Here is a 144179-nt window from a genome sequence, read left to right on the forward strand (position 1 = left end):
GATTTGAACTCATTAACATTTTAAGAGTGTTTGATAATTATTTTTGGCTTATAGAAAAACAAGGAATAATGTTTGTTATACTGTGCTGTAAAAACACTTGAATTCCTGTGTTAGATGGAGAAACACAAGCTTCTCAAATTTTTTTCTCTTTTGTAGATATGGGGGTCTCACTGTGTTGCCCAGGCTGGTCTCAAGCTCCTGGCCTCAAGTGGTCCTCCTGCCTCGGCCTCCTAAACTGCTGGGATTACAGCTGTGAGCCACTGTGCTCAGCCCTCAAAATCATTTGTGATTAAAAAAAAAACAAAACAGAAAAAACCCTGGAAATTGGGATCCATCACCTCACTTTATATAGAGATTTTCTATGATAAGAAAAACAATGCCCACTTTGTGACTGTCAGGATAATGCTGCTAAAGCCAACATCGTTCTGAACTGCAATAATGAAAGCATCTGACTGGGTGGCATTTGCTGGTGAAACCGGGGACATGGTGAACGTCCAGTCACGAGCGGGCAGCTGCAGCTCTCCTGGAGTCCTTGGCATTCTGCATACACCAGTGCTCTTAAACACTGCTTCCTCCTGTTCCTGCTTCTGACAACAGCGCTCACCCCACATTCTGGAACCTTTTGAGGAGGGGGAGGAGAATAGCAGAGACCCATAGGGCCGTGGTAATGACAGCAGCCAGAGGAGGTACAGGCTGCAGAATCCGGTCTGATGGTGGAGGGAAGATGGGAGGGGAGAGGAGGAAGACCCCTGTGGGGATCCCCTTGGCTTTTCCCAGGGTCAGGGGCAGGGTTGAGGAAGCTAAGGTGTTAGCACATGCCTGAGCCCCCTGAAGACCCCCCTGCCCTGTCATTCCCTCTTCATCATCCAGAGAGCCCCGGGGTGGGTTTCCCAGGCCTGGCCGACCTCCCTTGCTATTCATTTCCAGCAACAGACCTCATCATGCTGTCATGAGCGTCCTGTCCTGTATCCTCTCTCCCTCATCAGCCACCCACAAAGAAAGACTACCAGAGAGAAGAAAACAGAATGCATTTGACCGCATTTCAAAGGCAGTGACTGTAAACAAACTTGGTTGAAGAAATAAGTACCACATGACAAGATGCCTGAATCTTTTTTTTTTTTTTGCCATATTTCACATTTGAGAACCCAGAATTCAGCTCCTGTTATACACAATTTGTAAAAATTTATTGCCTTGGCGTAAAGTCAAAATCATGTCTTGGCGTAAAAAATCATGCCTTGGCGTAAAGTCAAAATCTTCACAGAAGGGTATGCTTCGTGTCACCAAATGGGGGTGCAGCTGTGTGCTATCTGTGCAGTTTTTGATAAAATTTTTCTGTGAAAGATTCTTAACTGGAACTTGGAAGGGAAAACAAAAAGAAACAATGTAATGTAGTGGTGGAAACAAAATTCTCACGATGACTAGCAGTCTTTCCAGATTCTTTGACACAGATTTCCTCATCGTGAATGGCGGCTCTCCTGAACTAGGAGGGAGTGTGAATCTCCATTTGAGGAAGGGGAAGAAGAGTGTGGAGGGTGAGGGCCTCCCCCTGAGAGAGCCAGTTGTGTTCATGATTTTGGTTCCTTCTTCCTCCTCATTAAGCATCTGCCCAGGAGCCCAGGAGCCAGGGCTTAGCTTCCTGGCTATTTTCATCTCTTCTTAGTGAGGATCAGCATTGCCAGCCCACTGAGCCCAGTAGGGTCACCCCTCCCCACTGGGAATTGCACCCCCTACCCCCTGCCAGAGCTCCCTGCAGGAACCAGCTGCCTCTAGTTGGAGACACTGAGTAAAGGCAGAAGGGTCCCTCCTTTCTGGGGTGCCCTGTGCTAGTGTTGGGCAGCTCTAAGTTTGGAAACTGCTTTCCCCACTGAGCTGAAGGCTGCCTCCTGGGATATGCACCCAGTGGTCCCCATTCGGCCCTGGGAGCCACTCACATCAAGTCTGGCTGTATCCCAAGGGTGACCAGGAGAGCCCTGTGAGTGGCAGTTCCCCTCCTGGAACACTGCCTCACCAGCTCATCACCCCAGTCCTGTGGGCTGCTCCTCCCTCACCTGGTTTCTATGCGGACCCACCATCCTTGCCCTCCTGGACCCCTAAACTGGCCCACGTGCTTTGTTGTAGAATGGCGGCCAGGACTGGACATGTGGTTTGATTGCTAAGGACCCAGCAGAGGCTCATTGTGTGGTAGACTCTGTATTTTATCGTGTGTGTGTGTGTGTGTATGTATTATACACACACACATACAAGATATATACATAGTAAGTGGACACTGTGTATATATATCTATATGCATATATATGTACACATATGTACACACACTGTATGTATATACATACATATATGTATTATATATGCATACATATATATGTATGTATGTATTAAGTGGACACTGTACTTCTGATGTGGATAAGGTGATGAACCTAAAAAGTCACACTATTCTATGGCATTATGTTTAGATGGAGCCTTAACAATCCTGAAACTCCAGATCTTCAATTTACCCTGAACACTGTACGCAATTGTTCTGGGCCCATCTTTATAATCTATTGAAATAACAGGGACTGTGTCCCCTGCTTCCATCCACTGTTCATCCCTTTTGTGTTCTACCCACTGGGAGGGAGTTCTCAAGGGGGAAGCTAGAAGTCGTTTTAAAAAGACAGGAAAGCCTAGAGAAAGAACCAACCAAAAAGCGAAAAATGCTCATCTGCCTAGTTAGGGTGTTTTTTCCTACCACGACTCTTGCCAAAATTTGGCTGTTTCTTAGTGGAGGAAGGTGGACATGAGAATTGAGCTGGGAACAAGGAACCCTCACATGGATCGTCAGGCTGGAGGAGGAGGTGGGCACCATACTTCCTTTGAGAAAACAGAAGCAAGTATAGGACACTGTGGAAGTGAAAGGAATAAACTTACTTGTGTTTAGGAGCTAGAGCCTTCCTTTTGGCTTGGGCATGACCTCTTGGATAGCTGGGAACACTGTCCCTGCTCATGTTTGGGGCGTGCCCCCCGGATAAACACATGCATACCTGGCTCTCAGGGCGAGCTGCAGGTTGGCAAGTCCTGGTCAAACGCAGTGTGACTGCAGCCTCTCGAGGAGGCTCAGACTCTTGTGTTTGCAGGGATGTGCTAAGCCAGATGCATGTGATGGCTGCCAAGCAAGGTGGAGCATCCAGGGGCTGCTAGGTCCAGCAGCAACACCGACTGCCACCTCCCCCACACGGGGTCTCAGCCCCTGGCTGGAGCCTTCCTTCGGTGGAGAATCAGCCTGCTCTGTGCCCCCCATGGGCTTCAGTCATGGCACCCTCAAGGGCACAGATCACGTTGGGGTAACGTGTGCCTAGTTCTTAGCACAACGCCTGGCCTGTAGTAGTGGCTGAGAGCCAGGAAGCCCTGGAGCAGACGGAGTGAGGGTCAACCTGGCTGCATACTCTGTAGTCACCACGGCTCTCGGAGCGTCACGTTCCCATCACAAAAGGGAGACCGATGGTTCTCAACTCCCAGGACAATGCTGAGCACTCAGCAAAGTAACCATACAGGGAGACATGACCTGCTGGAACAGAAACCCTCCTTGCGCACTAACCATCACCCTTTAGTCCAGCGAGGCTTGGGTGAAGATGGCAGAAGAATGAATGAAAGACTAGCGAGATGCACCAAGAACAGAGGTGTGCTGCCCGGGGGGGACCCTTGGGGAGGGGAGGGCCAAGGCCGATTTCTCTGTTGGGCTCAGCCTCACCCTTCACTCCTTCACTTCTCACTGAACTTCCTTGGCCACAGGATGCCCCTCCCACCTGAGGGAGCCAGGAGGTTTGACGTGCGAGTGAAGCCGCACACACTCCTCCATCGCCTTCCTAGGTCTCTCATACAAGCCCAGGTTCTCCCCACCCTTTCTGTTTTCATCTCCAAATACAGGCACAAAAGGTCAAGCTTCCAAGCAACTAAGGAAAAAACCTGAAAAATGGTATCTGCTCATAGAGTAGCTAGTGAGATGGAGTGCACAATCAAAACTGCGGCGGGAGTCTCCTTGTTAAGACCTGAACGTGGGTATACACGGAAGGGTGCAGGTGTCCCACCCCCACGGAACACAGTTCACACACAGCCGCCACCAGCGCCAGCACCACCGTCCTACACTCAGAGAGGCTGCCCGGCCACCACCAGACAGAGGTCAGAGCTAGGAGAATGTGCCTGGGCTGCTGGAGAACTGGGCTGTGGACTGGGCACGCCAGGGAGGGAGGGACACACAGATGGCTAAATGGCAGCGAGCTGCAGGGCCAGAGGGCTTGCTCCCTCTCCGGTGCTATTTTATGGCAACAGCTCTAAGTGCCACTTTGGCACCTGATACTCTTTAGTTCTTATTGGGAGAGAATGACATACCTGCAAAGAAGGCTGAGAAATACTCTCGAAGATGAGACACACAGAAGCCACAAAGAAAAAGGGATTAAGTGATGGAGTCAAAAGTGAGAAGCCTCAGTTATGTTCCTGATAAGGACGGAAGGTGTTTGGGTAGACAGCCAAGCCCGCATTGATTGACACAGGGCTGTAACGGGAGAGATTTCTTCACAGAACTGTTTTCCAAAGGGCTGCAGAGGCCACCGGTGAGGCGAGGGCACTGGGGCACTTTCCCTGGCCACTACCTTGTGAACTTCTGGGGACTTCTTTCATTTGGTACCCCCACTACACAAGGCTAAGGCTTTCCACCGCCAAGGCTTGGCAAGCCCTTGCTTAAGGAAGAGGGATCAGAACCACAAAGCTGGCATGTGGGTGAAGATAGTGCCTCTGGCCTAGATCCCAGGGCACTCTGATGAGACCCATAGCTGACTCCACTCCCCACCCCATCCCACTCTCCCCATGCTGCGAGCTGGGGCCGTCTGGGTGAGGAAAGTGCTGTGGTTCTGGCTCAGGGTCTGGCGCAGCCAAGGACTCTCCGTGTCCAAATGCCCCCCAGGATGGTGGCTCCCTACCAGGTGAACTTTAGCTTCAGTTGTTGTTAAGCTCCAAAACACCTACCTCCATCTAGGATGAGAAAAGGACCCAGGTGGAGGGTGATGTCCCAGAGCTCATAATGAGTGTTTACAGTATTTGGATCAGCAGAGAGGATTGGATATGGAAAGGAGAAAAATTCCCTAGAAAGGTGTCAGGTAAGTCAGGGATAAAATTCCCCATCCTCGTGATGAATCGGGACAGCCAGTGCCCACAGCAGTTAGGACGCAGCCTCCTGCATCAGGCAAACCCAGGACTGCTTACCTAGGTGAGCCACTGCACCTCTCCACCTGGGCGTGGTGAGAGTCCATGCCTAACCCACAGGGATCCCTGTGAGGAGTAAGGCCCTCGGGCAGAGGGGCCACCCCAAGCTGCCTGGAAGTGTGCCTGCTTGTTAGCCACCACTGTCACACCCTTCATTCCAACACAGCACCCTCGAGGGTGCAGGAGACAGATCTGGGAGGCACCACACCCAAGGTCACCTTTCTCCCTGATCAGTGTGTCGTTGACTTGTTCTTGCCCCAATCCCAGGCCAGTGGGGAGGTTTTTTGCCATGAATGCAGACTGGAGGAGAATGTGGAGTGGGCTTGTGGAGTGGCAGGTCCCCATGGTCCTCCCGGGCCTGCCCGGCTTCCTCTCAGCCTGATGCTTGGCGACCCCCCTCACTGTTGGGGGCTAAGCCTGGGTCCCTGGGGAGGATGGTGACACATGGGCCACACAGGAAGGATTCAGAACCTTCCAGGCTCTGTCCTGGGGGCCTGCGATCTTCTTGCCTCTTGCACGCTGCAGAGTTAACTCAATTTTGGTGACCAGGCCTGGACTGATCTAGTCAGTAAACTGGATGCATTTGCTCAGAATGACCCGGCCACCAAGACTTTCCATATGACTTGCCTGACTTTTGAAAGATGACCCTAGTATAATGTCCCATGGACCACAGGAAGACTTTGTTCAAACTCGAGGCTTTTTTTTTTTTTTTTTTTTTTTTTTGAGAGGGAGTCTCACTCTGTCACCCAGGCTGGAGGGCAGTGGCACGATCTTGGCTCACTGCAACCTTCACCTCCCCGGTTCAAGCTATTTTCCTGCTCAGCCTCCCAAGTAGCTGGGACTACAGGTGCTCACTACCATGCCCAGCTAATTTTTGTATTTTTAGTAGAGATGAGGTTTCATCATATTGGCCAGGCTGCTCTCAATCTTCTGAGCTTGTGATCCGCCCGCCTTGGTCTCCCAAAGTGCTGGGATTACAGGCGTGAGCCACCGCACCCTGTCTGTTCCCTGACCTTTTAAACAAATTCATGTATTAACAGAGAATCAACATCTAAATAGACTTTTATTTTTATTTTACTTGTTTGGACAGAAAAGAAAATTCATCGGCTTTCATTAGAGTCTCCTTAAGTGTTGGAAACACATTAAACTCAGAAATAGTGGACCTTGTAGAAAAGCATCACAAATTAAAAATATATTTCTCCATGTGGTAAAAGTGCTTTCAATCCAATCAAAGGGCACGGCAAGGGTATTTGGAAACACAATCTAAAATTTGGCCTGCAATCCGTGGCATCGAATTCCAACCACAGGGTGGGGGAGTCACCGTGATCTAGAGCACAGGAACCACGTGGGGCCCGGAGCATGCGGACAGCAACACTCGCAGTAACTGAGTGAGGACGAGGAACAGAGTCCCAAAGCCTGAGTAGAATAGATTCTGCATTTGTAAAAAATGAGGTGGTTACATAAACTGGGTTGAAAGGGGACCAGGTAATCCCAGAAATTCCTTGTTTCTGGTCTGTGGGGACGGTCAGATCCGCCCACCACTCTGGCACCGAGGCTTCCCCGGAGACACATAAACCTGGGTTGGGAAAGAGCCCAGATCTGCCTGGGGACACGCGAGCCTCGCTGCCAGCGTTGGGCATGCAGCCTCTCCAGTCCTGCGGTCAGCAACCGCCTCCGGCCCTCGTGTCAAATCACACCTGACCAGGGTTGTCACCACAGTCCCGTTTTGGGGATTTTCAAAGGCCAGCCCTGTTGTTCTGAGGGGCCACTCTGAGAAGGCAAACAAGGTCACTCACTACACACGGAGGAAAGACAATGAGCAAATGGCCATCGCAGAGAATTCGGTTGTGTGTTTCAGCAATGCTACATATTTTTCAAGACAAGTAATTCTGCCAATGATGACATCTGCGACAAAGCTTAGGGCCCGCGGGCTCCCCATGGGCCTGGTGGAGAGCAACCACGTCTGTTCGGAAGCCAGCGGCCCTTCCCGGCCCTGCCACAGGCCAGAACACAGAACTGTGGTCATGCAAGGAGCCGTGACTGAGGCCGGGGTTGGCGAGGGGGGTGGAGAGGAGGGGACATCTGCCTTTTACATTAGATCTGAAGCAACAGTAAGAAAATAACCTGAAGATATATTTAAAAATAAAAAATAGCATCACCCTTCACTCCAATTTTTTGGCATTTCCCTTTCTCCCCTGCCCACCAGCTAAGCAGAGGGAATGAGCAGGAATGCCTCATTTTTCAGAATGGGCACCCACTCCCCATTTCACTACTGCACACCCAGGATGCGTGACTTCTTCTAAGAGACCGGCTCAAAGGTGCTCACATGAGGCCAGTGCTGGAAAACTCCCCGGCCTCCCCCGACACCCAAGCCACTGTAACCAAGCAGGGCGTCTTTGCTTCCTTCAAGTCATGAACTTGAACCACGTCCCAGACGACTGTAGATCTTTAGGAAGCAGACGCCTCTCTTAGAGCATGCTCCAGCTCATTCCACCACAGGGCCTTCCTTCGCAGTCACAGTCCACGTTGCCTCCCAAGCTCCACGGATATCAGGAGAGAATCTGCCCTTGAGAACTTGGGTGTAGGTGCTCACTACGCTGGCGGCACTGTTTCCCGAGGGAGGATGTGCTCTTCTTGGAATGCAAATAAGGATAGCAACCGTCCTCTGATCAGGTCCATCCTGTCCCTCCAGAGGCCCTGTGTATCCCTCCCAGGCAGCAAACCACACACCAGGCCATCTCCGGGTCTCTGATGGGCAAGTTGGAACGGCAGGCTCTCCTCCCCCTCTCACCCCTCCCCTGACCGAGTCCTGCATCCCCAGCATCAGTGGGTCGGAGAGGCGTCCTCCAAGCCCAGCAGCTCTCTGACGAGTCTCTCCCCGAACTGCGCCCGGCTGTACCTCTTCACGTGGTAGGCGTCTGACATTTTGTACAGGATGTAGGCATTGTTGATGGCGATGCTGATGGCGAACCAGAACACCTGCTGCCAGGTCTTGTTTGGTTTATGAGAAATGAAATACCTGAAGACAGAGGGGAGAAGAACCGCTGACCTGATGGTTCATGGCCCCCGGAGATGCATCCCAAACGCCCCCCTCAGCACGGCCCGTGCGACGCTGCAGGCTCGCCCCCGACAGAAGCAGGAGGGCTGTGGGGGCAGGAGTCAGGCTTGGGATGTTAGGTGAGCTCTAGCTGGGGGCTTTGTCACAATAAACTTCACTTAAGACCAAGGAAGTGGAAAACAACAAGGTTGCTGGAGGAGAACCCGAAAGCCAGGTGCCAGGTGTGCTGGGGTGGCGCACAGCCCCGGAGTGGACAGGCACCTGGCAGCCCCTCCAGCTTCCCTGCTTGCTGAATGCTCCTTGCAAGGCTGTGTGTCCTGTGCAGCTGCCACTCCCTCGAGGCCAAGCTCTTCCTCAGCTCCAGGCCCCTGCAGGGTGTACCCTGTTCCCGAGTGTACCTTTGCCATCCCTGTAGATGGAAGTACAGAGGTCGCCCCTCTGGGAAGCCCACCTGGACCCTGAGGACACTGGCCTCCTTGGGAGCACCAGCCTCAGGCCTCACTCACTGCACTGTCTTCTCCATTTGTGAGTTTGCCTCAGCACCCTGTATAAAGTATGGGAGGATCAGTGTCCTCAATATCTCACTATGACTGAAATGCCCAGCACACAGCAGGCACCACAGACATCTATTCCACAAATGCCAGCTGTTGTAGAACAACCTCAAAGAACACAGGAAGGTGCCAGTACATAGTAGGTGCTCAGTGAACTAAATGCCAATGTCTTTGTAACAACCTCACGGAATTTAGCAAGGTGCTGAGCACATAGTAGGCGTTCAACAAAGATTTGTTTGATGAATCACTAAGGAGTGCGGCTACCTTTCACACACAGGCTGTTTTCCAGAGAGAACCGGGTCCTTGTTTTTCCCTCTTTATCACGAAAAAGGCCAGGAAGTATAGGTTACCCTCAAAGAGGGTTCAGTCAATATCCGATTTTGAGTTAGTCCAACCCTGTTCTAAGTGGTAAGGCTCAGTCCCAGTGATTTAATACTTTTAATGTTCAACAGCTATCATTTTTTGAGTTCCCATGATGGTGGCTATAATGGCACCAGGTCGGAGGTGGCATCATGGGTGTCTGGACGTCTGCACATTGTGGATCTTGTCTATGCTGTGTGTAAACTATGCATACTATGTGTATACTGAACATGAGACCACATCTGGTGATCTAAACAGGCATCCATATTTGAGAACATTAAGGCACCCATGCTAGAAGATATGTGACTTGGGGTAGAAGTGCCTGAGCTGATGCCCAGTGTGTTAGGGGTGTGGGGGAGGACAGCAATTCAGGACAGAGGACTGGGGCAAGCGATGCCAATGGCTGGGGTCTGAGCTCACTGCTGAGGGACAGCTCAGTTCAGGTAAGCAAAGGGAAGGGTGCCTCTGGGCACAGGGAATGTGAACCTGGCATTGGGAGAGCAGAGGACGCAGAGTACCTGGGCAGAGGACTTCCACGTAAGGCCAGGTGTGCACAGGTGAGGCCAGAAGCCCAGACTGAGGGCAGGATCTTACCTCCCAGGGTCTTCGTCCTGCAGTTCTTACACTGCAGAAACTAGTGATCATCTGTCAAGACATCTATGCCGAGATGGCACAACTATGAGAGTCCTTCTGTGATGGAGGCACCCGGCCACTTACTTGCTGTATTTGTCATCATATCTGCAGATGTAGCTCAGGTGAGCGGCAAACGCCTCCACGGCCAAGGGGCATGGGATCTCCCCACTCTTCCTTTTGATGATGACTCCTGAAGGCGAGAGACAAGATAAGCCCCTTCCTCAGCACCTCCTCCTAATGCCAATTTATAAATGTGCCTATCTTCATTCAGCTTAGCTGCCCCCGACTTAATAATGAGCAGAGGAGGAGGATGGCGAGGAGGAGAAGGGGAGGGAGAGTTGAAGAAGAACAATCAGCACCAACCATCAGGTGCTTCAGAGGGGTTGAGGAAAGCATCAGAGTCAGGTGAGTGCCATGGTATGTGCCAGCCCAGACACAGCAGCCCAAGTCATGGGGGTTCGCAGGCCTGCAGGACCCTGGCAGGCCTGAAGGGGCTCTAAGCAGCACGGGGAAGGGTGCTGCACCAGACTGGGCCTTGAAAGAGTGAAAGCGGCGACAGGACTCACTCTTCCCTCCCTCCCCCTTCTGCCAGGCTGGGTGAAGGGTGCTGGGAAGAAGAGGTGGTGGATGAGGTCAGAGAGCACCACGGAGCCCTTTCCACCTGCCTTCATCAAAGCCAAAGGGTGTCGGCAACTCGTCGCCCCACATAGGGTGACTGCAGAGTCACCCCACACAGAGCACTAGACCTCACTCCTCCTAAGTTGTGGTTCTGCATCCTTCGACAAATCTCCCAATAAGTGTGTGAGATGATGGATATGCTAATTACCCTGATCTGATCACCATACATTATATGTATCAAAACATCACTATGTGCCCCATGAAAATGTACAATTATTGTTTGTCAATTTAAAAAAGAAAAGGAGGCTGGGCACAGTGGCTCACGCCTGTAATCCCAGCACTTTGGGAGGCTGAAGCGGGCGGATCACCTGAGGCCAGAAGATTAGCCTGGCCAACATGGCAAAACCCCATCTCTACTAAAAATACAAAAATTAACTGGGCACGGTGGCGGGTGCCTGTAATTCCAGCTACTTAGGAGGCTGAGGCAGAAGAATCGCTTGAACCTGGGAGGCGGAAGTTGCCGTTTGCTGAGATTGCTGCCACTGTACTCCAGCCTGGGTGACAAGAGCGAAACTCTGTCTCAAAATGAAATAAAAAATAAAAAAGCAAAAGGGTGTAATTATTATCATTATTTTTTGAGATATGAGGTCTTGCTCTATCACTTAGGCTGAAGTGCAGTGTCATGATCACAGCTCACTGCAGCCTCAAATTCCTGGGCTCAAGGGATACTCCCACCTCAGCCACCTGAAGAGCTGGGACCACAGGTATGTGCCACCAAGCCCAGCTAATTAAAACAATTTTTTAAATAGAGACCCACCATGTTGCCTAGGCTGGTGTCAAACTCCTGGCCTTACAGGATCCTCTGCCTGGGCTTCCCAAAATTCTGGGATTACGCGTGCGAGCCTCCATGCTCAGCCAAAAGGAATTAGAGGCTCAGAAGCAGGAGGCAGCTGCCCTTTCCAACCCTCCCATCCCCCAGCTCCATCCTTTCATGCCTCCTCGAACTTTGGGGGCCCTACACCCTCAAACACCTTTTCCTCTACTAAGTACAGCTGGGAATGTATCCCAGGGGCACCGGGAAGGTCACAGCAAGATGAACAAATCCCATTGGCGGGGCCTGAGAAGCACACGGAGACCCATGAGCCCTCCCTGCCCTGCTGCCAAGCCACTACAGGCCATTCTGGCTTCCAAGGCCTGCCGTATGCGCCACCCACCGCAGACAACATGGAAGATGGGAAGGACGCATTCTTCCACACAGCCGCGGCCATTCAAAGGTGGCTGGAGTTGACCTACCGTTTCCTTGAACTGGCCCTCCCTCACAGCAGCAAGGGACTATGGGCACAGTGCCATTTTTCTGTATTTCTTTTTTAAGGGATTAGCTCACAGGATTGTGAAATTTCAGCAATACTTAAATGGACATGGTCAAAGTAAAACGGGCATGTCCTTTGCAGGTCCACCGGAGCTTCGTCTGGGTCCAGCCTCCTCCCGCCCCCACAACTCTCACTGAGGGACCGTGGCTAAGGAGACCAGGGTCGTGCACATCTGCAGATATACACTGAGCCGGGCTCTTTCCTTCTTTCCTCAGAAACAGCAGCATTTCACACGGAAGAAACACTGGCCAGCTTGTGGGAACCTGAGCTGTCAGGCCTGTCCCAGAGATGCAGGACCGGGGAAGCGGCCCCGGCAACGCATTTCCTAAAGCTCTCCAAGGGCCAGAAAACCACGGCGGCCCCCACGCTGGAGCTTTCTCCAGCTGGAGCTTTCTCCGGGCAGGAAGACGATGGCCTCCTTCGCTTGCTTACGGAGCCCCTCCTCCTGAGAGGTGTTCTGCTGTCGGGGGCCCGCAGTGGGGGGTTCTCCAGGGCTCAGCGTGCCAGGCTCGAGGGAGGGCATGTGAGCCTGCAGTGCCTGAGGACTGCCGTCTCTCTCTCCAATGCCCTGGAACCCAGTAAGGGTTCCTGTCCCGGCCCCTTATTTCAGCTGCATCTGCCTCCAAGACCGAGTGGGAGGAACCCCTTTTCACACACGGGGCCCCAGCACGTGGCCCGTGCAGGTCTCCCATCTCCAGCTACGTTTTGATTTGCCTGACCTCCAGTGACAACCTCCTCTGGGTCTCAGGAGCTCTGGCCCCTTTAGGGTTCCACGTGGATGTGAGCAGGTGCCCATCCCTATAAAGAAACGGAAATCCCCTCAGTTCCTTTCCCGGGACTTCCGGATGCCCCGCTCTGAGTCATTAGTGTCTCTGGTGAGTCAGTCAGGGCTGCGCTCTGAAGATTCTCGGGGCTTCCCACAGCCCCGTCCGCATAGCCACCGACCTTGCAGCTTTTCACCTCCTGATTTCAGCCCAATAAGAGCTGAGGCTCCTGGACTACCACTGTCCCAATCTGCCTCACCACGGGACACGGGAGACCATCTTTAACTCTTCATTTCTTTCCCATCCTTTTTCATCACTTTAAATTTAACATGGGGGTTTCAGCTTGAAGCTGAGCTATTTCCACACCATATCTGCATCCTCTCCTTGAGCATTTCCCCAGTTTATAAACCAGATCACCCTCCTCTCTCCCCATGATATTTTGGATTCTCAGATAGTACCCCAGCTGAAAAAGGCAAGGCAGCTGTCCTGTGACACCTTCTGATTGCTAACATTGGCAACATTAGCAAGAGGGAATCTGATAGTGACTGTCTTGACTGAGTGAATCACTGAGAATGGCGTGTACATCATGCACGACTTCGTGGTGGACGCTGTTTTCAATGCTATATGGGTCTGCACACATGTCTGTCTTCTCCGTGTCTGTCTCTGTGATGCTCAAGATCCACATGGCCCTGTCTTCCCATCTAACAGCTGTTCTGTCTTAACACCTTCCTCGGCTGTTAGTGGTTTGACTGACATTCCTGCTACCCTTCTGCAAATTTAAGTGAATGAATCAAGACCTGACTCATTCATATACAGACATTCTGCATTCTCATTAGTCTTAGTGAATCTGAATCCTAAATGGGCAGACTCCAGGAGGAAGATGATAGACCCAAGGTGGATTTCGGAAGAAAAGCAAAAGGGTTTGGCTCACAATGTGAATACACCTTGACATGTGACAGCATTTAACGTTTTTTATTTTATTGAGACAGTCTCACTCCGTTGCTCAGACTGAAGTGCAGTGTCATGATCTCGGCTCACTGCAACCTCTACCTCCTGGGCTCAAGTGATCCTCCTGCCTCAGTGCCCCACCAACACTCTCCCCCGCTCACCGAGTAGCTGAGACTACTACAGCTATGCCATGCCCAGCTAATTTTTTTTTGGGAGGGGTATTTTTTGTAGAGATGGGGTTCTGCCATGTTGCCCAGACTGGTCTCAAACTCCTGGACTCAAGTGATCCTCCCAACTTGGCCTCCAAAAATGCTGGGATTACAGGTGTGAGCCATTGTGCCCAGCCTGCATTTAACTTTTTAAAAAGCCTGTGCAGGCCGGGCACGGTGGCTCACGCGTGTAATCCCAGCAGTTTGAGAGGCTGAGGCCGGCGGCTCATGAGGTCAGGAGATCGAGACCATCCTGGCTAACATGATGAAACCCTGTCTCTACTAAAAATAAAAAAAATTAGCTGCGCATGGTGGCGGGCGCCTGTAGTCCCAGCTACTTCGGAGGCTGAGGCAGGAGAATGGCTCGAACCTGGGGGGTGGAGCTTGCAGTGAGCCGAGATCACACCACTGCACTCCAGCTTGGGCAACAGAGGGAGACTCCATCTCAAAAAATAAAATAAAATAAAATAAAGGGATAAAAAGCCTGTGTATATGCTCACACTCTGTGATAAAAAGGTTCATGTTTCCTTAGAATCTGGAGTAAAAAATAATAAACCAATTCCTAAAATGTTCATACCTAGTTACATATTTCCTAAAATTGGAAATTCTGCTCAACTTCAACCAGAGTATATATGGTCATAATAGAACAGAATATAACATACAGCTGAGAAGCAGTCTTTAGAATATATGATGTTTCAGTTTATCATCTGAGATACATATATACATATTTGAGACAGAGTCTTGCTCTGTGGGCCAGGCTGGAGCGCAGTGGCGCAATCTTGGATCACTGCAACCTCCGTCTCCCGGGTTCAAGCGATTCTCCTGCCTCAGCCTCCCGAGTAGCTGGGATTATAGGCATGAGTCACTGCACCTGGCCCTGAGTGAGATTTAAAATAAATAGGAAAAGGATGAATTACTCAATAAATGATTTAGGCACAGAGGTGCAGCCGCTGGGTCAATCCACCCTGGCCACTTAACAACAACAACGAAATAGTAGAGGCCCACTTGAGGTCATGCGTCAAAATAAATTTGAAGTGGATTATGGTAAAGAGCACAAAATTATACCATAAAACAGCCAGGTGAACTTATACTTATCTGGCCTTGGGACAGAGGAGAGACCTAAAGCATGAGAGCAGAGAAGAAACCAACAGATCCGCCTATGGAGAAATGAAAACTACTTTTATGTTAAATAACACTAATCATAAATAAAAACAACAGGAAATGAAATACAGAAAACAATGTCTAATAGGCAGAAAACTTCCTCTCAAGTGAATGAGAACATGACAAATATCTCAAAAGGAAAACTGTAAGGAACATAAAGAAACCACTCGAAATTAGCCAATCAACACATGGAGAAATGTGTAACCTCTCCAGCAATAAGACTGATTGATATTTAAAATCTGGGGGCATCTTCACCCATCAGAATGACAAATACAGAATAAAATAGTAGTGCTGGTAAAGCTGGAGGTGCACCCTGTGCCCACTGTGATGGTACAGAAGTACAGCCTGTACTTCACCAGCAACCTTGAACACATCACCAGAAACCTTGACATCGGTCCCACCCTTTGACCCAGCACTTCCGCTTTTGGATTTACCCTGAGGAAGTGATGAAAGATGTGCCCAAATGTTTAAGTATGAAGACATCACTGTATCATTATTAATACTGTGAAAAAGTGGATCACTGATAGGGACACTGGCTGAAGAAATTATGGCACACCCGAAGGGAAGGAGTACCAGGTACAGAAGATGATCTCTCTTCATGAGAAAAAGAACTCTAAGATGTGAACCCCAAAACAGATTTCCTGGGGAGGAGCAGCTACGAACTTTACCTTCCCCCGGGCAATTTCCCGCTCATTTCAGCTACACCCAGGTCTGTGCCCACCTGAAGCACCCACCTGAAGTGCTCACTGAGCAAGTGTGAACTTCCCCGGAGTGCTTTCCAGAGGTACCAGGGGAGGGGACAAGGGCCCCCAGAGGTGGGGAGGGAGGCTACAGTGATGCTGTGGTCATACTCTTTGGGATTTTTAAGGGACACTAGGATTCTGAACTTTATGATGTAAAATAGAATACTTTGGATCCAGAAACTGTAAGTACATTAAACACACTAAATTTCAACAGATTTAAAAATCAATTCCCCCATCAATATCCTCCTTACATGTTCCTTTGGTGTCTGCTTTAAGAGCTCCAACCCTTAAAATTAGGCTTTTAACATTTGTCATCTTAAATCCTGGATAGGATTTTGAACGTCTCCAGCTGCATTCTTTTCTCTTCATTATCTCCTTTCACTGAGCCCACATGAATGTGATGTCCTGTCCTGAGACACCTTTTCAGAGGCCATCACTTAAAATAATTTGGTGGGGCTGGACATGGTGGCTCATGCCTGTAAACCCAGCACTTTGGGAGGCTGAGGCTAGAGGATCGCTTGAGACCAGGAGTTTGAAACCAGCCTGGGCAACATAGTGAGACCCTGTCTCTACAAAAAATATAAAAAAAATTAGCCGGGCACAGTGGTATGCACCTGTAGTCCAAGATACTCGGGAGGCTGAGGTGGGAGGTTGGTTTGTGCTCAGGAATTCAAGGCAGAAATGCGCTATGATAGCACCACTGCACTCCAGCCTGGGCGACAGAGCAACACCTTGTCCCCAAAATAAATAAATAAACAAAATAATTTGGTGGGAAGCAGTTCCTGCCCCTGACTCTCACACTTGTTCCCTGGAAATTCCCTTGCCCAGAACCAAGACCCTAATCACGGGAGTCTGGAAGTTCAACCCAAACTCTAGCCTTCAGCTTGCAAGGCCAATTCTAAGCCTTTTTCTTCTTCATCTCTGCTCTTCTTCCTCTACTTCCTCTTCCTCTTTCTTCTTCTTTCTTCCTCCTCCTTTATTTTTTTTTTCTGGGTAGATGGGGGTCTTTCTATGTTGCCCAGGCAGGCTTTGAACCCCTTGGCTCAAGTAATGTCCTGCCACAGCCCCTTGAGTAGCTGGGACTCCAGGTGGGTGCCACCATGCCTGGCTCAAACCTTTCTTCAACTGATCCTATACACAGCACTCAAGAGCACAGCTCCCTGCAGCCCTCTACACCCTAATCGAGTACTGACACCCATCTGCTGGGGTCCCTCGATTGCAATCTCCACCGAGGCGTGATGCAACTTAAGCTGGCGGGAGGTGAAGGATGGGAGTAAACTAGCAACATACATTAAACATAGATGCACAAACTGCACTGCAGAAACATACACACCACACACACCACACACACACATACCATACCCATAACATAAACATGCACGTGTATATACACACCAAACATACAGACTACACATACCATACCATGCAAACATATACACACCACACCACACATATAGACCACACACACACCATACCCATAACATAGACATGCACGTGTATACACACACCACACGTACAGACTACACACACACCATGCAAACATACACACACACCATACAGACCACACACACACCATGCCCATAACATAGACAAACACGTGTATACACACACCAACATACAGACCACACACACCATGCAAACTTACACAGCACACACCACACAAACAATACACACACTACACCCACCATACTACACATACCATACCACATACACACTCCACACCACAGTACACCACACCAATATATACACACACACACCACACCCACCATACTACAAATACATATCACATACATATTCCACACCACACAAACACACACACGTCACAGAAACATACATATCACATACTCCACACTGCATACAACACACCAATATATACACACACCACACCCACCATACCACACATACCATACCACATACACACTCCACACCATAGTACACACCAATATATACACACACACCACACCCACATCACAAATGTGTATCACATACACACTCCACACCACACACAACATGCCAGGCAAGCTTACACTCCACACACACGTACATGGGAGAGCACAAATCCGCACACAACACCGGGCTCCTTGGCAGTGTCCCTTTACTAGTGAAGGGGAAAGAGGCCTTTCTTTTCGACCTCATTTGCTGTCACTTGTCTTGAGGACAGCCTCTGGGAAAGGCAGGGGAGGCTGCCCCCAAGCGCTGTGCGGCCGGGAACATTTCTGCCAGGGCCCCTTCGTCCTTTCAGTCCTTTCAGTGTTCTTTGCAGTGGTTTAGTGACGGTTTCACTGTACATTACTTTAAGCATAGGCTCCTCGCTAAGTAAGTCCCTTTGTTATGAATGGATTTTAAATCCCGAGTAAAATCAATAAAGAAATCAGGGAACAGCAGACGGACCAGACGGCGCACATGCTTAACTTCTAAGGAGGACCTTGAAAGATAAGAATGGATTTTTTTCCTCCCATCAGAACAGATTTGTCACAGAATCCCAGACGATAAAGTGAAATGACATTCAAATGCAGCCCATTATCACACCCCGTGTACAACCTGCGGGCTTCCAGGGGCTGCTTGAGCCACCTGCAAACCCCGTCAGCCTGGCATCGCTCAATAGCTTACAACGAACGGGGAGCTCTTCCCTCGCTGCTTACCCGCTGCTTCCACGCAGCCGCCACACTTAGGAGCGTGGCCCCAGACGCTGGTGAATAACCGAGGGTAGTCTAGTCCCAGAGCAGCACAGCCCACAGCGGACGCCACATCCACCGCAGCGCTGGGCTCGGCCAAGCTCAACCAAACCCAGCGCGCCCTGCGGTGCCAATGCGGGCCGGCACTCACCCTGCTGCACCGGGGAGTAGGCGTTGGTCAGGAAGCGGAAATGTCCTTTGTTGTACCAGCAGATCAAGGACATGTTCCCCTTCATCTTGATTTGGTACTGGCCCCGGGCCGGGGGCGTGGCTGGGTTGGTCAGCATGGACAGTGGGAGGCCGGTGCAGTCACTCTTCCGCACGCTGAGCAAGCCGCAGCAGTAAATCCCTGGGGGGAGAGGGATGAAGGATCATACACTCACCATGGTCGGAGATGCCAGTGGCTCCTCCGCCCCGCGCACCCTCAAGGAAAGGACAGGACTGCCTGGTTCTGAGGCTGATGCTTGGGAGTCAGACCCTCTAGAGACCCCTCTAGAAGAGACTGCTGGAGTTTTGAGGTCTCGTATCCCTCTGTTGTCTCTCCCTGTGGCAATCTCCCCAGGTCCCTCCCTAAGAACATACAGTATGCTAAGACTGCGTGTAGGATCACAGCACAAGCAATACTGGCAGCAGCAGCAGGAGCTGTCACCTGGACCCTCGCTCAGTGTCCAGCACAGCACTACGCACGTGCACTCATCATCCCATCTACTTCAAGAAACTTCTGCACTCCATAGGTTATGGCACACACATTAGAGAAGAACTGAGGCTCGACAAGGGCGAGGCCCCCAGACTCACAGCTGGGAGGGTAAACACAAGCATGAAGCCCAGGACTGTCCAGCATCCTGGCCATGGTTACATCATCCTAATGGCATCACCAAGACATGGCTGGCTGTAAGCCCAGTGCTGAGCCAGTCCACACTGCACCCCAGGAAGCTGTCAGATGGAGCCCTCATCTCCTTGGGGAGGTATATTCAATGTGAAGGAAAGAACCATCAAAGAATGTGAACTAAATCAAGTGACCTTCCATGAGTGGGTGGAGAGCTTCCTGAAGAGCAGGAGCTTGCACTTGGTCTCTAAGGCCTGGAAGATTGGCATGCGGTGGCTGGTGGGCAGTAGACACCGGTATGAACAAACGTCCACCGTGGACTTGCTCACTTCCATCCTGGACTCGAGGCCTTTCAGGTCCTTTCACATCATAGGCCCGCCCCACCCTGCTGGGCCAGAAGGCCACAGGGGCCACAGGCACTCAGCTGCTCCCCAGCAGCCTGGAGGGGATGCAGAGACCCTGGGAGCCGTCTCAGCCTTTACTCTCTGCTCAGCTCCTGGAGGACCGACAGTGCCATCAGTCATCTGAACACATCCCATATCCCATGCATCTGCTTTCCTCATCCCCGCATCCCACACTGCACCAGAAGAAGGACAGTTGAATGAATCTTTCCCTCTTCCGAACTCCTTTCCTGGTAGCAGGTGGGAAGGAAGATGCAACCGGAGGTGCTTTCGAGTCTCACAGCTGAAAAGAGGAGGGGTCTGCTGCTCGCAGCTCCATTCCTAGCAACCGCACATGACCACTCAAGCTACTCTCATCTTGAGATGTAAAAAGGAGAATCTGTTCTTAAAAACAGGGAGGAGGATGACATGAACAAGGGTAAGAGTGTCCGAACTCACCCATCTGGGGCTCAGTCTACACCACCAGCCAAAGAGAAGCTGCATGTTCGTAAGAGGGAAAGAAGAATATCCCAGCAGCACCCAAGTTTCCATGACTCCATCCCTTTATAAACACAGAAATTATTCTAGGAATGTCCTTTCTGGCTTTTATTTTACAACGGTCCGTGTGACCCTAGGAGGGACAACCAGACTCTCAGCTCCGATTCTTCTCCTCAACCTTGGCTGCCTGTGAGAGTCTCCCAGGGTGGGGGGACACTGGCCCCGACCAATGCGATTTGTGTCCTGAGGAGGCAGGGTGCAGCCACTAGTGACCTTCCCTGCGGATACGCTGGAGGACACTGCCCTCAGTCACGGCGGAGGAGATACATGATGATGCCCTGGTGAAGAGCTCAGTCAGTTTAGACGCTTCTAAAAATAGGCAAGGAGATCTTTTTTATCTCTTACCTAATCTTCTCTTGAAAAAAATCCAAATTCCATATCTAAATATTTTCTTTCAGCTAGAAGATTCTTTTCCCATCCTCCTCCTAATTCTCTGAGCCAAGACGCATCCCCTTCTCAGAACCACAGGAGCAGCACACCCAGCTCTTTGGGAATCATATTGATGGCCCGGGATAGTCCTCTGGCATCCGATGGCCCAGGACAGTCCTCCGGCATCCCCACTCCACCTTGTCTGCACGGCATCCACCCCACTCGACACAGGCACACATACACAGGTATACACACAGACACACACGCAGACACAGAGATGCACACACATACAGACACAGACACACACACACAGATACAGACACACACAGACACATACACACAGGTACATATACACACACCCAGACACAAACACAGACACACACACACACAAACACAGACTCACACACAGACATAGACACACACACAGATACAGACACAGGCACACACAGACACACACAGACACAAACACAGATGCACACACAGACACAGACATATACATACACACACAGATACAGACACACAGACACATACACACAGGTACACAGACACACACCGAGACACAAACACAGACACACACACAGACACAGACACACACACAGATACAGACACAGACTCACACACAGACACAGACACAGATACAGACACAGGTACACAGACACACACACAGATACAAATACACGGATGCACACACACATACAGACACACACAGACACAAACACAGATGCACACACAGACACAGACATATACATACACACACAGATACAGACACAGACACATACACACAGGTACACAGACACACACAGACACAAACACGGACACACACAGACACAAACACAGACTCACACACAGACACAGACACCGATACAGACACACAGACACAGGTACACAGACACACACACAGATACAAATACACGGATGCACACACACATACAGACACACACACATAAACACAGATGCACACACGGACTCAGACACACACACAGATACAAATACACGGATGCACACACATACAGACACAGACATAAACATAGATGGCCATTAATGGACACAGACACACACACAGGTACACACACACATACATAGACACACACACAGACACAAATGCACACAGACGCACACACAGACACAGCCACACAGACACAAACACACTGATGCACACATGAACACACACACAGACACGCAGATGCACACAAAGACACACATAGACATACACCCACACACCAACAGACATACACATACAGACACACACACACAGATGCATACACAGACACACAGACCTACACAAAGACACACACACACACACACACAGACATACATACACACAAACACACATATATCCCCTCTACTTTCAGTCCAGGTTGATGGTGTGAGGCAGGGAACAGGCCCTGGAACACACACAAACATCACACTCGCCGTTCCTGCACTCAGCCTTGCACAAGTCGGCAGGAGAGATGGCAGTCCCGGTTCTCACTCTGAGCTCGAACAGAGAACCCACCATTCTTCCAAAGCAGCTGGGTACTGTGCTTCAGGTACTCAATTTTCTCTCGCTTTACTTTCACAGCCCCACTTCACATCGTCTGATCTCTCTACCCTTGATTCTTCCAACAAATAACTATTGAGCCCTGGGCTTTGCAGATGAGTAAGATGCAGCTGAGGCCAGCAAAAAGCGAAGTCCAGGGCTGCGGCCTCACTGCAGCTGCCAAGGATCCAGGATGTCAGCTGTCTACATCTCGTTACTTAAGAGGGTCTAGTTTTAAGGCCAGATGTCTGACTGCTGCTAGGCAAAAGGTCTGTAATTCTAGTCTAGTGGCTGCTGCAGGGGAGCTGGCACTTTTTGTGTTTCTCCTGAGTGGACCAGATCTAAATCCCCAAAGGCAGGACAAAGTGAAGGCCAAGGCAGCTTGCCACGGGGCTCCCTGAACTGGTCCAGATCTTCTTTTTCTATAGCCCCTATTTCCTCCAGAGCCATGGAAGGGTTGCCTAGTCTTTGCCACACATGCACCAAGCACCTGAGCACTCAGAGTACCTAAGACTTTTCTGAGGCTCACTGTACTGTTCCCTGTCTTCACACAATTCTTGTCTGTCTCCTGGGAAGGGGCCACATTATAGAGGATGGGTGAGTTCCAGAGACTTCCTAGAGCCTTACTAGGAGCTGTGCCCAGAGGACACAGACTTTTGATGGCTGCGGATTTCCAACAGGGGACATACAAAGAAATGCCCCAAAGACCGGGCAGAGCTTGGTGCAAGGTCTAGACACGTCCTCTAGACCTTGAGCCCGTGGCTCACACACCTTGCAATCTCTAGTGCCCAGCGGGGTCCAGCACACAGGGTGGCTGAGATGTATCTGTTCCCTCAAGGAAGGGCCTCATCACCTGGCATCCTGTGGTCTGTGCTGGCCACCACGCATCTGTATCCCCACCTGAACCTCTTCCACCACTTTCCTGGGGGAGGCAGGGCCACGTCCCCACTAGCTCCCCACTTGACTTACCTTGCTTCTCAAACTCCTCAAACAGGGTCAGGCTGGTGATGCTGGGCCCGGTGAAGATGATGTAGTTCTTGCCTGCCGCGTTCCGGCACAGGCTCCTGGCCACCATGCTGTGGAGCTGGGGCTTATTCTTCAGCGCGTCCAGGCCATCTGGGCCCCCGCCTTCCTTCAGGTGGACGTAAATCTTTAATAGAAACAGACAGAGGTTAGCGTGCTCACAGCAGGGTCAGGCTGGGAGCCTGAGTATTCAGCAAGCATGGGTCTCCCGGGTCTCAGTTATCAGGCTGGGAGCCCGTGGAAAAGCCCCCATCATCTTTTCAGCTCACAGGGGCTCTAGGTCACCCCCAAGCACACCCCGTGGCCTTGACGACTGGTGACTCAGCGCCAGATGCTTCAGTTTGGAAAAGTCAAGGCGGAGGAGGAAAAGAACAAGCAGCTGCGGGTAATGGGACTGTGCAAACACATTCCCCAGCTTTCAAACACAGGAATGATTTAAATTCACTATAAATAAAGTTAAAGGCAATCTCACCTGTTAGGAATACACGTATCTGTGTACTTTCCATTTGAATACAGCTTTTTAATTGACAAGGTATGTTCATAATGACTGTTTAATTTGTTCTTTACAGTGACCCCCATCAGGCAGGCAGAAGAGGTTGATTCCCCTCACGGTGCAGAGGAGACAGGACTGAGGGCTAAACATTTGCCCATGAGTCCAGGACCAACAAAGAGGATGTGTGCGAGCAATTTGTAAATGTTGTTTCATGCTGCGTCCATGAACATCATCAAAGGGGTAGAGGCAGGAAAGTTAATGGGTTGAAGAACAGCATGTTCAAAAAATCCTCCAGTACAGGTGCAAGAAATGTGACTTAGCGAGAATATCTTAAACAAACAAACACAACACAACACAACATAAAATGTGGTGTTGGATGACAGTAAGTCACTACAAACCAGAACTGCTTGAGAAGTTCGATGGATCTGAGCCTGCCACAGATTATTTATACATTAACACACACAGCTACATGTTGCCTGTGGTTTCTATACAGATATCTACACTCAAATTTTTAAATGCTGTGTATTGTTTTTTTAATTGCTGCATCACAAATGACCACAAACTCAGTGGCTTCAACAGCGTCTATTTATGAGCTCATAGTTCTGTAGGCTGGAGGTCTGAGCAGGGCATGGCTGGCTTTTCTGCTCAGGGCAGCACAAGGCTGCAATCAAAATGTTGACTGGTGGGTTCTCATCTGGTGCTTGGGATCTGCATTCAGGTTGTTTCCTTATGGCTGCAGGACTGAGGTCCTGTGTCCCTGCTGGCCATCAGCCAAGGACTGCTCTCAGCTCCCGGGGGCAACAGGTAGTCCTTGCCACATGACCTTTTCCATTGTCAAAGCCAGCATTGATTGGCCAGGCATGGTGGCTCACACCTGTAATCCCAGCACTTCGGGAGGCTGAGGCAGGTGATCACCTGAGGTCAGGAGTTCGAAACCAGCCTGACCAACATGTTGAAACCCTGTCTCTATTAAAAATGCAAAAAAGTAGCCAGGTGTGGTGGCAGGCGCCTGTAATCCCAGTTACGTGGAAGGCTGAGGCAGGAGAATCACTTGAACCCAGGAGGCGGAGGTTGCAGTGAGCCAAAATCGTGCCATTGCACTTCAGCCTAGGCGACAAGAGTGAAACTCCGTCTCAAAAAAAAAAAAGCAAGCCAGCAATGGGGACTCTTCCTGAAGCTGCATCCCTCTTGTGCTTTCTGTTAGGAAGAGCCTGGTTCCTTTTCAGGGCTTACTTGGTTAGGTTGGGCCCATGCAGGATAATTTCTTGTTAACAGATTTAGGACCATAACACATTTGCAAAATCCAAATTCCTTCTCATCAACACCCACATTAGTGTTTGAGCGAATAATGGGGAAGTGTGTGCACACCAAGGGCAGGAAGCCTGTGAGTATCTTAGAGTTCTAACACACTGGGGCACACTGCTTCCACACCAGGCACTTCTATGCATCTGAAGAACTACAACGTGATAGCTGAGAAATGGACTGCTTCCCCACCTTATTGAAACCAGCAGAGCGGAGATGACGTCAGTTTTACTCCCTGGGAAACAGACTGATTCAATGTACTTTCATGAAGACCAACAGTGAACGACACCTTCCCCGTCCAAACACTTAGCGTCAGTGAGGATGTGGGGGAAATGAGCACTGTGGTGACTTGGTATAAATACATGTAAACTTTCTGGAGGGAAATTTTGCCCATGAATCAAAGACCTTGAAGCATGGCTGTTATGGAAAACGGTATGGAAGTTCCTCAAAAAATTAAAAACAGAAAAACCATAGGATCCAGTAATCTTACTTCTGGGTACACACCCAAAGGAACTGAAATCAGGATCCTCTAAGAGATACCTGCATTCTCACGTTCACTGCTGCGTTATTCACAATTGCCAAGATATGGAAACACAAGTGTCCATCAGTGGATAAGTGGATAAACGAAACGTGGCATATACACAAGATGAAATACTATTCGGCCTTTAAAAAGGAGGAAATCTTGCCATTTGCAATGACATGGACCTGGAGGACATTAAGCTAAGTGAAATAAGCCAAGCACAGGAAGAGAAATACTGTATGATCCCACTTACATGTGAACTTCAAGTTGAACTAATAGGAGAGAGTGGAATGGTGATTACCAGGGGCTGGGGGATGGAAGTGGGAGTGGGGAGGTATTGGTCAAAGAATTCAAAATCTGTTAGATAGAAGGAATAAGTTCAAGAGATCTATGGTATCACATAGTGACTACAGTTAATAACAACATATTCTTGGAAATTGCCAAGACGGTTGATTTTAAGTGTTCTCACCACAAAAAATGGTAACTATCTGATGTGATGTATATGTTAATTGGCTCGATTTGGCCATTTCAGTGCCTACATATTTCAAAGTATATTGTACACAATAAAGATATACCATTTTTATTTGTTAATTTAAAAATAAATCTTGTAAAAACCTTAAAAATATTCATGCTATTTTACTCATGAGTTTCACTTTCAGGAATTCAATCCAAGGTAACAATCAGAAATGTGTTAAAAGGATTTATATATAAAATACCGTGTCCATTTCAGGGTTTTTTATAATGGTAAAAAAAATTAACAATGACCTAATTATCTTACATGAAAAGGAGACTGGTTAAAATTATATATGTAGGTATAATGGAATGTGGTACACTTTAAAAAATTGTAATGTAGAAAAAATATTTAATAACATAGAAAATGTTCACAGTATCATTGCAAGTAAAGTAGCCAGATTATAAAACAGTGCAAGTGTGTGTTTATGTGTGTGTTTATACAGAAATGTTGACTATACACTCAAACAGCTATTTCTGTATAAAAAGTATTTATTAGCATGACAGCTATGCTGGACTTTTAACATTTTTGATGTTAAATATATAATACAAACCTAATCAGAAAAAGACCCACTAAAAATAATTATAAAATAACTTCCTTATCAGGATTACTCAAGCATAGGAGTATTTGGAATTTGCAGTGTCTGTAGGGTCTGAGTGAATGGTTATTCATCATTTCCACACCTGGAGATGATGATGACTCTGAGAATCAGGGCAGCCTCTTGTTGTCTTGGAATTAACATATTTTCCTAAATGCCAGTGAGGTGCAGCTGAGATTTTACAACTCCTGGGTAGGATACGGAAGGCAGCACTGTTGCAGGACTGTCTTGAAATTACTCAGCCTCGTGTCTACACATGCACCTCTGAAAACTGCCATTTTTCCAGACTCCAGCCAGTCTCTTCTGAAGAAGCAGACACTCAAATGGGATATCAAAGGAGAAGGGGACAGGCACTGAGCCAAAGGCACTGAGGCAAAGGAGACAGGCGCTGAGCCAAAGGTCAAAGATTTCTTATTAGGAAATCTGGAAGAAGGATACAGCCAAAAAGTGGCACCAATGAGAGTCCAAAGAGAGTCCCAAATGTGTGGCACTCATTGCTATAAAATAATGAGTTTCTAAAAGTGAACATAAAGTAGGACCTTCATTTAAATAAATACAAAAGATGGTAACCTTGAAAGCCTCAGTTGAGGGCATGATTTAGAAAAAAACTGTTGGCAAGGTAGTCAAAATCTGGCCAGGAAAAGGCTCAGTCCAAGAGGTCCTGCTGGGTCTGACAGTCAGGCAGGTCTGGTACCCGACTGGTCCTGGTTTGCTTTGACACAATAACGTCAGTGTTGTCAAAGGCAGTAACTTGTTTCCCTTAGTTGGATGAGCAACCTCCAACGAAGTCTTATCCCATCCATGCCGTATTGCTACAAATGCTTAAGCTATACAAGCTATGCTAATGATTGCGTCCAGGTTTAAGAGACTATCCTAAGGAATCCTGCCAGTAATCTGAGACACAGCAAAATCACTGGGAACCCACACATGTATTCAGACGCTGGGTTGGGTACTTTCTTTTTTTTTTTTTTTTTTTTTTTTGAGACGGAGTCTCGCTCTGTCGCCCAGGCTGGAGTGCAGTGGCCGGATCTCAGCTCACTGCAAGCTCCGCCTCCCGGGTTCCCGCCATTCTCCGGCCTCAGCCTCCCGAGTAGCTGGGACCACAGGCGCCCGCCACCTCGCCCGGCTAGTTTTTTGTATTTCTTAATAGAGACGGGGTTTCACCGTGTTAGCCAGGATGGTCTCGATCTCCTGACCTCGTGATCCGCCCGTCTCGGCCTCCCAAAGTGCTGGGATTACAGGCTTCAGCCACCGCGCCCGGCCTGGGTTGGGTACTTTCTACAAGAGCTCCCCAGACACAACACAGAAGGAAATACCATTCACTTAGATGTGTGACTACTTCCTGGTCTGCTTTTCAAAAAGTCAGATATCTCCCTAGACATTTCTAGAGAAGGCATTACCATACTAATATGCTTCCACCAAATGTGTAGACATAGATGACTTCCTATCACTGGGCAAAATGCAGCCAGCCACAGACACTGAGCTACAAGACTGTTTGACAAGTATCTCTAGGGCAGGAAAATGTACCATTTGGTGGTTGCCGAGCTTTTCACTTTTCCTAAAAAGTTTTGTTTTGCTCCTATGATTTATTAATTTTTAAATCCATATATTTAGGAAAGTAGGCATGAAAGTTTATTACTATATGGCATTATACTTTGCCCCAGACTAGCATTCCCAATGTTGCATACTTTATACTGACATTACAACAAAAAGGATCTTAGGAAATATGGATTATAGCAGTTAATACCCTGGGGGACACATACAGCACATGGCATTTATCTTAGCTCTCCTGAAACGCCCCCGCGACCTCCAGAGGCAGGATCCAGTTCATCTTTTCCCTCAACTTCTCAAAAGAACAGTAAGGCTAGTGGCAGTAGCTGCTGACTCCCCAGCTGATAGTTCCACTAAGCTGTTGCTGGGATCGGGGGGCACCCTCCTGCCTCTCCAACACAAAGAACTGGAGAAAGCCTAGTTCAGCTATACTAGTCTTGACCAATGAATGACCCTACTTCTCTTTCAGCACAGAAGCGAATCAGTTTCCTCAGTGAAGAGCAGATCTGGGGGAAGGGTATCACATTGTAGGGACTGGTGATCCCTTCCTTGAGTCTTTTATTGCTAGTGTGCAAGGAGCCATGAAGGTGTAAGTAATTCAGCTGTGGGGAAACAGCACAGCAGTGCATGATCTGCACTCACTGAAGATGCAGAATGAGATTGGGGGTGTGTGCAGCTGTCACCTGGGACATCTGTACGGGACAGCCACTTGAGAGAGCTGTGAATTGTAAATGACAGTCACTTGTCATGAGAGGAACTGAGGCAGGGAGGGTGAGTTCTGGGATACATGGGCACAGGCTGTCATTCACTGGCTTGTGGGTTTTGGGGCAAGTTACTTAATTGCTCTGAGCCTTGCTTTCCTTATCTGTAAGGACAACACCGCCATATGCACCTTGCAAGGTCGTTGTCTTTAAGTGAAAACTGTGCACATAGAAGTGATTTTTTAATATAGCAAAGCTCTGTAACTGTGCTCCCAGTGTGGCTGCCTTCAGCCACATATGGCTGTTTTCATTTACATTTAAATTAACTAAAATGAAAAATTCAGTCCTGTGGCCACACTGGTCACAATGCAAATAGTCAACAGTCACACGAGGCTAGGAACTGCTGTCACAGAGAGCACAGATATGAAACATTTCCATCACTGCAGAGTCCTGCTGGACAATGCTGCTTGTGCCATCTTCGTGTATTAGCTGGGGCTTCCAGCAAAGTCTCTAAGTCATCACCATACTGATGACTTTCATCTCTCATTGCCCAGTTTCTCTCTCATGCCTCTCATCGTGACCATGCCCAGGAAGAGCTCATGTGCTGAGTCTGTTCATGGCCCTTCTCCTCTCTGGTTGTACCTTCAGCACTGCTGACCCCTGTGGGAGCCTTGCCTTCATCTCATCCCAAAGCTCAAAGCCTGAGGTGGTTCTTTCAAAATGACAGGTTGGAGGAGGGACATGTATCAGCATGTGGGCTCTCTGTACATACTCATGTCCATGCAGTTGAAGATTCTAAGTTCTTTAAGGAGAGGGCTGAATCTGATCCACTCAGTACCTGGTGCACTTACCTGGGCACTTAATAAATACTTCATTGTCATCTTTGAAGTCCTATTCAGTAAAGAGGTATGGGTGGATTAACTTCATTCAAAAGATGGAGAAAGAAGGTAGTTCTCAGCTACTTGCTCAAGGACACAAAGAGGTCCACAGTGATGTCTTCTACCTCAGCCAATCCCATCCTCAACTTACTGCATCCAACCTGGACAGGATCTCATGCCAGCATCCTCCTCACTGCACAATTAAACAAATGGACACATGTCCTGCCCTGCCCAGCTTCTGAATCCACAAGCAAAATTCACTCTAACCAATTAATTCCACGGTGGCCCTCACTTTTAGAGCCAATTCAATTAGTTATCGGTCAAGAGCAAAATATTTCACTTAGTATGTACAAAGATTGAGTCAAATAAGCAAAAAAACACTTTAGCGCAACTTCCTTAAATTCTTTCAACATAAATAGTATGTCTCAAAACAAGGGAAATCAGTGACATGGATGCTAGACCACTGTCCTACCAACAATCAAGCTGGATAAAAGATACTTTGCTTTTTGTCTAAATCAGGAAAAGTTCTCTCCTTGGGGGAGTCAACATAGCCTGTTGGTTAAGAAGGTGGGATCTAAGGTCAGAATGGCTGGGTTTAATCCCAGGTCTACTGCTTTACAGATGTAATTTTAGGCAAGGTAGCAAATTTCTCTGTGCCTCAGTTTCCTTACCGAGAAACAGTGGCAGTGACATTACTTGCCTCATGAGGCCCCTGTGGAGGAAAAATGAATACTGCATGTGAAGTGTTTAAGCACAGAGCCTGGCCCACAACACACACTCTGTAGATGTTCGTCATTCTTTCCTGAATGCCAGAAGCAGCTGCCAGAATCCACAGATGAGACTGAGGAAGGAAAGGGGCTTCCAGGTCAGCTAGCTTAGCAGCACGGGGCGCACGGACCTCATTCAGAGTGTCCCTCACAGATGTCCTGAGGGCTCTGCCTGGACAGATTCCATGATGTGTGCAGGGGGTAGGAAGCAGGGGTCCTTTTGCTTGGGGGTTCCATCTTGAATTCTGGCTTCTAAAGCCCATCTACTTCCGGAGTATGTCAATGCCCAGTGTGAACCTGAAGCCCTGCCTCCACTGAGCAGGGCTGTCATCCAGAATTGCCTCCTTGACAAGACAGCCACTCAGTCCTCTGAAGACAGTCTGTCCTGTCTTCTTCAGATGACACCTCCTTATGTCCCTCCAAGCCCCACTCAGGACACCACTCAGGACACCTCCCAGGCATCTGCTCTTCAGCCCCTCCTCGGTGTTTGTCCATCTGTCAACATCCCAATAGGAACATTGGTCTCATGCTGCAGAGGCAGGTGCCTGGCCCAACACGTGCAAACGGGAGAAATCTGCTCTTTTAGATTATACCATTAAAAGAAAATAGTGGACCATTTTTTTTCCCTGCTCCAAAGAATCTTGGGGCTGCATTAATCACTAAAGGTCGACAGAACATTAACCTGTTGGCCAATTTTTCCTGCTGGATCCTCGATCTTTTTGACATTGTGAAGCCTGAACAGCAGTCTCTGCAGAGAACTGCTGGAGGGTTTTCTTTCCACCCACAGACAGGGCACAGCCTTCCAGGATGAGCAGCCACAACATCTTGGATCGAGGAACTCCAATCGCCCAATTAGTAGGCTTTTCCCTACACTGGAAGATTCATCATCGTATAAACCTCTCCTTTTTCATCTCCTTGGCTCACAGGGGAGCCTGCAGATGAGGGGAGAGGAAGGGAACCTTGGCTAGCTCCCATGCTTGCACCCCCTCTGCAAACAGGGTAGGGCTGGAGGGTGTTTTGACGTCTAGGTCAGTCCTTAGGAGGCCTGTGACACAGAATAAATACAGATAGTCTCTAATTTACACTGGTTTGACTTAAGACTTTTTGACTTCATGATCATGTGAAAGCAATAGGCATTCAGTAGAAATTCCTTCAAATGTTGACCTTTTCCTCGGCTAGTGATATGCTGTGCAATGCTGCGTGGCGATGCTGGGTGGTGGCAGTAGCTGCAGCTCCCCGTCAGCCAGGTGATCATGAGGGTAAACAACCATGAAATATTCAACACTTTATTATAAAAGGGGCTTTTGTGTTAATTTTGCCCAGCTGCAGGATAATGTAAGTGTTCTGGGCATGTTTAAGGTAGACGAGGCTAAACTATGCTGTTTGGTAGGTTAGTTATATTAAATGCATTTTTTTTTTTTTTCCTAGAAGTGGCGTCTCATTATGTTGTCCAGGCTGGTCTCAAACTCCTGGCCTCAAGCAGTCTCCTCCCTCAGCCTCCCACATTACTGGTACTACAGGAACTTGCCACTGCACCCAGCTTTAAATGCATTTTTGACTTAAGACATTTTCTTTTTTTTTTGAGATAGGGTTTTGTTGTGACACCCAGGCTGGAGTGCAGTGATGCAATCATGGCTTATTGCAGCCTTGATCTCCCAGGCTCAAGGGATCCTTCCTCCTCAGCCACCCAAGTAGCTGGGTCTACAGGTGTGTGCCACCACACTCAGCTAATTTTTATATTTTTTGTGGAGACAAAGTTTTGCCATGTTGCCCAGGCTGGTCTTGAACTCCTGGACTCAAGTGATCTGCCTACCTTGGCCTCCCAAAGTGCTGAGACTACAAGTGTGAGTCACTGTGCTTAACCTGACAAGACATTTTCAACTTACTAGGGGTTTATCACAGGGAAATAACCCCATTATAAGTCGAGGAGCTTCCGTATGCTGTCTTAAGTGCACCATGGTATCTAGCAGTGGGTAACCAGCAGTGGGAAAGCCAGCCTGGGTAAACAGCAGCGGGAAAGGCAAAAAAGAAGGCATTGGCTGTGGCCTCATATATACCCAGCATTCTGCACCCAAGGAGCAAGCATATCTCAAGATTTCCTGAGCCCTACCTTATAAATAATTCCCTGCCTGCTTATTCTTGTCTTAAGTGCTGCTATTAAAACGTTGGGTGTCTTGGTGCTTGACCTGTGGCAAGAGCTCATAGCTGCTCTCTCCTTTGCACACCACACACCCTGCCGCATACGCCTCTGGGGGTGTTTCTTACCCCTACAGGGGCCTTCCTGTAGCCCTGCGATGTACAGACACACCTCCAGTACTGCATTTGTCACTCTATTTTGATGAGTATTTTTAACGTGTCCATCTCTCCTACTGGAGAGGCAGTGAGGGCTCCCTCTATCTCTAGTTCTGAGAGGCCAAGCACGAAGCTCAGTCTATGGTGGTGTGGTTAACCAAACTGTCCAGGCCTAGATTTGCATTGGTACAAGTCTTATCTTCCCATCTCTTTATTGTAAAACTTCTTGAAAACAGGGACTTGTCCAACTCTTACCAATAAATAAATAATAAAAATAAATAGAGATTATTAGCTAAAAAAAGCAAGACTGAAGAACGTATTGCCCTGGCCCTCTAGTTCAGACTCCCAGGTGGTCAACAGCAGTGAGAATCAGAGAAGCAAACAGGCCTGAATAAACCAGGTGCACCAGAGGAAGCCCCCTGTAGTAGCCAGGATTCTCCCGAGACACAGAAGCAGTAGTGTGTATATAAATACAATTATGTATGGAAGGTGGGAGGGTGGGAGAGTGGGAGGAAGAGGCAGAGGTATTTATTTTAAGGAACTGGCTCATGCAAATCAGAGGCTGACAAGTCCAAAAATCAGGGAAGCCCAGCAGGCTGGCTACTCAGGGACAAGGTGCTGCTGAAGCCCGAAGGCCCTCTGCTGGCAGAATTCCCTTTTTCTCGGGGTACAGCAATCATTTTCATTTTCTTTTCTTTTTTCTTTCTTTCTCTCTCTCTTTTTTTTTTTTTTGAGATGGATTTTCACTCTTGTTGCCCAGGCTGGAGTGCAGTGGTGCAATCTCGGCTCACTGCAACTGCCGCCTCCCAGGTTCAAGCGATTCTGCTGTCTCAGCCTCCCAAGTAGCTAGGATTACAGGCATGCGGCACCACACACAGCTAATTTTTTTGTATTTTTAGTAGAGACTGAGTTTCACCATGTTGGTCAGGCTGGTCTTGAACTCTGACCTCAGGTGATCCACCCACCTTGGCCTCCCAAAGTACTGGGATTACAGGCGTGAGCCACCGCACCCGGCCAGCAATCACTTTCTTAAGGGCTTCAGCTGATTGGCGGAGGCCCACCCACATTATGGAGGCTAATGTGTTTTCCTCAAAAGCCACCCATTTAAATTTTAATCTCATCTAAACAGCACACCTTCCCAGCAACATCTAGACTACTATTTGACCAAATAGCTGGGTACCATGGTCCAGCCAAGTTGAGACATCAAAGTGACCATCACATCCCCAAGCCTGGCTGATATCAAGGGGTAAAGCTAGAAAGCCGGCTCAGGCAGGAAGTAAAGAACAGGCACTCCCAGGCATCCCTGCACCCCACAGAGACGCTGGAGGACGGACTGGCTCAACAACGCTACAAGTCAGTGACCGCAAGTACTGCCCCTGCATGGAATGCAGACAGACGGTGACAGGGCTGAGGGCCAGGAAGCACATGCGCTGTCCCAGCCATTCATCTGTCCCTCCCTGGGAGCCCCACGCGCAGTCCTGGGAGAGCGGGAGATCGTGGCCAGTCTGACCCAGGGAAGTGAGACGAGCTTCACGGGAGACAGAGTAGAGCTTGCAACTAGACCACGGCCCCTCCTCCGAGCTCCCAAAGCACTGACAGGGAATCTGGAAGGCACCTGGGCTCACGGGAGATCCACCACTTCCAGGTATCAGTGCGCTATGCAGCTAAGAGATGTGCCCTCATCTGCTGCAATGATGGAAAAGTTCTAGAGAGGATGATGGTGACAGCTGCACAACACTGAATGTAGTTAGTGCCACTGAGTCACACACTTAACAATGGTGAAAATGGAAAATTTTATGTTATCTGCATTTTACCACCACAAAAAGCTATGCTTGTTGATAACAGAACCATGCCTCTCTTTTTATCCCTCACAACATATATTTCATTTCTCACCATTCCTCATATTAAAGTTGACCAAATTACCAAAGACCCGAAGATCCACGTGCGGTAATCTACTTCTCAGAGCAACGTGAATGGCCTCATTTGACAGTTTCCATTGGCCTGGAGCACTTCAGGTTAGCATCTTCGCCCACTGACTCCTTTCCAAGTGCTGGGTGCTCGGTGAAACACCAAAACGCACATTTTGGATCCAAAGACTTTTGAGATAAGCAGTTCTGCAGGACAGCCCTACAAATGTCAAGTGGGAGATGAAGCCCGCCCATCCGAACCAGTGCCTCTTTTCAGAGACTGCTGGAAGAAGACTAGGAAGAGGAATGTGAGGACAGATAAGCAAGACCAGGTTTCAGAGTGGGATGGCATTCACGGGTGGTGTCACTCACACTCTGCAGTAAAGCTGTGTCTGTTTCTCATCTGATTACTTATTTCTCCTCAAAACCTCCTCAAAAATTGCTTCCTGCGTTCTCAGCAATGCAGGCCATTAGCACCTTAATTTTCAGAACTATAGTTAACTTAATCTCTTCCTCTCACTTCTATCCTACCACATGCCTCCCTATATTCTTTAGTTAAATTATTTAAGATCTTTAACCACTTTCATCAAAGACTTCCCTTCAAATGAATTCAAGAGCATTACACCTATAAAAATATACTAATCTATTAGAGCTCTTCTAAACACCATCACCATTATTATTATTTTTGCCCAACTGTTAGTTTCTTCCTTCTCATCCAAATGCCCTTGTGGGGATCAACTGACCATGTTTGAGGCCCTGATGATCTGAGCTGGCTGTACTGAGTTCCCATTCAGCTTTCCCACGGACCTTTTCTGGGACCACTGGCCAATCTGGAACTCCTTTTCCTCACTCACCCCTTCACCTAGAATCTTTGAAGTGGAGCTCATCCCGCAGTCGCCCCGCCTGTCAGAAGAATGCAGTCGAGCCAGTCAAAGGCTCAGGGTCTTGGCAGGATGAAACTACAAAGCTGGGGCAACAACGTCTATGCATCATTTGGGCTCTCCTGGAACACACCTGGACACCCACCACCCCTTCAACACTTCATCTTGGTCCACATTAGATGGTGGCTGGAAGAAAGTTATCTGGTCAGCTGTGCAGACCTAACTGATAAGGCTCGTGGGTCAATTACAGTGGGTCTCAAACAACCACAAAATTGATATGCCATGTAATAAACATTTACTAAGCTCCCAGGTTTTCAGGACCCAGGTGATCCATCCTGGTCATTTTCTCATGGCCAGGGCAGAGAAGCCAAAAAAGGAGAGGTATGCACTTGCCCCTTCCGATCTTTTCACGTACCACAGCTGCCTGCATCCTACGGGCCAAAGCCAACCTCAGAAACAGGAGGGCGTGGGGCAGGTGCTGCACTAGCAGCACAGCACAGCACAGCACAGCACAGCACAGCACAGCACAGCGGGAGATGACCCTTAACACGGCCAGCTGCAACTGAGCTTCTCCACTAAGTCATTCAGGAGAGCTCAATTCATCTGAGGAACTACAATGAAGAAAATGGCCTGTGTATAGAACCTCACATATGACGTTTACAAAGAAGAGAATCATAGAATGGCAATAGAAGGGACCTCACTGGTTACCTAATTCCATCCCTTGAGTTTCTAGATGACAACTCCATGTTCCAGAGCAATGACTGAGCAGCTAGTTCACGTGGGAGGTAAATGCAAGAGCAGGGGCTGTGGATGCCTTGGGGATGGATGAGGGAAGAGGCAGGTCGAGGCCCATGGGAGAAGCCAGTTCTGCGCTGACCAGCTGCCTGGCAGGTAAGCCCTGTGAGCCAAAGTCACCTCATGTAAGAAATGGGATCGATACTGCCTGCTCTCTCTGTCTTACAAGGCTGTGGGGAGGATCAGGGAACTGCGGGTATGAAAGCTCTGACGTGTAAGGTATTGTTCTGCCCCAGGGCTGTGCTTGCCCAGGCTGCTGACCTTCAAAAGCTGTCAAACCAAGATTAGCACCTGGAGAACCACGAAAAGGGGCAGGACACTATGAAAACAACTGTCCCCAGGCCATGTGGCTCCTCCTCTGCATCTCCTGGCTCCTCATGGGCAGAGATGTCCTTTCCCTGCTCTGTGCCCGCCACAGGCACCTTCAGCTGGACCTAGGAACAAAGAGAGGGACTACGGGGGCTGAGAAAGTTCTCATGCCAGTCCTGTCACAGCACAGCCTGAAACTGCCGGGTAATTAATTGCCTCCTTGGCTCTGCACTTCTAAGCACGTTTTGAGGGCTGCCCCTGGCAATGGTGGAAGCGACACTGCTTCTTACTGGGAGTTGTCAGCTTCAATTCTGGCTTCTAGAAACAAACCTTCACACTGCTGCAAAACCTCCTAGAATCAAGAGTTTTAGAAATGAAAGGAAACTTCAAGGTACCAACCCAAACTTCTTACATTTTAGATGTGGGTTTGATAGATTTTATAAAATTGGGAACGAATCTGAACTGAGAGAGATCGATCTGTGGCCTTTTCTGGTGACAGATGTGATTTCTAGCTCCTCACTAACTGTAGAAGGAGAAAGAAGTGGTGCCAGATGCACACAGGGTCCGCATGTAAACATTTGTTCCAAAGCCACACAGGACCGATATGGGAGCTCTTGCCTGTAATCCCAGCATTGTGGGAGGCTGAGGCAGGATGACCACTTGAGCTCAGGAGTTTAAGATCAGCCTGGGCAACACAGTGAGACTCCATCTCTACCAAAATGAAAATAAAAATAAATCAGTCAGGAATGGTGTCACACGTCCATGGTCCCAGCTACATGAGAGGCTGAGGTGACCGGATCACTTGAACCTGGGAGGTTGAGGGCGAAGTAAACTATGATCATGCTGCTTTACTTCAGTCTGGGTGACAGAGTGAGACCTGGTCTCAAACAAACAAACAAACAAAAACACCAAACCAAACCAAACCAAACAATAAAGCTACCTAGGCAGACCTCAAGGATGGCAGGACCATGTCTGCATATCCCAATGCCTGGCAGGTAGCAGGTGCCCAGTAAATATTTACTGAAAGAATGAATGAATGTCCCTTTGGAAAGTTTATACAAAATGAATCCGATGCACCTGTACCCTATGGGCGTATCATCACAAAAGGCGCTACAGAGATGGCAGAGGACTCTGGAGAATGTAAGCTGAGGTTGCACCTCCAGGAGTGAGGGAATTCTGCTCTGGGATAGGTCCAGTCTGGCGAGACCCCAAACAATGCCTATGCACAAGCAGAGCCCCAGAGTCTGGCTTGAGATCCTGGCCCCAACTCAGACTGAAGGTCCCTCAGACCTGCAGACGGAGCCGAGATGGTGTTTTGGAGCATTTTCCTGGAGCAAGTACACTTTCCCCACTGTGGTTCTGGAGTGGATGTGGCGGGGAGATGTTCGCTGGAATCTTCCTACGAATCCTGCTCTAGTTCAGGGAAAGATGGAAGTGCAAAAACCCTGTGCCTTGGGGCCTGGAGATGCGGTCAAGCGAGGGCAGCGAGTGAGCGTGCGGTCAGCTGTCACCACAGGGCTGGTCTGCCTGTCTGATGAGAGAAGGTGTCACTGCGGCAGCACGGATGAAAAACTAGGCAGGGAGACGTCACCTAGGCACCACATTCTGGTGTTTATCTGTCCCCACCATCTCCCTTTGTGTACTCTACTGCTCCTGGCAGCTCAACCTCAGATGCTTTTCCTGGGAGTATCATCACAAAAAGCAGAGCTCAGGCACCTCTTGTAAAACATGCCCCCATGTTGGCCACGCTGGTTCCCAGGGCCGATGACTCGGGCACCTGCTCCTGGGGAAGGCTATTCACAGTTTCACCAGCAGGCTGTTGGTGGTGGTCTGTGAAGAAGGCATCCTGGAAACAGGAAGGTTGGGCAGATAGCTGGTGGGAGTGGGGAGGCCTCCTGGGACAGCCTGAAGTTTCAAAGCCACGAGTCCGTAAGTCTTGAGGGACAGCCTCCAGGGAGATGTTAGTCACCTCATATGACCCACTGTTTGGGTGACACTTCTAGCCAACATTGCTAGGGACTGAGCCTTGATGAGTCATTTACCCAGATGGGCTTGAGTCTGCAGGAAGAATGTGCAGGGAACGGGGCCAGGTGTGGCAGCAGCCTCTCCAGGGATGGCTACCCGCTGCCTCGGGGAGGAGGGAGCAGCCCAGCCCTGGCCTCTGCAGGAGCATCTGGGTGGACTTGGACACACAGTGAAAAGGGTATGTGAGTACGTTCTTGGGTACCAGATGAGCCCATGTTCCCCCGATTTACTTCCCCAACCCTCTTCACCGACCCTCCTCGGACTGAGCCCAGGGCTCACCTGGATGATGAAGCCAGTGGAAGAACACTGTCTGACCCAGAGGCTGAATTTCCGCTTTTTCCTCTTCCGCAGCTCCCGCTCTGTGCACGTGGCAATGAATACAGGATCCTCATCGATCAGGGGTTCATGTAGCACCTGCCAGGAGGGAAAAAGCGGAGGCTCTCACGGAAGGCAGCATGAGCTTGAGGGCTCATCAGATTGGAGCTCAAAATCAGCCTCTGCCTTTGAGCAGCTCTGTGACCTTAACTAAGTTACATTACCTCTCTGATCCTGACCCTTCTTATCTATAGGAGGGTAGTATCATTATTTACACTACTGTTTCTAGAAAGGATGCAGTAAGAAAGGATTCAGTAAGATTCATGCAAAATAGCACCAGGCCTGATACACAGAAGATATTTCATCAGTGGAATTTATTATTATTGTTATTATTATTGGCCTAAGGTCCCTTGTCCCAACTCTCATTTGGTTGCGGGATCTCTGGCACAGGTCCCGTGTCCTCTGGCTGGACATGCCTGGTGATGGGCACCCACTTCTTTTCATGGAAGCCCCTTTCACTCATGGAAAGTTCCAACTGCTAAAAAAGTCTTTCACTGATCCACAATTTATCTATATTTAACTTAAACCTAAGGATGTGACTTCTGTCCAGTGAGAAACAAAGAAAAAAAATGTTATTTATTTTTTTTTTTTGGATTTTCAAGACAGCCCTCGTGTCAGCCCACAACCTCCTTCTTCCAGGCAGAACCTCCTCTTTTAATAAATCATTCATCAAATGACCCAGTTCCCTGTTGGCCTGTTGCAACGCACAGCCTCTGGCTCTCCTCTGGGTTGTCGTGTCCTTTCTGACAAGATTCCCAAGGCAATTTTAAAACTTATTTCCTCTATTTCAACTTTTTGATAACATGATTATATGACTTTTCCCAATGATAAGACAATAAAGAAAAAAGAAATGGCATAATAAAAATAGGCTCCAAGGAGTGGCCATAGATCTGCTTCTTCAAGGTAAAGTTATTTTGGGAGGCTTTAGGGTAAATTTCAGGGATGTGCTACACTTCCCTCCCTGATCCCAACTCAAGCTTAATTAAGAATTAGAGTGTGCATCTGTAGGGAACAGAAATGAAGAGTACAGGCAATGATTCCCAGAACTCTACACGATGCCGTAGATCAGGGGTCAGCAAATTACTGCCTAGTCTGGCCCATGTCTGTTTTTGTAAATAAAGTTTTATTGGAACACTGCCATGCTCATTTGTTTACATATTGTCTGTGGTTGCTTTGGGGCTACAATAGCACAACTGACAACATGCAACATCAGTCACACAACCCACATAAAGTCTAAAATACTTACCGTCTGGCTATTTACAGAAAAAGTTGCAACAAACTAGTCACCTGAGCATCCTGCTAAGATGTGGATTGTGATTCAGTGAGGCCAGGCCTGAGACTGTGTTCCCAACAAGCTCCCAGGTGATGGCAGAAAAAGGTCTTCCAAGGACGAAACGGAGGATATTTACCATGTGTGATGTGGACAATATCCTTCCATTCTTCTAGGAATGGAAGATGGGTGGAGGTTGAATGCAAATTGAAAGCACAGTTACCTTGCATTCAATTTTTGAAAAGTGACAGCCCTACATTGTTCAGTCTTAGCAGTGCATACCTGCCTCCTCAGTTTTTCTACTAATGGACACATGGGGACATCACATGTGGTCTCCCCTGTCTTGTGAAGGGGAAGGCTGGGAGGCTGGCCTGGCTGCAACATCTCCCCTGGCCCTCACGCCTGGCTTCTTGCACTCGCTGGCTCTTTGTAGCTCATTAAACATTCAAAGCCCCATTTGGAACTATTCAAGTGCAATGGACAAGTCCTCCACACAGTGGGAGAATGGGAGCAGATGGAGAAGGGAAAAGATGGCATAAAAAAGCCCTCTGCCTGTCCTTTCCCTGCCCAATGATCCTTGCCGAAGACATGCATCCTACTCTGTCCTCTGAGGCCACAGAAAATGAAAATTGCCCTCTCTCATTCTCTTCAGAAAGAAAGTGCACCTCTGTTCCACTTGCATTGAACATATGATCAGTTGCAAATTTATATTTAATCACATGCCTCATCAAAGCAAAAGGGCCAGCAAGAATTGCTGACCCTCAATGATCTTTTTCCTTTTCTACCATCATTAAATGAATTCTGAACGTGTCATGACTAAATGCAGCACAGAACGGCATGCTCCCCAAAGCTCCAAAAACTTTGCCTGCCAGAAAAACCACTTGCTTCTCCTCCAGGCTACAGATTGGTCAGCATTTCTGTTACACAACTGTATCTCCTGAGCCTCCTCCTGTGCTGGACAAGCGTGGTTTGAGGTGTGGAGGGTGGTTATGTATGGTAGGGGAAAGACAAAACATCCATTTATTGATTTGCATAATCCCTCCCCGAAAATATTTCTCTAATTAATCTGGCTCCAGTTTTGAGGAGATGCAGTGTCTCCCCATTTTTGTTTGTGTAGAAACACACACACACACACACATACACACACACACACCCCCCAGCTGCTTTGGTTACTGCTAGATTCTGGGAATCCTCTGAAGACTCTAAGACCAAACTCATACCAAAGGGTCACAGCTGCTGGAATAAAAAGGCTCCCTTGGCCGGGCGCGGTGGCTCAAGCCTGTAATCCCAGCACTTTGGGAGGCCGAGACGGGCGGATCACGAGGTCAGGAGATCGAGACCATCCTGGCTAACACACGGTGAAACCCCGCTCTATTAGCTAAGAAATACAAAAACTAGCCCAGCCAGGTGGCGGCGCCTGTAGTCCCAGAAGCTACTCGGGAGGCTGAGGCTCGGAGAATGGCGTGAACCTGGGAGGCGGAGCTTGCAGTGAGCTGATCCGGCCACCACCCAGCCTGGGCGACAGAGCGACCCGTCTCAAAAAAAAAAAAAAAAAAAAAGGCTCCCAAGACTGCAGGCTGGAGGGTGTGAGTGAGCTCAGTGTGTGAGGTGAGTGTGCTGTGTGTTTGGAGTGCAGCCCCGAGGGATGGTGTAAGGGACGGGTGCAGAATGATTCCTGGGATTCTGATCCATACACACACCTGATGAGGGCAATGGGAAGAGAACTGCTCCGACTTGTGTCTGCGGGCAGAGAGGAAGACCCTCCCAGAAAGCCCTGAGGCTTACAAGCAAATCATTGCCTCTCTGTGAGCTGAATGTTTCAGGGTCCAACAGGGATTTTCACAGAGCAGGAAAGCTAGGAATCCAAGGCTCCTTTAGAGCCTCCAGCTTCTCCAATCAAGGATCAGGACAAGAACCCTCTTCCTTCTTTAAGTGGCAGATGTGTCTCTGAGAAGAGCATAAATGCAGGAGCCGAGCAGGGCGGGCCAATGCTGGCAGCCTGGGGAATGACAAGGCCTGCAAGTCCCTGGGAGAGCCAGGCCCACCCAAACTAGAAAGCCCGGGGCATCCTCAGCAGATGGGGCAGGCTGCTGCTCCAGGGAACGGAGGGCACAGGTGATGTACAAGAAGCCCCAGGAAGCATGAGGTTCTGGTCATAGTAAACACCCAACCGTACTCTCGTTATGACTTCATCTCCTTTGACTTACCCTGCTCCACACCTACTGACACGGAGCTGGTGCAACAGGCTGCGTGGCACCAGTCAACCCTTTGACTCTCCCAGAGCCTCATGCCCCAGGCTGTACGATGGGGTGAGCTGGGTGTTCTGTGTTTGCCCCCCAGGGTCACTTTCCATCCTGCAGACCCTGCGCTGAGGCCTGGAGGTCAGCCTCTTACAAACTATCCCACCCAGCTTCTTTGCCCCCAGTTTCTGGCTTGCTCAGCCAAGTGGGAGTCATCAGAAAGAGGCCGGAGAGCAAGGGAGTAAGGGGAGGGGCCTATGATCAGCCCCTTCAACTTATTTCAAACTTATTTCCTCTATTTCAACTTTTTGATAACATGATTATATAACTTTTCCCAATGATAAGACAATAAAGAAAAAAGAAATGGCATAATAAAAATAGGCTCCAAGGAGTGGCCATAGATCTGCTTCTTCAAGGTAAAGCTCTGCCCACCTGCCCTGAGGCCTCTCCCTGGGCTACAGCCTTCTCTGCTCCCTTAGGGTCTCCCCTAATGCTGATTGCGCCCCTAGCAACAGTCCCTGCATCAGCATCTCTTCGGCTGGACTTCTAGATAGAGCTCAGCATCTGTGTCCTGCTGGGATCCTCACTGCCACGGAGGAGTACCGAGTAGAAAACGTAGCAGGAAGAAAATGTAATTTCCCATATATAGTAAAATAAAAACAAAATACAAAGTAATAGAAGGAGAGCAGAATGAGCCTGAGGAGAGGGAGGAGGAAGAGGTGGAAACGTGAAAGCAAAAGTAAAGGGGAAAAAGCCCTAAACATGACCTGAGAGCCCTTCCCCAGATTAAGCCTCATCTCAGGCCCTGCTTCTGCAAGCCTCATCACCTGGAAGCAAATACAAGCAGTGAGCGGCAGAATAACAGGATCATCCTTCTAGGCTCTCCCTGTTCCTGGTAACCCAGCACTGCCCATCTGAGCCATGTGCTAAGGAGGGCAGAGCTGCTCCCTCGGACACCTGCCTACCTGCCCACCTGCAGTCCAGCCACTGCCCACCCAGCTGGGCTCAGCAACGCTGCTGGGCCTCCCCTCAGGGTACCTGTACCTGGGAGCTGCAGAGAGGCGAGCCCACAAATCTCAGAATTCCTAGTGGGTGTTGAAGTGTGTCAGAGAGGCCAGACACTCACCCTGGACTTATATTACAGATACCTCTTGACAGATACTTAGGCACAGCGTGCACAGAGCCTTCTGCAGCACCGCTCCAAATGTTTGACCCCAGCATGGTCTGAATGTGTTATTTTTCTCTTGCATCCAGGCAACTGTCTCTCATTTGCTTCATTTTCAACCAAGCAAGTATTTAGTGAAAGAAAAGATAATGTGCTCAGGCCCGTCCTTGGGCCTATCACAGGGCCTGTTATAGGGCAGGGCTCATGTCCTCGCAAGTCTCCACTTCTTGTTAGGAAGGTAAATGACACACTGGAGGATGAGGCACAGTGGCATCTGGCTGCCCCATCAATTACTGGGGGTAATTCAGATAGCAGGGAATCCACATGGGACTGTGGGCCTTACACTGGCCCTGGAGAGTGGATGCATTTGCAAAGCAGAGAGAAGAAGGCAAGGCGTTCCAGGGGCCAGAAGGCATGCTGCAAACACTCGGAAATCGTAACGAGCCTAACATGTTCACCAGACAGTGGGGAGAATGATCCAGAGAGAATGGAAGGCTCCAGCAGACATGAAATAGGGCACTACCTTCCCCACAAAACCTTGTGATTTTCAGCTGTGTGCGGGAAAGGCACACTATAGAGAGAGAGAGGACCTACAGGAGAATGTCAACAAGAATTGGAGGTTTATTTAGAAGAGCCTTAGAAGCAGCACAGGAGAGAGAGATGTGCGATGGGTCTTTAAACACATACATAAAATTGAACTGAACTTCTGCTGCTACACAGACCAAGTCAAAGGGAATGGGGCCCACATGGGCCAAGAACTTCCTGGTTCGGGTTACAGACATCTCTGGAAATTAGCCATCTCATTGGTTTGCTAGACCAGCAGGGCAATTTTTGAGGAAGATTCTGGAGTTCTGTCTCCCCAGGGCCAGGTGCTATTGTCCCAGGTGCAAGTGGATACCAGCGGAAGGCAGGGAGGGGCTCGGGAGCCGAGAGTAGGCAGAACATTTTCTTCTGGAATTGGTTGGGGAAAGTATTAGGGAATCAGACCAGTGATGCCCGGAACTCTGCCAAACCCTCATCCAAAGACTCTGGCTCTGCTGTGTGTGGCCACAAGTAACCCCTGATAGTCTGAAGAATGGTTCTAATTCCAGGCTCACTCCCTCTGCCACCCAGGACGCTTCTAGCCTCCTTTCATCGCCAACAGGTGAGGTCATTCTCAGAGAATATGACAATAAAATTAATATTCACCTGAGCAAAACATCATTTGGAAAGTATAATTAAATGAAGGATAGGGAGAAAAGAGGAGGAAGATTGCCTCTCAGAGCAAAACACTGAATTCTGACTTCTCTGAGGGCTGGAGCTATTATTACTATTCCCCTTCGATCTCGTTTGGATTATGTGGATTAATGGAATGGAAGAATAGCAGAGGTGACCTTGAAGTGAACTCAGGGCAGGCAGGACACCCCAAAGCCCTGCCGCAGACAAGGCTAGGCCGAGAGAGCGAGGACACCTGGCCGAGCTCTTACCTCCTGCGCGGGCCTCACCTGGGTTTGGGAAGGCCTGAAGGCAGCGTCGAAGCTGTTCTGCAGTGAGTCGAGGAAGGGCTGGACCTTGTAGAGCCCGTGCGTGGTCTGGCTGGAGCGGAAGGCCACAACGTGGAAGTACTTGAGGATCTTCTCGAAGCGGGCCTGGCTCATGACGAGGGCGAGGCTGCGGTTGCTGTAGAAGCCGCCGCTCCAGATGCTGAGGACGGACTCGCAGTGGGAGATGCTGGTGGAGATCATGTAGCCCAGGAACGCCTTCATCTCCGTCAGCGTCACCTCCACCCAGGCTCCGTCGCTCCCAAACCGCTCCTGGAACTTCTTGGCGTACATGTTTGTCTGCACCACCATGTTCTTGAGGACGTTGTCTGGGACAAAGAGCTGGAAGAAGTCCACGGCACTGGCGCTGGGGGGCATCTTTCGGGTGGGACCTGAAACCCAAAGCCAGGCGGAGCGTTCCTTAGCACGGCCGCCACACCCTGACTCAACACCAGAACGGCTGCATTTCCAATCCCTGCGTCCCTGCCCGAGTGCCCCCGCTGCCTCCAATGCTACCGTCTTCCCCTCCAACCTTCCAGAAGCTGCTGCAACCACCCGACAGTGCTGGCTCCCGTAGCTTTTGTAACCCCCTTTGCTCCAAAACAGCCAGCTCTCCTGCTGTGTGTGTGGGAGCGCGGCTCCTCCCGGACACCACGGGAACAAACGGCCCCGACATCCGGAGTGCAAGGTGCAGCCTGCATCTCCACACCAGACCAGAGAACAGCCCTCGGGGGGCGCAGTCGCGTCCCTGCTCGCCAGAACCCGCGTAGCACAGAACCCGTGTCGGTCTGGGGAGTTTCACACACTCGGGGCACAAGCCGAGTCTTAACTAGAGATGTACACACACACATAAATGTGTATGTTTAGAGATATATATCGTATAAATGTATACATCAACGTTTTAAAATTAAAATATGCATATTTAGACATACAAATTAAAAGCACCGTCTGCCAGTCTGGAGTACTTCTCTGTACAAGGAAGGAAGCATGCATATATACACATATATGTACACATACATATATACACATACATACATGTACACACACATACACAGGCACACACACATACACATATATGCATTTAAAAATACAGATATTACAAATACATCGATGTATAAATACGTTTATATATAAAACAATTAAAAACAAAAGGCACTCCCCCAGACAGCAGAGAACAGCCCCTCCTGTTCCTGCCACGCCATCACACGGGGCTCCTCCCTCCCCTGCAGACGCCATGCTTTCCCTGGGAGTGTGGGGCAGAATGCAAGTTCTTACAAATCTGGCACATTCGGTAAATACTGATCTGAAGAGAAAGGGCACATAAGGGCAGGGAGGAGATGCAAAGACACGTGGAGTTTCTAACACAGGGGCGTGGCTACGGCTTTCTGGCTTTCATTTTCTGGTAAGTTGAAGCGGTTTTGTAAGTAAAACGTTTTCACCACTTGGGGCCTGAAAAATTCCACCTAGGAAAAAGCAATTTTCATTAAGCATTCCCTATGCAGTAACTCTGTGGTGACTATGGACTAAATCTGAAGGGGCTTATTTAGATAATTTCACATATAGGATAAAACCTCACAATTTTTGATGAATGCAGCCCTCTGAATACACACCCCCCCCCCCAGAATGTTTCAGTCAACAATAACTGCATATAGGATGGTGGTCCCATATAATTATAATACTGTATTTTTCCCATACCTTTTCTATGTTTAGATATGTTTGGATGCACAAATACTTACCATTATGTTACACTTGTCTATTGTACTGTATTCACTAGTCACATGCTGCACAGGTTTGTAGTCTAGGAGCCATAGGCTATGCCATATAGTATAGGTTTGTAGGAGGCTGTACCATGTAGGTTTGTAAAATAAATTCCATGATGTCTGCACAACAAAATTACCTAACATGCATTTCTCAGAATGTATCCCTGTCATTAAGTGAAGCATGACTCTGCATGTGTGTACACACACATATTTTTAAAGAGCTATGGCTTACAATTCTATGTAGTAACCTAAGGTAGGCTAACTATATGTAGAGATTTGTAGGAGACAAAATTTGCTTCTATTGCATCTGTATATCGACTTTTCTTCTCTTTTTTTTTTTTTTTTTGAGATGGAGTCTCTGTTGCCCAGGCTGGAGGGCAGTGGCACAATCTCAGCTCACTGAAACCTCCAACTCCCGGGTTCAAGCGATTCTCCTGCCTCAGCCTCCTGAGTAGTAGGATTACCAGATGCCCACCACCACGCCCAGCTAATTGTTGTATTTTTAGTAGAGACAGGGTTTTGCCTATCTCTGGCCAGGCTGGTCTTGAGCTTCTGACCTCAAGAGACTGGCCTGCCTCGGCCTCCCAAAGTGCTGGGATTACAGGTGAGAGCCACTGCACCCCACCTGTATATAGATTTCTAACAAAAGTTGTTCTTATTCTTCAGATTTTAATCATCACTCTCTCCAACCTTCCTTTATTACTGATTTAGTTTCTGAAAAACAAGTTTCTGCAGAAAAATAAAGGGAGATAATGTGCATGAGACAGCCCAAGTTTTAGAATCAGATTGATGGATTTGGGGCTCTGACACCCTAAATTTACTTCTAGCTAACTGCACAGTCTTAGACGAATTGCTTAATTTCTCCTAGCTCTAGTTTTCTTGTAGAAATGGACACAGAAATACCTACTTTGAAAGGCTGTCATGCAGCGTGAAATAAATGAGATCATGTGAATAATGCACCTCGCCTGGTGCCTGGCCCTAAGGGAGGTTCCCGAGGCTTGGTAACTTTTATCGAGATATCATCAACAGAAATTCATTGACAGCCAGGCCGAGAGCTTTCCAAGGAAGACTCTGTCTGCATTTTACAGAAGCAACAGAGGCCTGGAGGATAAAGTGGCACCACATACATCACTTCCACCAACTGTTCTTTGGGCACCAAACAGGTCTTGGAGGAAGAGGTCTTGGCTGGCATGATGATGAGGCCAGTAAGAATGAGGGCCGATTCTGCAGGTGTAGCCTGAAGCTCCACACCTACTCCTAATGAAAATCATTTTATTTCAGCACAGCCTTGCAGCCTCTGGTGGGTGTAGCCATCAATTATTCAAGGATAGTGCTCAAAGAGGAGGAAAACCAGCATTTTAATTGCTACATCATGCTGACGAAGCAGAATGGAATTTTCTCTGCTTAAAGTTACGTTGAAAGTAATTTTGCCTCCTAGGTCATTTCAAAATGAATTCACATGCAACCCCTGGCCTGGGCCAGCTGCTTCATGAAGATACTGGGAAGCAGCCGGCTCCCTCTTAACTGTTTGGTTTTGATTTACAAGCATTCTCTCTGGCCTCTTTGAGTTGCTGTGATTACTGGGATTTGAAAAGTCCTGGCACAGGTGAATCATTGTGACCTGTGGAGGGAAGGAGGAAGGGAAGGCAGGAAAGAAATGCTATTCAGGAGTCAGTGATATGGTCTGGCTCTGTGTCCCCACCCAAATCTCATCTTGAATTGTAATCCCCACGTGTTGGGGAGGGACCTCATGGGAGGTGACGGGATCATGGGGGCGGGTCCTGCATGCTGTTCTTGTGACAGTGAGTCTCACCAGATCCGATGGTTTTATAAACGTCTGGCATTTCTCCTGCTTGCACTTCTACTTCCTGCTGCTCTGTGAAGAAGGTGCCTTTCTTCCCCTTCCACCATGATTGTGAGTTTCCTGAGGTCTTCCCAGCCATGTGGAACTGTGCGTTAATTAAACCTCTTTTCTTTACAAATTATTCGGTCTCAGGTATTTCTTCATAGCAGCGTGAGAATGGACTAATACAGCCACTCCTTATCAACAAGTTAATAACAAGGACCATTTAACAATATGGCCCTGGTATGGGCAGCACCCCCAGCCAAGATAAGACTGGGATCTGTTTATGGAGAGCTTTCCCAGATATCACCCATGTAATCCTCATAACATCTACATGAGGCATCATCCCATTTGGCAACTGAGGGAACGGGACCTCAGAATTGGAAAGATGCAGCCCAAGGGCATCCACTCTAAGTGACTCACGGTTGGGGAGGCCTTCCTCCCAGGCCAGCCTGAGCGCACCTGCTGCGGTTATTAGCAGCAGCCCTTCTGTCCCATCTACATGGCTCTCCTACACATGGTACCCACATACAACTGAAGTCATGGGATGGTCTTCCCATCCTCCTCCCTCTTCCAAACCCAACACTTCCCTCCACCTCCACAGTGTTCACGTGTTGCTGGGAATAACTCAGGATGAAAATGCACAGCTACAGTAACTCTGAAGCAGAATGGAGAACCCATGTGGGTTAAAAAAAATCAAAGGCAGAGTGGAATTGGGAAGGAGGAGGTGGGGAGACCCGGAGGAGGAAGAGGAGGTGCTGCTTCGGTGTACCTCGGTGTCTGGGCTAGGGTGAAGGGTTCTGCATGCTGATGGTGCGTTGCCAGACAAAACTCATTCTGCCATGTCCCTTCCTTCCCCCGCCCCACTAGGCAATTAATGTCAAGGCACCCATCACACCACCTACCTCGGTTCCCCACTCCCTCAGACCCAGGGCAGCATGTATAGTGGCTTGGTAATGCCCAGTCCCCCAAAGGGATCCCCTCTCTCCCCATCCCCAAGAGAGGAAACAGATTCCCTCTCCTCAGCAGTGACTAGAAAAGGAGATGTTCCATTTATAAAGGGGATTATAACGCAAGGGCAATTAGGGAAACCACTCATTCAATGGGCATTTGAGCACCATATGGATCCTGAAAGTAGAAAGGAGTTAAGACTCGCTATTCCCTCGCCAGGAGCTGACCAGGTAGTAAGAGGAGCAGGCAGCAGACAAGGAGCCAGGCTTGGAGGAGAGCTGTGCCCACGAGAGGGGCCCCCAAACCCAGGCCTCAGGGGAGGCAGGATCCTAAAGACTTCCTGGAGGCACTCCCTGAGATGGGCTTAAAAGGGTGACTGGTGAAAAGCCATCAGCCCCAGTGGGGAGTTTCAGGGTATTTCCAGCAGTGAGAACATCTCATGCAGAGGTCCTGTGGCCAGTGAGAATGCCTTGAAATTAGTGCAACTGAGCAGGAAGGGGAGTGGGTGGGGCTGGAGGCATCAGTGGGGCGTGAGGGCCTGGTCGCTGTCACAGGGCTCAGACTTGCCCAAGGGTGCGGGAAGCCAGTGAAGGGCTGTGAGCACCACGTGACCATGTTCTTGCAACTTCAGCAGGCTCGATCTGCTGCACAAGGGGTTGGGGGGAGGATCTGGTGGCTGTTCCCGCAGTCAGGTGAGACCTGGCTGGGATTTAACTTGCTCTACCGGCTCCTTCACCTCCATGCTCTGAACTGAGTTTCCCTACAGGTGTGCAGGGCACGGGGAATGGATTACAGGGCGGCCAAGGCAGGCCCATTGCCTCCATCCACAGCAGTCGCTGCCTCTGGCCTGGATGACAGACCTTTGTGGAGGCTTACCAGGGAAGTCTGTGTCAGACCTGGACCGTGGCAAGCTCTTTCCCACCTCAGGGCCTGATCCTCCTGGAAGGAAGCCCTCTTGGGGCTCCAGCTTCAAGAAACATCACCCTCTGGGGGACCCTCCTGACCCCCAGGCCGGCTTCTCCATCTCAGCCCTGACTCGGTGCCTCTCCTTGGGTTTAGCACAGTTCACAGCTGTTCCATCGGCCACTCATGCTCGTTTTTGGTCTGCTTGTGTGGCCCGTCCCCCGACCCCAGCTAAAGTGTGAAGGCAGAGGTCAAGGCTGGTGTGTTCTGTGTCCTTGGAGCCTCGTATACAGCATGTCTACCTCTTACACCTGTTGACCACTGGATGACAAAGGGGAGGGGAGAGGCCTTGGCCCAACCCAAGGGGAGGAGCATCTTTTCTAAGTTCAGTGGGAAGCATTGGGTCTCTATGGCAACAGTCCCCGTGCTAATGCCTGGTGACAAGGTTACATCAGCCAGGGACACCTGTGCGTCTGGGGAGGCCTGAGTGGGTGGGTGGGACGAGGAGTGAAAGACAGCACGGTGGGCACACCTCTCGGTCACGTCCCTGAGGATGCCCACGCCATCTAGGAAATCAAGTGGGGGTGGGCCTGCAGAGTCCCAGGTAAGAGATGGCCTGAGAATTCGGGACACACAACCTCTCTGCATTTCAGTTTCTTTATGATCAAGTGGGAACCGCCCCACAGTGGGTAAGAGGGTCACGTGATCTCGCACACACAGGCAAGATGGCAGCTTTAGGCCTTGGCAGTGCAGGTCCTGGGAGCCGCTCCTGCTCTCTCCCTTCACTCAGATCTGGAGGCCAGCTGAGCACCCCACAGGTGGGACTAATCCCCACCCTCACATCCAGAGGAAGAAAATTGGCTCTGGCTGAGCATGAGTGGAGTTATGCCTGTAATGCACCCCAGCACTTTAGGAGGGGCGAGGCAGAGCCCAGATCACCTGAGTCAGGAGTTACATAGCCAGCCTAGCCAACATGGGTAAGAGCCAAATCTTTACTAAAAAGATACAAAAATTAGCCTGGTGTGGTGGTGCACGCCTGTAGTCCCAGCTACTCGGGAGGCCCAGGGAGAACTGCTTGAACCTGGGAGGTGGAGGTTGCAGTGAGCCAAGATGGCACCACTGCACTCCAGCCTGGGCAACAGAGCAAGACTCCATCTCAAAAAAAAAAAAAAAAAAAGGTGGCTTTATGTGCCTTCTAAACTGCAGCCCTTTAGGGCCTCAAGCACTGGTTTTGCAGGGGTTGGTGAAAAGGGCATTTTGCATTTTGCCTACGCTGGTATTTTTTGGTTCAAACTGTCAGCCGTTTTGCGATACAGATAGAATCAATATTTTAAATGAAGGGCTTAAGAGGATGGAATCATTTATCTCCAGGCTAAATCAAACAGGTACAAAAATATAACAGGAATGTTCTACAACACCACAAAAATATTCCTATCATTTCAGACACAAAGTTACACCCTATAAAAGGACAATGTAGGAAACAGCCAATCTCATTGTTTGCTCAATGCCAGCTGCATCTGGTCCTTATCTTCAGCTAAAGTAATCACCATTTCTCTCGCATCCCTTTTTCCTTCCCCCATGGGGCTGAGATGAAGGACAAGCCTATTGTCCACTTAGTAAACACCTGGGGTTCAAGTCACAACTGTAGAATTCAGCCACTCAGTCACTGAGTGCTTCAAAGACTTTTTCCCTTGTTCAACCTCTTTGTTCACGACTAAGTGACCAAAATAAACAAACTTGATTCTCAGCTCTATCGGGGTATTCCCACAGTGGTAGGTGCCCTCGGGATTGAGTCCTGGCTCACTTCCGGACACCACTGGGTTTGGCACCTTTCAATCTGGGTAGAAAGGTGAAATAACTTACACCTAATTCACTGGATGGCTGTGAGGAGTGTGAAGGCTTCCCCTTTCTGCACAGGTCTGACCTACATGCCTACGAATATTCCAAAATTATGTTCAGATTAGTGTTAACCTCCTAAATGGTATCTTCTAACCAAGGACATTTGAAGTGGCTAACCATTCCGTAGAGCCCTTAGAAAACATGCAGAAACTGCCAGAAAACGTCAAGTACAGCTTCAGTTGCATAAATGTATCAAGCAGCAGGGCTTTCTTGTTAGGAACAGAGAAGATAAACTCTGCATGCATGTGCACGCGTGTGTCTGTGCACTTGGAAGGTATTCCTCATGCTAACACAACACAGTGGTTGGCAAAGAAGTTAGCAATAAAAAGAAAATAGCTTTAGAATCAGCATCTGAGCTGAAGTTGTTCACAGGAAATATGAACCACAGAATAGTTGTATGGAGTCCCTAAAGGTTTAAATAAAAGCTGGTCAGGCATGGTGGCTCACACCTGTAATCTCAGCACTTTGGGAGGCCAAGGTGGGTGGATCACCTGAGGTCAGGAGTTCAAGACCAGCCTAGCCAACATGGTGAAACCCTGTAATACAAATACAAAAATTAGCTGGACGTGGTGGTACGTGCCAGTAGTCCCAGCTACTCAGGAGGCTGAGGCTGGAGAATTGCTTGCACCCGGGAGGCAGAAGTTGCAGTGAGCTGAGATCATGCCACTGTACTTCAGCCCGGGCGACAGAAAGAGACTCCATCTCAAAAAAAAAAAAAAAAAAAAAAAAAAAAAAGCGAATCAATTGAGTAATATAGATATTAAATCCATAACCTTGACTAGAGGTCATGTGACAAAGGGCTGGTGAACAGAAAATGAGTGACAATGCCCCCAAAACCCAATGTACCAACCATTTAAAGGCAGCTAACCTTCAAAATCAGTTATCATACAAGGCACCCGTACACATAAAAAAGCCATTCTCACACGACATGTAAGATTTCATTTCTGTGTGATTGGCCAACTCAAGTGCCTTCCACCTGCAGACGACCTTCTTAAAAACATGTCTCGGGAGTGCTCTGCTAGGCAGAGGTAGGCTCGACCATCTCTGAGGGCACGAAGTTAACGATGGAGGAGCGGAAAATAAAGGCTGGCAGAGTCTTCTCCAAGGTGAGCACTATACTGCCACATGCTTGGCCTGAGGACCCTCCAATCAAAATCCCCGTCACATGTACCTCCTCCCATGGGGGTCCCACCTCTATGTGGAGTAGCAGCATTTGACATTCTATGTCATGTGGATGAATGACTGTTTGGATGTTGTCAGTGGGCAGAGATCAGGTCATGCATGTTTATACAGATGGAACGAAGGATTTTTACCCCTTCAGCCAGATCTGGGGCTCAATGTAAACAGCAAGATAACACAGGAAGGGCTGCAAACATTGTGCCTAGCACAGGGATGACGGCAGGGCAAATCCTCTAATGTCAAACATCAGTCAAATGAATGAACACCTGCAAACAGAAAGCCCCTTTGTGATTTGACTCCCTTAGCAGCAATAAACTAAAAGGCCAGGAGGGGACAGGGCTAATCCGTGGCAATTTGTGAGTCCTGCCATGCCTATGTGTGCTATGGTTCTCTTCAGTCCAGGCTGCTCATTAGAAAGCTCATCCAGTAAGATATTAATACTCTGCTAACCAAACCATAGATTTCACTCATCCTTAGTACAAAGCTAAAACGCAGTGCTGTCTGTAGGGATGAGATACGGATTACCTGCAGATGGGGCTGGTGGGTGGTGGGGCTGGATCCTGTTCCTGGTTTTTTTCACTATCTATCTGAACTTCTGAGAAGCTGCAGTGTCTCTAGGTTTCACTTTTTTCACTGGTAACTTGCCTAGCTACCTAGCCTTATTTACCTTCTGAGACTAATTATAAGACAATCGTAAGTACTTTGAGGAATGTAAATTATTACGCAAAAGCCTCCCATTATTATTCTGAACTAGTTGCTGTCCAGCAAAGCTGAGCTCCTGGACTAGGCTCCAGCTCCTGGATTCATGAGATGTGTGACCTCGGCCAAGTTACCGCACCTCTTTCAGCCTTGGTCTCCTTGTTGGTAAAGTGAAGACAGCCACGGTGTGGAATTCACAGAGCTGGTGTGACGATTAAGTGGGATGAGATGGCTTGCATGGTGCCTGATTTCTAGTAATGCCCCATAAATGGTATCTGATCACACCCACGACAGCATTGCTAATCCCTCATCTCAGGCTTCTGTCCCCTTCCCGGGAGCCGACGTACAGATGGCTGTTACGAAACAGCAGCCGTAGCCACCACAGTTTATATTTCATTTAGGCACTGTGTCTATTTCTCACAAGTTTGTATTTTTAAAGCCTCTGCTTGGGTACCAAAAGGACGGCAGAAGTGTTTTTCCCACTTCCGTGGAACCTGACGAGGAGGAAGGTGGGGGTGAGGAGAGGCCCCATTTCACGCATAGTGACCCGCTGCGATGGGAGGGACCACCCAGGTAACTTGCTAACTTCTTCCACGACTTCACAGCTTTCTCCCTCCCCGCTTACTGCTCCAGTGACACCCTCTGTAGCTCTTCAATCGCAATCAAATCGGGTCCATTTCAGTTTTCCTTCGCTTGGGCTGCTGTTTTTTCAGGCTCCTTCCCCAGGTCTGCCTCCTCTTGTTCACTGGGCCCCGGCTGAGGCCACCGATGCCCTCAACTTGCCAAACCATGTACCATGGCACACGTTCTCCCGCCCTCCAGGGACCACCCTAGTCCTTCCTCCATGAAAGGCAACGGAGAAAGGGACCATGTCACCAGCCACGTAGGGAGCAATCTGAGTGATAAAAAGGATGCTGGCCGGGTATAGTGGTTCACACCTGTAATCCCAGCACTTTGAGAGTCCAAGGCAGGAGGGCTGCCTAAGCCCAGGAGTTTGAGACTAGCCTGGGCAAGATAGTGAGACCCCATCTCTACAAAACATTAAAAAAAAAAATAGTATCGTGTGGTGGCACGTGCCTACAGTCCCAGCTACTCGAGAGGCTGAGGTGGGAGGACTGCTCAAGCCCAGGAGGTTGAGGCTACAGTGAACCATGACTGTGTCACTGCACTCCAGCCTGGGCGACAGAGACCCTGTCTCTTAAAAAATAATAATAAAATTTAAAAAGGGTGCTCCGTCATCTAGGTTTCAAGAATTATACTCCAAGAATGTCCTTGACAGAAAAGCAGCACTCCGGCATACCCCATGGAGGCTCTTCATCATATCAACCACTACAGAGAGCATTCTCGGGTCCAGTTTCATTCTCACAACAGCCAAGCACAGGGCTACTGGACTCCTGCTCTGCAGGTGAACACAGAGGCTTGGGGAAGAGAACTTTCTCAAGGTCACGCAAGCTGGCACACCAAGGAGCTCAAGGTCCTGCAAACTGGACACCAAGGAGCTGGGGGTTCTCTTCCCCGTGCCACACCGCACCCCACATAGGCAGGAATGAATACTCCCCAGAAGGCTGGGTCTTTCTAGCTCTGTGGTTGCTTCTGATTTTCCACGGATGTGCTCAAGTTCTGACCACGCAGATGGTGGTGGTGAGGAGGCGGCTGTGGAGGAGGAATAAGGTGGAGGACAGAGAAGGCTTGGGGAGATGGAAAAAGGCTGAAGCTGACCACTGAAATATACATGGACTTGGCATTTCTTCCATGCCTAAAATAAATTCTTAGAAATGTGTGTTGCTGAGGCCAAGTGGCCCCTCCCCCAAAAGCAATCGAGAAGAGTGTGGGGCCTGGCAGGGCAGGACCAAGGAGTCTGACTGCTAAAGTGCAAACATGAAATTCTGAATATTTTTAGAGGAAGTCAGCAGGGATTCTGTCATTTATGGTGAATCCCTAGGGAGGGGTTAAAAGAAAAAGTGTGTCTAAGGTCCACACTGTCTGTCCTGTTCCTTGCTGTATCTTCAGGGCTTAGAACGGTGTCTGGCCCCAGGGGCACGTCTTGCAGAGTGAGTGAGCAAGTGAATGAGTGGGGAAATGAAATGACACAGGGGGATGATGACTCTTCAGGGCTTGAAGGTAGTCAACAGCATCCCGGCAGCACACAGAGAAAGTTGAAGTCTTGAAGGTGCTTGCTTGAAAATGATGAGGGAGAAAAGGAAAAGACAGAGGGACAGCGTCCGTAATGCCTGGGCCAGGTCTAGGGTGAGGAGCCCCTTCCGGCAGCCTGAGGTACAGGCAGGTCCTACACTGGTGAGGCCGGAGGAACGTGTGCGCATGTGAGTGAGTGTGTACGTGCAGAGGTAGGGTGTGCGCTTGGCCCAGACCTCTCGATCCCCAAGATGTTGGAATGTAGGCCTTTGTTCTTATAAGATGCCCCCAACTTGTATATAAACTCACTTATATACAAGTGAGCTTCAACACATGGTCTCAGGGATACACAGAATTGGTTGGACATAAAAATGTGCTACCATTTTTGTAACCCTATCTCAGTACTGAAAAAATTATTGGGAGCCCAAAGAAGCAAATGAACAAAAAGGAAGTGGCACAGGCCCCGTCTTGATCTCTAGAAGGCCTTGACCACAGGCCAGAGAGAATGAGAATCTCAGGTGAAGCCAGAAGACTGCAAGGCCCCAAAGAGTCTGGCTGTTTCCAACCCCAATGAAAAGGTAAGTGTCACATCACAAGGTGAACCCAGACCGTGGATGTGGAGGAGAGACCTGAAGACTTCCACCCCAGGACAGGAATCCCGCTTAAGCAGCAGCTCCTTGGCAGCAATGTCAAGGTTGTATGTTAGGAGGATGAAGACATCGACGAAATCCACGTGGAGCTACGCCTATAAGACAGGCTTAGGGGTCGGGCAACTGCTTGTCTTCTGCTCACCCCTCCACAACCAGGGGCATGGGTCGGGTCACAGGCTCCCCTCCCCATCCCAAGCAGCTTGCTCTGCCTGGCGGGTGCATCATCCTGAGAAACACACTGCACAGGGCTGGAATCACTGGTGCAATCCATTACCTGCTTTAACAGGCATGCCAGTCACTTGCCGAAGTTGCGCAGCCCTGCTCTGCTTGACCCCACACCTGGCTCCTTCTCTTCCCCCATCAGGCCCTCTGTGCTTACTCCGAGTTTGTGTGTGTGTGCTGGGGACAGGGAGAGAGTGTGTCACAGTATATCTGGGGTCAGAGGCAGTAGGGAGGGTCCACCGGCGGGGTCCTGATCCCTTCCCACAACCCTGGGGTGCTCATTGCATCCCATGGACAGACAGTGCTGGTCCTATCTCGCCACAACTGGTCCAAGAAAAAACCAAGGCAGGCTGGAGTTGCTTTCTCCCTGGCTACTAATTATATCCCTAGAATTCCCTGCATCCCCGCCCACACCAGGATGGGAGAGAGAAAGAATGAGAGAAAAGGAAGAGATAAGGAAAAGGGTAGCTAGGATGGAGACACAGATACCAGGATGCTGGGAAGGAGAGAAATAATGCAGCCCAGCCACTGTCCGCCCAGGGGCAAGTAAGTGACAAGGGCACAGGGCTCAGCTTCCTCATCTCACAAGGAGAGTTGGGCTAATGACAGAGACAGGAACCTTTGCAGATGCAGAACGTAACATGGAAAAGGAGACCAGAGGGAAAGGACGGGGGTGGAGCTGCAGGGGAGCAGGAAAGATGCTCTGCATTCCCCTTCAGCTGCTGCAGTCAAGACAGGGCAGGGCGCTACCTGCCTTGCCCTGACACGGCTGGTCCCATCGTGGCCTCCAGGCAGTTGGTACCATCCTCTTCATTTTCCCCGTGGAAACAAGGGAAAGGTCAGCGCTGTGGTTCCTGAGCTGTGGGGACTCTGCCCTCCAGGTCCTACTGCCCCCTCCCCTTTCTCAAGGTCACACTTCCAGAGCCCAGCTCCAGAAGTGTTACCAAGGTAAACATCCTATTTATTTATCAATAAATAGAAGCAAATCATGTATATTTATTTTGTAGAACCAACATGCATATGGCTCTACGTGTTTATGTCCAGGCTTGTGTTCTGTCTGCTTTACATAACTTGATTCACTTATTCTTTGATGACAAACCTATGAGATCTGCACTATTCTTAACCCCCATTTATCCGAAGAGGAAACTGAGTCACAGAGCGCTTAAGGGATGTGCCTTAACTCTTAGCCTCTAACGAGGTCACAGAACTTGTAACTGGTAGCAATAGAAATAGCCCAGATGGTCCACCTCTGGAGTCTCTGCCGCTGACCACCGCACTGTGGTCTTACTGGGAGACTGTGCTGTTCAGTGCACTCATGGCCCCAACGCACGTGGCTAAGAACTGAAGGAGAACTCTATGGAAATGACACAGAAAGCCAAGAGCCCCTTTGGTGTTCACATATGCCTCTCGAAGCTGCCTATCCGTGATCCGGTCCCATGTATTAGATAGAACGAAAGCCCTCAGGCACAGAGTAGGCACGCAAAACATGGTTGGCCGAATCACATTTCCTGGCATGACCTCGGGGCCTCCTTTTTCTCTTCTGAGTCTGGACAGGACTGGGGTACTCATAGACCCTGTTCAAAGGCACAGTCCAGTCCCTGCTCACTTCAAAAGGGAGACTGATTGTTATTTGTCTAAACTCACCTCAGCTTGCCAAGACTTCTGTTTGCAAGAGAACAAGCTCCGACAATTGTCTGTGCATACTTCAAGAGTTTTAGCTTTCAAATACAAAAGCTATTCTAATTTTGCCCCATCTTATGGAAATTCTATTTTTTTTTTCTAAGCTTGAAATTATGCAGTTTCAGGATGGGGTTCTCACAAAAAGGAACACAGCAATGGGACAAGGTGCCCTCAGATGAGATGCAAGTACTGGGCAGGAGGACAAGCAGCTTTCTTGAGATAGTCCGGCCAGGCCATCGAGCCAGTTCCAGGAGCCAGCTTCTGGCCAGTGGAAGGCAACCAGCTGGGACTTGAGTTCTAATCCAATCAGGGATATTAAGAAACACCTATTCTTGGAAGAACTGAAGACACAAAGGTTACTGCCACTTGGCTGCTCGACACAAGCATTTCACTGCTTAAAAGAACAGATGAGCAGAAACCCAGAGGCAGTTGTTTTGTTCCCAATAAAGTTGTTCAGCTTGGACGAGAGTCAGATTATTGCTTCGTGAAGGGAGCCTCCAAGGTGTATTCTTTAATTCTACAAGGTGCTAATTTTGAGATGTCCAGTATGTGAAGGGAACACTGACCTTAATTTGGAGCTGCCACACCACTGGGGAGTTATGTAGGATAACATCATATTTCCAAGAGAAATTCTACATGCAAGGAAACAGGCACAGAGCTTGCACAAATCATTCAACATCATCCACCGAGTGACAGAGCCTGGGTTTGAATCATGATTCCTTCCCGCATGATGCTGCCCTACCGTGGAAGCTCGCCACCTCAGTGCAGTACCTTAAGTGCTAATAAAACCTGTGGGGAAGCTACCTGAGCCCAGAGGATGAGGAGGCTAGTTGGGAATGGAAGAGGAGGGGATGGGAATATAAAAGGTTCCCATGGACAGGAAGCCCTACCCAACCAACACTCAGTGGCCTGTATCATCTAAGCATTCCAATACAGCACAAGTGATAGCAAGCAGGTCTTCTAGGCAATGCCCAAGAGAACTGTCCATGACACACAAAGCAAATGCATTTCTAATGTCATCAGCCTAGAAAAGAACAAGCTGAAGGCGTTTATGACTGAAAAAGCAGGGTACTCTGCAGCTCAGCTTTCACCTTCCAACAAATCAAATTACCCAAGTTAGATTGCACTGTGAGCCTGTTTACAGAGCAGTTTCGCTGCTGCTGAATTTTTCTGTATTCTCTTCCTGTTAAAGGGGATCCCACCTTAGGTCAGTTGCAAAGCATAACACAAGCGTTCTTGATCTTCATGCAAAAAAACAATCTAGAGTGAAAAATCAAAAGTGAAAGCTGTTAGATGCAGAACACTATAAACCTTACCTAGCAACATGCAAGAAGAACGTCCCCCCACCATCATCCCACGAGTGCTCTCCGATCTGATAAAGAGCTGCTCCTGGAGAGCACCCCCATGTAAATGCCAAGAACACAGAATACTCCTCTCCAGCAGAAACCCTCCAACTGATGTGGATACAGTGGGAAAGGCTGCCCCACTTCTATATAAATCCTAATTATTTCACAGCTTCTTTAGAGATGCTCTCTGCTAACAGACTCCATGACGGAAACAGTGATGGAAATGGAAGTTATTTACCCTACTCACCCTCGTCGTGCCATGGACTCATTTCCTGGACAGATGATCAGAATAAGTGATGTGTGAGACCCTTCAGAGATCCTTGCCGTGGTCACCCGAGGCACTGGGCAATGACGTTTCAGGGCCCTGCAGGAGCCTTCTTCCTCCCACCTCCTCCCCGGCCCAGCCTTCCTCTGTAGTGGGTCCCCCTCTCTACACATCGCCTCCTCCCAGTCTAACTATGCGGCTCTGCCGAGACCTTGAGGGAGAATGAAACACCAGTGGATAAAGCCTTCAGGTCCCTTCCCAAAGGAGTTTTCGCTTTAATAAAGGCTTCATGAATATCAAAGGCTTTGACTTCCTAAATCACTCCGGTGGTGGGGTGAGAACAGAGTGGCCGCTAGGTATGGGCAATGCCAGTGAGTAGGGTTACAATTCTGCATTTCAGCGTTTGCTCAGGTGCTCACAGGAGTATCACTCGTGGTGTTTCCAAAGCCACTCTGTGCAGGTGCAACCCGTGTCACCTGCACCTCACACACTCACCTCTTCAGGAACGAGCACAGCAGGACTTCGCACATCACTACAGAATAGGTGTCAATCCCCGATCCAGAGATAGCAAATAGGTTTTGGGTCCTGTGTTGGCCCCAGTAGTCAGTAGCTGCCCGGGGCCTGTGACTGCTGAGCAATGACTGCCATGGTGAGGGGGACCAGGGTGCGAAGGGCCATGGAGCGGCCATGCTTAGTGCGGGAGGACAAACCAGGAAGACAGTTTCCCTCCAAACATTTGAGCGTGCTTAAAAGACCAGCTCCCAGTGTTATTTAGAGCTTAAGAAACGTATTTTGTGTTTGTGGAAATATAAACAGGTACTAAATTTTTAAGGTGAAATATGACTTTGTAAAATGTTCCTATTTTTTGAAGTTATTCTGAAGGAAATAATCAGTAATACATGTGAGGTTTTTTCTTTTTTGATTCAGTGTCTTGCTCTGTCACTCAGGCTGGAATACGGTGGCTCAATCACAGCTCGCTACAGCCTTAAACTCCTGGGCTCAAGCGATCCTCCCACTTCAGTCTCCTCAGTAGCCTGGGCTACAGATGCACATCACCACACCCGGCTAATTTTTAGTTTAATTTTTCGTAGAGTTGGTGTCTCACTATGTTGCCCAGGCTGGTCTCTAATCCCAGACTTAAGCAATCTTTCTGCCTCAGCCTCACAGGTGTGAGCCACCACGCCTGGCCAGATGTGAGTTTTATAATACCAAAACCGTGCAGATAAATGAAATGCCCACAAATTGAGAAAGAATCAAAAAAAGCCTGGAACATCCATGATATGGAACTCTCTCTACATTAAAAGGAATGTTCTTGAGGAATATTTAAGAACATAAAAAAAACTTTCGGCCGGGCAGGGTGGCTCAGGCCTGTAATCCCAGCACTTTGGGAGGCCAAGATGGGCGGATCACGAGGTCAGGAGTTCGAGACCAGCCTGACCAACACGGTGAAACCCCGTCTCTACTAAAAATACAAAAATTAGCCACGCGTGGTGGTGCGCACCTGTAATCCCAGCTACTCAGGAGGCTGAGGCAGGAGAACTGCTTGAACCCGGGCGGTGGAGGCTGCAGTGAGCAGAGTTGGCACCACAGCACTACAACCTGGGCAACACAGTAAGACTCTGTATCAACAAAGAAAAAAAAAATTCATGAGAACACCTTTTATAGAGATTACAGAGCAATATGAATAGTATGATCCAAACTTACTTAAAACTTTTAAGAAGTGGGTATGCAATCAGAATGAAAGAATCTAAAGCTAAGCATCAGCCATGATCCCCTTGCTGTGGTAGGATTATAGGTGATCTCCAGTTTGTTCTTTATGCTTTTCTCAATACAATTTCTGGAAATAATTGATATCATGAAATATATGGCTTTTATGAGTAGAAAAAGAACAACTGCTGCTATTTTAAAGAAATGGCATTAGGGGTCCCGACAGTCTTCTCACCTTTTTCCAGGTAAAGGGCCAGTTTCATTTGCGAAACCAGAGAGCAGGATCAGGAAGTTTCTCTCCCCGCCACGGCTGATATTCTGTGTATTCCACCTTGTCTGCCTCAGCGTCAACTTATACTCCTTAGACAACATTTAGTCCTTAAATAAGCTTTTTATTCCTTAAATAGGAGGCCACAGGAGCCCATGAGGAGACAGCAGGCCTGGGGTCCAGGCCCTGGCCCTCCTTGAGCCCACTGCCTGCTCAGGGAGTGAAATCTCCTCATACATTTCCAGAGGATGCCCGGCCCTTTCTTCTTTGGAACTTCCCGCTTCCCTGACCTAAGTTTCCAAGGAGGAATAAGACAGCAGACAAGCAAAAGCATCCGCACTTGTGGAGATTGAAAGCAGTAGAGATCTCTAATTTCTAAAGATGAATTTCTAATCAGGCTGAAAAAACTAAAAGAATCCCTCAAATGTTAATATGACAGTCAAATACTTGTTTGTCCTTTCCATTGGTTGTAAATGCGTCTCTTCGTAACACAGGGTATTGCCTGTCAAGTCTCCGGGAAGTTTTGAAAAGCAGTTGTTGGCAAAACACAAGCAAGGTCCCTGATTAGAGGGGAGTGTATACAGATGAGTTGCTGGTGGAGGGCGGTGGGGGGACAGCAGCTAAATGCCAGCAAGTCACCCCCTCCTGCACTACACTCTCGTCTTCCAATTAGTCGTGAGTTGGTCCTAAACCCAGAATGCAAGCTGAAATTTCTGCACTGTATGCTTCAGACGTAGAAAGGAAAATAACTCAGCATCTTCCTAATCCCTTGTATGCAAAATAAATAGATGGTCAGGTTAGATTTTGACTTTTTAAAGACACCAGCTCATCTGAGCTTTCTATTTGACTTTTTTTTTTTTTTTTAAATATATGGAAGCAGCTCACAAGGAAAGCGGAAAATATCCAGGAGATCGTTGGCAGACAGAAGAGAGCTTTTTTCTTCCCTCCCCCAGACACGTACCAGTGTCGGCAGCTGTTGGGAGCACTTCTACTGTTTTTTGTTTTGTTTTTTATTTTTAAATCCTTCCACCCTCCCACACCAGCTAGAGCGGCTAAGAGTGGATGCTGGCACCAACAGCCAGGGTGTCAATCTGCCCTTTGTTGGTTGTGTGCCCTGTGTGAGATGCCTCAGTCCGCCTACCTTGCAGAGCTGTAAGGATTAAGTGAGTGAGCGCACATGAGCACGTGCTCGGGAAATAGCAGCTATTCCTACTGTCGCGGCTGTTGTTATTTTCATGGTCATCCCACAGCCTCTTTGTTTGACAGGGAGCAAAAGAGAGAGCTGAGCGTGGGCAGAGTGTCACAGGGTGTCCAAGCTGGGATGCATGGAGTCCTTCCTTTCTATGCAGGCACAGCTCCAAGAATACTTGAGAGAGCTGATGTGCTGTGTAATTTATTAGCACACTTCACTAAGAAGAGGACTCCAAGCTGGCAGGAGGCTGCTCCCTGCCTCCCATCAAACCTGGAGCTTGTCTCACCTGTCTCAGAGGAGTCCTGTCTTCCCGGACTGAGCTCGCCTGACCTGCTCTATCCAAGCTCCAGAGTTCCACCCTTGGAAGCCCAGAATTCTGCAGAAAGTAGAATTATCATCCAACACCACCTCAGAATGATCCTCCCACACCAGCTAGAGTGGCTGAGTGGATTCTGGCACCAATAGCCCGGGTGTCAATCTGCCCTTTGCTGGCTGTGTATCCTGCATGAGATGCCTGAGGTCCTGGCCTCTGGCTTCTTGTTGGATGGTTCCTGCCCTCTGCAGAGCTGCCCCCAGGGCAGTCACTGTCACTGAATGGTCAGCTCCTATCACCATTGTTCAGAATGTTCATTCTACCCCAAGGATCACTGCAAACACACAACTCCAGGGTCAGAGGCTGAATGCTGTGCCCGAGGCCTGGGGCTGAGTTGGGCAGCGGCGTTGTGTGCTCAGAGAGCAGGTGGGCAGAGCAGAGCGGAGGCAAGCACCAGATGGAGACAGGAGGGCTCAGGTCCAGCTTCACCTCCCATGAGCAGTGAGACACCGGGCAGCTGACTCAGTTTTCTCCTCTACAGAATAAAGGGGTTGGACTAAGGATGTCTAAGGTTCTTTCTGGCTCTTCAAAAAAACGAATTGCTTTCTCCAGGCAATAAGCAGGCCCTAACTTCATTGCTACTCTTCCTATTCTAAGAAGGGGATAATCCTCCTTTGCTCATAAGACTGTCAGGAGGAGGCACGGGATGGCATTTGTAAAGTGCTTAACACAGTGCCAGGCACTGACTAAGTGCTTAATAAACAGCAGCTACAATTATGGTCAGCTAGCAAGTTAAGGGCCCACTCAGGAAAGAGCACTTCTCCGGGCATAGAGCTGCCTGCCTTTGGTGCAGAGCAGAGGCCAGTCTGGCTGGGTGCAGAAAAAGGCCCTCCCTAACTGCAAGTGCATACGGTCCCTAGATCCATCAATGAGCTCCTACGTGCACAGGTGTAAGGTGCTGAGTTTGACTCCCCTGAAGCAAATGCCTTGAGATAAGAGGGAATGGTGGTTTACCTCCAACAGCAGAGAGGGACAGATGTCCTGCAGACAACTTAATCCTGATTCCAACATTGTGTGCCACTGTGGTTTGCAGAATCAGAGAGGTGAGCAGTGACTGTCATAGGCACAAAGAAGCAATGGCCATCCAGGTGAAATGCTGACATCAACACATGATAAATCCTTCATCAAGGCAGAAGCTGTAATGATGATGATGATGATGATGCCAATAACACATGGATGAAAAACATCTGTTGCCCAGAGCTGGAAGGGCCTTACTAAGACAGCTGTACCTGTGAATGAATTGCTCAGCTGCATATCCCGGCCGAGCGCTATGCTGAGCAACGGCACTCAGGTCCTGCAGAGTCCCCAAGAGCACTTTGCACAGAGAGCTCGAGTTCTATAGTCAGGCATATCTGACCTACCGAACACGTGCCCTGGTCAAGGTACATAACCCCACACAGCCTTCATTTCCCCATCTGTAAAATGGCGAAGATTAGAGTATCCGTCTCAAAGAATCATTGTGAGAATAAAATGAAATACTGTGCATAAAGCACAGTGCAGCATCCGGCTCATAAGCGCTGGCCATCATTACAAATGCCGTCTGATGCAATGCGAACATTTTGGGCGTGTGTCTCCCAATGCAGACATGGTAATCAGGCTCTTTCTTAAAGACCAGTAAGGCCAAATAAGAATGCACCTCTGGCTTGAGTTTGAGTCTGAGGAGGAGGAATGTGATATTTATACAGACTAAAAATAGAAAACATGCACTCCTCATTGAGAGCTCTTTCTGGCTACCCCTTTGAGTCCAAGTACAGAAAGCTCAGCAGGTGAGCATGTCACAGGTTAGCAGACAAATACCAAACACACTTTTACTTCTGGAATCAAGAGCAGCAGAAGTTATCTGGGGATGTTCATGTACCTCCTGGACTCTGATGAGGATTTTAAACTACCACATGGGAGCTAGTATTGGACTGCTTCTATGCCCACCTTCCCTGGCCTCTCCGGTAGACAAAGGATCTAACATAGCACAAAGAAATCACATCACTGCCATTGCAGGGATTATAATGAAATGGTCATCAGGTGGTTCCTTCATAAACAGGATTTGCTGCCAAGTTGATGCTGAGTACAAAGATAAAATAACCTCCTCCCATCATCCATCCCCTAAGGTCATAATTCAATCCCTTTTCTCTCTGTATTCAGAAATCTCCCAGTTACCTGGAGCCACACAGCTAGTTCATATATGCTCACCTACAAGCACCTGAGCATGCCTTAGGGTCTGGGAAGAAATGACATCAGTGGGACAGCTTGGAGATGCGAGCTGGGATTTCTCCTGATTGTGTGTAGTTCTCTGAAGGAAGGTGCCACCTCTCTCTCCACCTCTGTTTGAACCACTGCCTCCTTCTTGTCTGTTCTCTGCAAACCCTGCAAGGACAAATGCCCCCATAAAAGCTCTTCTCTGAGCTGCCGTACAGCCCTGAGCATGGAGGCTTCCCTTGCAGCCTGCAGATCTCAGCATGGCCAACATTTCCTAAAATGGGCAAAGACCATAATGTCTGGATGAGATAAGAAACCCTTTCACAGGCCTTCAGTCCTTCTGTCTTCTCAATAACCCTGTGAATAGGTTCGATATTACTCTTTCATAGACACTGATGAGTCAACCCAAAGAAAGCAGCCATTGCCTGAGGTCCCAAGGTGATGTATGTACAAGGTGAAAGGAGCTGATGGCCAAGTCACGAGCCTGTAGGGCTGCAGCCACCTTGAGGGAACCTTTTTCTGCTCAATGAAGCCACCCCAAGGACTTGGGGGGAGCTAAGGGAACCCACCTGAGGCCTCACAACCAACCATGGCCTCACTCACATGACTTCCAATTCTTACTCCCAGGCTAGCCACTGTCCTGAGCCAACCCTTAGATGTCAAACTTTGGGGGAGGAAAGACTGCACCCAGCATGCCCCTCACCCACCTGCTGCCTGCCCAACCTGCTCTCCCACTGTGTGACCAGCACCCCATTCACTTAGTAATTCACGCCACAGCCCTGGAGACCTCCTTTCAACCCCTGCTCCTCACTTCCACTTTCACATCCCATCCATAAGCTCCACGTTCAAATTACTCTCTCCAAGTCCCATCTGCCCATTTCAGGATGCCAGCTCCCCACCAGGTCCCATCAGCATCTCCTCAGGCTGACTGTAGTAGCCTGCTAATCAGACTCTGTTTCCATCATCATCATTAGAATTAACTTTCAAAAACACAATTCTCATCATACCACACCCCTCACTGAAATGCCCCATTGGCTCTTCAATGCCTACCTCTACTTTCTGTACCTTTTCAGTTTCAGCTGTACTAAAATACTCATGTTCACCAGCATGCAGTGCCCTTCAGGCCTCCTTGCTCTTGCATTGTTAACTGGTCATCTTCTACACACTCATTCCTACTTCAATACCCAGCCCAACTAGCCTGTCAACACCCCAGAGGTAGTTTCTACCTCCTCTCCACCCTCATAGTGACCGATCCGCCTCTCTGATTTGATAAACAGAGCCAACAGTTACCAAGCATGTCCTCTACAGTGCCAGGTGCTTTTCTAGGCACTGACACATGTTGGCTCATTTAATCTGCATCCTCCCCTCTGAAATCTTATCATCATCCCCATTTTACAGATGAAGAAAACTGAAGCCAGAGATTCAGGAACTTGTCCAAGTGGTGAGATTTGAACCCAGGAAGTCTGGCTCCCGCACCTTCATTACTACCCTCAGCATACTAGATTGTAATTACTGATTTCATGTTTACCTATTGTGCAGAGCTGGACAGGGCTAGGCACTTCCACAGAGCAGGGGCCATGTGCTATTTACATTTGCAGACCCAGAGCTCAGCAAATGTCACACACGTGGTAGGAGTTTGTGAAGCATCTGTCCAAAGGCAGATAGGAGGCCAGCCCCAGATGAATGGGTCTGCTAGATACTTCCTAAGTTAATGAAGTCAAATGGACTTCCCTTATAATCACGGGATAGAAAACAAAACCCTGTGTGGAAGAAACAGGCAGTACTTTCCTGCTGTTTTCCTTTACTTAATTACACACAGAAATTAATCCTATTGTGAGTTACTAATTCAGATGCCAGACCAGTGTCATTGGCAGCCACAGGGTGCTCTGCCTCCCTGTGCTGGGCCCTCTGGGCAGGGCATACCTAGGTGGGGCCCTGCAGGGTCCCTTCCAGGAGCCCACCCTAAAGGCTGGTCACTTGTGGAAGAAACTTGACACCCACCACTACCGTCTTGGGCAGAAACAGCACCTCCTTCTCCTCCCGGCTCTCCAAGTCAACATAAGCAACAGCCCCTCACTCTTGCTGCCAAGAATCTGTGCATCTGCAGGAAGGAGAAAGGAGATGCAAGGTACTATCCATGCCAAGCCCAGGTTACGGCTTTACGGTTTCCAAGAAAACCCTGTAAGCAAATGCACACCCGGTTTTGAAGAGGGAAGCTGTGCAGGTCAGCACCCACACCTCTACTCAAGAACCAGGTGCATCAATCTCTGCTTTCAAGACCCTGTGTCTTGGGTTCAATCACAGCTTGTGCCCGGCTCTGTCTGCCAAAGGGCTCGACAGTCAAGAGGAAGAGAAAGCTTAAGTGGAATAAAGACAGGAGCAGCTGAAGTGGCCCAGGAGACGGCAATGGGTGGAATCAACCCAGAAACGGGAGAGCGAAGAGTCAGAGTGCTAGATCCTGTGGACACAGATGGCTCTGGGAGGCCAGCTCAGGAGTGGGTGGCCGTCTGTGGCCGTGTTCTCCCTACAGAGGAGTGACAATGAGGCAAACACCATCCATGTGCACAGTGCTTACAGTTTATAAACCCACTGTCACACACACTCCTGCCTTTCTCCCAGTGAACCTTGAAATACCTACCATTTTGCCCATGTTATAGATAAGGAAACTGAAAGCCAAACAAGGTTGCGAAATTTACCTGGACTATAAAGTTAGAGCCAGCACTGAACCTCAGTTCTCTGTCTCCAAGCCCAGAGCACTTCCTTTCTCAGTATGTCCCGCTGCCAGGTTGTGAGCACACTCAGGTACAGTCTGGCACCAACAGACTGGCATCCCAGCCAGATGCCACCAGCCTACTCTCTGGGTGTCCCTGGGGAACATGCACACGCTGCTGCTGCCTGCACTCTGGAGCAGCTCCAACCTCTGCAGCCTCCTTCCTGGGATGGCCTGCCGTGATGGAGTTGTTCTCAGTCTCAGCATCCTGGCCAGGAGCCAGCACTGGACGTCTCACGCTGCAGTGGACCAGCTGTACACCCCAACCCTGATCAGAGGCTGGACCCTCTGCCAGCCTAGGCTTCCCCCATCCCTGCCTGAGCAGACTCCCTGGCTGGCCCAGGCACTTAGCAGTGGGATGAGAAAACCACCCACTACTTTCTTCTGTCCTATCAGTGTCCTTACTGCTAACTTGGCTGAATTCCTTGTTCTGAGAGCAGGGGAGCCCTTCTGTGCCTAGTCCAAGTCCCAGCCACCCTCCACGCCCAGGGTTCTCGGAGCCACCATCTACGTTCTCCTCCCTTGCAACTCTGCAGCTGGGCATCCGGGACAGAGTGTGAGCCGCCCCTCCCCTCTCATTTCCTTTCTTCCCTTCACCCCAGCATGCTGAGGTCACGGCGTGCTGTGCCCTCGGGCTAGAGTACCCACTCCTGTCCCTCTCCCATCCCACATCCACTCTCACAGAGCTTGCAAAATCTAGCTCAGCTGCTGCCCTTTTCATGAAACTTTTGTCATCCACAGCTTAAAAAAAAAAAAAAATGCTTCCTTCCTCTGGATTCTCAAATATTTCACATCTTTCTCATGCAAAGTTTAACTTTCTACTGTGGACTACTGTTGGGCGTTAGTACTGTAAGCTTTAGTCCTGCCTGATTCTTCCCTGTCAGCCCGCGTGGTTACTTCCTACCGCAGTTCCCAGGCCAGCAGGAGCCCAGCATGTAACCACGGAGCCCGGACAAGCTCAGAGACAGCCGTGAGTGTCTTGCTGCAGAATCGCCTGTGGTTCTTGATGAAAGTACTCACTAATGATTTGTTCCTCTACCTGGGCATTTTGAAGCATTTTAATTTTTAACAGGAAACAAGGGTCCTGTAAAGGAATGATATCCTAATGATGGAATTTCAGGAAAGTCCACTCATGTGGACTTTTCCATGGTCACGTAAGGAGAAGAGTCATTGAGTGCCAGGCCTTTAGCTGGCCAACTGTGAGCATATGAACTGCACTGAACAGGCTACACTGATGATGGGCAAGGAAACTCTGGCTTTTGTATTCTGGCCACCCCTGATCTCAGAGAACTGGCTCACTGATCCACTGGATACAGGGTGACCAGCTATTCAGGTTTACACAGAACAAAGGGGTTTCCTTAGGCCCTGGATTTTCCGCTCTGAAACCAGGGCAATCCTAGGTAAACTTGGGTGGTTGGTCACCTGAGAGGAGGTGAGTCTGTTACGAAAACATGTGCAAGGTGTTCAGGTATCTTTAGATTTTATAGGAGAAAAAGCATACACATTTATTGAATGTATATACGTGGGAGTCTTCAGAATGAAGACCCAACATTTCAATGAGTAACAGAAGCTTATATACTCTCTTGAGGTTACAGAAAGAATGGGGGCATGGGTCCTAGGAAAGAGGTTATGGGAGTGGGGAGAAGAGGAATGTTCAGGGAGGGATCTTTAAATGTCAGATGTTACTGCTTCACTGTAAGGATGCAGGCTCTGTATTTAAAACTTTCCCTGACTAGAGTTTGGTGGGGCAGCTGTCCAGGCAATGGTTCTCTGCCATCTTGCTATTTATTTTCCCTGCCATCTCACTGTCTCTATTTTATGTATGTATGTATATATGTATGTATGTATGTATGTAAATATTTGAGACAAGGTCTTGCTCTGTCACCCAGGCCGGAGTGCAGTGGAGCAACCATGGCTCACTGCAACCTCACAGGCTCAAGCAATCCTCCCACCTCAGCTTCCAGAGTAGCTGGGACCACAAGCATGCACCACCATGCCCAGCTAATTAAAAAAATTTTTTTTTTGTAGAGACAGGGTCTCACTATGGTGCCAAGGCTGGTCTCGAACTATTGAGCTCAAGCAATCCACCCACTTCAGCTTCCCAAAGTGCTGGGATTACAGGCCACCAAGCCCAGCAACTTAAAAAAAAAAATTTGAGACAATCTTACTCCGTCCCCCAGGCCGGAGTGCAGTGGTGCAAACATGCATCACTGCAACCTCACACTCCTGGGCTCAGGCAATCCTCTTACCTCAGCCTCCTAAATAGCTGGGATTATAAGTGCACCACCAAGCCTGGCTTACTTAAATTTTTTTTGTATTTTTCATAGAGACAGGGTCTCACTATGTTGCCCAGGCTGGTCTTGAACTCCTGGCTCAAGCGATCCTCCCACCCCACCCCACCCCATCCCCTCGGCTTTCCAATGTGCTGGGATTACAGGGGTGAGCCACCATGCCGACCCGACAGTCCCCTGAGAGACTCCCAATGCCTCAAAGTTGAAGAGCAGCAGAGACAGCACCGGGAGCCAGTGGCTTGTGAAGGGGCCTGAGCCCCATGAGCTTTGCCTGGCTTCTGCCTCTATTTCTGGCTTCCCAAACAAAACCTTTCCAGCGAAAGACACACTGTGCTGATGCCTTTGGACAAAGCTGTGTGGGTGGCAGAGTGAGCAGAGGAGGAGATGAAGCCAGTGGTGAGAGAAGCCCAGGTGAAGACAGCAGATCCGGCTCGGTCCTCCCCTGTGACTTCGGGGATAAGCAACAGTGGTGATGGAACCCGGAGAAACAGCATGCTTGTCCTGTCCGTCTAAGCACAGTTGAAAAGCCTTCCAACGTAAAACAAGCTGGTTTTCTGCACAGACAGAAAGATTCCCGATTTCTTTGGCGGAATTTTTTTTGCAAAGAGGGTCGGAGCAACTGGGGAAGTATTGGATGCTATATATTTCAACCATTTAGGTTAAATTTAAAAGTACTACTGACTGTCATGTTAACAAAAACAACAAACCACAGTAGTAAAAAGAGGGAACATTTGCCAATACTTTCAACGTTCTGACTCTGGATCACTGGGTGAACTGCACCAGGTGGGAGATAGGGGAGGGAGAAGAGATCTGAGGGATATATGTGTGGAAACTTGGCCAGCAGGCACAGCAAAGTGCAGTGAGACTGTGTACAGGGACTCTGGGGAGAGACCAACCCAGGTTCAAATTCTGCCCCTGGCATGTGAGGCTGAACGAGGTGTCCTTGGGCAAGATACGATCCCTCCTAACAGAGTTTCCTACCTGCTGAGCACCCACCGAGCACTGGGCACACGCTGGACAGCAGCGATAGGTGCCCTCAGTTCCCTACGGGAGCAGGGGGTAGTTTTATTATCCACATTTTACAAATAAACAAAACTTAAAGGATAGAAGGAACTCATTCAAGGCCACACACGCAATCAGGAGCAGAACAAGAGTGCTTGGTGTGTTTGACGCTCATGACACCTCAGTCTTCTCGTCTATAAAATGGGTATTGTGTGTGTTAAATTCTCTGCACTCAGGTGCTTAATTAAATATTAGTTCCCTTCTCTACCTCCCTTCCTCCTTTTAGTAGTGCTTAACCCATTGCTCTAAAAAGCTGTTTCCAGAAATACTGGTGTTGGTGAAGGGCCTGCTGACTTCTTAGTTGCTGTGGTTTGTTCACTTTTCTTGAAGCTGTAGCAAGGACCCTGGTTATAGGAGTATTTCAGTAAATATGTTTTTAATCATCGAACTCAACTTTGCTTCCAGCGAAGGTGACAGTTAAAATTGCTGCCTTTCATTTTGCCAGTCAGCCCAGCATGCCACATGAAGAGGCGTTTTTTTTTTTTTTTTCCTCCTTCATATGATATATTTACACCCAACGTTGGGGCTGCAATTTCAGTCTCGCGCACGTGTTATTTTAGGATTTCAGTGTAGATCCCCCCGCAGAACTCACTTTGTCCTCTTGTTTGCTGAATCACAGTGTCTTCTGGCTGTGGGGCCTTGACTTTGAATTGAGAGACAGATGCTTGGTAATTACAAGGTTTCCTTCCTACAGCGGGGGATTGGCAAGTAATTGCCTTGCTTTTTAAGGGAGAATTTTAAGCAGTATTTTAAAGAGCCAGACCCACAGCTTTTACGTGACAGGAAAAATGAAATAAGTCCTTAAAGTATTTCCACCTCCCTTCCTAATGCAGAAAGGTTTTCGGAAAAGGACTCATGACCGAGATTCCACTGAAATGAAGGCAAGATAAGAACGGCCCGTGTGGATGGGCACCAGGCGTTGCAGCAGTGCTGAGCCAAGGCTGATTCCTGCCCCAACTCCTTTTAGAGCGCACAAAGGTGATTCATTTATTATAGGGGAAATTAGAAAATACAAATAAGCAAAAGGAAAATACCATAAATCCCCACCACTCTGAGCTATATACTGTTTGCATGTTGGTAAATATCTGTCCAGATAAAATGAGGGAGAGCGTGTGTGTATATTTTACATTTAAAATATAAAAAAGAGCGGGCCCTCTTCTTTATAACCTGATTTTGCCCCCATTTAACATCACATAGTACACAAGTGTTTTGTCAGTAAATGCACACCTCCTCTCCATCCTGACTACCCTAAGTGTGGTCCCTAAAGCAGCAGCGTCACCTGGGAGCTTGTTGGACATGTAGATTCCCAGGCCCCACCCTGGCCCTGCTGAATCTGTATCAGCATTTTAACAGGTTCCCCAGCAACTTGTACACCCTTCAGAGTTTAAGGAGTATTGTACTACCTCATTTTAAGTGGCTCCCTCATATTCCATGTTACAAACGTGCTATGGCTATGCACGGTAGCTCATACCTACAGTCCCAGCACTTTGGGAGGCCAAGGCTGGAGGATCACTTGAGCTCAGGAGTTTCAGACTAGCCTGGGCAACACAGCGAGACCCCATCTCTACAAAAAATTTGGCAGGTGTGGTAGTGCATGCCTGTAGTCACAGCTGCTCAGAAGGCTGAGGTGGGAAGACTGCTTGAGTCTAGGAGGTTGAGGCAGTAATGAGCTGTGATTGTGCCACTGCACTCCAGCCTGGGTGACAGAGCAAAACCCTATCTCAAAAAAAAAAAGCAGTATAATTTAGGCAACCAACCTCTTATGATGTGAATATATGAGTTTCACTTTTCTAATTAGTACTGTGATGTGTATTCTTATACCAAATGTCGCTGTCTCCGTGTGGTAATCTGCCTAGGGCACAGTAGTAGAAGAAGATGCTTTTCTTAAGAGCACTGATGGAAGTTGCCAACTTTCACTCTTGTCAGTAGTGGGAGTGCCCATTTTCCATGCAAATCCTAACAGTTGTCCTTATCAACCTTTGACAGTTTGATAGAAATAAATGGTGCTTCATCACCATTGGCTAACTTCTCTGAATATTAGTGTGGTTAAACAGAAATTCATTTACTTATTGGCCTTTTGTTTGGATTAAACAAATTGTTTAGGTCCTTTGTTGGTTTTGCCTTGGAGGTGACTGTCATTTTTCTTCTCGATTTGGTAAGACATCTCTATATATTTAGACATTATCTCTTTGAAATGTGTTATAAATATAGCCCCGATTTCAAACATGGTGTTCTGCCTAGCACTGGGCTACGTTTCAATGGCAGGAAAGGATTTTGGAAAAGGAAGGCTGAATTAGGGGAATATGTATGGCATCACTATCTTCCTCCTTCTACCCACATAAATAGCACTGCTTGTGGAAGTGAGTTCAAGTTCCTAACCAAACGTCTCCAAACTGAGACGGTGTGTCCCTGCTACCTTAGGGGCCCAGAAGAGCCTCACTGAGCTCTGAAAAGGAGCATTCCCCATTTCCTTCTATTTTTAGATGCTGGATTGTTTTAGAGCATGGAGCTGGAAGCACTTCTTTTCAATAAACCTTATAGTCTAGCAGATAGGAAGTGGTATACAGAGTGTCACTTACATAAAATTTTAACTTTCTAAATGGCAAGCAGGCAGAAACATAACAAGAGATGTGCTTTAAAGCTTTTCATGTTTCTAAATGGTCTTCCTCATAACCTCATTTCCAGGATTCATTATTTCTGAGCCAACAATAAATTAGGCTTCCTGATAGTACCTTTCTCTCTTGACCCTGATTCAATTACTTATTAAGGAGTCAGCATGATTTAGATTTAGAAGCAGAATAAAGAATAAAGGGGGCAGAATACAAGGTGGCCCCACCCTCACTGAGCTGGCTGTGCACACCCAGCATCTAGGAGGCCAGGCCGGGGGAAGGCTCGGCAGGCCGTTAGGTCAAGTGACTAATCCAGGCCTGGTGGGAAAAAAGAGACTCACTTTGTTTCTTGGCAGGTACCTGGCTGGGCTCTGCCCTATGCAATACTTTCCAGCTATTCAGAGACACAGAGAAGCCATGGCTTGCAGAAGGCAGGTGATTCGGGTTAGGGAGATCAGCAGCCCCCAGGGAAGAAGAGGAATAGCCATGGTCTCAGCAGCACCTTCATCATTACTTTCAAGCCTGAAGTGTCCAACAACCTCATTCTGAATGTTCCGACAAGCTCCTAGGCTTGGGCCTGCAACTGCGTTCCAAAAGGTAACGAGGTATCAGCCCAGCAGATCACATGGGGAAGAATATTTTCAGGAATTAGCCATAAGGTTACATAATTGGAGGGGAAGTTATGTGGAGGGATGTGGCAGCAAAGGAGGGGCTGTGTATTTTGACAGGCCAGTGAGAGCAAATGCGTGCCATCAAGGGGCTGCTCCCCGTGTCCCCCAGTGATGGATGTAACTCAGTGTGCAGCTCTCTCTGCTGCTCCCAGCAGCCCCTCCCCAACCAATTCATGTTGGCCCGAAAGCTGAAATGTGCATCTCTGCTCTACTGCAATGGAGAGCCACTGAAGGGCTGTGCATGAGGATGGCCAAGATGGTAACTGCAGTTTTAGAAGATCACAGACTTAGGGAGGCTCGACACAGAGGGTAGCTTGGAAAGGACAAGAGCGGACATGCTTTGCAGCTGGGGTGCACGGATTTCCCACAAGGCTGAGAGCAGGACCCTGGCCTCCTGCAAGCCAAGCAGCGATGGGGTTGAGTGAGACAGGCACTGCCCCCCCAACTCAGACGCGCACCAAATCGTCCACTGGATGCACAGGACAACTGCGGCCACTTCCCCTTGTTGGCCACTTTTCTTCTGTTTTGTTTTGTTTGTTTTGAGATGGAGTCTCGCTCTGTCGCCCAGGCTGGAGTGCAGTGGCACGATCTCAGCTCACTGCAACCTCCACCTCCCGAGTTCACGCCATTCTCCTGCCTCAGCCTCCCAAGTAGTTGGGACTACAGGTGCCGCTACCACGCCCGGCTAATTTTTTGTATTTTTAGTAGAGAAGGGGTTTCACTATGTTAGCCAGGATGGTCTCTATCTCCTGACCTCGTGATCCACAGGCCTCGGCCTCCCAAAGTGCTGGGATTACAGGTGTGAGCCACTGTGCCTGGCCTGTTGGCCACATTTTTAAATGCCTAAGAATGAACTGCACAGAGGATGAGGATGGGAGGCTGCTTTCTTTGCAGGCCACGTGTTTTACCTCTCAGGGTGGCCGTGACTCCCTTGGATGGAAAAGCAGCAGAGGAGCTGCTAGCACCTTGGCCTCTGGTTGACTCAGGTCACAGAAATGGGGAAAGAAGGAGGGCCTCCTGGGCTAGAGACAGGAAAGGGCAGGATCCAGGGGGGCCCTCAGACACAAGGTCTTGTCAAGTGGGCTTTCTCCTATGCCCATCTCTTGCCCCAGTGCCCTGGAAAGACTGGGAGGAAGCTGCCCTGGGCTCAGACCGCTGCTGCAAGGAGACCAGGTGTGTGGGCCTAGCCCTCCAACTGACCATCTTCCCTCAAGCTCCACACTTCACAAGGCTTCGATGCAAATCTCTGCTATGATGCAAAACCCTTGGAGGTTCTATGCAAGTGATGACATTTTTCTTTTTCTTTCTTTTTTATTTTGAGATGGAGTTTCACTCTTGTCACCCAGGCTGGAGTGCAGTGGCGTGATCTCAGCTCAATGCAGCCTCTGCCTCCGGGTTCAAGCGATTCTCCTGCCTCAGCCTCCTGAGTAGCTGGGATTACAGGCGCGTGCCACTATGCCCAGCTAATTTCTGTATTTTTGGTAGAGACGGGGTTTCACCAGGTTGGCCAGTCGGGTCTTGGACTCCTGACCTCAGGTGATCTGCCCGCCTCGGCCTCCCAAAGTGTTGGGATTACAGGCGTGAGCCACTGCACCCGGCCAACATTTTTCTTATAAACGTCAACGCGCATGTATATGTAAAACTTTCCATAAAATATGAAGGGCTCCGACGACACTCAAACCTTGTCGCTGGACTTGCAGGATCTCACAGCCTTCAGGATGTCTGCAGAAGAGAAGCAGGGCTTTTCCATTCCTTAGAAACTGTGGGAACAGTACCCAGAAAATGAAGTTTAGAAGAGCTGTGGAAATGTTCAAGCCCGGAATAAGGTGGTATTAACTCCAAAATATAAAAAGCAGGTTGAAAAATCCAATTAGTAAATGTCCATTAAAATAATAAAGTTTAGCCTTATGCCAACTGGTCAACAGCAACTCAACTTATACACTATTGAGAATGTATAGGTGGTGTAGGATGTGGAAGAATGGAATCTGTTTGAACGATTTGGGATGGGACCTGAGGACATTACCCTGTCCCAAAGTGACACTGCCTAGGGTAGAAAAGGTATCATCCTCATTCCCCTCCCTTTTATAAAGGAGGAAATGGAGGCCAAGAAGATGAGTGACTTGCCTGAATCACACAGTCAGAAGGTGGGAGGGTGAGAAAATAGAACACAGCTCTGCAGTTAGAGGTTGACAGTCAGATTGCGATAGGCCCCAAAACGTACCAATCATCAGGCGAGGCTGCTCTGTGACATGGTGGGACACAGCAGAGAGGGGGGAGCCCTGCGACCAGAAGAACAACTCAATACCCTTCGCTCTGCCCACCATAAGTGGGTGACCACTGCTTCTTTACTGCTGCCAGTAAAGTTCCACGGTGAGCCTCTGTCTTCCGGGTGAAAGGGACTCAGATGCTCTCTCACCCACCCATGCCTTTGGGTCCACACAGCCTTCCGTCAGAGCTGGCTTCAGCTTCCTCACACCCTCCTTAGAATCACCAGCAGAAGCCCAAACCCATTCGTGGCTCCTCCCAACCCCTCTCACCTCACCTGCACATCTCACCCCTCTTCTGGGGTGCATCCTCTCTGGCTGCAGCAAACTACATCAGCCTATGTTTGTTTGACAATAGGTGTATTACTGGTGGTCTTTCCCAGTGGGCTTTCAGAGGGTGAGGGCAAACTCAAGTCTAAGGTCGGGTATCTCACCCAGAGGGTGAGGTGGTATCAGAATCACCTGCAGCATCTCTAAGCCCTGCCCATCCCTAGCTGCCCACTCCAGGGAGCCTGGGTTGCTCCTGCAGCTCAGAATCACAGGGCCAGGGAAGGCTGGCTGGGACATCTCGAGAAGCCCACTGGTTGGGTGTGTGTTTTAGAACAGGCTCGTTGCCAGTTTTCTGTTTTGTTTTGTTTTTGAGATGGAGGCTCAAAAAAAGGCTGGAGCGCAGTGGTCTGATCTTGGGCTCATCGCAACCTCCGCCTCCCGGGTTCAAGTGATGCTCCTGTCTCAGCCTCCCAAGTAGCTGGGATTACAGGCGCATGCCACCACAGCCAGCTAATTTTTATATTTTTAGTAGAGATGGGGTTTTGTCATGTCAGTCAGGTTGGTCTCAAACTCCTCACCTCAAGGGATCCGCCTGCCTTGGCCTCCCAATGTGCTGGGATTACAGGCGTGAGCTATCACACCCAGTCTCATTGCCAGTTTTCATCCACCTCCATTTCATACTGACTGGTCATAGTGACTGAGTTCAGTTCATCAGGAAAGCACCAGGGCACGTTGCCAAGGTAGGACAGTTTGCCTGAGTGTGGGGGGTGGGGTGGGAGGGAGCTGCTACCAGCCTGTCACCGTCGCTGACATCTGCAACAACGCAGATGGGGACTTAATGGTAACATCTCCGAGGGCCTGAGACATGGTCCCGACTCATCCTCCTTTTAGTCATCAAAACATTTAGGAAAGATTCAGAAATTGCACATGGGATGATAGTTTAGCAATTTTCCAATTTTGCCCCCTCATTTTCTCCCCTAGGAAAAAAGATGAGTTTGCTGTCTCCTTCCCTGCAGGGATGTAACAGAAGTTTTACAGATCGAGAATTTCTCAAATTGCATCATTACAAAATGGTATATGCTAAGGTGCACCTTACGTGTGAATTTCCTGGACTCAGGGAAAAGTATGACACAGAAAGCAAATGTCAAATCAGACCCTTTCTCCTCACCCCTCTCCCTCCTCCTCACACCTTAAGACCTCAGTGACGAGCTTTTGCTTCCTGTAGTAAAACAATTGCCAAGACCAAACTGTGAGGTATCAAGGAGAGAGAGCTGCATTTGGCCATCCATAAAACACAGCTCCTACCGTATTTTGGTGCACTTAGGAGGAAGTGCTATTTCCAGAAAAATAAACCTCTTCCTCACCATTTCTAGTAGCCAAAAAATGGCAGAGGCTTTATACTTATCAAGCAGCCCCAAACGCCTGGCACTGATCTTCGTGAAATTCAATAAGAAACAAGCCCCACGCTGCATGTCTTTCTTCCTTGCTCAGCAGTGGCCCAAGCCTGCCCCAGAGAAGGGGGCCAAGCTGCCCTTCTCCCCTAAAGGGAGCCCGACACAGGAGTCCTGCTGGGCGTTTGCTCATTTTAATGATGCGGTTAGAAAGGAACAGAAGATGAAATGAACTTTTTATAGGAAAAGGCCGAACCGAGGCTTACTAGGACTGTGAAGCTTCACTACCAGATCTCCAAATGAAAATCCCACTTGCTTTGATTTTTTTTCTCTTAAGAGTGCCTTGGTCATGTGTCATGGGGCTGATCCCCAGCTGCCACCAGCTTCTGCTAACCTCAGTGCTTCCTGGCCACATCCCCCCACACAGGGGCTGCCCTGAGAGGCGTGGGGGAAAGTCAGGGGTCCATTGGGGATCAGCACTGACCCACGGCCCTGGAGGGGCTTCCCTCCAGGATGAGAGGATGCCTGTGCCCCACGTACCCCTGCATCTTCCCTCCTTCTTTCCCACTGGGTGACAGTCAAGCTGGGGAAGGCCAGAGCCCGAGGCCAGCTGATGAGCCCCAGGCTTTGATGACAGGCCTGCTTGACAGGAAGCCTTCAGATGTCAGTTAATTCTAGGCAGATCTTCTCCCCCGCCAAAGCTGAGTTACAAAGCATCCGAGCTTTGTTATCTCCGGCTCACAGGAGCTCTGGGAGGGCAGCTGCTTTGGAACTTTGAGGCTGTCAGCCCTTGCCTCCTCCTGCCTGTCCTTCCGGGGCTCCTTGCAAGCGTGTCCCTCACCAGAGGACTGTCTGGACTTCCCATTACGAAAACCTGTGCTCCACGCCCACTCCTCAGCAGCGGCCTGCTCTCACCCAAGGAGATTCCCCATGAGGCCCTGAGGGTCCACCTCACGATGGAGACACAAGCCCCACGGCGCTTGGCTCTCTGGCCCGGGAAGCAGGGGCCAAGCTAGAGAAGTTCAGCCCAGCGGCAGGAACGCAGGCCTGGCTGACAGCACACCAGACCCCATGGGGCTCAGCCCGAGCCTGGAGCAGCAGGCAGAGACAGCTCCCCAACTGCAGCTGCAAGACAGGAGGAACTGGAGGGAGAGGTACAGGAAGCGGAGGAGGAGGAAGAGGGAGGAAAGGGAGAGCAGGCGGGTGGGGGGGAATCAGGGAAAAGGAAAGGGGGAGAGGGAGAAAGGAAGGAAAAGAGGAGGGGGATAGGAAGGGGAAGGTGGAGGAAGAGGAGGAAGGAGGAAAGGGGAAAAAGAAGGGGAAGGGGAAGAAAAGAAGAGAGGTTAGGGGATGAGGAAGGGGAGGAAGGAAAAAGGGAAGAGAAGGGGAAGGGAGGGGGAAGGAGGGAGGAGACACGGAAGCCAAGGGAAAGGAGGAGAGGAGGAGGAAGGAAGGGGGAAGAGCAGGGAAAAGGGGGAGGAGGAGGAGGGAGGAAAAAGGGAAGAGAAGGGAAAGGGGAGGGGGAGGGTAGTGCTGTGCTCAGGGGCCAGTGCAGCCACTCAACACAGGAGACCACTGGCGGGGATGGGAGGATGAGGCAAGGAGGCAGACTCTAGGAGGCTCACCCTAGGACACTTCACCATCCCACTTTTAAGGAGGTGGCTCACAGATTCTCACAGGACACAGGAGGGTCTCTGCTGCCAGAGGCTTCCACCCAATCGTAGTGTCCACTTTAGGAGACTCAGAAGGAGCTCAGAAAAGGAAATAATAGGCCCGGGGCCTGCCAGTCCACAGCCTGCTTAGAAACAGAGGTGGCTTCGCAAGGCCCTCTCCCTCACTGGCTCCCCGCCCGAGAGTCCGCCACACCGCCCCAGGCTGGTGTCCTCTGCAGGCTTCCAGCTCTCCCGCTCTTCTGGCTCATTCCGCCTCTGATTGGGCTACAGATCTTATAGAAACATGGACTTCTTTTATCCAAATTCTACCTATGGCTCCTCAGAGAACTCCGCCCCACATCCCATACCCATATTCAACAAAAAATGCCTATTTTATCTCCCTGGAGATCAGCCACTCCTGGATGGGGATCATCCCACAGGGCCAGTGAGGGTGCTCCTTCCTGTCTCAGGCCTGAGGACCAGGGTGAAGCATGCTAGGTAAACGTGCCCAGTACCCTCAAGAACCTCTGTTTCATTTCCCCTAAAAGCCTCCACAGGGACCAACTCTGACTCTGCCTTTCTATTGTGCTACAGGAGTGGCGGTTTTCGAATGTGAGGAGGGGGAGCCTACTCCTAGGATTTGCTCATTGTGGAGCACTGCTAATGGTGCTCCTCCCCTGCTGCCCACACCCCACCTCTGCTCCCCAAGCCCCTCCCTGTGCTGCTCCTCCCCCAACTGGCCAGGGTCCTCCAAGTTCTTCCCGCTGTGCTTCTCACACTCCTTCCCATCCCCGAGCTCCTTTCACTCCCTGCCCTCCTCTCCTAACCCCAAGCTCCTTTCATTGCCCACCCCCCTCCCCTCGTCTCCTCATGCTCCTCCCCATCCCTGAGCTCCTCTCTCACTTCCTCCCTCCTTCCCTCCACTCACACTCCTCCCTATCCCCAAGCTCCTCTCACTCCCTCCCTCCTCCACATTCCTTTTTACCCCCACACTCTTCCCTTTTACTCCCATACTCCTGCCTTTTACCCCCACACTCCTTCTCCTCTACTCCCTATTTTTAAGTTACTCTCTTCACCCTCCTCCCCCTTTGCTCCCCAAGCTCCTCCCTTTCACTCTCCACCCTCCTCCCCCATCCCCACCATCCTCCCTTTCACTCTATCCTCCTCCCCCTCAACATCCCCCTACTTCTGCAGCCAGGGTCCTCCTCCACTCACCCATACTCCTGTCAAGTTCTCCTTCCAGCCCCCTTGGCAGCTAAAGTACATTTTGGTGCCCCCCATTCATCTTGAATGGACCACAAGCTACTGAAGATGAGACCACGTTTAACCCAGAGACACACCTATCCTGAGGCACCTGAGGACGGCACACATGGGGGCATCACAGGAAGGGGCCTGGGCTTTGGAGTTACAAAACCGTGGTGTCCACCTGAAACACTGTGTACTGACATGAGACCCCGGAAGGCCACTCTGCTCTCAGAGCCTCCATTTCCTTGCATTTAAAACCAGGAGCATACACTGGTGGGGAGGCACCCTTGCCATGGGATTGTGTGTGGATCAGACTGCAGAGCCTGTAAGCAAGGTGCTATGTACAGTGGCCACTCACATTTAAAATCATGCTGGAAATCAGGAAATCAGAGCACTCCTGGAAATGTCCCACACCTATGGCCCTTTCTAGGGTTTTGGAGTCACACCCCATGGGTCCTTTCTAAGGACAGCTGGGAGGCACACTGTTGCCACTGGAGAGGGAGGGAGATCATCTTGGTTTATGCCAAATCCTCTGCTCTCTGTGACCCGATTCCAAGAGCTGGGAATCAAGGCTCCACTGAGGCCTCCCATCACCCACCCGCACACACGCCTGCATGCTCACACCACGCCTTCACCCCCACCACTGTGGAGGAATTCCTTCCCACTGTTCCCGCTCAGAAATCTGGAGGCCCACCTTGCAAGCTGTACTGATTTACCACGTGGAACTACTACCCTGGCTTTGCTAACCTCACAGGTTACATTTTCTAATTGTCTCCCTAACTATGGAATTCAAAGCAAAAATACCACCACAGCATTCAAGTAGCAAAAGTAAAACTTTCATCATTTGAAGTTCTAAAGCACAACAAAACCAATACAGAATCAAGCTTTGCTCGTTTCCTTAAATCTACCCAGTCTTCTAATTCCTAGTTTTTGACATATAAAGTGACATTTTTATAAAGATGAATCTTTAAATGGCAAATTAATCCAAGCAACAGAGAAGATTTAAGAATATTTATCAAGTTCATGCCTAAGAACAATGACATAAAAATAATTTTAATTACCCAAAGATGTCACTGCCATAAAAATAGCTCTGGGATATTTTCCCCCAAATCTCCTCAAGGAATGTCTGGGCATACACAGATGCAAAAACTGTGGGCCTGTGATTTAAGATGGTGATCTCCTTCCATAGGCATGTTACAGCTGAAACCCACAGCGAAGTCAGACCTCCTCAAGGAAGATCAGCAGGCTCAGAGCTTCTGAGCCGGATGACATTTTCCTTATGTGCCTTGCCTTCTCTAAAGCTTAACCAAAGGATGCTGCCAGGAAGAATCCAGCTCTAGGCCGGGCGCGGTGGCTCACGCCTGTAATCCCAGCACTTTGGGAGGCCAAGGCGGGTGGATCACGAGGTCAGGAGATGGAGACCATCCTGGCTAACACAGTCAAACCCCATCTCTACCAAAAATACAAAAAATCAGCCTGGCTTGGTGGCGGGCGCCTGTAGTCCCAGCTACCTGGGAGGCTGAGGCAGGAGAATGGCATGAACCCGGAAGGCGGAGCTTGCAGTGAGCTGAGATCCGGCCATTGCACTCCAGCCTGGGCGACAGAGCGAGACTCCGTCTCAAAAAAAAGAAAAAGAAAAAGAAAAAGATTCCAGCTCTATGTGAGAGCACAGAGTTGGCTTTGGGGGTAGCGTCTCCTACATGGGCACACAGACTCCTCTTGCTCAGAAGCCATCGCCACCTGTGCCCTGGAGGAGTCATTCCCCTCTCACAGATCTGCAAGGCCAGCTTTAATGGGTTCCCTTCCAGTCGGAAATGGCACATCTGGCACCCAGGAACTCCCACAGGACCCTGAAACAGTCCCAGCTGGCAAAACACTGAGTGGCACAAAGCTGAGACCGCTCCACCTGAACCCCCAGAATTCAGCATCCCTGCCTTGCTTTCCTCTCTAGCCTTGCACATCTCATAGGATGGTACATTCATTTGCTAAGCAGTCATAACAAAGTACCACAGAACGGTGACTTAAACAACAGAACTTTATTATCTCGCAGTGCTGGAGGCGGGAAGTGCGAGACCAAGGTGTTGGCAGGTTTGTTTTCTGCTGAGGCCTCTCTCCTGGCTCATACAGGGCGGTCTCCACGTCTCTGCATGGGCTCCCCCATGTGTGTCTGTGTCCTCATCTCTTCTTATTGGGACACCAATCAGATTGGATTAGGGCCCACCCATATGATTTCATTTTACCTTAATTACCTCTTTAAAGACCTTCTCTCCAAAGAAGGTCACATTTTGAAGTACTAGGGGTTAGGACTTCAACATATGAATTTGGGGTGGACGCAACTCAGCCTGTGACAGATGGGAGGCGCTGTTCAGCAGAACTAAACAGAACTAGGCAGTTCGAGGACAGAACTAGAGACAGGGGTCTTAGGCAAGGTCATCTCCCCAGCAGGCCAGACCATAAGCCCTCAGTAGGCAGAGCCCACCCAAGACCTCTGGGCTCCTGGCAGTGACCCCACCCCACAGCTCCCAGAACTGGGTTTTCAGCGGGTGAAGATCTCGAGCATCAGCACATTGCTCTCAGTCCTCAGCACAACCTCCCTCAGGGCCTGCACTGTCACATTCGATAAGATTCAAAACCCTCATGGAGTCCCCCAGAGCAGCTGGTCTCAGAAACGGAAGGGCTGGATGCAGAGTGCTCCGATGAGCTCTGGGCCAGGCTCCGAAAACTGGGAAAGACAGACCCAGGAGCCCAGCAGAACCTTTTCCCCACAAAATTCAATGGCTCTTTCAAAGTCTTGTTTCTTGGCAACTCTCACAGGTTACTAAGGGAGCCGGCTAAGTCTCAGGTGCAGCTCATCAGCGAGCAAGAACACACCAAGACAGCAGCCTGAGTTGGCAAATTAAAATACAGGATATCTAGCGCTATTTGGATTTCAAATAAACAACAAGTAATTTTTTTCACATGTAAATACAGCCCATGTGATACGACCGGCAAGTTTAAGCTGAACGATTATTCTCCATCTGAAATCTAAATTTTACTGTGTCCTGTATTCTGTCTGGCAACCCTGCTCCATGAGAACAGCCCCCAACTTTGCTGATACACACTTGGCGTTTTCTCAGGGAGTCTGTTCTGCCACAGAGCTGACTGCTCTGAGCAGGAGGTCCAGCCCAGGGATGCCCTGGGGAGCTGATTCCCGTGGGAGTTGGCTACCTGCAGACCTAACCCCTCACTATGGCCCCACCCTCTTCCAAAGCCCTCCCATGGGTCTGGTTACCTATATGTTTACAGGAGAAGGCAGGTACATGCCATCTCCTCGACACCCCTGAACTCAGCCATCACAGACCATGTAGAGCCTGCCTTCTGGTCTGGTCCTCTCTCAGACATCTGCTACCAGTGCTACTCCCACCGTCACCAGTCACGACCACAGGAATGTGCAGTGGGGGTAGGGTCAAGTGACTGAAGGATCCCCGCAGACCGCAGGACACTGCTGAGGGCACATGATACTCAATCCAAACTCACAAAATGACGCCTATTTCTCCTGCCCACGTTGCCGGAGATCCTTCCAACACTCAGTTCCCACGGTCGAAACATGCAATCCATCGGGGCAGCCAGCTGGTCCTAACTTCAAAACATGTCGGGAATCTGAAGGCGTCTCATCGTCTCCACCATCTCTTGCCAGGTTATGGTGGGAGCCAGATCCCACGCTTGTCCTCTTAGGGTCTGTTCTCAACCTGGCACTCACAGCATCTCTTTAAAACTTACACAGGGCTATGTTATCCCTTTGCTAAAAATCCACCAAAGGCTCCCCATCTCATTCAAAGTGCAAGCCAAGTTCTTCCCATAGCCTGCAAGGCCCTCTGTGCCCCGCCTCCACCCTGCAGCTCTCTGACCACCTTCCTCCTTCCTCTGCGCCTCGCCCACCAGGCATACTCCCGCCTCGGGCCTCACACTGCCAGGTGCCTCACCTGGATGGCGGGGATCTCCACTTCCCAGAAATGCACTGGGCCAACTCCTTCACTGCCTGGGAGGTTCGCTCAAATCTTACCTTCTGAATCAGGCCTGCCCACCCTATTTAATTCTGCAACTGATGCCTTACACCCCTCCCCCATCACTCTCAAGCCCCCTAAACCCGCCTACTGTTTCCTTCTCCTACAACATTTCCTTTCTAACATGCCATCTGCTTATTGGTTCACTGCTTATCGTCTGTTACCCACTCTAGATCATGCAGACCAGAATCTATTTGGTTCACTGATGTATTCTAAAAGCCCAAAACAGTGCTTGAGACATAATGGGTGCTCAGTAAAGACTTAAAACCTGGGTGCTTCACTATCCACTGCGTGGTCCCAAAAGAACAGTAGCAGGAGAAGTGCCAATACTTACTGAGTACTTGTCATGTGCCAGACACTAAGAAAGTTGTTTTATAAATGTTGCACAATTTAAGCTGGACACGGTGGCACATGCCAGCAGTCCCAGCTACTTGAGAGGCTGAGGTGGGTGGATCACTCACCAGAAGTTCTAGGCTGTAGTGTGCTGACTGCACTTGTGAATAGCCACTGCACTTTAGCCTGGGCAACATAGCAAGATCCCGTCTCCAACAAAAAGGCTGCACAATTCAGTGTTCACGACCACCTTGTAGTAAATCAGGTTGAAGTTCCTCTACTTTATAAATGAGAAACCGGACTCAGAGAACACATAACTACAAACTAACAAGTCAGAATTCTGACCTAGATACTAAAGCCCACGAGATTCTATCAACACCCTGAGAAGCACACATATAATCTACAGCTACCTGGAGAGTGTCCTTGTCCCCTTCCTCATTCACTGTCCCTCCCACCTGATACCTAACATTTACCAGAAGGAATGGCCCTATGCAGATGGTCAGGACAGGGGACTGGGCCGCATTCACCGTTAGGGGAGCTGCGTGGTGGGAGTTAAGGACGCTGGCTTTGGCGCCTGGGTCACAGGCTCCCTTGGGTCACAGGAACACATCCTGGCTCCACCCCTCACCTGCTATGGGGCACAGACAATGCACACTGGACACAGGAGGCGCTCATGGCAGGTCAGCATATGCGCACGTGTATAACACGGCCTCCAGCAGCCACTATGTGCTCAGGGACTGCTCATCCCCGTTGAGGTGGCTCTTCTCATGGGGAACTCCCGACTTGTCCCATGAAGGCCTCATCTGGCCTGTTGCTTGGGGCCAGGGAGGAGCATGAACAGCAAACAGCACTAAGGAAAGATCCAAGAAAGCACCCTCAAGCAGACCCTTGTCCTATGCCAAGATCAAAAGGCAGCAAGCCCCAGAAGGAATAAATAATTCTTTTACGAAATTTTCACTCACCTCTGACTTCCAGTGGGTTAAAGAAACACTGAAAACAGACTGGCCTCAGCAAGTAATCAGGTTTTACCCTTCATAATCTTCTAGGGTTTCTGCTGCCCAGGCTTTCCCCACATCAGAGCCCTCAGGCCTCCGGCCACATTTGCTGACTTCTAATCACGGGGCTTTCTTTCCTGGGGTCGGTTTTCTTCTGCACATGGGCTTGGAGGCACCCTGGCAACACAGGCAGGTGTGCTACTCACTTCCCCATACGACACACCTCCTGGCACACCGAGAGCCAACAGGGCTGACATCCACTGCTCCCAGGCCAGGACAGGCAGGGCTGCTGGCCTTTGAGAGCTGGATGGACTCTGATGAGCTGTGGAGAGGGAGAGGGCAAGGGCTCCTGAAGTGCCTCCCACTGTAAGACAGAAGCAGCCCCAGATGCCAAAGCTACTGCCAGGAAGTGGTGGGTGATGGGGAGGGGGAGAGAAGGGAGTTTTGATTTGAGTCCAGATGAAGCCTTTCAGGCTCAGATTTTTCCAGTCTTTCCTTAAAAACAAGAAATGATCATGCCAAGCATTACTAAGCAAATTCTGTAACCACATTTCCTGTGAGCTACAGAGTCCATGTGAGTTGATGCTAAATGAAACTGACATCCATGTCCACACACAAGTCATCACCCTAGAGGGAGTGGGCCTGGGAGTTGACTGCCTAAGCAGGCCTACAGAAGTCCACTGGCCTAACGCCTCTCCTCACTACCCTCAGGGAAGGTCCAGGAACAGTTCTTCAGGTAGAGAGTGAGAAGTTATCTCTAAAGACCAAAGCAAAAAGCTTTTAATGATAGCAATAGCAACATTTTAACTTTTTTTTTAATAGCAGGGTCTTGATCTGTCACCAAGGTTGGAGCGCAGTGGTACGAAGAGAGTTCACTGTTGCAGGAGGGAGCCTTGCCTTTGAGTTTAGCCTCAAACTCCTGGGCTCAAGCAATCCTGCTGCCTTAGCTTCCCAAGTAGGTAGGACTACAGGTACATGCCACCACTCCTGGCTAATTTTTAAAATTTTTTGTAGAGATGGGGTCTCGCTATGTTGCCCAGGCTGGTCTCAAACTCCTTGGCTCAAGCAGTCCTTCCGCCTTGGCCTTCCAAAGCACTGGGATTATAGGCATGAGCCCCAGTGCCCAGCCAGCAACATTTTAATACGTCTCAATGATTCTATATTTAGTCTGGTGGAACATATGTGACTCTCTGCCAATGATATGGCAGGTTTGAGCAACTGCTTATATGGCCGTTGAACTTGATGTTCCAGAAAGAGGTTTGTTAGGCAGACTTCTGCTTTTAATGGATCCTTGTCTTCATCCAAGCACCCACAAGATCAAGTCTTTGTAAACCACACATCACTCGATCGTTTTCTTCCCAGCTGCCCATCGGTGTGTCATTGTGAGGTCGTTAGAGTCCTACCAGACAAGAACAGCGAACACCAAGTGCTTACTGTATGGCAGGCATGCCTCCAGGCCTCTTCTCTAACAGAAACATGGGTGGCTGCAAAAGCACCTGAGAGTTTGACCAAAGCACACCCAGTTCGATTCCCGACTCCACCACTACTACTTCCTCTCGAAGTTTCTTAATCTCCCAACATCTGTTTCATTTGTGTAACGGGGATAACAATACTTACACCTAAGTGTGAAATAAAATAATTTAAGTAGAGTGCTGCCCTATCAGTGCTTACTCTTTTCCTTGAGATCAAGCCTTTCAGGTATCTGAGTGAAGACGGTTGAGCCCAGTCTCGCCCCCCACCCTCCACTTGTCCCCCTTCTGTCTCTACAGCACCGAGAAGAAGTGGCTGGGTGCACACAGTGCGCTTCCTGCTGGAGAGGTCAAGTGTAGGGCTTCCTCCCTCTCAAGCTGGAGGGGCCAGCCCAAGAGCCTCAGGATGAGGATCTTAGAGTCAAAGGCCTCAGGTGAGGCTGACCTGGGGAGACCTGTGGGCCCTGGAGGAAAACCAGCCCCATCCCGAGTGCTCTGCCTGGATTCCCAGGCTCCAGGGGCAAAGCAGCAGCTGCGCAGGAGGTGGAGCTGCCAGTCCCAGAGCCCACAAGCAAAGGGAAGGTCATGCAGGGTCCGCTCTGGACACGGGAAGAGCCGCCTTCTCTCCCACCATGGCAGGCCCGCCAACCCTACCAGTGCTCCACCAGACCCAGGCCCCTGAGCCTACAAAGAGTGATAACCCCTTCCAAGAGTCTCAGCAACATACAAGGAGGACAGCCCAGAAGAAACAGACACACCCCCAGAAAGAGGGAACTACTGGAGGATACAGACAACTTGAATTTCAATTAAAATAATTCTAGTGCTCAAGAGGATTCTACCGCAACATACACAGGAGGGGAAAAAAAGATTTCCTGTAACTGGAAAACATGATTTCCCAACTAAACAACTATTCAAGAAGAAGAAGGTGGGCACATAGGATTCTTGAATTACTCACTCAAAAGATCAAGACCAGGAAATAACAGAGTAGAAGATGCAGGGTGGAAGGCGTCAAGCTATGAGACTGTGAGGGTGCATCCTGAGACCTGGGAGGAAAAGGGATGGATGAACAGGGGCAGTGAAGACACCAAGCTCTAGATACATGCCATGAGAAAACATGCACACCGGCTACTCAGGGGCTGAGACAGAAGAACTGCTGGAGCCTAGGAGCTCAAGACCAGCTTGGGCGACATAGGGAGACCCCATCTCTACAAATAATTTAAAAAATTAGCCAGGTGTGGTGGCAGATGCCTGTGGTCTGAGATACTTGGGAGGCTGAGGTGGGAGGGGAGGATCTCTTGAGCACAGGAGGCTGAGGCTGCAGTGAGCTGCAACTGTGCTGCTGTACTCTAGCCTGTGTGAGACAGAGCAAGACCGCATCTCAAAAAAAAAAAAAGCTGGGCACGGTGGCTCATGCCTGTAATCCCAGCATTTTAGGAGGCCGAGGCGGGCAGATCACCTGAGGTCGGGAGTTCGATACCAGCCTGACCAACATGCAGAAACCCCATCTCTACCAAAAAATACAAAAAATACAAAATTGGGCGTGGTGGTGCATGTCTGTAATCCCAGCTACTCAGGAGGCTGAGGCAGGAGAATCGCTTGAACCAGGGAGGTGGAGGTTGTGGCGAGCTGAGATCGCACCATTGTACTCCAGCCTGGGCAACAAAAGCGAAACTCTGTCTCAAAAAAAAAAAAAAAAAAAAAAAAGAAGGGCTTCCCGAGGCAAGGTAACACTCAGCTATCACGATTTTTTTAAAAAAAAGACATATGAAGAGGTGAAACCCCGTCTCTACTAAAAATACAAAAAAATTGGCCAGGTGTGGTGGCAGGCGCCTGTAGTCCCAGCTATTTGGACGGCTGAGGCAGGAGAATGGCATGAACCTGGGAGGTGGAGCTTGCAGTGAGTTGAGATTGCATCACTGCACTCCAGCCTAGGCAACAGAGAAAGAGACTCTGTCTCAAAAAAAAAAAAAAAAATATATATATATATATATATATATATATATGAAGAAAAAAATTCAGAGTGCAGGTAACCCTTGAACAACAGGGGTTTGACCTATGTGGTCCACTCATACCCAGATTTCCTTCCTCCTCTGCCACCCCTGAGACAGCAAGACCAACCCCTCCTCATCCTTCTCCCCTCAGCCTTCTCTCCTCAGCCTTCTCTCCTCAGCCTTCTCTCCTCATCCTTCTCAACCTGAAGAAGGCGTAGATGATCCACTTCCACTAAAAGAATAGTAAATACATTTTCTCTTTATGATTTTTCTTCATAACATTTTTTCTCTAGCTTAAAGAATACAGTATATAATACACATAACATACAAAATATTTGTTAATTAACCATTTATATTATTGGTAAAACTTCCTGTCAACAGTAGTCTGTTATTAGTTAAGATTTTGGGGAGATAAAATTACACACAGATTTTTGACTGTGTGGGAGGTCAGTTCCCCTAAGCCTTGTGTTGTTCAAGCACCAGCTGTATATACCAACAGCCCCCATGGCTGAGGATAACAGCAAAAAAATGGTCTCTAAAAATATATGGACCAGAACCAAGACCTTATGGTGAGAAAAGAGGAGAAAGAACTGATGACCAACGAGCCGAACGGTCTTGGGCCTTCTCAGGGGTGAATGGTTGATGCCTATTTCAATGTTGTTTCTGACACCCTTGATTTGATGGGTGATTAGTGTCATTTAATCGTGTAGATTCTCATCATGCCTAAGCAGAACGCATTTCAGTGATATGCACAAGACATGCAATTCAGTTTTTAAATTAATGCCACAGTATTTATTTTTACAGATAATTCTAAGATGCAACTCTGACTAAAAATATGCTAAGGTGCTTTACAGTTTGAAATTCTGTTAAAGTAGAAATGTTTAGTTATTATTGCAAGAGTGAAGTGTTGCAATAATTAAAGACTGTAAAGCTGCTAATTTTATAGGCAAAAAATATTAAGAAATTAAGACTTCAAGTATATAAATTGAGAAACAGAATGACAGTTAACAGAAATATTATGAGTATGTTGCCCAGATTAACTTTAGAAAGAATATTTATCCTTTTAGAAATGACAGTTATAAAATTTAAGTAATAATACAAGACAAAACAATAGAGTTTAGATTGTATCATAATTATAATCTTTGGAGAATTATTTCATATATTAGCTTTCATAATACTAAATAGCCCTTAAGTACTTAGGATAATTTTATAGTCATTTAATTTTATTCAGGCTATAACTATTTCAAGAAACATTCCTATTTGGGAATTGTTCATCTGGTGATGATGAATTAAAAGCAAAAACTCAACTACACCACTTTAAAAATTCAGGGATAAAAATTTCACAATCAAGTTGACAATATCACTTTTTTTGAGACAGAGTTTCACTCTTGTTGCCCAGGCTGGAGTGCAATGGTGCAATCTTGGCTCACTGCAACCTCTACCTCCCACATTCAAAAACAATTTTCCTGCCTTAGCCTCCCGAAAAGCTGGAATTACAGGCATGGACCACCACACCCAGCTAGTTTTTGAATTTTTAGTAGAGACGGGGTTTCGCCACGTTGGTCAAGCTGGTCTTGAAACCCTGACCTCAGGTGATCCGTCTGCCCTGGCCTCCCAAAGTGCTGGGATTACCGGCGTGAACCACCATGCTCCAGCCCAAAATACATCATTTTCAATCTGGGACTAAAAAACAATATTCAGAGCTTGAAGAAAAGAGTTACAGAGAAATGTTTGTTTTCAATAATAGACCTCAATGTCTTAAGACAATTCCTTGTAGTTTTAAGTTTATGGAGACTAAAGCGACACTCAAAATGGCTGTTAAAATGATTATCGTGAACAAATTATCATTTTCAGTAGTTAGAAGATGAAGAATTGCTGAGATCTGCCCAAGCTATGAATCCTGATTATTAAGTTCCTCCTGGAAACCATGTTACAGAAAAAAAAAAAAAATACTCTTCCTTGAATTAATGTGCTCCTTCTGTGTCTTGTACAGCAGACATTTGGTTGTGCAAACACATCCAGGCCTTTGAGTCTGACAGCCTGCTTGCTGGATTAATGAGGAAATCAGCCATGTTTCTCCCTCCCTTTCTGGTTGGCTGGCCCAGGGAATTCTGGGTAACCAAACTGATGTGTCATGAGAGCATAAGTGTTTCTTACATGATATCTATTGTCTCTTTACGGAAGACACCAAAACTAATGTTCATAGAAAAAAAATCTGAGATGCAGACAGAAGTTCAAAAATGATTTTATCTTGAAAGAGAGAAGTATTGTTCCATTGCCACATTCCTAGTTTTTCCTCAAGCGACTGTGAGAGGAAACAATTGCATGCAGAAATATCACAAGTAAAAATTATAGTGGGGGCAACACCTGAAATTTACTCCTAAAAATATTCAAAGAATACCTTTAAGCAGTGAACCAAGGATTTGTTCATGGGTTTGTGTCCATGAAACTGCATCATGCTGTGGACTGGTCAAATCCTCAAGTCTAGGAGATGAAAGGAAGGTAAATCTTTACCTCAGAGAGCTACTGCTGGAGAGGATGGTGGAGACGTCACTGGCAGAAGCACCCTGTGTTCACAGTTGTAGCCCAAATTGCCTTGCCCAGTCCCCAGTCCCAACTGAATTTCCCTTAATTTTCACAAATACGTGGCAGAGTGACTACAGGTACAATCAAGCCACTGACAGCATGAGAGGTTACTATACCTATACTACCTTGTCAACCTTTATAATTTTGGATCTAATACAGTGCAAATTTTTTAAACAAAAGTTCAGGCAGTACTCCTGTATCCTAGAAATTCCTTCCATAATTGGCTTCGTCTTGACTTAAGCAAACATTTACTCACTTGGACAAAATGTATATTTGATGTATCTTGTGTGTATGCATGCATGTAATGTAAAAGAACAGCAGTCAATCTCTGGGACTGAGTATGATAAAAGTTAAGTAAGAACTCATGACATAGAAGGTCTTGTTCAGGGGACAGTAGTCTTACCTGGGGAAACAGCATACTGTTTTCAAATGACTCTAGAGCAACACACATTTTATTGTGAAGTAGTCAAGAAGAAAGGGACAGTTATTAAAATGGAAAATAAATTACAATCGATTGATTTTTGACACAGGTGTCAAAATAATTCAATGGGGGAAAAGCAGTTTTTTCAATTAATGGTGCTGAAGCAACTGAACATCCACATGCAAAAGAAAAAATGGAAACCTTACATCACATACCAAAAAAACTCAAAATAGACCAAAGATGTAAATGTTAAGTGTAAAATGATAAAGCTCTTAGAAGAAAACATAGGGTTACATCTTAGTGATCTGAAACTTGTCAATGGTTTCTTAGCTAGGACACCAAAAACGCACACAAACAAAGAAAAACAGATACATGGGATGTCACAAAATGTACAACTTTTGTGCTTCCAAGGACATCATCAAGAAAGTGAAAAGACAACCCACTAAATGGAAGAAAATATTTGGAAGTCATAGATATGATAAGACTATATAAGGAATATTCAGAACATATAAAGAACTCAATTTAAAAATGAGATAAATGACTCAATTTAAAAATGGGCAAAAGACTTTAATAGACAGTTCTCCAAATGGGATATGCAAATGGGCAGTTAGCATATGAGAAGATGCTCAACATCATGAGTCATTCAGGAAACACAAGTCAAAACCTCAATGAGCTTCCACTTCACACCCACGAGGAAGGCCGGAATCAAAACAACAGGCTAACAAGTGCCGGCAAGAATATGAGGAAGCTGGAACCTTCATGCACTGCCACTGGGATTGTAAAATGGTGCAGTCACTTTGGACAACAGCCTGGTAGTTTCTCAAAATGTTGAACACAGAGTTATTATATGACCCAGCAATTCCACTCCCGGGTATATGCCCAAGAAAAATGAAAACTATGTCCACACAAAAACTTGTACATAAAGGTTTTGCCATTATTCATAATAGCCAATAGATGAAAACAACCCAAATGTTCAAGTGATGAATAAATACAATGTGGTATATATATTCAATGGAATATTACTCAACAAGAAAAAGGAATGAAATACTGAGACATGTGACAACATGAATGAAGCTTGAAAACATTACACTAACTGAAAGAAGCCAGTCACAAAAATCCACATATGATATGATTCCACTGATATGAAATGTCTAGAATAGGCAAAGCTAAAGACACAGAAAGGAGACTGATGGTAATTTAGAGGCTAAAGTTTCTTTATGGGGTGATGAAAATGTTCTAAAACTGATTGTGGTGACAGTTTCACAAACTGTGAATATACTAAAAGCTACTGAATTGTACACACTAAATGGCTGAATTATTTTATAATAAAGCTGTTACTAAAAAAATGGAAAGTGAAGAACTTCCATATTATCAAGTAAAAAAAAAAAAGGATAACTTGATCAAAACATCAAAAATGGGGAAATGAGAATAAAAGCTGAATCAATAAAAATAAGATGCAAGAAATAAAATCAAGCCTGTTTCTTATTACTTTAAATGTGTACAGACTGATTTATTCAACTAAAGGGCCTATAAGGTTGTGTTAAAAATATATATATAAATCTATGCTGTTCAAGAGACATACCTAAAAGGACAAATAGGGTTGAAAATAATACACAAAACAAGGAGATACCAGGCAAATGCAAAGAAGAAGACAGGGATGGCAAAATTAACAGCAGACAAGTTGGACTTGAGCTTAAAGGCACTGATGGATAGAGTGATATTACTAAACTCATGGTTTTGGAAGAAATATAAAAGGTAGACGTATGTATGCACCAAATAATACAGCAACTAAAAATTCTTAAAATTCAAAAACATGACAAAAAGTTATTTCTCAAATGAGAATATTTCCCAAAGAGAAAACAATAAAGACATGAAGAAGAGAAACAGATAAACAGATACCCTTACTTCCCTCAAATAAGAATATACATTTTTTCTTATGCCTATGCCACATTTTTAAAGATTAACTGCATATTTGGCAACAAAGAAAACCTTTGCAAACCTTTAAAATTAAAAATTTAAAGGATACTTCGTTGATCACAGTCCAATAAAATTAGGATTAAATAATCAGGTAACCAAAAAATCTTAACTACTTAGAAATTAAGAAACATATTCTTAGATCAAAGAAGAAATCAAAAGGGGAACTGGAGGATATCTTGAAAGCAATGGAAAAGAGAACACTTCATATCAAAATTTATAGAACGCTCCAGAAGATTTTCTCTGAGGAGACTTTAGTGTCAAATGCCTTCAATATTAATGAAGGTATTTTACAAATAAAAAGGAACTTTGCACTAATCTTAAGCAATTAGAAAAGGACAGCTTCTACTTCAAAAGGAAGATTTTATAAAAAAGATAAAAGTTCAAACTAATAAAAAATAAAAAAGGACACATAAGCCCAAAGCTGGCTCTCTGAAGCGACCAATAAAACAGAAAAACCCCTCAAATGCCCAATTAAGGATAAGATAAAGAAAAGGTGAGTGTGGTGGGGGTGGTGAGGGGAAAGGCAGGGGAAAGAGTAAAGGAAAAGGGGGAGAGGCCAGATATAGTGGCTCACACTACCTGTAATCCCAGCACTTTGGGAGGCTGAAGTGGGAAGACTATTTGCGCCCAGGAGCTCAAGACCAGCCTAGGCAACATAGCAAGACTGTCTCTACAAAAAAATAAGGGAAAAAAAAACTAGTCAGGTATGGTGGCACATGCCTGTAGTCCCAGCTACTCAGGAGGCTAAGGTGGGAGGATTGCTTGGGCCTGGGAAGTAGAGGCTGCAGTGAGCCGTGATCATGCCATCGCACTCCAGCCTGGGCAACAGAGCACAGACCCCCATCTCAAAAAAGGGCGGGGAGGGGAAGAGAGGGAGGAGGTGCAAAAACAGACAAGATTACGACTGAGAGCAGGTATAAAAAAGCAAATAAAGTAGATATTTTTTAAACCATTAAAAATATATACTGCATGGAACTTCATGTCAACAAATTTGAAAGCCTTAGAAGAAACAGATGATTTCCTAAGAAAATATAAATCATCAAACGGATTCAATAAGTGGAAAAAATCAGAAAAGGGTACTATGACCAGACAGGTTCATGGCTGAGTTTTATCTAACCCGTAATTCTATTATTAAATGGCAAAAGGCAATTAAGAAAGAACAAACCAATTTATGAAACCAAGCATAATTTTAATTCCCAAACTTGAGAGATGAGAAATTATTAACAAATGTGGCTTATGATTGATTTGTTACAGAAACTCTGAACTAATATTAGCAAATAACAGAATTCAGCTGTATATCAAAGAGATCTACATACTGAGACCAACCTGGGTTTATCCCAGGAACATAAGGGTACCTCAGTACCAGAAAATCAATAAAATTCACTTCATCAACAAATTAAATACGGAAAAAACTATAGAATCATAGCAATAACAGCAATAAATGCTAAAAAGGCATTTAATGAGTTTTTAAAAATGAAGTAAAATAGAAATAGAAGTTATTCATGAGAAGAGCTTGACAAAAGGTATATAAAACGAACCTGTATTTGTTAAACAATGAACTCCCCCTAAAAGGAAAACCCTACACACGCACATGTATGCAAAAATGTGTCATGTATGAGAACCAAGTTTTCTACATGGGTTATGTAGACAGAGATAGAGGAGAATGGAGGGAAATTCCAAACAAAAAAGGGAAAAGGGTCAGAAAAAGGACTCCAGTCAAGAGCCATGTATAATATTATATTAATGCTTATCAATAAAATTACAGTTGGCCCTTGAACAATGCAGGGGTTGAGGGGTTGACCCCTAGCACAGTTGAAAATCTATGTATAATTTCTAACTTCCCCAAAACTCAACTACTAATAGCCTACTGTTGAATGCTATCAAGAAAATCATAAGGCAGAAAAAATGTATTTACTATTCATTAAGGGGAAATGGGTCATCCTAAAGTCTTTATCCTCATCATCTTCATCAAGTGGGCCGAGGAGGAGGAGGACACAAGAGGAGGAGGACACAAGAGGAGGCTGAGGTAGGAGGATTGCTTGGGCCTGGGAAGTAGAGGCTGCAGTGAGCCGTGATCACGCCACTGTATTCCAGCCTGGGCAACAGAGCACAGACCCCCATCTCAAAAAAGGGCGGGGAGGGGAAGAGAGGGAAGATGTGCAAAAACAGACAAGATTATGACTGAGAGCAAGTCTTGCTGTCTCAGGGGTGGCCGAGGTGGAAGAAAATCTGTGTATAAGTAGACCCACACAGTGCAAACCTGTATTGCTCAAGAATCAACTGTATATATTTTCTCATGCATAATTTTTAACAGATCGCATGCAATATTACAACTACTAATAAAAAGCCCTCCTTTTGTTTTGAACTGCACAACTACCACCTGCCTTCCCAGTCCAAGTTTCAGGGTAACATACAGTAAGGCATTAACAGGTTCTTGGAAATTGTGACTTCAAGCAAAATAATGTAAGAAAACCAGTATTTTTTTCTCATAATTATAACAAAAAGACATTATTCAAGGGCCTGCTGTACATTGCTTTGCTTAAAGTTGCAGAAGAACCTACTGATGATGTTAAGTGAGGACTTACTGTACTTTGTGGTACATATTACCTTTAGTTGCACTCCCTAATGGAAATATGAATCAGACTACTGGTGGCAGGTCAGAACTCAGGCACAGCCATCCACACTCCTATCCGGACCCAGACTCCTGGCTTGCCAACCTCCCTATTCTGTCTCAGAGGGAGATATTCTGGAGCTGTTAAGGAGCAGAATTTCGAGCAAAAAATTAGGTATGGTGGCACACGCCTGTAGTCCCAGCTACTCAGGAGGCTGAGGTAGGAGGATTGCTTGGGCCTGGGAAGTAGCGGCTGCAGTGAGCTGTGATCACGCCATTGTATTCCAGCCTGGGCAACAGAGCACAGACCCCCATCTCAAAAAAGGGCGGGGAGGGGAAGAAAGGGAGGATGTGTAAAAACAGACAAGATTATGATTGAGAGCAGGTCTAAAAAAGCAAATGCAGTAGAGATTTTTTAAATCACTAAAAAAACATATACTGCATGAAACTTCATGTCATCTTTTCGTTTCCCTTGGTACCATCTGCATCCATCATGTATTCTGTGGCTCTAAAGATGCCTTCACACTGTCTCCTCCCAGGTGCTCCCTTAGGACCTAGGACAACCTGCTCATGTCAGCAACTCGTACACTGCATCACAATTATTTGTGGATCAGGTGTTTGTCTTCACCACCAGGAGTTATGCTGTTTGAGGGCTAGAACCTCTTCCTCTTATCAATCCCCAGTTTTTAACATAGTGCCTTGGTGCAGAGTAGGCACTCTATAAATAATCTGCCAAATGTATGAAATGTATTTGAAAGATGATATGAAGCCTACACTGAAAAACTTTTCTTTTCAGGGCTGTTCTACTTTAGTTTCATGTTAAAATTTCTACCTCTGCAGCTAATCAACTGATGGGGTGAAGGAACGCTGGCACACCCCAAGGTGCATGTGACTTAGGTTAGTCCTTTGGGATCACAAACATTGGATCACTCTTAGGAGCCCAAAAGAGACGCGCAAAGGATACTTGGCTGAGTGTCCTGTGTAGGACCCTATATAATCCCATCGGTGCCTGGAGTCACCCCTCTGGGAGACGACAATCTAGAGGCAGAGCTGGGGCCAGTGTCTGTGTGTCTCCAAAGCTCTGTGCACATCACAATGGCTTCTGAGAGGCAGAACCAAAGACAGCTGCAGCTCTTCCCTCCTTCCCACCAAAGCATCCCACACACCACCTTCAGAAACGGGGGCTGCACTCTTTCAACTATTCCAATTTCCCCAATGTAATTTGCCTTCTTCCTAAACTTACCTAATCTTTTTCAAAATGTTTGTATTTCTTCTCTGCTATACTTCTGAAGGAGACTGAGTCTATGCATTTATAATACAAGGTGTGAGTTTACCTTTGCTATTATTTACCTATAATTTACCTCTTTCGATCTTAAAGAAAAACAACTGTTGTCTCAGTTTCCAGTGAGGTTCTGTTCCAGGTCTCCACTGGCATTCTGAATGCACATCCCCTTAAGATGCCACAGGCTGTGCTCCAACACCCCAGCTCGCCTAAGAAAATGCAGCCAAGGAAAACACACAGGCAATTCAGCTGAAATACCAGCACTACAGAGCAAACCAAATAGGACATTTGTATTTACCTTCGATGCTGGGACCTGAAGAAAGCAAGGGTCATTACATCAGATAAGGAAAGAGATGGAGACTGCTTTCCATGTGTGTTCTGAAGTGAATGTCTACTCACAGAACCTAACGTCTTCACGTGACCCACCCCCACAAACGCAGCAGTGGAATTCCTGGGAACACTTATTTAAGATGGCACTGGTGGAAGATGTCACCTTCCCCAAACGCATAAAGTGCTCAAATAAGCCAGGTGCTCATGCAAGCAATCCTAGCACTTTGGGAGGCAGAGGTGGAAGGATGGCTTGAGCCAGGAGTTTTAGACCAGCTTAGGCAACACAGTGAGACCCTGTCCTTACAAAAAATAAAAAAAATTAGGTGGGCATGGTGGCACCCATCTGTAGTCTCCGCTGAGACTGCAGTCTTAGACAGAGGTGGGAGGGCTGCTTGAGCTCTGGAGTTCAAGGCTGCAGTGAGCTATGATCACACCAGTACAGTCCAGCCTGGGTGACAGAACGAGACCCTGTCTCCAAAAAAAAAAAAAAAAAAAAAGTGCTCAAATAAGAAAGATGCCCACTAACCACTCTCCGGGTGATTCCACTTGTTGACAGTCTTTCCTCCCAGAAAATCTCCCTGTATCCTGTTCCTTTATATTCTCTTTGTAACCCTGTTTCTCAAACTTGAGAAAATAGGTCTCTCCTTCCCCCTCTGGTTACTTGCAGTTGCTTTTGCCAGGGAAGCTTGCTGGAGGCTTTGAAACATCAAAATTGAATTTATCTACTGGCTTCCTGTCTGCTGCCTGGCAGAGATGAGTGCAGTGACCACTTCCCACTGAGGCCTGTTATCTGCCCGTGGGGGTCTCTCTTCTCCCATGGGCAGGCAGATGACAGACCTCGGTGAGAACTTCTGCTTACACTGCACTGTTCAGAAACCAGGCAGCAATCCCATCTCACCGCAAGAGGTGCAGCCACTGCCCAGGATACGAGGCAATGGGGGAAGACAGGTTTGCTATGCAGTGATCATCTTTGGTTCAGAGCCCTTTGCAAGGGACTTGTTATAAATTAGTTGATCTGACCCACATATACCATGTTCCACACTCATTGCTCTAATATGATTCTTCCTAGCCCCCAATCAAAGGGACCAGTTTACTCTTGAGCACTCTGTAGCTTCACTTCCTCATTTTCAAAATAGGGATAACGACAGTATTCACTTGACAGGATGGTTGTGAGGATTACATAAGTTAGAAAGTGCTTAGAAAAGCATCTGGCATATAATAAGTGATATACAAGCATTTGCTAAATGAATAAAGGGGTGCAAGCAGCTGGCTTCCCTGTAAATTCCTAATAGATTCCTGCCTATCTTGGGTGTCCCTGGGCCACTAGGAAGTGAGCAGGTTGTAGAAGCCCAAGATTGTATTAAATTCCTCAGTAGCCATCAAGTTTGGTCTTCCGTCCAGGATAGAAATCCTTGTATTTGGTGGCATTGGTGCCTCCGGGGTAAGAAACTCACTCCTTCATGGAGCTGCCTGATCAACTGTTCCACTATTTTGGATGTTGGAAATGCTCAGCTTGTGAACATTTTTTACTGGCACCGAATCCCGTACCCATTTAAAAATCTACTTCTGCGTCCATCTATTCCTTTGTTCATTCAATCATTCAAAAATAACTGAGCACCTGCCACATTTTTACCAAATACTGTGACCAGAATGTCCAAGGTCTCCACCCATGTGATAAATAAATTAGCTTATGCAGGTGACAATGAGTGCTGGGAGAGACCAGAGGGAAGGTGGTGATTTTAGACGGGTAGAGACAGTGACATTGGAACCAAGACCAAGCCAGCAGGCAAGGGCTGCCGTTCGAGAGTCAGGAAGACCATTCCACGTAAGGGCCCGGCAGACAGAAGATCATGTGGCCAGAGATAATGGTAGACACGTGCCACAAGGTGACAATGGTAGGACGCGTGCCACAAGGTGACAATGGTAGGACACGTGCCACAAGGTGACAATGGTAGGACGCGTGCCACAAGGTGACAATGGAGAGGAAGACCAGGGTGGACCTACAGACCCGGAGGCCACGCTAAGGAATCTGGATTTCCCTTCAGTTTGGATGGGAAGTTACTGGAGGAGTTTAAGCAGAGAAGTGAGTATATTAACTCATGTTTGTAAACATCACTTTTCCAGCACAGCCTGGGGAAAGTGAAACTGGGGCAGGGACGATCAACAAAGGTGGAGGCTGAGAATCCAAGTGGATGAAAGCCTCACCAGCCTGGCCAAGGGGTGATACTGTCTTGGCTAAAGTTGGCAGCAATGGCAATGATATAAGAAGTGGAAGGATCTGTAGTTCTAAACTTTTTCATGAAAGTAACTTCTTAAATATATACCTAAATGTGGCCAGTTCTTCATTCTTTTGTAATAATTTTTCCTGCAACTCACAAATGAGGGGAAGGAAAGCTCTTTCTACCCTGTGGGAGGATAGGCAAGCATTCCTTCTCCACAGTCTGATATTTTAGGTATTCCAGTATTCTCCCACCCCCAAGATCATGTTGTAGTTCCTGTCACCAATAAAGGTTTTATCCCATTCCCTTCTGCTGTCATTTTCCCTCCTCCTTCCTTAAAGGAAGGACCCCAGCGCTTCTCCATGGATTCTGCCCTAAGTACTCATTTCTCAACATGCTTGGCAAATCCCCCTCCCTGTGGGATCCAGGTTTGCTAAGTAAATCTACATCCATGCCTGGACCTGGAGTTTGGATTCTAGCTACAGTTACTTGCAATAGTAACAATCACAGGTGTTAAATGTTAAGATATTTTCACGACGAAAGTCTCAAGTAAGGAAGCTCGGTTTAGGGGCCAGTGCAACTGCCCATGAGCAAAATGCACGCCTTCTCTCCCCTTTGCTCAAATGGCTCTCTTGTTTGAGATACTTTTCCTTCCTCTTCACCTGACTAGTTATTTGTTCTTCAAGGTGCAGCTCAGGGGCCACCTCCTCCAGAAACGCCGCCTCTTCTCCAGCCCAGCTGGAGGAAGTAAGGCACCTCTGGAATCCGGCAGAAATCCATGTTTACCCTGATCACAGCATTCACCAGAGACGCTTATCTCTTTTCCTTCACTCTGTCTCTCCTATTGGACCCCAGGGGACATGTCTAACTTATCGTTTTATCCCAGCAGGGCTCAATGTGCTGGCTGAATTAATATGAGGCACATCTCATCCATTGCTGGTGGGAGTGTAAATTGGAAAACTGCTTGGCAGCACTTCCTAAAGCAGTGGTTCTCAATACCTGGTGCTTTTGCCCCCCCAGGGGACATTTGGCAATGTCTGGAGACATGTCTGTTTGCTACAACTGGTGAGGAGGGGTGCTAATAACATTCAGTGGGTAGAGGCCTGGGATGCCGCTAAACATCCTGCAATGGTCAGGACAGCCCCCCACCAACAAAGAATTATCTGGCCCAAGTTGAAAGATCTTGTACTAAGGGTAAATATACAGGGCCTAGCAATCCCACTCCTAGGTATATATGTCCAAGGAAGTGATGTATACAAACATCAAGAAAACAGGTACAAGAACATTTGTAGCAGCTTTCAGGTTTGGAAACAAACCAAAAGTCTACTGATAGGACACCAGGTAAATAAACTCTAGTATATTTGTACAGTGGCATACCACACAGCAATATAAAGATAGTACTGCTCTATGTGATATGGATGAATCTTACAGATAAAACAACGTAATGGGCAAAATTAAGTAATGGTGATGAACTCAGAATCATGGCTACCTCTGGGGACAGGGAGGTACTGATGGGGAAGGGGTAGGTAGGAATCTTCAGGATGCTAAGAATGTTTCTTTTCTCTCTCTTTTTTTTTTTTTTTTTTTTGAGATGGGGTCTCTCTCTGTCAGCTTGTACCACAGTCTGGAGTGCAGTGGTACAAACACAGCTCGCTGCAGCCTCACCCATCTCAGCCTTTAGAGTAGCTGGGACTACAGGCATGCATCACCATGCTTGGCTAATGTTTCAGAATATTTTTTAGGGAAGGCGAGCTCTCTCTGTGTTTCCCAAGCTGGTCTCAAACTCTTGGTCTCAAACCATTCTCCCACGTCAGCTCCCAGCTGGTTGAGATTACAGGCTAGGCATGAGCTACCACATCTGGAACTAGGAACACTCTTTACCTTGATCTGGTATACCCATGTAAAAATGCACTGTGCTGTGCACGAATGTCTCATGCAATCTACGTGTGCTATGACACACACAAGCTTCATTATATAAAGTAATTCCCTAGAACACTTAATCATTCCACTGTTGGTGGGAATGCAAATTAGTGCAACTCTGGAGATTTCTCAAAGAACTGATAGTTGAACAATTTGACCCAGCCATCCCATTACTGGATATATACTCAAAGGAAAATAAATTGTTCTACCAAAGAGACACATGCACCCGTATGTTCATTACAGTGCTATTGACAATAGCAAAGACGTAGAATCAACCCAGGTGACCACTGATGGTGGACTGGATAAATATGGTGCACATACACCATGGAATACCACGCAGTTATAAAAAGGAAGGAAATCATGTCCTCTGCAGTGACACGGGTGCAGCTGGAGGCCATTATCCTCAGTGAACTAATGCAGGAATAGAAAACCAAACACTGCATGTTGTCACTTAGAAATGGGAGTTAAACATTGGGTACACATGGACATAAAGATGGCAAAAATAGATACTGGGGACTCCTAAAGGAGAGAGGGAGGGGAGCAAGGTGTGAAAAACTACCCAGTAGGTACTCTGCTCACCACAGGGGTGACAGGCTCAGTCAGTCTCCAAACCTCAGCATCACGCAATATACCTTTATAACAAACCTGGACATGTATCCCCTGAGTCTAAAATAAAAAGTGAAAAGTAAATACAAATTAAAATAAAACAAAATACTCCTCTAAGAGCCATCTTACCGGTGGGCATCACATATTGGTTTGCTGCCTTATAAACAGGATGTTCTAATGGACTCTCTGGGGTACTGCTGGCAGGGGCATAAAAAGGTACATTTCTGGAAGACTCTTTCACAAAAGATATCAAAAGCCTTTAAAATGTGCAAAATCCTTACCTCAATATTGCTTTATCATTTGATGCTAAGGAGTAAATTGAGGATGGGTATATAAGCTTAAGCATCAGGCTAGGCATGGTTGATCACACCAGTAATCCCAGCACTTTGGGAGGCCAAGGTAGGTGGATCACCTGAGGTCAGGAGTTCGAGACCAGCCTGGCCAACGTGGTGAAACCCCATCCCTACTAAAAATACAAATATTAGGCGGGCGTGGTGGTGTGTGCCTGTAATCCCAGCTACTCGGGAGGCTGAGGCAGGAGAATCACTTGAATCCAGGAGGCAAAGGTTGCAGTGCACCAAGATCATGCCATTGCATTCCAGCCTGGGCAAAACGAGCAAAACTCCATCTCAAAAACAAACAAACAAAAAAACAAACTTAAGTCTCAACAATGTTCACCACAGCACTAATTTAACAGCAAAAAAAGAGGAGAGAGAAGTAGGGTAATAAGCTCAATCCTAACAAAAGCGAACCCTAGAGTATTACAGAGTCAATGAAAATATCGTTCTAAAATTTAAATGAGAAATGTTCACAATATATTAATTACAATTAAAAATCAGGTCCCTCAACAACATGTAAGATATATGAAGCACATATTCAGTATGTCAACTGTGATTATCTCCGGGAAAAGGAAGATAATTTGATTTTTACAATTTTTGATGTGGTTTGGCTCTCTGTCCCCACCCAAATCTCACCTTGAATTGTAATAAAACCCACATGTCAAGGGCAAGGCCAGGTGGAGATAATTGAATCATGGGGGCAGTTCCCCCCATACTGTTCTCATGATAGTGAGTGAATGCTCACGAGATCTGATGGTTTTACAAGCATCTGGCATTTCTCCTGCTGGTAAATTCTCTCTTTGCCTGCCGCCATCCATGTAAGATGTGACTTGCTCCTTCTTACCTTCCACCATGATTGTGAGGCCTCCCCAGCCATGTGGAGTAAGTCCAATGAACCTCTTTCTTTTGTAAATTACCCAATCTTGGGTATGTCTTCAGCAGCAGCATGAAAATGGAGTAATACAATTTTTATCCTTTTTCTTATTCATTTTCTAAAATGAATATATGTAACTTGTTAATAAGAAAATAATGTACAATCACAGTCCTCAAAAACAAAGGTGTAACAAGGTATGCACCTTCAGTCCCAGCTAATCAGGAAGCTGAAGCGGGAGGATCACTTGGACCCAGGAGTCTGAGTCCAGCCTGGGCAACATAGTGAGACCGTGCCTCTAAAAAGAAGTCTAAAAAGTGAGTTTTAGAGTCTAAAACTGGGTTAGACCTCACCACCTGTTCCAGAGTATTCAAAGGGGTTTGTGAACTCAGAGACCTGGAACCCTTTCTATGGGGTTAAGTATAAGAAGCTGCTCCTACCTTTAGCGCTGTACAGGATTCTGTGGCTCCAGGAGGAACTTTGAATCTTGGTGAGCTGCAAGATAATCTTAGGCAAAGCTACATAGTAATCAAGTGCAAGACTGGGTGTCATCTTGCAGTAGCTGCGCAGAAATCAGAGAAGGGAGCTTCCTGGGAGAGCTGTTTTGCTCTTTTCCCAGGAGTCCGTTCATGTAGGGGGTGAAACTGGAGCTGCTACTGCAGTATTCAAAGCCCCACCTCCTGAAAAACAGCTCTGAGTACTCACTAGGACAACTCAGGGCAGCAAGGATTAAACAGGGAGCTAGAGAAGAATCTCGATTCTCCTCTTCTGGAAGGTAGCTACGCCAACCACTATACCACCAACACCCTGGCAAGATTCTACTCTTCTGTATCCTGGCTGTGGTATGGATTACACAAATCATGAGTTAAAACGCATAGAACTGTATCCCCTTCCCCCCAAAACTAAAAGCAATTCATATATAACTATAAAAATATTTTTTGCTGAAAAAAGTTCTAGTAAAAGAAATAAAAGGCACTACATTTCCTGAATTATTGAGTCTGACTAGTTAGATGGTGATCACTTAACCCAGTAATCTCATCACCCCCAGGAAAGTGGAGGCAGCAACTTCTTTTCCCAGTCACATGGCAGTGGCAACTTCTCGGCCACAGAGTCCTTGTGAAGACAGTTTGGTAATAATGCATGAAAACACAAGTGACAAATGAGAACTGAGGGTTAGCAGTAGCAGCTCCAGTTTCACCCCCTACCTGAACAGACTCCTGGGAAAAGAGCAAAACAGCTCTCCCAGGAAGCTCCCTTCTCTGAATTCTGTGCAGCTACTGCAAGATGACACCCAGTCTTGCACTTGATTACTGTGTAGCTTTGCCTAAGATTATCTTGCAGCTCACCAAGATTCAAAGTTCCTCCTGGAGCCACAGAATCCTGTACAGCGCTAAAGGTAGGAGCAGCTTCTTAACACTTAACCCCATAGAAAGGGTTCCAGGTCTCTGAGTTCACAAACCCCTTTGGAGCCAAGGGTCTCAGTTTATTTCTGGTTTTGAGAGAAAGATTTTTCTTTTCTTGTTTGTTAAAAAGGCTCTAAACCAACAACAAACTGTAAAGATAAAACATTCAACAATGTTAATTTCCAATGCCTTATGTTTCTCTCCAGCTGCTCAAGGTCATACCTCCCCACTGAATGATTAGAGGGTTGCTGATATGGTAAATGGGGGGAGAACACACACACACACACACACTCTCTCTCTCTCTCTCTCTCTCTCTCTCTCTCTCTCTCTCTCTCTCTCTCTCCCTCTCTCTCTCCCTCTCTCCCTCTCTCCCCCACCCCGCTTCTATGAAGTCCAACCTCTAATAGAAAGAGCGAGCAGCTCAGATCCCGGCCAGCCAGGACAAAGGACTGACAAACCAGACGGAAGCCCTGGAGCATCTGTGAAATCTTGTCTGTTCCTCTGCCTCCTCGAGAAACGAATCACAAGACTGCTCAGAATAAGAAACCAAAAGGGCAGAGGCTCAAAAAGCAGCCGGGCCTGAATTTCATTCTGTTTCCAAAGAGTGAGCTCACATGCTGTGTTGGTTATTTGCACAGTGGGCAGGCAGGCTGACAGCTTGAGGGGGCTATTTTGGGGGGATATATGCTGCAAGTCTGGTTAAGAGAAGGTCCTAGGCTCTGCACTCCCAGTAGGCATTTCAGCTCCCAGGCAGATCATGCATCTCCACAGAGGTTAAGAGCCCAACAGCTAGCCTGGCAAGCACAGCGTGTGCATTTAAGTCATCCCAAGAGGATCCACACCTCAATGCGCAACCAGAACCTAAGTGAGGTGAGAGAGCAGACAAGAGGAGTGAGTAAGGGCCCTCTCCACCCGTAACTACTGGCTGCACTTCTGGAGAGGCTGATCCAGGAAGCTAAATACACTGAAAAATAGAAGGAAAGGGCTGGGAAGACAAGAACAGCCTGAAGAATGGCTAGGATTTCCAACCTGAACTACAGAAATGGTGCTTTTAGGGCTGGCGCAGGAACTAGCACTGCTCCCTTCCTTCCCCTCCTCCTCCTCTCAGCTGCGCACCAAGTATCTCCTACCCTGTGCACTCCCCTTATGGTGGGTGTGGGGGGATGTGGCAGCTCCCACTACAACTCATAATGGTCCCCAGTGTCTACCTCCCTCATGCACAGCCACTCTGCAAAGGTTTCTAGGTCATCCTTCTGATTTTAAAAAAACCCAAAAACCTAGCACAAGCAATACACATTTGCATACAATACCCAGTTACATGCACACATTTACATACCTGCACATTTCCATAAAATACACATTTATGTACATACACATATACCTGTTTTTACAGTAGGAGCAAGGCAGGAAGCCTCTATCAGATCTCGAATTTTGTTTTTTCCTCATCTGATTCCAGCAGCAAGAGCAATTTGTATTAAAAATTTTCCATTATAAAGCCTGATTAGAGATAGAAATGCCACCTGCTTGCTTTCCTCCCCACCCCACTCTACCCATCCAGTGAGATTTGTTAATAAACGGGGGAACAAAGATGGAAGAGAGATCCAGGCTGCATTCTTTGCAAGTGAGGAGCGCACCCTTGTCGGAACGTTTTAGATACTGTGCTCTGGCAAACCCCAGCAGGCTGATCCTCTTTGCTCTCAGAGTGGCTGGGGTGCAGCTCTCAGCCTCTTAATAAACACATCCATCTCCCTCCACACTGGTAGGCGCAAGGATTTTCTCTGACCAAACCCACGCTTCTGCATCTATTTTCAGCCCCCATAAATCATATTCCATTGTTTTGGGGAAATCCAAATTCAAGTTTTAATGGGCCATCAACCTCACCCCTCCATTCCTCACCACTCCAAATTTCCCTCAGGGTGACATCTGCAAAGAGGAAATTCTAAATCAGATGTGGACTTAAAAGGCAAGCTCCTACACAGGGCAGGAAAACAAAACTGGGTAAAAATACCGGCAATAACCACTAATGTCTTTGGTTAAAGGGCCTGACTGATTTTTTGGTACAGGTGTGAACTCAGTGGGCATCTGCAGGAAGCAGAGTTTGAACCTAATGCTAAATGACACACGATCCTGCTCTTCATGACTGTAAGTGCTGCGGTGGCTGGATTAAATGGCTCTGCTGCAGAATTTCTCCCATTTCAAGGTTACTAAGAAATATAAAATGGATTTAAAATTTATTTCAGTGTGCCCACCCTTCTCAAATCAGCACATTCAGGATTCTTACTCATAACTAGGCTTGACCTAGTACAAGTTCTCTATTTTGCCCTGAGACACGGAGAGACTTGCTGTGCAGTCCCAGGTGGATCTGTATCTCAAATGTTTCCAGGATCGAAATTAGATCACAGATGCTCACGGCATAAAGTCTGCCAAACCAGGTCTGTGGACTGGTACAATTCTTAAAGAGCCAATACCGAAAACAGCTGTCTAGGGCCAGGAGGCCTTAATGACATCCTGGAAAATATAGGACAGTATAAAAGGACTATACAGAGTCAATGATTTTGAAAATTCCCAAGCTCTTAACTACAGCCCAAATGCATATGCTTTAAAATGTACCCACCCCCAAAGCAATGCACAGCTAATTGTGACTTTGCAAGCCCAGCTTTAGCTCCACGCATCCACACCGCAGCCTGCCAGAGGTCTGCAGACCACTCCCTACTGAGAGAGTCCAGCTAACCCTATCGGCCTCCCAGCAGGCTGCAGCATGATGTCCAGATCCAAGTCCAGGCACCAGCTGGAGGTCCCTTCGGCCTGCCTTCCCATGTGCCGTGCCGTGCCGTGTTCCTGACCGGTTGGACAATAATGAGAGAAGGCCACAGGAAAAGCCGCATCATGCCCACCGCGGCCACTCCCTGGCCCTCATCAACACCGGTTGCGCGCACTTCTACGGAAGAACACAGCATGTAGGAGCACGGGCCTGCTACAGAAGGCCGTGGAACAAGAAACACCAGCATGAGAGGGCGGCTGGTCTGCAGCTTTCAAAGAAGGCAGAGGCTGCGGAGCTTCTGCAGAGGAAGTGGTGATATTTCAACAGCCAACTCCCACAAAAACAGGCAGTGAAGAGGAGTGGGGCAGCCGCAGCAGCTTCCAGCACCCCAGCCACCTTCTCCAGGTATTCGGGGCTTGTCTGTGACCACAGTGGTAAGCAGGACACACCTGAAAGTACCTTCTGGCGGAAAAGCAAACACCTTAACGCTGCCCAATCGGTTCCTTCACTCCTCCCCATTCTTAACAAGAGATCTGGAATAGCGCGGACAGGGAAAGTTTCTCCGATTAAGGAGAAAACTACACCGCGGGTGGCCTCTCCCTCAACTCTCACTGGGCCATCTGCAACCTGCCTCGTCCCCGTCACCTGCCGTAAGGCTCGCTCTTGGGCTGTTAGTGAAAAAACGACTCCACCTGCCTCCACCAGCCACGCCGGGCTTTCAGAAAAACCCCCTCAACTAGGAAAGCCTAACTTCAATCCACCCCTAAAGTCCGACCCACAGGTGTGACAGGCTTCCCGTGCAGGGGCTGGGATGCTCCCAGGAAGTGAAGGAAAAGGTACCCGACGACCTTGTCACTGGAAAAGGGCTGACCACGGCCTCCGCCTCACCCTCTCCACCCAAGGGTTCGGAGCCCCCAGGCGCAGTCAGACCGATCCCCACTCCTGCAGACTCATTTGTTTCCGGAGAGACACCCACAAGCCAGCCCACGGAGCGTCTGGACTCGCCCGCCCCAGCGCACTCCACGCCTCCCTGCGTGCTGTTCCAGCACTGCCTCCCTGACACTCCACTCACAGTGGGTCGCCTCACTGCCGGTGTCCCCGAGTGGGGCAGATTTGACCCAGAAGCGCTGGAAGATGGCCCAGCTCAAGGCCGGCTCCTCGTTCCTCCTCCGGCTCCTGCGCGTCCGGGGCGCGGGGAGGCGGTGGGGCGGCCCCTGCGGGTCCAGGGGGCTCCCGCTCCTCGTCCGAGGAGGCGGCCGAGGAGGAGGCAAGCAGGCTGCCGAGGTGCTGTAGAAGGGGTTCCCGCCGCTGTCCGGGCCGGACTCGCCAAACACGTCGTCCGAGATGTGCAGGTGCTCGGCTACAGAAAGCCTCGAGCAGCTGGCGCCTCCTCCTCAAGGCGCCTCTCGGGCTGCCCTCTGCCATGGTCTCCCGGCCGCCTGGCGCGCCCGGATCCCCACAGTGCTCCAGCCGCACGCGTTACCCCGCGCTGCGGCCTGCCGCCCCACCAGCGCAGGCAGCTTCCGCGCAGAGCGCCTGCCGCCTCCCCGCGTTCGCCGGTCTGCCGTCTTGGCCGCCTCGGGCCCAGCGCCCGGGAAAGCGCCCTCGGAGCTCGGGCGCCGCAGGCTGCGGGCCGCGGCGGGAGACAAGCCGCGCGCGGGGGTGGCAAGGGCTACCCAGCGAGGGCGGGACGCAAAGGCTGCGGCCGAGACCAGGCGCCGCCGCTACCGCCACCGCCGCGGCTGCGTCTCCTCGGCGCCTGCCGCGTCCCTGCGCGCCCTCCCCACGGCCTCCGGCGCTGGGCTGCCGACCTTCCCGGGCGCGAGCCGCCGGAGGCGGGTCCCGCCCCCTCGCACCTCCCGCCCGCCGGCCAATGGGGAGCCGGGCCCGGAGGGCCGCGGGGGAGCTGGGCGGGCCCGGCGCGGGGAACGCCCCCACCCTCCTCGGCGGGGCGGGGCGGGGCGCGCAGCTGGGGCTCGCGGGAACCGGGAGGGCCGCCGGCGGCAGGGCCGGTCTCCTCCTGCAAGGACGCGCAGCCCGGGACCGCCACGCGCAGCGCGGGGTGGGAAGGGCGGGACCGGGGAACAGGAGGGGAGGGCGCCCCGGGTGCTTCCAGCGCTCCGGGTCCGCTGACAAAGCGCTGACCCACCCCGCTCACGGTCCGCTTCCGCAGTCCGCGTGCGGCTCCAGGGAGCTGTCCGCCCCGGTGGTTCTGAACCAGGCGCCGCCGAAATGCTCCAGGTAGGCGGCGGGCCCGAGGTCACTACTCCCGCGGCGGCTGATCGAGGCTTCCAGGGGGTCACCGCCAGCTGCACCGCATGCTCCCATAAATACAGGGGCTGTCCAGCTTCTGGGAATCTAGCTTTAATTAGGAGCCCTCCTCGCCGGTCCACTGCTGGTCGCCGGTCAGATGCTAACTCCGTCTCGCTTCAGTATCCCTGTAATTTAAGGGTGCCAGCACTGGAGTTAAGTAGCTAGTCATTCCTCATCATCGTTGACGTGTGGCATCTTTTGAACTCAAAATATCCATTACTTCCAAATATTGATTACTCTCACATCTCTATTTTAACATCTCCTTCACACACACACTTGAAACACTCATCTGGTAAAATATTGCATGATCACCCAGGCTTCAGTGCTCTCATAAACAATAGCACAGAAAGGTTGCATTCGCCCCTCCTTCTTGGGCAGGAATGTGTGGTGGTCATCCTGTTGATGGCGATACACGTACGGGAGACTGCCTTGTCTTCTTGCTCCCCTCCACCCTCTTCGAATAATGCAATATGTCACACTAATGGTAAATGGGCCATAAAGTCACTTTCACTCTGAAATAAAATAAATCCTCAGAGATGTGAAGGGCTTACAAATCCTACTGGGCATTAACTAAATTGTAGTTACATGAAACGGGAAGGCATGTTGCGATTTCTAAGAATGCATAAAGAGTGAAGGACCATTTTGCCAAGTGGGGTCAGTTCTAGGGTCGAGCAGAAACCTTCACTCATCCCCTCCCCTCCCCAGCCCCTGTGGTTCCTCCTTCCAAATCAGGGGCTCTGCACAGGCATGGATTCATGATCATGACTAATAGAAAATATATAAAAAGGAAAAGATTCATGGAACATTCCTTACTATGTGGATTGGCTGAAAAATGAGGAAGTGCTTGCAAAGCATTTCGACTCCCTTGGAAGAATTAAGCCACAGAAAATATCTGGTTTCCAACATACCGATATACTGTGCTAACCAGCTGAAAGATGTTGAAGAGGGTACAGGTAATCCGACTTATCAAAAAGGGTGATAGTAAAGCATAGATTGGAGATACAAGAAGAAGAATAAGACTCCATAGCTCAAGTTCAAATTCTACAATTAGGAATCGTGTGAGGCTCCTGCAAGATTTCATGTTATCTATTTAAAATAGTTGAATGGAAAAAATAATTGAATGGGATTCAAAGAGTTAAAATCTGTAGGAAAGAGTTCCTTCTTTTCTTCTCCAGTTAGCCAATGAAAAAGTCAACAGCTAAGGTATGTGTTTTAAAAACAATGAATTGCTTTGCTACCCGTAAGGAACCAGGGAACAAAACAACAGCAGTGACAAGGATGGACAGAGTCTTCCAGTGTCCCTAATTTGCATTTGTATAGTACTAATCCCTGGGAAACCTTGAGACCTTGTGCTTCCTAGGCTCACAAATGCTTGTAGCTCACATTGCATGCAACACTGAGGAGAGGATTATATGGTCACAAAGGAAACACTGAGAAATCAAATTGTTACTTCAAAACTTGTCCAATAAAAATTAGATGAATATTTCAACTTACAGTGAAGTATTATATAGTACGTACATGTGTTTAAGCCAGTGTTTCCAAACAAGAAAAGTAAAAACATTCCAACCTTTGAAAACAGATGACTGCTTCTCACTGTGGTAAGAGAAGGAGTGGGGGGACAAAACAATTGGAAAACAAAAAACTTTCTCCTCTGGCTGGCATCCTCCTATTTGATAATTACCATTTTGATTCTACATCATTAACTTTTATTAGTAACGTCATTTCTGAGAGTAATTATAGAATTGATATCATACTGAGATCTTTTAACTTTGAGTCATTTGAAAACATCTTCCAAATAATTTAATTATAAAATATAATTAAATAATTTTAGATTAATATTGAGCTTTTGGTTTTATGGTTTTCCCAAACAGCTCAAGGTAGTAAAAAGCCATTCATTTGTGTAGTAGATTCCTTAGGTTTTGTTAAACCAATGGTTCATGCTTTTATGTAACTAGGGCTAATCACCATATTTCATTAAGTCTAAACCTCCTTTCATGGTACAGTGAACCATTGCTTTATGTATCACCAAAAAGGAAAAAGTGCTGCCATAGGAAACTATGATACAATGGTTTCTTTTCTGTTCTGATTATAATTTAAACTTATTGAAAAAGCTATTTGATAATAATTTTTGGACAGATTTTTATTATGTATCACTTTATTGCAGGCATACAGATAAAATATAAGTTAATTGGTTAAAGTTTTCCGAATTTCACATTCAGAATCTCACTACCCTTGTTTACTTTCTAACTCAGAGCTGTCAATGCCCAGGTTTTCTCCACAATATGCTCCTCCAAGTCACTCGGAGCATTTGGTATGCTGCATTTCTTATGCAAGTGCTCTTAACTCATCCAAGCTACTGGCCTCCCATTCTGTGTGTCCCCCAAGCAAGAGCATGCTAGCTGTGGTCAGTCAGCACTGAGGAGGCAGATGACAGAGCTGAGAGAGAAGTGGTAGCAGATGAAATCAAAGAGGAAGTTGGGTGGGTGTTAAATCTTGCAAGATTTCAGATTTTATTTGGAGTGATATGGGGAGCCACTAGAGAGTATAGAGCAGAGAAATAAGATCTTGATGCTGGTGTTTTGTTTGTTTTGTTTTGTTTTACCTAATCCAAGGTTTTCATACAATAACTAGATTCAATTTCCTTCTTCCAGTGGTTCTCAGAAGGCCTGTGGGTATATGAGGTCAGGCATGCCCTAGGAATAGCAGTGAAGTTGGCATAGACTCAGACTCTGTTAACTGCACAGGGATTTTCACTTGCCCAGCACCAATTATAAGACATTCCTGATGTTAGAGATGTGAAATGTGAAAAAAAGGAAGAGGGCATCTTAGAAGCCATAGGATACAGTATATATTTTTCCTTGGTAGTTTTACAAGTCTTAATTTTGCAAATAGTCAAGCTGTGGCAGGACACAGAAAAGAACATGAATGCTAATGTGGCAGAGAGTGCCCTGGCCAGCCCCAGACTGCACAGGCCAGATGAGGCTGGGGAAGTCTGCATGTTGCCGGTCACTATGGATGGAGAAGGCAGAGATGGAGTCAGTGGAACTGCTGCTTCTCCCCACGTTGCCTTCATCACCCAAAAGGAGGGGGCTACAGCTAAGGAGAAGCTCCTGGGGCTGAGAGAGGGTAGGGGGAGAAAGAGTGCAGCTGCTGGATGGTGGCCCACATGTTGGGGAGGAGGTCAGAGGAGAACATGCATGGCACAGTGTGACATTTGGGGTCATATCTAACTCAGGGACCTAAGGGTCCAACCTCTCTCACAATGCTTTTATGTAGTAAATTTATCTAGGAGCCAACACAGAGAGGCAGAAAGAAGGAAACAGGACAATTCTCTGGGAAACTCTAGAGAAAATTCCCTTGTGTTCAGATTGAGATGATCTGACTTTTTCATTGATTGATTGATTCATTCACTCATTCACTCACTAATTCAACAAATATGTATTGAGTCCTATTATGTGCCAGGCTCCCTTCTAGGCACTGGAAATAAATCAGAGAAAGAGAACGAAGACCCTGTTTTTATAGCACTTACATTCAAATTGTCGGTGGGGAGAGAAAAGACAAAAAATAAACAACCCAGGAAGTATGTATATTGTTGTTGACAAGAGATAAAAAGCAGAGGGACAGAGACTGATGGTGGTTGTGACTGTGGTGGAGTGTGTGTGTGTGTGTGTGTGTGTGCACAAGCTTGTATAAATTGGTCGGGAGAAGTTGCTCTGATAAGGTGACATTTGAGCAGAACCTTGAATGGATTAAAGAAGCAAACTATGTTCATTCAAGGATGAGAAACAAGTGCAAAGCACCCAAAGCAGGAGCGCACTAGCTGTGGTCAGTCAGCAATGAGAAGGCAGATGTGGTTGAGACAGAGATGAGAGGAAGTGGTAGCAGATGAAATCGAAGAGTTGGATGTTAAATCTTGCAATATTTTGTACTTTATTTTGCGTAAAATGGGAAGCCACTGGAGAGCATCGAGCAGAGAAATAAGATCTGACTTGCATTTTAAGGGCCTCACTTTAGCTGCTTAGAGGCAAATACACTGGAGCAGATGAAAAGTGGAATCATGAAGACCAGTTCAGATACTATTGCGATAGTCCAGGCCATAAAAGAGGGTATTTGGGACCAGACTGGTAGTGATGGAAGTGATGAGAATTGGTCAGATCAGAATATGTCTTGAAGGTAGAACCCACAACTTTTATGAAAGAATTAAATGTGGACGGTGAGAGAAAGAGATGAGCTGAGAAGGACTCCATGGTTTTGGCTTTGCTGTTGTTGTTTGCATGGGCTACTGCAAGAGCAGCAGGATTAAAGAGGAGGAACAATAGCTTGGGTTTCAACATGTAGAGTTTAACACATCTGAGTGGGTCTGGAAAGCAGGTAGTTGAAAACAGGAATCTGGAGTTCATCCAGGTCTAGGCTGGACATAAAACTGTGAGTGCCATCAGCAGATAGACGGTAGATACATCTTGTTTGCTTTGTTGTTGTTGTTGTTGTTGTTGTTTTGAGACAGTCTCATTCTGTAACCCAGGCTGGAGTGCAGTGGCTTGATCTGGGCTCACTGCAACCTCTGCCTCCTGGGTTCAAGCAGTTCTCCTGCCTCAGCCTCCCAAGTAGCTGAGATTACAGGCCCCTGCCAACATGCCGGGCTAAGTTTTGTATTTTTAGTAAGACGGGGTTTCACCATATTGGCCAGGCTGATCTCAAACTCCTGACCTCAAATGATCCACCCACCTCGGCCTCCCAAAGTGCTGGGATTACAGCCATGAGCCACCGGACCCAGCAGTAGATACATCTTGGATGAAACCACCAGGGACGGAGCATAAATACGGAGGAAATGGGTCTGAGGGGGATTCCCAGAGCACATGGTGTCTAAACATGGAGCAGATGAATCACTCAAGGAGACTGAGAAGGCTGGAGAATTGAGACAAAGTAAAGTCCTGGTGGCTAAGAAGGTACTTCAAGGAGGAATACTTTCAAATAACTGTCAAATGTTGCTAAGAGATATAGGAAGAGGACTGAGAATTAACTGCTAGGTTTGTCAGTGAGCAGACAAAACTATGATTGGAGTGGATCTGAGAATGGGAGAAGAAATGGGGGTATTGAGTCAATATAAAGTTTGAGGAGTTTTGCTGAAAAGGAAGGAAGAAAGGGGAGGTGCCAAACAGGGCTAATGAGTTGAGGGAGGGATTTAAAAAAAAGAATCAAATGTTTGAATGATTGTGGGAACAATTCAATAGAAAGGATAGGAGAGATGCTGGAGAGAAAGGGAACAGTTGCCAAAGCAAAATCCTTGATTGCTTGAATGGTGGCGAGTTGGAATGCACAAGTAGAAGGTTTGTCTTCTTGTAGAAGGCAGTGGAGTAAAGACTCCATGCAGGCACATTCCTTGATTTAGTGGAAGTCTGCTGTGGTGTTCTTTCCTTACTGATTTGATTTTCTAGTGAAGTGGGAAGCCAGGTCATGAGATCTACCTGATGAAGGGAGGGCGAGGAGTTTAGCTTCCATTCTTGGCTGTATGTTAGGATCACCTGGGGAGTTTCAAAAACACACTTATATCCAGGGTCTGATGCATGCCAAGTAAATTATTATTATTACTATTATTTTTGAGACAGAGTTTCACTCTGTCACCCAGGCTGGAATGCAAAGGCACGATCTCAGTTCACTGCAAACTCCACCTCCTGGGTTCAAGCGATTCTCCTGCCTCAGCCTCCCAAGTAGCTGGGATTACAGGAGCCCACCACCACACCTGGTTAATTTTTGTATTTGTAGTAGAGACAGGGTTTCACCATGTTGGCCAGGCTGGTCTCAAACTCCTGACCTCAGGTGATCTACCTGCCTCAGCCTTCCTGAGTGATGGGATTATAGGCATGAGCCACTGCACCTGGACACACCAAGGAAATTAGATTCTCTGGAGGTGGAACCTGGGCACTGGTGTGTTATAAGGTTTCTGGGTGACTCAACAGTGCAGCCAGAACTGAGGATCCCTGGGCTAGGAGTTTGAGGAAAGGTGTGGAATAGTCAAAATAGTTATCTAGGAGAGTTCAAGGATCAATGGACTAGAGAGAAACATATCTGTGTTTGTGGTTGAGAATTTAACGTTAAATGGGCCACCATTGTTATGTTTCTCTCCAACTACATTCAGTTGTCAGGCTCAGAAATAGGGTTGACAATGGATTGGGTTTTGCCAAAGTGGGGTTTTGACACATATGTATGACGGAGCAGGAGTGTTTGAGAGATTGATCCTAATGATGGGCATGGAATCTGTGCCAGCAAAGGAAGGAAGTGAGGACTTGGGGAAGAATTAAAGTACATTAAAATGGAGGTGGGTACAGTGGTTCATGCCTGAAGTCCTAGCACTTTGGGAGGCTGAGATGGGCAGATTGCTTGAGCCCAGGAGTTCGAGACCAGCCTGGGCAACATGGTGAAACCTCATCTCTACCAAAAAACAAACAAACAGACAGACAAACAAAAAACAAAAATTAGCCAGGCATGGTGATGCATGCCTGTAGTCCCATCTACTCAGCGGTCTGAGGTGGGAGGATGGCTCGAACCCAAGAAACAAAGATTGCAGTGAGCCATGATTTCACCACTGCACTCCAGCCTTCTAGCATGGGTGACAGACCCAGTCCCTGTCTTAATAAAAAAAAAAAAAAAAAAAAAGGAAACTGTTGGGAGGTGGATAAATGGCTTTTTATCATGGGTTTTTTTTTTCTATTTTAAGTTGTTTAGATAATTAACATTTTCACAAAGTAATTTAAGGCAGCTAGACACCTGCAAAGCAGCACAAATAACTCTGATTAATGTTTCAACCTATCTTTTTTTCCCCAGGGTTTGAAATTAATTTTTTTTTCAACAAGCAAACATCATGAGACATTTAGAGTGAAGAAAAAAAAACATTTTGGAAGTTATTATAGATCTTCCTATTCTTAGAAAATGGGATAATTTAGTGAGCCAGTGATGATTCCAAAGCCCCTTTCCCAGTTTTGTAAGTTTGTCTTGTGTCTCTTCCCTGTCCCCTTGGCTACATCTTCTTACTTTAAACACACCAACCCCACTCTACTTGTTCTCCAACAAAATAAAGGGATCTGATACAAGTACCATCCCTAAAGTGCATTTGCCTGTAAAGGAGAAATTGCAGGTTGGTGCTTAACATGAATGAACAAAGTGCTTAGCAGTAGGATCCCAGGTATTCTAAGAAGCAGAGAGGGATACTTCTAGCTGGGAGCCTTTCATAGCACTAATGAATTCACGACCCCATGGATGACACAAATGCAACTTAAGGTCAACACTGGGTTGTTTTTGTTTGTTTGTTTAGTTGGTTGGTTGTTTTTTGTTTTGTTTCGTTTCTGAGACAGATTCTAGCTCTGTTGCCCAGGCTGGAGTGCAGTGGCGTGATCTCCACTCACTGCAAACTCCGCCTCCCAGGTTCAAGCGATTCTGCTGCCTCAGCCTCCCGAGTAGCTGGGATTACAGGCGTGAGCCACCACGCCCAGCTAATGTGTATATGTGTGTGTGTGTGTGTGTGTTTAATAGAGACAGGGTTTCACCAAGTTTGCCAGGCTGGTCTCGAACTCCTGACCTCAAGTGATCTGCCCACCTCGGCTTCCCAAAGTGATTTGATTACAGGTGTGAGCCACTGTGCCTGACCAGCACTGGGGTTTGAACTGACATATTGTTGTGGACTTAGTATAAAGTCACATCTATCCCTCAGGTTTCTTACTGTGAGAATACTGAAGAATGGCTCCTACAAAATCATCATCAAAAGGCTAGACATCTACAAAATGCATGTAGCAAACCTGAGCCATCACTTAGGTGGAACACAACTGCACTCGTGGTGGGAGAAAGAGAATAGAACCACAAGAAGAAACACTCATATTAGGGATTTCATCAAATTTAGTGTAACCTCCAACCATTTCTCTATTACTGATAAACAATTCGGTAATTGTTTTTATAGGCATTAGTGTTGGGATTAATAATGCCCCTGATTACAATGAGCAATGCAATTATCAGAAAAACATTGCTCTCTAATGTTTGTTCTAATTACTAAAGCAGCACTACTAATTAACAGAGGTTAGGACATTTTCATCAAGGTTTAAACAAAAAGGATGTCTCACTTTATTCTAAAAAGGTCAACACAGATACCTCTTTCTCATAACATTCTAAGTAGTGGTTTTTTTTTTTTTTTTTTTTTTGAGACGGAGTCTCGCTGTGTCTCCCAGGCTGGAGTGCAGTGGCGTGATCTCGGCTCACTGCAAGCTCCGCCTCCCGGGTTCATGCCATTCTCCCGCCTCAGCCTCCCAAGTAGCTGAGACTACAGGCGCCCGCCACCACGCCCGGCTAGTTTTTTGTATTTTTAGTAGAGACGGGGTTTCACCATGTTAGCCAGGATAGTCTCGATCTCCTGACCTCGTGATCCACCCGCCTCGGCCTCCCAAAGTGCTGGGATTACAGGCTTGAGCCACTGCGCCCGGCCAGTAGTGTTTTTTTTTTTTCTTTCTTTTCTTTTTGACAGAGTCATACTCTGTTGCCCAGGCTGGAGTGCAGTGGCTTGATCTGGGCTCACTGCAACTTCCGCCTCTTGGATTCAACCAATTTGCCTGCCTCAGCCTCCTAAGTAGCTGGGATTTCAGGTACCCACCAACATGCTCGGCTAATTTTTGTATTTTTGTAGAGACGGGGTTTCCACCGTGTTGGCCAGGCTAGTCTTGAACTCCTGACCTCAGGGGATCCACCTGCCTCTGCCCCACCAAAGTGCTGCGATTACAGGCATGAGCCACTGCGCCCGGCCAGTAGTGGGTATTTTTTAGAAACAACATTTGGTTCTTTACTGAAGGCTAAACAATGGAGGTCCATAAACATAATAATCATCTTTAGTCAGAGGCAGTGGCTTGTGCCTGTAATCCCAGGGCTTTGGGAGACCAATGCAGGAAGACCCCTTAAGGCCAGGAGTTCAAAACCAGCCCAGACAACATAGTGGGATGTTGCTTTAAAAAAAAAAAAAAAAAAAAAGTAAAGTTTTATGCATGCTTTATGTGTACCAGAAACTATGCTCAATGATTTACATGGAGTATCTGGTTTAACCCTCACAACAAACCCTATAAAATCAATATGCTCATGACCCTCATTTTGTAGATGACAACACTTACACTTAAGAGAGGTGAAGTCAATTTTCCAATGTTGTTCAACTAGTAGACAATGGAGTCAGAATTAGAACTCAGATAAGGCAAAGTGGCTCAAGCCTGTAATCCCAGTGCTTTGGAAGACCAAGGTAGGAGGATCGCTTGAGTCCAGGAGGTCGGGGCTGCAGTGAGCAATGATTGCGCCATTGCTCTCTAGAATGGGCAACCAAAGAGACCCTGTCACAAAAAAGGAAGAGAAAAGAAAAGAGCATAGGCAGTCCAGTTCCAAACTGAGCTCTTAATGGAGACTACCTATGGTTTTTTGACTGTCACCTGCTCCCTATCCCACTCCTACTTAGGGACTATCAGTAATCTCTAAATCACAGTGGCTGCACATGAAGGGTAACTGCTGGCTTTAATAATTTATATCCAGGGTAGAAGGGCTGATTCATATGTTCCATTTCAGCTTTTTCCTCTGCCCAAGAAAATATCCATCCTTCAAACCACTAGTATTAATTGTTGTTCAGGATGAATTAAGCTGCAGGGGCCACGCACAGTTTACTGTCAACCATATTTCCTTCAGGAAGCCTAAACATCATAGCATTCACTTGCAGATGAGAAGGAAGAATGAAGGGGGGATGTTAAGAGCAACTCCCAGAAGTATTTCTGGTCCAATAATGATAGCCAGCCCTTACATTACTCTTGGAGTCATTTTGCTGGTGCTCAAAATGTATTAATTTCTCTTAAGGTTACTTGCACCCTCATAATAATCAAAAGCTCTGGGCATAGGTCAATGCGGCATGCCATTTGCAGAATTTCTGCTGTTTGGATGCATGTGTCAGGCCTTTTCCTGAGAACCCTGTTTAAGGGGAAGAATGACAAGTGGGCAGAAAGCTATCAGGTGGGAGGGAGCCTACAACATTTGCAGAATGGAGAAGGCAGTGCTCCCTACTGGCCAAGCATTTCCCAGGAGGGCCCATCCCCAATCCACAATTTGGAGAATTCTGCTCTTAGATTCCTGCCCACTCTGGACCCGTGGGATCCCTCCTCCTCTGGGTGACAGGACTCTTTCTAAGGAACCTTCGTTTAGCCCAAGAAGACCAATTCAGACTCCCCCCAACAACTCCACTCCAGTGTGTCTGCCTCTGCCTTCATCCTCCGGCTTTGTCTTCCTGGTCAAAGAGCACCAGCCAAATCCCCCAGTGCTGCTGGGGCTGCTTAACCAAAGCTGGAGGCCACATACTGGGTGTATGACCTTAGGCAAGTGACTGGACCTCACTGAACCTTAATTGTAACATCTAAAGGTAGGGGTGTTGTGAGGGTTAATTAAGAGAATGTGGCTGGATGTAGTGGCTCACACCAGCACTTTGGAAGGCCAAGACAGGAGAAATGCTTGGACCTGGGAGTTTGAGACCCTTCCTCTACAAAAAGAAGAAAAAACAAAGCCAGGTAGGGTGGCACCTGCAGTCCCAGGTACTTGGGAAATTGAGGCAGGAGGATCACTTGAGCCCAGAGGGTCAAAGTTGCATTGAGCTACGATGGCGCCACTCTGGCCTGAACAACAGAGCAACACCCTGTCTCAGAAAAGAAAAAAAAAGAGAATGTTACACTGACGTCATGAAGTTGGGAACAATGTTATCTTGACAAAATAGAGGGCAAATCAGTATTCCAAATAATATTCATTTTTATATTTATATATGTAAATATAGATATAAAGATACATACATACATAAAGAAATTTAATGTACATATTTATGTTTATCGCAAGATGCAGCGCTGCCCTCTGGAGCTGTTGAAGAGGAGCAGGTGTTTGCAGAGACTCACAAAATGGCCCAGCCCCTGTTGAAAGACCAACCTTGCACTACTTTATAAGATTCTGCCAGTGCAGAATTGTTCATGAAGCGTACAGAGCTTTTCTACCTCAGCACAAATAGCATTCACCCTTCAGGTCACTCATCCAGGCCTGCAAGAGATGGTGAAGCAGGTTTATTCTCCAGGCCACTTAAGTCATCTAAAGTATCCCCTTTTTGGCCAGAGACAGGTGACATTAAGAGAAACTTGAAAAAATGTAGAGTGTGGGATCTTCAAAAGACTGCATAGCTCTGACCTCCTCCTTTTCCAGCCACCCCCTACTCCCAGGCCCAAGTCTCCGCTCCACCAACATAAATCAGTGTTGAAATATAAAGATTGAGCCAGGCGCGGTGGCTCATGCCTGTGATCCCAGCACTCGGGGAGGCTGAGGTGGGTGGATCACTTGAGGAGTGATCAGCCTAGCCAACATGGGGTGAATACAAAAAAGTAGCTGGGCGTGGTGGCATGTACCTATAATCCCAACTTCTTGGGAGGCTGAGGCAGGAGAATCAGTGGAACCTGGGAGGCAGAGGTTGCAGGGAGCTGAGATTGTGCCACTGCACTCCAGCCCAGTTGACAGAGTGAGACTCCGTCTCAAAAAAAAAAAAAAAAAGAGAAGAAAGAAATATAAAAATATGTGCATTCCTAAATCTGTTTGTTCCAGAGACTTCCCAAGGATCAAAGCAAGAGTGAACTAAAGGTAAACCTGAGAATGGAGAACAAAGCTACTGTGTTTCATCATTGTCACCTCCCTTACAGTTCTGGAGGTCAGCAGTCCCAGATCAGGTTCCCTACACTAACATCAAGGTGTCTGCAGGGCTGGTTCCATCTGGAGACTCTAGGGGAGAATCCATTTCCTTGCTGTTTCCAGCTCCTGGTGGCCACCTGCATTCCTTGGCTTGTGGCCCCTTCCTCCATCTTTAAAGTGCATCACTCAATCTCTGCTCCCTCACCACATCACTGACTCCCCTTCTGTAGTCAAATGTTCCTCTGTCTCCTTTTTCAAGGATTCTTATTATCATATTTATGGCCCACGAGGATAATCCAGGATAATCCCCCATCTCAAGATTCTTAATCATGTCCACAAAGTTCCTTTTGCCATGTAAAGTCATATTCACAGGTTCTAGGGATTAGGATGTAGACACTCTAGAGGGTCATTATTAACTGACCATACAAGTATTCAAGAATTTTCTCTCTATTCTGGCTTTATCATTTGTTTTGATTAAATATATCATTTGATATATTTAAAATATGCTTTTATCTTAAATATAATTTCTATCTTTCACATTTATGACTGTTCTCATACAACTGCGGTTTTGTGGTATATATAAAATGATCTTTGACCAATCTCATTAATTCCCAAGGCTCAGTACTGGGATTTAGGGATTTGATTAAGGCCTACTTCCAGGGAAACTTCTGATGGCTGCCTTCTCTGGATTTCCCGCCAAATCTCCATGCTCCCTCTGCCTGGGAATTGTTTTCCAGTCTTGACTGATTATATTTTTTTTATATAGAGAAGGGGGATCTTGCTCTGTGTCCAGACTGGACTTGAACTCCTGGCTCAAGCAGTTATCCTAACTCAACCTCTGGAGTAGCAGGGACTAAAGTCATGACTTACCACACCCAGCAAGACAATTTCTTTTTACCACCATGCTTTCTTCCAAATCTCTTGTCTATGCCACAACCCTTTCCGTTTACTGAAGAGTCTTTGGAAACTTAAAAATTGAGAATAGATTAAGGTTTCTCTGCTCTCTCCCCTAACCTCTATTCCCTCATTCCTTGAGCACAAAATGTTATATCTTGTGCAGTTAAATAAAGTAAAAAAAGGTAAAACCTGTGGATTGGGAGGGGGTCGAAACATGCTGAGAACAACCAGTCAATTGGTATTGAAAACATGCCATCCACTGCAGTTGTAAAACAACTGGACACATTCCTTTAGTTTTGACTCTAGTCTCCAAGCCTGAAGGTGGCTGGAGAGAGGAAGTAGAGGGACAGGCGGGGCTGACTTCAGACTGGAAATCTATGGACACAGAGACCTGCCTTCAGGAGGGCCTAGAGCTGGGTCTTGTGCTCTGTGGTGGATGGGTTGAGATTTTCAGTGATTTTATCTTTGAACTTGTGTTTTGTGAGTAAAGTTGGTGGGACAGAGGAGCCTGTTTCTGAGCATAGGAGGTAGAATGATGGCTGTGTCCTGCACTTCTAGCCTCCTCATCTGCACGGAGCATTCAGGGTGCCCATGAGCCCAGCATTACCCAGGACAATGTGAGGGAGGCAGTGAATACAAGCAAAGTGAGTGACATCTGCCACTCAGTAAAGAAGGGCATGGGCCACCCTCAGAGGCCACATGCTCCCCACACACCAGAACTTGCACCAAACGCAGAAAGAAGGCAATGGTGTTCTCAGAAATATGAACAACCAGGAACCTCAGAATATCCTTCCACGCTCCTGTTACTTCCCAGGCTCAGCCAATCACTTACGCTGAGAATGGTGACATAGAAGGAAAGGAACAGATAGGGCAACCCATAGTTCCTTGTCTTTTCAGCCCTTCCTTATTCATCAGTTAGCCAGAGGTAGGAGTGTTGGTAGAATGTGTGTGCATCAAGAAGCGAAATAAAAGCAGTTGAGTTCATTTTGTGCAGGATTTCCACCCTTCTGTGAACAACAAAATCCATATGCCTATATTAGTTGTGAGATTGAGTTGTGTCATTCTGGTGGGTCCACATATGAGTGATTCAAAGCTAGCATTGCACACTCTAAAGATAAATGGTAAAATTCATGCTGATGATTAAAGTTTCAAATTTTTCTTTACTTAGGGCAGCATTAAATAGGAAATAAAAACACCATGGCAAGCCAAGAGAGAGACCCCAGAAGAAAGAAAAATGCTTTCTATTTTAGTGTCTTTAACAGTGCTTTCTTCATGCTTTTTGATCAAAGGGTCCTATATTTTCCTTTTGCACTGAGGTTGCAAATTCTATAGCCAGCCCTAGGAACAACTGTGCCATAACTGGATGACCTTCTGGGGCAAATGCCCATGATCTCCTTCCCTGCCTCCTGCCCTGACAGTAGTACCACACCAACCCCCCAAATGAAATAAAACCTTAGGGCAAAGGGAAGGACCCTCAATTTGAAAGAGACCATTTCTGAAACATAGGTGTATTAGTATACCAGGGCTGCCATAGCAGAGTCTTACAGACTGAGTGGCTCAGACAACAGAACTTTAGTTTTTCACAGTTTGGGAATCTGGAAGTCCAAAATCAAGGTGTTGGCTGGGTTGATTTCTCCCTCCCTTCCTCCCTTCCTCCCTTTCTCTCTTCCTTTTCTCTCTTTCCTTTCCTTCCCTTCCTTCCCTCCTTCCTTCCTTCCTTCCTTCCTTCCTTCCTTCCTTCCTTCCTTCCTTCCTTCCTTCCTTGTTTTTGATGGAGTCTGGCTCTGTTGCCCAGGCTGGAGTGCAGTGGCACAATCTCACCTCACTGTAACCTCTGCCTCCCAAGTTCAAATGATTCTCCTGCCTCAGCTCCCGAGTAGCTGGGATTACAGGTGCCCACCTCCACGCCTGGCTAATCTTTGTATTTTTAGTAGAGACAGGGTTTCGCCATGTTGACCAGATTGGTCTCAAACTCCTGACCTCAGGTGATCCGCCCGCCTCGGCCTCCCAAAGTGCTGGGATTACAGGTGTGAACTATACCCAGCCTCCAGGTTGATTTCTTCTGAGGCCTCTCTTGACCTGCAGAGCACTGTCTTCTCCCTGTATCTTCACATGGTCACAGCTCTGTGTGTATCTGTGTCTTAACTGCCTCTTCTTATAAAGACAGGCCATATTGGATTAGTGCCCACCCTAATAACCCTGTTTTAATTGAATTGCTTCCTTAACGATCCTATCTCCCAATACAGTCAGATTCTGAGGTCTTAGGGGTTAGGACTTCAACATATAAATTTTTGGGGGACACAATGCACCCCATAATAATAGGCAAAATTGCATTTGAAACAGAAATTTAAACACATTTCAGAAAACTAAAATTATATTTCTTGTGCACCTTAGTAGATGGACTGAGATATATTTGCAAACATATGGTGAACCATCCTTTGTGCTTCCATATAACTCCACATACCCACAATCAAAACAACTCCCAAGGCTCCCTAGTGTGGGATTTGGCCCCTTTATGTTCAGTAGCAACATAAACCTCCCTGGGGCTTTTGTTTTGTTCTAGCAGAAAATTAACAGGAAGAGAAACGGAACATTTGGGCACATTGTTGGTGTTTGTTCTTAATCATATTCTACTCAATCATTCAAATCTAATTAAGCTCTTGGCTTCATAGAGCAGGGATAAGGCTAACTACATGTCATTGGCCACCAGTGTGCCTTTCTTATTTTTGTTACTATTTATGTTACTTTTAGATATAAGAGAGAGGCTTCATTCAAAATCCATAATTTATCAAATAAACGATACTTGTTGAGCACCTTCTATGCCCAACACACTATTAATTGGCAAAATTAACCATTTTGCCATTTCCTTTGAAGAGAAAGTATAACTTCATTTTGTCTTCCTTGAGAAAGTTTCTCCAGGGAGAATCCTAAACGTTCAGAAAGGGTTCCAAAGAAATCCACTGGCAGCTGGCTGAATCATTCTTCACAGCAGAGCAGAATCATTTTAAAGCAGGTTAATCTTGAGTATCTAGGCAAAGAGACTGCTTTAAAGTCATCTCAAGCCATGGGTTCCATTATTATGAGGAATAATAGCTGTAATCTCAATCGCTACTGTTAAGAACAACTCTGCTTATTGAAAGCTGCTGAGCTCCCACTGGCATTATCTCATCATCCTTAGGACAGCCTACTGGGGATGCATTATTTTCATCTTCGTGTTATGGACGAGCACTAAGCCTTGGTGAGAAGTCACACAACTCTCCCAAGGGCCTGGAGCTATTAAGAGGGCAGCTGGAATCTCTGCCCATTCTGATTCCAGTGCCTGTATTTGCAAACACTGGGTGACACTGGCCTTTCAATATGTGGAACTACTGATGGAGGCAGAGGTGAGATAGCAAAGTCACCTTGTCCACCCCTTTCCTCAAGGTAATCTCAGCACAGCCTGTAGTGACTGCCTCGGATGGGAATGACAGCCAAATGCTGTAGAGGGCATATTTCAGGGAGTGGATATGGTGGTAAAGGCATGCTAACAACTCACACTGTGGATGGAGGGAAACGAGACTTGGGATCCATATTGTAGTGATCTCCAAACATTTTTTATTATGTAACTGTCTTTCCAAAAAACAATTTTTATTGAGAACATACCACCAATGTAAGTATATATATATTTTAATGTATATTTATTTAATATTTATTTATAAATTGTTTACTTACACGATTGTACTAAATTATTGTGTGCATTATAAATGGTATGTAAAAGATAAACATTTAAAAGGGTGACATGAAAATTAAATAAACTTCTATATAACTTCTAAATTAATTCGAAACTTCTAATATTTTCTTCCCACACCTCACTGAGCTATCTTTCAAGCCTTGCTTTGCAGGACACTTTTTGAAAGAGAAATATGGCTCTTTGATTTTTACCATTAAACCCCAGGATTTATTTCTAAAGTGAGAAAATAGAGATTTTTTTAAAAAGAAATTTCTTCATGAGGAGACAGAAACCAGTTGTTCGTGGTCCCCTGATCTAGAATTCAGTTCCATCAGTGTCTGGAGTCTCATCCCAGACTCAACAAACCAAAACTTCAAAAATGTATTTCACTTAAAATCAGTCTAATCACATAATTCTTGTAGTCATTAGTGCTCCACAAATCAAAGTAAATGTTTGAGGGCTCCTTCCAGGTTAACAAACAAAACTGCGAAACCAACCTTTAGGGGAAACACATAACTTGACTGTTTGGGGAGGAGAAAGTGGAATCATAGCGCATGCTAGCGGGATGAGTGTTAGAGAACTCTTTGCCATCCAGAGGACTTAAGGTAGGGAGAAAAACAAAGAGTTATAGTGATCAAAAGCCAGCAGAGTTTTAGAATTCGACATCATCTACTTCCTGATGGGGAGAAGAAGAATGTTGTATGGGACTTTTTCTGTGGGAAAGAAAGAGAAAATGGATTTAGATTTCTGCAGGATTTTCTGATTATAAAAAAATTTAAGCATGCTATATAACACAGTACCTGAGACTGAATACATTATAAAGAACAGAAATTTATTTCTCACAGTTCTAGCAGCTGGGAAATTTGAGATCAAGGCACTGGGAGGTTCAGTGTTTGGTGAGGACTTGGTACCTCCTCCCAAAATGGCGTCTTAACAGCTGAATCCTCCAGAGGAGAGGAACACTGGGTCTTGCATGGCAGAAGTGCACAAGAGGAGCACAGAGGCTCTGCCTTTATGTTGTAAACACCCCCCAAAAGGCCACACCTCTGAACACTGTTAAATTGGGAATTACATCTCCATCACACGAATTTTGGGGACACATTCGGACCATAGCGCATGCCAATGAATTATTGAAGTGGGCTAGGAAGATGCCTGAAATAGGGAAATGGGCTTTGAAGTCACCATCCTGCCAGACTGTCAGCATCTTATTGAGCATCTACTGTGTGCAAGGTTGTCTTTTAATGGAATGCCAAGAATCGATGTACGAATCTGATCACTGGCTGCTATGTAAAATTGTCATATTGTGCACTGCACGAGGCCCCGCAACTAAGAAGATAACCTTAATATTACAGATATCTTTGTTATTTTGAAAATTTTTTAAAAATTACTAATTTGTTGACTCCAATGATGGGCAATTTATTGCTTATTATGGCATTTTTCTTGGGTAGGTAGCATAAAACTGCCTTCTTTTTAAAAATTCAGTCGGTGTGTTATAACAATTTTCTGAAAGACAGAGATAAAGTGCTTCTTTCCACAGTAATATGGGGTTCATAGTAGACTGTTGTGTTTTTTTAAGCCCAACTTTTATAGAATGTACATATTTCTCAATACAAAAATTTTAGCTGATGTTTATATGAAAATTAATTCCCAGTCCTGGCCCAGATTGCAGATGAAACCTCCACTATCATTGAGAAGCCATAGCAAAGAGTCTTTCTACAAACAACATGGGATTATGAAAAAAATTAGCCCTGCAATTTGTGGCTGATTTCAAAGACCCTGAAGAGGCAGTGGATGCCCAGGAAAGCTGTGATGCCTGCAAAAGCAGACACCTTGGAAGAGGTAGTGAAAAGATGTCAAAGAGTTCTTTAAACATATATATACTGAGGGATTATTGATCACTGAGTTTGAGCAAGATTAAAGTGAAGACCTGGAAGAGCATCATATCGTCCCCTGGACATCACTGGTTTAAGATAGTATAAGCAATGCTATCCCTATTCTTAATATGAAGCCATAGGATGGAAAGTCTTGCTTTTAAGAATGGCCTCGGCCGGGCGCGGTGGCTCAAGCCTGTAATCCCAGCACTTTGGGAGGCCGAGACGGGCGGATCACGAGGTCAGGAGATCGAGACCATCCTGGCGAACACGGTGAAACCCCGTCTCTACTAAAAAATACAAAAAAAACTAGCCGGGCGAGGTGGCGGGCGCCTGTAGTCCCAGCTACTCCGGAGGCTGAGGCAGGAGAATGGCGGGAACCCGGGAGGCGGAGCTTGCAGTGAGCTGAGATCCGGCCACAGCACTCCAGCCTGGGTGACAGAGCAAGACTCCGTCTCAAAAAAAAAAAAAAAAAAAAAAAAAGAATGGCCTCATGCCTTGATAATACCCTGCAATGAAATGTCTGCCCATAAGCTCTCAGTGTAAACGAGATCCCCTGGGGAATTTTTTCATCCTGATGTGTCACCAACTCCTTTGAAGATTTACCAGGATCCAGGGACATCTGCAGCAGTAGCTTCTCAAGTTTTGTCAGTTCCAGGTGTCTACCTTACTTGGCAGGTAACATTACAGGTAATATTCTTAATTTATTGTAATCTTCATTTGAATTTTCCCTGGGAAAACCATTTATTGCTATATGTTATTTGCTGTGCTGTACTGCTAATATAACGATGCATGCAAACTTCACCTGCTGTTGAATGCAGAGCAAATGTTGGTTAACAGTGTATTAGTTGTTTTGTGATTGAGAAGCAATGTTTTAAACATTTCATATTCCTTTAGAGTTTGTCACTAACGTATAGGCATTTCGTTGTTTTTGTTTGTCTTATAAGTTGGTTAGATATTGACATATACATTTCTGTTGACATATTCTGTGTGATAAATTTGCCCTTTTAAAATAATGGAGGAAAGACTATTATTTTGTTGCTTTTGACTTTCAAGAATGCATTAACTAATGCTAGGTGGGAGGTGCCTGTGTGGTGTTTTACTTTGATTGTGAAATAAAAGTCAAGTTGGATAAATGAAAGACCTTTTTGCCCAAACAATTTCTAAAATAAGCTGCTTCTAGACAAAGAACTGCTTTTCTGATTCATGTACTGATGATATCTTAAAATTAAAAATAAAACACCATTGTGGTATATCACATTAATAAAATGAAAGATAAAAACCACATACTCATCTCAACTGATGCAGAAAAAAACATTTGACAAAGTTCAGGATTCCTCCTTGATTAAAAACACTTAACAATTTAGGTATAAAAGGAAAGTTTCTCAACATGGTAAGAACTGTTTATGAAAAACCCTCAGCTAACATCATAATCAAGGGGAAACAACCAAAATTTTTCCACTAAGATCTGGAAAGAGGCAGGGATGCCCACTCTCACCACTTCTATTCAGTATGGTACTTGAAGTGCTGGTAAGAGCAATCAGACAAGCAAAATAAATGAAAGCCATTCTAAGTTTAAAAGGAAGTAGAATTACCTCCACTTGAAGATGGCATGATTCTATATGTAGAAAAAACCAAAGACTCTGCAGAAAATCTGTTAGAACTAATAAATGAATTTAGTGAAGTTGTAGAATACAAAATCAATATACTAAAATCAGTATCATTTCTATATACAAAGAACAACCTAGCTGAAAAAGAAATTAAAAAATTCAAATTTAAAATAGCATAAAAAACCTAGGAATAAATTTAACCAAGAAGGTGAAAGCTTTGTACACTAACAACTATAAAAATTGACGAAAGAAATTAAAGAAGACACAAATAAATGGAAATATATCTCATCTTCACAGATGGAAAGAATTAACATTGCTGATGTGCCCATTTACCCAAATCTATATCAGATTTCATGCAATCTGTATCAAAATTCCAATTGCATTCTTCACAGAAATAAAACACAGAATCCTAAAATTCATATAAAACCACAAAAAACCCTGAATACCCAAAGCAATACTGAGAAAGAAAAACAAAGTTAGAGGCATCACACTTTCTGATTTAAAATTACAGTATATTATAAAGCTATAGTAATCAGAACAGTATGGTACTGGCATAAACAGAAACATAGACCAATGGAACAGAATAGAAAGCCCAGAAATAAATCCAAACATACATGGTCCACTAATTTTTGACAAAGACACCAAAGGACACAATAGGGAACAGATAGTCCCTTCAATAAATGGTACTGGGAAAACTGGATTTCCACATGCAAAAGAATGAAATTGGAACCTTATTTTACACCATACACAAATATCAACTCAAAATGGAAAAAAGTCCTAAATGTAAGACCTAAAATCATGAAACTTATACAGGGAAATATAGGGAAAAAACTTCTTGACATTGGCCTTGGCAATAATTTTTGGGGTATCACACCAAAAGCTTAGGCTACAAAAGCTAATATAAATAAATGGACTACATCAAACTAAAAAGCTTCTGCACAAAAAGGGAAATAATCAACAAAATGAAAAGGCAACCGATAGACTGGGAAAACATAATTGCAAACCACATATCTAACAAAGGGTTAATAACCAAAATTTATTAAAACAACTCCTACAACTCAGTAGTAGGAAAACTAAAAAGCCCAGTTAAAAAATGGGCAAAGGATCTAAACAGACATTTCTCTAAAAGGGACACAAAAATAGCCAACAGGTATATGAAAATATACACTACATCACTAATCATAATGGAAATGTAAATTAAAACCAGTATGAGATGTCATCTCACACCTGTAAGGATGGCTATTATCTATTTATTTATTTTTTATTTTTTTGAGACGGAGTCTCGCTCTGTCGCCCAGGCTGGAGTGCAGTGGCCCGATCTCAGCTCACTGCAAGCTCCGCCTCCCGGGTTCACGCCATTCTCCGGCCTCAGCCTCCCGAGTAGCTGGGACTACAGGCGCCCGCCACCTCGCCCGGCTAGTTTTTTGTATTTCTTAATAGAGACGGGGTTTCACCCTGTTAGCCAGGATGGTCTCGATCTCCTGACCTCGTGATCCGCCCGTCTCGGCCTCCCAAAGTGCTGGGATTACAGGCTTGAGCCACCGCGCCTGGCCGGATGGCTATTATCAAAAAGACAAGAGATAATACATGTTGGTAAGGGCGTGGAGAAAAGGGAACCCCAGTACACTGTTGGTGGAAATGTAGATTGGTACAGTCATTATGGAAAATAGTATGGAGGTTCCTAAAGAAATTAAAGATAGAACCACCATATGACCCAGCAATCCCTCTTCTGTGTATAAACCCCAAAAAGATGAAATCACCACCTCGTAAAGAAAACTGCACTCCTGTGTTCATTACAGCATTATTCACAATAGCCAAGACATGGACACAACCTAAATGCCCATCTATGGACAAATGGGTAAAGAAAATGTGATATACATATTGTATATATGTGTATGTATGTGTATATATATGTGTGTGTGTGTGTACGTATATATACACACAGAGACATACACAGACAGTGGGCTATTATTCAGCCTTAAAAAAAGAAGGAAATCCTGCCATTTGCCACAACATGGATGGACCTGGAGGACATTATGCTAAGTGAAATAAGCCAGATACAGAAAGAAAAATATTGCATGATCTAACTTATATGTGAAATAAAAAAGAGCTCAAATATAGTTTTAATAGCTAATATTCATTTATCGTTAAAAAGCCACAAAGTATTACACAGACCTGTGAGAAATTACTACAAAATGGTCTGCTAATTATATTATGGCAATTACTTTCAAATGATATGGAAATTTTATTGCTATATAAATTACATACTTATTACATACGTATTACTTTAAAATTTTACATTCTAAGTTAAAATACTACAAAACACCTATGAAGACTGAATCTAGTAAAAAATGATTTGAGCCAGGAATACAGCTAAGCTGCAAATATGCATGGAAAACACAGTAGATTAAATGAAGGTACTTAAAAATACTCTGGGACATTGTATACTCCTTCCCTTGTACATTATTATTATTATTATTTCAAGACAAAGTCTCACTTTGTCACCCATGCTGGAGTGCAGTGGTGCGATCTTGGCTCACTGCAACCTCCGCCTCCTGGGTTCAAGCGATTCTCATGCCTCAGCCTCCCAAGTAGCTGGGATTACAGGCACAAGCCACCACGCCCAGTTAATTTTTGTATTTTTAGTGAAGACAGGGTTTCACCATGTTGGCCCGACTGGCCTCGAACTCCTGACCTCAAGTGAGCCTCCCGCCTCTGCCTTCCAAAGTGCTTGGATTACAGGTGTGAGCCACCTTGTCCAGCAGCTTTTTTATTTTTAAACAGTCAAAACTCAGACAATGAAGAACCTTATTTTCCCTGAACCATTTGAGAGTTCATTGATAACCTGGATGCTCCATCACCCCCGAAGACTTTTGTGTGTATTTCCTACAAATGGGGATATTCTCCCACAGAATCACAGCACAAACATCGAAACCTGGATGTTTACATGGATGTGTTACTAGTGTTTAATCCACAGCCCCACACATATTCTGTTGATTGCTTGATAACTGATCATGTGAGGCATGTAGTTGTTGATCTCTTAGTCTCCTTCAGTCTGGAACACTTCCTCAGTTGTTCCCTGACCCTCATAACCTTGGCACTTACGAAGATCACAGGACACTTATGTTCTAGAATGTTCTTGCTTTGGATTTATCTGCCGTTTCCTCATGATTAGACCCAGGTTCTTCATCTTTGGGAGGAATAGCACAGAAGTGATGCCATGTTCTCAGTGCCTTGTCAGAGGTGACGTAGGATTTGAATTTGTCCCAGTACTGATGATGTAATTTGTTTTCTGTGACATTTCTTTTCCACCTTAAAAATGTGTTATTTTTAAATTTCTTTGAAGACAAGGTCTTGCTCTGTTGTCCAGTGCAGTGGCTGGTCACAGGTGCAATCATACCACAATACAATCTCAAACTCCTGGCTCAAGTGATTCTCCTGCCTCAGCCCCCAAGTAGCTGTGACTACAGGTGTGCACCACCATGCCCTGTTGGTGTAATTTGATCATTTGATTAAGGTAGCGTGAGCGGGTCTTCTCTACTGCAGTTACAGTTATTTTCCCTTTGAAAATTCAGAAATATTTTGTGGGGTGGTACTTTAACACTACGTAAATATCCAATTCCTAACCCAACTTCCCATTTATTAATTTCTCTTTATATGGACTTATGTTTTCCTGTTTTTTTAATGGGTTATAATCTGTTACAATTTTGTTTGTTTGTTTGTTTTTTGAGATAGAGTTTCGCTCTTGTCACCCGGGCTGGAGTACAATGGCGTGATGTCAACTCACCGCAACCTCCGTCTCTCAGGTTCAAGCGATTCTCCTGCCTCAGCCTCCCGAGTAACTGGGATTACAGGCATGCACCACCATGCCTGGTTAATTTTTTGTATTTTTGGTAGAGATGGGGTTTCTCCATGTTGGTCAGGCTGGTCTCGAACTCCCAACCTCAGGTGATCCACCCAACTTGGCCTCCCAAAGTGCTGGGATTACAGGTGTGAGCCACCACACCTGGCCCTACAATCTTTATTTCGATACTTGTGTTATCCCCAGTTCAACCTTCGGGAGTCCCATTTATGTTGATTTTGGTGTTCTTTTGACAAGTCCTCATCATTCTTTGAGCTCTTTGGCACTACAAGGTGTTCCGAGTTTATCTTGTATTTTCCTATCCAGCCCTGGAATCAGTTATTCTCCTGGTTCCCTTTAATGGAAAATGGAACTTAGAAGCCAATACCTGGGCCCTAGAAATACTCATTGCTATTGGGATGCCACTGATCTCAGGCAATTTAATGCATGTTGCTAAATATATACATGCATGTATTTACATATGTATACATGTACGTGTTTGAGCATACATACATACATTAGACATCCATATTTATTTTTATGTCTATCTATCTATATATTTTGAACTTGAGTTTGTGCTATTACTTTCTATGTCAATCCAATATACAGGTTAATTCTAATTTATTCCCCCTTTCCATATTTGTAACGACCTTCTCCAAACCTGATTAACCTGGTTCCCATTCTCCCTAGATGCTTACATAATTTGACCAGTCTTGCACCTATGCTGCCGATGCCTTCTTTACCCTCACAGGCTCAAGTTCTCTGCCCTACATTGCCTCTATCCGTGTTGGTACCTTCCTCACCCTGCTGTGCCTCCGACACCCTGCCAAGCTTCCCCTTAGCAGGCACTCTGACTCCTGGCACTGGGCTGCTGCTCCCAACTCCACCCGGTGGGGACAACCATCTCAGAGGCCCCATGCCAGGCTGCCATCACAGAGGGACACCCTCTTCACTCTATTCGAACCCTGACACCTCGCATCAGGTTCTGTGCCTTCTTTAAACTTTGTAGGAAACAGTGCAGGAAAACAAATATTTTGATACCACTGACACTTTTTGTGCTATCCCAAAATTATACCACTGTTTTCAACCTCAGTGAAAAATGTGTTGAAAACACATTTACCAAACATAAATTTAAAATATTATTGAATACACATTGGGAAAGTCAAATTAGTGCCTTCATCTCATGAAAATTCCATTGCTGTCAGCAATTTTGTTTTAGAGGTTCTTAATATTCAATAAAGATATAAGTTCTAGATTTTAGCCAAAGTTATACCTCTTATTTATGCTCAAACACGCATACATATACATACATAACTAAAATTTATTTGCTGAGCAAATACATTTTGAAGGTATACTTTTGGCTAAAATCTACAACTTACATCTTTATTGAATATTAAGAATAATATGAGTGAATACATTTGTTATAGTATATTAAGTAAAATTAATATTATTAACAAAGAGTTACAGGAACCAAGATTCAATGTACATAATGCTCTTGAAAACATCAATGAGATTCAGAAGTGTTTTGAAGAAAAATGAAGAGACAATATTTATAAGATATATATTAGGGACACAAAGCAAATTGCAAAATCTCTTACATTGAAGCTAACTTCTCTAATGTAGAAAATACTTTTAAAAGACAATGAAAACTCATTTAATCTTCAAATCCCATGATCAGCCCAACTATGATCCCAAATTAGTTTGAAAGTAAATTTCTTTTTATTTTGTCACAACAGTGTCGCCTTCCAAAGACAGGTTTATGATCCTGAGCATGGTGACCTACCAGTGATCTAGATGCCAAGTGCTTGAGAATCATAATGCACATGTGGCACTCTACTATGTGCAAATTTACAAAACAAGTATATTGTACATATATAAGCAATGTGAAATTGATGGGATATTAACATACAAGGAGCTAAAAGCCTCAAGTTGCTTTCTAAAGTCTCGTATGTCCTCTGTGGAAGTATTTTAATACATTTGCAGCAATGGCTTTATCAGACACTTCTCTACATACTTCTGTACTTCTCAGGACTTATTTAAGTTTGCCAATATAGTTTCTCAGAATTCAAATGTATTGAAAAAGACTGAAGGCCTATAATGGCATAAGAAAGGCAGTCAAGTCTAACAATGACGTTTGTAGAAAACGGGGTATTGGGGCAAGTAAGCAATGAAACTATCTTCACGTTGTTGTCATGAAAGCAAAATATGTAAGTATTTTATAGTCTGGTGACTTTGGGTTTCTAATTATTGTGATTAAAATGTCCACTTTGTGTCATTTTGCCTTCAATAACTTAATCTGCAAAATCTATACAGATTAGTTTCATTTTGTTTATTATTATTGAAAAACAAACAATTTAGTAATGCCAGTTTTTCCTTTTTGGAAAGGGCATTCTTTTCTAATTCTCTGCAAGGTGTCATAGGGGTCTAATCAGGTCTTGCATACTGGATAACTTCTGCCAGCTTCTGACTGTGCAACTGTCACAGGAAAGAAGGGAATCCCTGGGGGCGGGCAGGGGGAAGGGTGGAGATGATTAATGGATACAAAAATATAGTTAAATAGAATGAATAACATCTAGTATTTGATAGCACAATAGGGTGATTACAATGAACAATAATGTATCATACATTTAAAAATAAAAGAGGCCGGGCACGGTGGCTCGTGCCTGTAATCCCAGCACTTTGGGAGGCGGAGGCAGGTGGATCACGAGGTCAGGAGCTCGAGACCAGCCTGGTCAAGCTGGTGAAACTCCATCTCTACTACAAATACAAAAATTAGCTGGGCATGGTGGTGGGTGCCTGTAATCCCAGCTACTTGGGAGGCTAAGACAGGAGAATTGCTTGAACCCGGGAGGCAGAGGTTGCAGTGAGCTGAGATTGTGCCACTGCACCCTAGCCTAGGCGACAGAGCAAGACTCTGCCTCAAAAAATAAAATAAAATAAATAACTAAAAGAACATAATTGGATTGTTTGTAACACAAAGAAATGATAAATGCTTGAGGTGATGGATACGTTTGCCTTGATGTAATTATTACACATTGTATGCCTGTATCAAAATATTTCACGTACCTCTTAAATACACCTACTATGTACTCACAAAAATTAAAAATTTAATTTAAATTCAGGCTGTGCACAGTGGCTCATGCCTGTAATCCCAACACTTTGGGAGGCTGAGGAGGGAAGATTGCTTGAGCTCAGGAGATCCAGATCAGCCTGGGCAACACAGTGTGACCTTGACTCTATAAAAAATTAACTGAATATGGTGGCACATACTTGTAGTCCCAGCTACTCAGGAGGCTGAGGTGGGAGGATCACCTGAGCCTGGGAAGTTGAGGCTATAGTGAGCTCTGATTGCATTATTGCACTTTCCAGCCTGGGTGACATTGTGAGACTCTGTCTCAAAAAAAAATTGTTTTATTTTAAAATTAAATTTTTAAAAAAGTGCAGTGGCTCACGCCTGTAATCCCAGGATTTTGGTAGGCTGAGGCCGTTGGATTACCTTGAGGTCAGGAGTTCAAGACCAGCCTGGCCAACATGGCAAAACCCCATCTCTACTAAAAATACAAAAATTAGCTGGTGTCATGGCTCACGTCTGTAATCCCAGCTATGTGGGAGGCTGAGGCAGGAGAATCACCCAAACCCAGAAGGTGGAGGTTGCAGTGAGCTGAGATCACACCATCGTGCTCCACCCTGGGTGACAAGAGTGAGACTCCATCTCAAAAATAAAAAATAAAAATAAATAAAAACAAAAATAAAATAAATAAATGAAAAAACAAAGATATAAGCCAAGGTGAGGCAAAAATATAAAAATAAATAAATTAAAATTAAAATTAAAAATTAAAAAAAAAAAGGGAATCCCACAGTCCCTCTTACTGCCTTTAGGAGGTACAGTATTTTAACCCCCAAGTTTCAGGTTAGACATTTCCCTCACTCCTTTTACCTAGAAAATAACTACTTAATCCATGGGTCATAGATTTAAGTGCTTCCCTTAGGGGCCTCCCTGACTCTTAGGCCAGCTTGGAGCTCTGGGTCTCTGCTCCCAGAAGATCCAACCTTTAATGAGCAATTACACAAAAACAGTACTTACATGTGCTGCAGGTCAGGCCTACCATCTGTCTGTCCTTGTTATCTCCAGAGAGTACTGCCTGGTTTTTCCGTAGTGAGCAGGTCTAGGCAAACATACTCCTAAATGCTGAGGAAGCAGAGAGACCAAAGAAAGAGGCTGACAATTCCAGTTTCTCCTAAAGAAGCATTTAATAGCGACTTATGAACAGAATTCCCAGCAGCAAGATGAGATGGTGGGTCCTCACGCCGCACTGTTACACCCCCAGTTCCAAGGCTTGTATACTATAGGGAAAGGGTACACATGCTTAAGAAGAAATTATATTATTTGCTGTTTGTTATTATTATTTGTTGTTTAAACTTGACTAGGCATCATTGTTTGGGATTTTTTTGTCTTTTGTTATTGGTTGTCTTGTTTTTTGCTAAATCTGGCAACCCTTTCTCCATGGCAGAGTGTAGTGTATAGGTAGCAGGAAGGTTTTGGAAATTCTAGGTAAACCCACTAGATTCTGGGAGAGCCTGCCTGAAGATGGGCTGAAAAGATGCAGGACAGCAAGGAAGCAGTTGTCCCACGATTCCTATTAACAAATAGTAGATCTCTTTCTATGTAACCACCTTTAAATTAGTTTGGAAAAGCCACGATTTTTCTCTTCAGGCTGTCAAAAGACAAAATTACAGTAAATTTAAAGATCTTAATTGGTTTTACTTATGATTCTAGAATTGGGCAACACCTGATTCTATAACAGAATGAATACTCCAACGAGCTGAGCAAAGAAGGTTGGTTTTTCAGACAGGAAAGGACTGAGAAAGCAGAAACAAAACAAAAAGTGGATTGATTGTTTCAAAGATACTTTCCTTGTAAAGACTAAAGCAGAGGGGACGCCCTTATCGTGCCAGCTAAAACTGGCTTGTTTGGAGATTTGGCTAATTCTCTCTCACTGTCCTGATTTTTCAGAAGGTCATGTAAACAACTTAGTTGTGGGTTGGTGACATGGAACTGTAGCATGAGTGACTCCATTTTGGTTTGGTCTCTTGGGCTTAGTGCAGGAGCTCAATCTAAACCAATGGCTGCCTATAAATTTTATTTAATAAGGCCTTGATGTCTTCATGTCTAAAATAAGAGGATTGAGTCACTCAGTCTTTGAGAATCTATGAAAGCTGTGGACCTCTCTCTAAAAACATGCTTATACGTTAAAAAGCAAAAACAAACAAACAAACAAACAAACAAAAACAACAAACTAGGTCCTGTTTCAGTTTCATAACCCCAACTTGAGTGCCTTCCTAGGACTTGGGTCAGGGTGGTGTAAGGGCAAACAGAAACTAAAAATTAGAGGCTTAATTTCCTGTTGAAACTAAAGGAAGAGACTTCTTCATTCTCTCTTTTCTTTCAATTTTATTTTCTGTCTTTTTCAAATGTAAGTCATTCTTTATAATGGCTTAATAAGCCTCTGGTCTGTCTCACAGTTCAGAAATATTTCCTCAAAGACCTGGGAGCTATCTCTGAAATGCAATATCAGGGAGATATCATCCCTATCTCCCAGTTCCTATGAGAGAGTAAGAACCTACTTGGGAGGGTAAAAGCCTCACTCTGCTGGGCTACTTGCTCCAATTTGCAAAACTATCTTCCGTTTTTGTTTCTTTGAGACATAGTCTTGCTCTGTTGCCCAGGCTGGAGTGCGGTGGCACAATCACGGCTCATTGCAGCCTCAACCTCCTGGGCTCAAGCGATCCTTCTACCTCAGCCTCTTGAGTAGCTGGGATAACAGATGTAAGCCACCACATCCAACTAATTTTTGTATTTTTTATAGAAATTGGGTCTCACTGTGGTGCCCAGGTTAGTCTTGAACTCCTGGGCTCAAGCCATCCAGCTGCCTCGGCCTCCCAAAGTGCTGGGATTACAGGTGTGAGCCATTGCACCTGGCCTTACTTTCTGTTATAAAGATATGAGAAGTTTGTTTCTCCGGATAAAGTTAACACAGGTGGACTCCCCATTACCGTAATAAAGTTAGAAGGAACTGTGTGATGAAAAATGCTGCCAAGCCCTCTTACTTGAAGACTAGTTATAGTTTACCTTGAAAGCTTATATTGTGAGCCAGGCCTGCTTGGCTGTATAATGGGGTGAGATTTCTTTGTCTTTGCAATCTTGTAGCAGATTGTGATGTGTATCACATTCTGGTTTAATGCTTATTCAATAATAAAACTGTTTTCTGTTTCTACTACCTTTGTAGAGAGGATTTCTGAGTTGGGAGATTTTGTTTCTTTTAATTATATTTCCTCAACACTTTGCAGACTAGATGTTCTCCATGGACCCTTCCAGCTCTGTGAGATTGTCATTCTATGTCTCTCATGCTACTTAAGGAATAATTAACTCATTTGCAGAAGTAGGAAACCATGAAACGCCTTGCACGTACCATCTTGGAACTTTTTTGTCAGGTGACTTCAAATGATTTTACTAATGTTAACCTATTAGTTCCTGAATCTCTACCCACCAGATAGGTCATAATTGGTTCTGCATTTGCTATTTATATGAGGAAATTGAGTCATAGGAAGAAAGGACGATGTTTTAGGCTTCTGGAAGTGTTCTCTATGTACTGTACATTATTAGATCCCCTTTTTCCATCTCCTTTGAAAGGGGATGAGCTCTAAGAAAGGGTAGGATTCTGTGGGAGGGGGGCTTGGGAGTGGCTAGGGACAACCTCCTGGGAACCAACATGACTGAGACATCCTACATAATAGCAAAGCTTGGAGAGGATATTAACAGGGGACTATCACTAAGAGGGAGCAAGTTATTATAAAACATGTGACATGTTATTATAAAAATAATTACGACACAACAATAGCTACCATTTGTTGAGCAGTCACTCTGAAGGCAATGTGCTAAGAACTAGATTTGTTTCTTCATTTAATTCTTAGGACAACCCTATGAGGTAAGTATAATCACCCCCATTTTACAGAAAAGGAAATTAAGACCTAGAAAGAAAAACTCACCCAAGGCCAGAGAAGCTCCATAATATTCACCTTAATCCATAAACAGAGCACATGGCATTTCTGAGATGGAGGGGAAGGAAGGTCTCATGTTTCTACTTATTAATTCCGATAACATTGCATGTGCCAGGTCACAAAGAAAACATGTAGGTAGAAGGCAAATCTTGGGAATTTGGTTGGCAGAGTTTCCTGGGAATGTAACTGGAAGAGGCCACCAGTAGTTAGAACTAGGGAAGGGGTGGAGGCTAGCATTAGCTGCTTCTTCCTGGTTCCATAATCTGTTCCAAACCTGGCTACCCTCTGATCAAGCCTAATCATGGTGGAAAGACCGTGAAGGAGATATTGTGCTGTCCAGATACTATTCTCCATATTAAGGCAGTGCCTTCCTGGACAGAGACTTGGAGGATAGAGCTGTGTCGGTCTGGGACTCTTCTCTCTCTC

General features: G+C 46.8%; 1 protein-coding gene across 2 annotated transcripts; it reads right to left on the reverse strand.

Annotated features, from left to right (window-relative positions):
• Positions 1-6276: 6276 nt before the first annotated feature.
• PGBD5 (piggyBac transposable element derived 5) lies at positions 6277-107808 on the reverse strand. 2 transcript variants are annotated; one of them, XM_031659208.1, is made up of 7 exons: positions 107018-107808; positions 45062-45489; positions 38807-38941; positions 22944-23124; positions 18474-18671; positions 9919-10024; positions 6277-8251 (listed from the first exon to the last, which is right to left on the reverse strand). In XM_031659208.1, the coding sequence occupies exons 1-7, from the start codon at positions 107127-107129 to the stop codon at positions 8056-8058; spliced, it is 1356 nt and encodes a 451-aa protein (XP_031515068.1). In that variant the 5' UTR covers positions 107130-107808; the 3' UTR covers positions 6277-8055. The 2 variants fall into 2 exon arrangements, with proteins under 2 accessions (XP_031515068.1, XP_031515070.1); XM_031659210.1 differs by lacking the exon at positions 107018-107808 and adding an exon at positions 60128-61589.
• Positions 107809-144179: the final 36371 nt, after the last annotated feature.

The sequence above is a fragment of the Papio anubis genome, chromosome 1 (assembly GCF_008728515.1).
Source record: "Papio anubis isolate 15944 chromosome 1, Panubis1.0, whole genome shotgun sequence".
NCBI classification, from domain to species: domain Eukaryota; kingdom Metazoa; phylum Chordata; class Mammalia; order Primates; family Cercopithecidae; genus Papio; species Papio anubis.

Bases quoted from the DNA above. Each gene is read 5' to 3' on its own strand.
- PGBD5 (XM_031659208.1), bottom strand. From the start codon at position 107,129: ATGACACCCAGTCTTGCACTTGATTACTATGTAGCTTTGCCTAAGATT. The intron at 23,125-38,806 runs GTGAGCCCTGGG...TTTCTATTAAAG, and splicing joins CCACTGGCTTCATCATCCAG to ATTTACGTCCACCTGAAGGA. The intron at 8,252-9,918 runs GTAAGTGGCCGG...CTCTGTCTTCAG, and splicing joins TATGATGACAAATACAGCAA to GTATTTCATTTCTCATAAAC.